Source organism: Perna viridis, chromosome 12, assembly GCF_037379345.1.
Source record: "Perna viridis isolate PV_CMFRI_1.1 ecotype Kerala chromosome 12, ASM3737934v1, whole genome shotgun sequence".
NCBI classification, from domain to species: domain Eukaryota; kingdom Metazoa; phylum Mollusca; class Bivalvia; order Mytilida; family Mytilidae; genus Perna; species Perna viridis.
The window spans coordinates 37267133-37411311 of NC_142456.1; the positions used below are offsets into that span (position 1 = coordinate 37267133).

The 144179-nt window shown below is 33.1% G+C and overlaps 1 protein-coding gene and 5 long non-coding RNA genes across 33 annotated transcripts; 2 read left to right on the top strand and 4 right to left on the bottom strand.

Annotated features, from left to right (window-relative positions):
* The first annotated feature begins 5613 nt into the window (after positions 1 to 5613).
* On the top strand, positions 5614 to 40442 carry LOC148602188 (uncharacterized). 4 transcript variants are annotated; one of them, XR_015917370.1, is made up of 11 exons: positions 5614 to 7953; positions 8673 to 8763; positions 9794 to 9879; positions 13353 to 14746; positions 15651 to 15756; positions 16165 to 17516; positions 19030 to 19116; positions 20780 to 20858; positions 32880 to 32996; positions 33653 to 33865; positions 39087 to 40442. It is a non-coding gene; the product is annotated as an uncharacterized LOC148602188 (long non-coding RNA). The 4 variants fall into 4 exon arrangements; XR_015917369.1 differs by lacking the exons at positions 15651 to 15756; positions 39087 to 40442 and having other exon boundaries at positions 16165 to 16251; positions 33653 to 34261; XR_015917371.1 differs by lacking the exons at positions 15651 to 15756; positions 39087 to 40442 and having other exon boundaries at positions 13353 to 14349; positions 16165 to 16251; positions 33653 to 34261.
* An 888-nt stretch (positions 40443 to 41330) lies between these two features.
* Positions 41331 to 73894, bottom strand: LOC148602189 (uncharacterized). The gene is made up of 4 exons (XR_015917373.1): positions 73516 to 73894; positions 42868 to 43003; positions 42345 to 42457; positions 41331 to 41460 (listed from the first exon to the last, which is right to left on the bottom strand). It is a non-coding gene; the product is annotated as an uncharacterized LOC148602189 (long non-coding RNA).
* Positions 73895 to 74466: 572 nt separating this feature from the next.
* On the bottom strand, positions 74467 to 97421 carry LOC148602190 (uncharacterized). 22 transcript variants are annotated; one of them, XR_015917301.1, is made up of 11 exons: positions 96797 to 96932; positions 92605 to 92750; positions 90742 to 90878; positions 89227 to 89341; positions 87080 to 87198; positions 86317 to 86409; positions 81882 to 81954; positions 80963 to 81072; positions 78512 to 78611; positions 77592 to 77721; positions 74467 to 76137 (listed from the first exon to the last, which is right to left on the bottom strand). It is a non-coding gene; the product is annotated as an uncharacterized LOC148602190 (long non-coding RNA). The 22 variants fall into 22 exon arrangements; XR_015917307.1 differs by lacking the exon at positions 86317 to 86409 and having other exon boundaries at positions 81764 to 81954; positions 96660 to 97067; XR_015917309.1 differs by lacking the exons at positions 86317 to 86409; positions 96797 to 96932 and adding an exon at positions 88065 to 88123 and having other exon boundaries at positions 81764 to 81954; positions 92605 to 92960.
* A 15166-nt stretch (positions 97422 to 112587) lies between these two features.
* LOC148602191 (uncharacterized) lies at positions 112588 to 115530 on the top strand. The gene is made up of 3 exons (XR_015917169.1): positions 112588 to 112778; positions 113782 to 113898; positions 114423 to 115530. It is a non-coding gene; the product is annotated as an uncharacterized LOC148602191 (long non-coding RNA).
* A 3914-nt stretch (positions 115531 to 119444) lies between these two features.
* On the bottom strand, positions 119445 to 121852 carry LOC148602192 (ceramide-1-phosphate transfer protein-like). The gene is made up of 2 exons (XM_088555909.1): positions 121636 to 121852; positions 119445 to 120072 (listed from the first exon to the last, which is right to left on the bottom strand). The coding sequence occupies exons 1-2, from the start codon at positions 121773 to 121775 to the stop codon at positions 119559 to 119561; spliced, it is 654 nt and encodes a 217-aa protein (XP_088412035.1). The 5' UTR covers positions 121776 to 121852; the 3' UTR covers positions 119445 to 119558.
* An 11384-nt stretch (positions 121853 to 133236) lies between these two features.
* LOC148602193 (uncharacterized) lies at positions 133237 to 136931 on the bottom strand. 4 transcript variants are annotated; one of them, XR_015917259.1, is made up of 4 exons: positions 136793 to 136931; positions 136290 to 136370; positions 135508 to 135811; positions 133237 to 133395 (listed from the first exon to the last, which is right to left on the bottom strand). It is a non-coding gene; the product is annotated as an uncharacterized LOC148602193 (long non-coding RNA). The 4 variants fall into 4 exon arrangements; XR_015917261.1 differs by lacking the exon at positions 133237 to 133395 and adding an exon at positions 133992 to 134009; XR_015917260.1 differs by lacking the exon at positions 133237 to 133395 and adding an exon at positions 135160 to 135177.
* Positions 136932 to 144179: the final 7248 nt, after the last annotated feature.

Genomic DNA, 144179 nt, shown 5'->3' on the forward strand with positions numbered 1-144179 from the left:
TGTTTTAAAAATCATAAAGAGATCACAGTAAACCACTTTTATATTTTAATCATTTTTCAGATTATATAGAATTTGAATGCAATGTGCATCTAAATACATGTATTGAGTTTGACTAAATGTCTTTTTCATTAAATTTTAAGCGATAAAAAAAACTGCTATGAATGTCGATAGATAATGATAATCTGGTTAGAGTTGCGTAAGTTATACACAGGTGAATTTTGTTTATGTGATAGTCATTGGAATCAATGTTTACGTAAAACTCACACAAACGTATTTTTGTCCTATGTACTGGTTCATGAATAAAGAAGTTGTCAATTTATGTAATTGAACAATTTATTTTAAAAATTCGAATGTTGAATGTTTTTATAAAAAACAATATCAATATTTCATAAGTTTTCGTAGCTTTGTTAGATAAGACATATAGGCCTGCCTAGTAATCGAAAGGAAAGGCTACTGCTCCATCCTACCAATCCTCTTTCTTTCAATGTTTTTTTTTTAAGAAAATGACAGTCCTAAGTTTTCACGTTGTGTACATAAAACGGTCAGGTATTTAGTGATGTTTATACATCAAACCTATATTAACTGAAATTGTTCGATCTTCATAAACATCCTAGTTTATCCCCTGGTATTTATTCAAACTTATAAAATGTTGTTTGTTTGTCTGTGTGTAGTGTTTTGTCCTTTTGTGTGTTATAGGTTTTTTTTTTACAGACGCTTACACAACTGGCTCAACTAGCCCATACTCCCAGGTCTTGGTAGATTTTACCTTTTGTTTCTGTTAGCATATTATTTATGTTATTAAAAGTTTTTTCTGTGTGTGTTTATCTTCCCAGACTAATCGCTCTCCCAATACCCTTTTTATTACCGTTCGAGTCCTACATCAGGTGATTACCATTCCTTCTGTGTTCCTAGTGTTATCTATATATTTCCCCTGGTTTACTCCTTTGGGATGAATAATTTTTCTTTTAGGGTTAATCATTTAATATTTCTCGTTTATAAACAATTGTTATTACGGTACTGAGAGATGATTGAATTTACAAAATGATCGAATAACACATGTAATGACGCATGCTAAAGTCATGTCTCTAGAGAAAGAAATATACTTTCAATTACAAAAATTTCAAAAAAAAATGTATATACTACATTGTATTTATTTCTACCATATATACTATACTACTATACCCGATTCCACTAAGAAGAATCCCATTCCCTATATAATCCCCACTGCATCAAATACTTCAACATTCAAAATTTTATTTTCAATTACATTTGATATACCGTATTATTTTTTTTTTGGGGGGACGGGAGGGGGTCTTTTCGCGTGTGGAAAATGTCGTGTTTTCCTTCAAAGACTAGGTGAGTTCTTTTGCGTAATGTAATTTTTTGCGGCAGACAAACAGACCAATGAATAAGACAAAGATGAATAACTCTATTATATCTTCATAAATATTTCGTGTGATTTAATTTTTGTGTTCCAAATTTGACCGTGAATATAGCAAAAAATAAATCACCGTTAAAATAACCACTTATAGTATTTGTCATATAAATTGATACTTTAAAGATTTAATTCTTCATCCTCCCTATTCAAAATCTCCGCCCACCCTATACAGTATCCCATTTTCCATTTCCAATATACCATAGAATGGGAATTTTATATATTTAAGAAATAATTCATGGAGGGGATATATTTGTACTCATTTTAATATGAATACGCATTTATATTCGATTATTTAATACCGAGGACAGCCAGGTGTTAAATGAAAATATAAATGGCAAACCCATGTTAAAATGTGTACACATCTACCCCGGAAGGAATTATTTTATTCTAATATTCCCTAGGCGCAGACAAAATGCTGCCAGTTCCGTTTAACACCCCCCCCCCGCATGGAATTTGGATTAAATTTGCATATTTATGTCATCGTATGTGTTAAATGAGTGTACTTATGTAATTTATTTCAATTAAATAAACTCTCACCCAGACAACAATGCCTCCAATGAGCCAACGTTGGCTGATGGTTGGTTCGTTGGCTTTAAGTTGGCGTCGGCAAGACGACGCTGGCCCAATGTTACATTTCTTCTTGATTTATTTTTACCAAAATGGTTTCAACTAGACAATCTAATGGTTAAACACGACGTTTTGAAACTGGAATACTTTCATATCATAGAAAGGGTCTACGTTGTCCCAATGTTGGCCCAGCGTTAATCCTACTTCATTCAGAATAACCATTGCATTTTTATGTTTCTCTTTAATAACTTGTTTTAGAAGCTATTTATACTTTAGAGTATTGTTAAATTTCAATTTGTAAATCAAAACCATGATCATATTATTTGCATAATATTCTAGATTTCTCCTACCCAGAGCCAGCAGTGAGCCAACATTGAACTAACATTGAACCAAAGTCGAAACAATTTCGGTAACAAATATATTAAAGCAGGCTTAATTTTATTCTTTGTGCGATAATATATGTAGTAAAACAAAGAAGAAAATCCGGACGTATGAAGCAAATATTGTGTTGCATCTAAACTGCGATACTAAGTTGGGCCAACGTTAATGCAGCAAAAAGTACACACACACACACACACACACGCACACACACACACACACACACACATATATATATATATATATATATATATATATATATATATATATTTGCGCCTTTGCCGTTTTGGGAGAAAAATTTTACTCAAAATATATGACTTTAGGCGAAACTTTGATTTAGGCGAAAAAAGTGGTGTCGCCCTTATTTTCAAGTGTGTAATTTAAGTTCTTTTACATGTTTTTATGCCTTTTCCTTTTGCATGTGAGTACCCAGTGTGCCAATTTATAACATATCTTAACCTGAAACTGATTTAGTCACGCGTTTCGATTTAATGCCCTTTCATCTGCATACCTGCCTATATCGTCAATACGTGAATAATCGTCGTTGAGCGAACTTTACAAATTCATTAATTTCTTTCTTATTTTATATATATATATTGTAGAGACAGTTGTTAACCGATGTAAAATACAGAATCACATTTTGGTAATGTTTTTTTCCAAATAAACACAAAAACAATAACATTTTATTAAACACATAAAGTTTCAAAATGTAACATATACTTTTTGGTGCGTATATCGGATTACAACACAATTTGATTGGTTGGAAATATCTAACAGACAAATGACGTTTAGTCCTTATTTGGACATAGAAATTAATAACAAAATTTACTATAATGTACTATGTTGACCTAGTTAAACAAAATTTATAAAATATTGACGTGTTTTGTTTACACATAATTTGCTTTTTGTCCTTGTTTTCTGACAACAAGATGTTATGTCATAGATATGTTACACCTTCTAATAGATACAGAAAGAAATGTTGAAATAATCAATAACGAAAGGAATGTCATTAAACAGTTTAATCATCAAACTGCATAGCGTTTTGATATGTGAAGAAGTAATTGAAGAGAAATGTTTGTCAAAATATTAGCTACTTCTGTCATATAAGATAAAGATATCTTAGAAAATTAATATTATTCTCTATCAAGGCTACCGGAGATGACAGGTGTATAAATAAACTGAAATATTCAACCAATTGCTACATTGCGGGCTTTGTAGGAGTCCATTGTTTAGTAGGAAAATTCTCACTTTACTCAATAACCACGGAGAAAAAAAAAACTTGAGATCGATGACGCGGTGTCGTTACAAGCAGATTTATTGAGGTATTTATGAATCACAGGGGCTTCGTTTACTGTCGCATTACCATTACTGGTAACGTATAAGAGATACAACAAACGATTCATAATACTAGGGTTGATACAACCCGGGGATGTATATGCCTCTACTTTAGATAACTACGTATCAGACAACGATCCTTCACAAGTTTGATTGAAAGAATTTCAAATCTTCTGCCGTTCCCAATATAAATGTAAATGGGCATTTGTATTTAATTAAGTTTTTTTTGTTGGAATAAAAATCTTGCACTTATTGCATTCCAAACTTCTTTAATTCTTTTTTTGATTTGATGAATAATAAAATGTGATACTGATCAGATATGTATAATCAATAAAGCATTCGCTTTCCACAAATATATCAAGTATGATATCAATTTGAACAATGGCAAACACAATTTTATAAGATCGTTTTTTCGATTTATGAATGATAAAATTCTATAACCAAGGCTAAACATACATTAGTCGTTGCAGTATATGTAATAAAACATTTCGTTAAGGGTTAAGTATTATTTTGGTTATTGCATGTCCTTCGTTGTTTGTGTCTGTTACTGATGTCTGCTTTTGTCCCTGGTATACATTCTTTTGTTTTCTGCTGGAATCTTGGTTCTCTTGATCACACTTCCTTTTGAACCAGAAAAATATCAAATTCAAGTCAACGAATTATGATGTTGATTGATAATCGTTAGGAATGTAATGGAGAAATAAGTAGGATAAATTCCCTGATCATGTTTTGTAATGCATTATTATCAATGTATCAGACTTTTCTTGTTTATTATTCGAGTTTTCTTGTAAGGCATACTTAATAAATCATTCGTCTAAGCTATTGGCTTAGTGATGACAACATTAATATGAAAGAATCATTTTTGTTTGTTCTGATTTTTTAAAATATTATTATTTACAATATTTGTATAGCGCCAATCTAAACTGCATTTATTCTAAGCGCTTTACAGCATATAAATGATACACAATACAAAGTATCTAGTAATCAACACCTAAAATTATACAAAAGAAAATGAAAGGAGAAATATTTTTCAGAACAGTAATTATGTATCTTAGATATAGAAATGTGTAAAACCACAAAAGAAAAGACGAACAAAAAAAAAAAAAAAAAAAAAAAAAAATTACAAACTATGTAATTAAAGGATAATTAAGTATTAAAACATTATTTAAATAGTATAAAAATAGAAATTTTTAGACGACATGACATACTTTATCATTGTTACGCTAATGATTCGCAGATATATTTAGTAATTGAACCAATTAACAACTGGTTCGAAATATCTACACGACTTGAAGCTTATGTTGAGGACATCAGCTCATGGATGACTAGCAATCTGTTAAAGCTCAACCAAGATAATAATGTATTACTGAATCTAAAAATTATAGCAAAAGTAAAAATATCTAGAAAATAGATATTTTGATCATTTCAATGAAATAAGAAGAATTAAAAACAATAAAAACAAATATTTCCATTTAAATGAAATAAAACTCCGAAACATAAAATTACTGTGTTAAAAATACCAATGATAAAATAGATCAATAAAATCATATTGTAACAGATACAAACCCCTGCAAAACTATGTTTTGACTAAAGCCCCGTGCAGGTCCGGGTGTTGAAAACATAGGCCTGCAGCAGCGCTAAGCTTGTCGTATAAGGCGACTAAATAGTGCTCAGAAACCTAGCCGGGGGCTAGGCGCTCTGCCCACAGAGCAACTGGGATGTGTGCCCCAGGTGGTGGAATGGGATACCCCTGGCGTGTTACATGCTGGGGTTGTCAGGCTATAATACGGAAAACCTGACCGCAAACCATAGTGGTGCACCGTGTTGGGAAAGATGCCACGTTCTTCGCACGTTAAAGAACCCTGTTGTGGTATTCGAAAGGAGTAGGAACCTTTGCGCTCCGCCACAGGAGACTAAATTGCCCGACCTTCACCATCCCCTCTTTTTCCAGTGGCAATCAACCCTATTATCCTTGTGACCCATCCTTTTTTTTTCATTTCATGTTCATTTTATCATCCATTTCATGTTCATTGTCTGAATATAGCTGAAATATTGCTGCTCGGACGTTAAACCCCAACAAACAAACAGATGTTTTGACTAAAAGAGCACAATGTGAAGATTTATTTCGCCCTAATCCTGAAAAAAAAAGCAGGATGTTTATATCATGCCGTTGTGTTCCAAAATTTACTGATATGTAAAGTATATTAATTCTGATATAAGGTTTAGCATTGCATTAGCAACATGAGTTTATGTTTAATATCTAGCTAAGAATGGCATACAGTAAAAAGGTAACAATTATTAACCCATAATTATTACATGCACAATACGACAAGCTTTAAAGAGTTCAAAATGCTACCACCAGATTGATGTCACGGCGCAGGAAATATGACCATATAGCACTTGGTTTAACTGACCTACACTGGTTATCTGTTGAATTCCAATGAAAATACGAACTTATCTTATGCTTTTATGCTTTATAGCACTGCATGGTATAGCTCCAGCATATCTCCAAAAGCTTCTGACTCTATATTGCCCATCAAGATCACTACGCTCCCAGAACTCTGTGACACGTGAAACGTCAAGAGTGAAAACGAAATCGTACGGTGATCGTAGGTTCGACAAGGCAGCTGCCACTTTATGGAATAATCTTCCCAGTAAACTGCGAGTTTAAAACCGTCAGTATTCTATTATTACACATTCGTTAAACTCAACTGCAATAAATTTAAAGACGATATCTAATGCTTGATTGCACAAAAACATTGCGTTTTCATGAAATTATAAAAAAAAATATATTGTATCATTTTCATGAGTTAGGAGAATCCTCTCCTCAAAATACGCTTTTTCGGGTGAAACATATTTTTTTACAATATATCTGAACAGCTTTTAAATGTAAGCATAAGTATCATACATATACACAATTCAGCACAGATTAACTGCAATGCACATATTATTTTAGATAACTTAATGCTTTAATGCACAGAAACATTGCGTTCTCATAAAATTTTCAGATGTTTAGAATGGCTGAAACCGTTAACGACAATATGTTTTTGATCAATAAAATGTTGGGTTTGTATCTTAATATTGATGCGTTCGAGGTCATGATTCTTGGAGATGACATACATGTAGTGATAAAAAAATATTTGTTTGATCCGAGTGACTTTCTTAAAAGATCCCATACCTGTGCATTAGATGTTGTGATTTTCATAATAAATCAATAGGCGTAAGCTTTAAAGTATATCTTGTACTAGAAGTTATGCATTGATTTGTTGACGGATGTTGAGAGATATGAGTTCGATGAATACATGATTGCCCGGGCATGTAATGGTGAATGAGAAAGAAATTAAGATCATTCTATTACTAATTTTCTATGTAGGAATAAATTATCATGAGCCGCAGCTATATTTAGTATTTCCTTTTCTTTACATTATCCGACATTTTTATGTGATGAGAAAATCAAACTTTTAAATGTAAGCATAATTATCTTACATTTACACAATTCAGCAGAAATCAACTGTAGTTATAAAAAATCTATACTACGTTTGATCTGAATGAATTCTGTGAAAAGATTTCATATCTGTGCATTAGTTTTTTTGTGGTTTTCTTCATAAAACAATTGGCGTTAACTTTGACTTATATCTTGCTCTAGAAGTAATGAATTGATATGTTGACGAATATTGACAGAAATGAGGGTAATGAATACATAATTGTCCGGACATGTAATGGTGAATGTGTTAGAAATTAAGATCATTCTATTACTAACTTTCTTTGTAGGAATGAATTATCACGAGCAATAAAGATATTTAGTATTTCCTTTTATTTACATTATCCGAAATTAATGTGTAATGAGAAAGTCAATCTTTCATCTGTTATGATAAAGTAATTATTGATTACTTGCTTCATTTTAAAATGAAAGTACCAAGAACGTAAACACTATGTATAGAAGTTCAATATTGGCGAAGAAAGTATTTTAATTTTATTGATTTACTTTAAATTTTACTTATATCTTAGGGAGAATCATTTTTCTTAACCACATGATAAAATCGAAGAAAAAGTTCATTTAACACCAGCTCTATCAGTGTATTCAATAATTTCTCTCGAAGTAAGTATCGGAAAGCGAAGGCATTATATGAATATACTGTACTTTTTAGGACTTAGGCGAAATCTGTCCTCAAAATAGACTCTTTTGGGCGAAACAAAGTTGAGGATGAAAATTTCAAAATCGCGTGTATTAAAGCGTAAGTATTCGTCTTTTACACTACAGCAGAAATCAACTGCAAAGCACTTTATTAAGGAATTCGTTATTGAACCGAACCAAACATGGTGTTTTCATGAAAGTTTGAGATGTTCTGAATCGCCAATATATATATAATAATCTTTGCAATGTATGTAAAAGCATCATTATATAATGGTAAGTTTATACGAAAACGAAAAAGCTGTTTTTTACATTGGCAAATATGAGTTTATTTGAAAGTGTTATTGCTAAGAGTTAGGGACAATCTTTGACTATTCATTTTTTTTCTACTAAAGCCCTGGATTTGTAATGAATACATTATTTCATAAAAGTTATGCGACATTCCCTATTTGTATTTCAAGATAGCATCTGACCGGTATTAAATAAATTATTATTTAGTGCTTTTGAAAACGAAAATGTTGCATTCGCACTATTCCTTTTTGCGACGAACTGATATAAAAACATGTACTTGCTCTAAATGTGCAGAATTAAGATGTCGTTTTCAAAAGAAACGTATTTTGTCACTGCATATATATCTTAACTTTCAATCATTTTAGGGTTAATCATTGTTTCTTTTTAATGTATGTAATCTTAGCTTGATATTAAACATAAACGTATGTTGTTAATGCAATGCTAAACTTTATATCAGAATTAGTATATTTTTCTTTTCAGTAAATTCTTGAATACAACGGCATTATGAAAATATCCTCTATTTTTTCTCAGGACTCGGGCGAAACAAATACTCAAACTATGCTCTTTTGGGTGAAACATAGTTACGCAATGTATTGTATCGTATCTGTTAGAATATGAAACTGTAAGTATCCTAATATTATATATTCGTTAAACCCAAAAGCAATAAATTTTAAGAAGGTATATAATGCTTAGTTGCACAAACACATTGCGTATTAATGAGATTTTAAAATTACATTGTATCTTCTTCAGGATTCAGGCGAATCCTTTCCTCACAATACGCTCGTTTGGGTGAAACATATTTTTACAATATATCTGAACAGCTTTTAAATGTAAGCATAAGTTTCATACATTTACACATTCAGGACAAATAAACTGCAATGCAATTGTTATTTTAAATGACTTTTAATACTTAAATGCAAAGAAACATGGCGATCTCATGAAATATTGTAATTTTTAGTATAGTCGATATCGTTAGCGACAATATGTTTGATCAATAAATGATCACTAAATTGTTGTTTTTTGTATTTTAATAATGTTACGTTCAAGTTAATAATTCTCAGAGGTGACATTAATAAAAATATGTTTTGTTTGATCAGAATGAATGCTCTTAAATGATCCCATATCTTTGCATCAGTTTTTGTAGTTTTCATAATAAAACAATCGGCGCTAACTTTCTTGTAAATCTTGTACTAGAAGTTATGAATTGATTTGTTGACGGATGTTGACAGATATAAGGTTGATGAATGTGTTAAAATTTAAGATAATTCTATTGCTATTTTTTTTTGTAGGAATGAATTATCACAAGCCGTAGAGATAATTAGACTTTCTATTTATTTACATTATCCCGTTATGTGTGTTAAATGAGAAATCCAAACTTTCATCTGTTATGAATAAGTAATTATTGTTTTTTGGCTTCGAAAACATTTTGTAAATTTTGAGATGAAAGTAGCAAGAATGTATACACTATGTACAGAATATCAATTTTGCCGAACGAAGTAATTTTATTAAATTGCATACATGTATTTACTTTAAATTTTAATCATAAAAAAAAACATTTTACAGAGGGCTGCTCTATCAGTGTATACAATAATTTCTCTCAAAACAAGTATCGGAAAGCGAAGGCATAATATGAATATCCTCTATTTTTTAAGGACTTGGGCGAAATCTTTTCTCAAAATAGACTCTTTAGGCGAAACAAAGATAAGCATGGAAATTTCAACAACCCTTGTATTAAAACGTAAGTATCCGTCTTTTACATTACAACAGAAAACAACTGCAAACCACTTTCTTAAGGAATTTTTATGTGTTCATGACAGTTCGAGATGTTCTGAATCGCCAACATATATGTGTAAAAATTTTTGTGATGTTATGAAATAACATCATTAAGTAATGGTAAGTTTATAAGATAACGACAAAGCTGTTTTTTGTTTTTTTTACATTGGCAAATATGAGTTTATTTGATAGAGTAATTGCTAAGAGTTAGGGACAATTCTTCGACTATTTATTCTCTTTTTTTCCCCACTAAAGCCCTAATGAAAACACTTTCTTTATAAAAATTATCTGACATTCCTACTTTTTAGTAGAAGATGGCATTTGACGGGTAGTAAATAAATCAATGCTTATTGCTTTTGAAAATAAAATTTTGTAGTCAAACTATACCTTTTTCTTAGAGAAACTGAATTAAAGAATAAAAATAATAATAATAAGTATCCGTCTTTTACACTACAGCAGAAATCAACTGCAAAGCCCTTTATTTAGGAATTCTTATGTATTCATAACAGTTTGAGATGTTTTGAATTGCCAACATATATGTATAATTTTTTTTGCACTGTATGAAATAACATCATTATATAATGGTAAGTATATAGGAAAACGAAAAAGCTGTTTTTTACATTGGCAAATATGAGTTACTTTGATAGAGTAGTTTCTGAGAGTAAGGGACAATGAGAAATAGAAATCAATAACAAAACTTTCTATAATAATGTACTATGTTGACCTAGTTAAACCAAATTTATAAAATATTGACGTGTTTTGTTTACACATAATTTGCTTTTTGTCCTTGTTTTCTGACAACAAGATGTTATGTCATAGATATGTTACACTTTCAAATAGATACAGAAAGAAATGTTGAAATAATTAATAATGAAAGGAATGTCATTAAGCAATTTAGTCGTCAAACTGCATAGCGTGTACAGTCGATATGTGAAGAAGTAATTAAAGAGAAATGTTTGTCAAAATATTAACAACTACGGTCATATAAGATAAAGATATCTTAGAAAATTAATATTATTCTCTATCAAGGCTACCGGAGATGACAGGTGTATAAATAAACTGCAATATTCAACCAATTGCTACATTGTGGGCTTTGTAGGAGTCCATTGTTTAGTAGGAAAATTCTCACTTTACTCAATAACCACGGAGAAAAAAAACTTGAGATCGTGACTCGGTGTCGTTACAAGCAGATTTACTGAGGCATTTCTGAATCATGTAGGCGTCGTTTACTGTCGCATTATCATTACTTGTAACTTATAAGAAATACAACAAACGATTTATAATACTAGGGTTGATACAACCCGGGGAAGTATATACTTCTTCTTTAGATAACTTCGTATCAGACAACGATCCTTCACAAGTTTGATTGAAAGAATGTCAAATCTTCTGCTGCTCCCTATACACATGTAAATGGGCATTTGTGTTTAATTAAGTTTTTTTTTGTTAGAATAAAAATCTGTCGCGTTATTGCATTCCAAACTTATTATTTCTTTTTAATTTGATGAATAATAAAATGCAATACTGATCAGATAGGTATAATGAATAAAGCATTCGTTTTCCACAAATATATCAAGTATAATATCAATTTGAACAATGGCAAACACAATTTTATCATATTTTTATTTTTTTCGATTTATGATTTATTAAATTCTATAACCTAGGCTACACTTGCATTAGTCGTTGCAGTATTTGTAATAAAACATTTCATTAAGGGTAAAGTATTATTTTGGTTATTGCATGTCCTTCGTTGTGTGTGTCAGTTACTGATGTCTGCTTTTGTCCCTGGTATATATTCTTTTGTTTTCTGCTAGAATCTTGATTCTCTTGATTACACTTCCTTTTGTGCCAGAAAAAATATAAAATTCAAGTCAACGAATTATGAGGTATGCAATGGAGAAATAAGTAGGATAAATAATGTTTTGTAATGCATTATTATCCACAAATTCGTACTGATATAATTATTTCTTTGTAATCAAATGTATCAGACTTTTCTTGTTTATTATCGGGTTTTCTTCTAAGGCATACTAAATAAATCATTCGTCTAAGCTATTAGCTTGGTGATGACAACACCATTTTTTTTAGTTATTATTTACAATATTTATATAGCGCCAATCTAAACTGCATTTACTCTAAGCGCTTTACGGCATACAAATGATATACAATACAAAGTATGTAGTAATCAACACCTACAATTATACAAAAGAATGTGAAAAGAGAAATATTTTTCAGAACAGTAATTATGTATCTAAGATATAGAAATTTGTAAAGTAAAAAAAGACGAACAAAAACAAAACATAATTATAAATTATGTAATTAAAGCATAATTAATTATTAAAACATTATTTAAATAGTATAAAAATATTAGATACAAATTTTCAGACAACATGACATGCTTTATCATTGTTACGCTAATGATTCGCAGATATATTTAGTAATTGAACCAATTGACAACTGGTCCGAAATATCCACACGAATTGAAGCTTATGTTGAGGACATCAGCTCATGCATGACGAGCAAGCTGTTAAAGCTCAACCAAGATAAGAATGAATTACTGAATCTAAAAATTATAGCTAAAGTAAAAATATCTAGAAAATATATATATATTTATCATTTGAATGAAATAAAAAGAATTAAAAACAATAAAAAATGTTTCCATTAAAAAATAAAAATTCAAAACATAACATTACTGTGTTAAAAATGCCAGTGATAGAATAGATCAATAAACTCATATTCTAACAGATACAAAACCCTGCGAAACTATGTTTCGACTAAAATAGCAGAATTTGAGGATTTATTTCGCCCTTATCCTGAGAAATAAATGCAGGATGTTTATATCATGCCGTTGTATTCCAGAATTTACTGATATGTAAAGTATATTAATTCTGATATAAAGTTTCGCATTGCATTAACAACATGAGTTTATGTTCAATATCTAGCTGAGGATGACGTACAGTAAAAAAGAAACAATGATTAACCCATGATTATTACGTGCACATTACGACGTTACGGCAAATTCTGCTCTTTCATGGTTTCTCTCGTATTTACAAAGAAGGACTCAACAAGTATCCGAGGAAGCCATCCAACCCAATTCGATCAAATTAAACTTTGGCGTTCTGCAGGGACCTGTTTTTGGGTCCAGAGTTCATTGTATGTTTTCTTAGCCTATCGGATACACTTGGGCAAAGATTGACCGAATTCGTTGTTACATTACGGACAGTGCTTGCAAAACTCTAACATCGAGATTGGAATACGGCAACTCCCTTATATATGGCGTGAAATCTAGTAGCTTGAACAAGCTTCAAAGAGTTCAGAATGCTACCGCCAAATTGATATTACGGCGCAGAAAATATAACCTAATAGCACTTGGTTTAATTGACCTACACTGGTTACCTGTTGAATTCCGATGTCAATACATACTGATCTTATGCTTTTTTATAGCACTGCATCATGTGCATGGTATAGCTCCAGCATATCTTCAAAAGCTTCTGAGTCTATACCGCCCATCAAGATCACTACGCTCCCAGAAATCTGTGACACTTGAAACGCCAAGAGTGAAAACGAAATCGCACGGTGATCGTAGGTTCGACAAGGCAGCTGCTACTTTATAGAACAATCTTCCCAGTGAACTGTGAGTTTTAAACTATAAGTATCCTAATATTACACATTCGTCAAACTCAACTGCAATAAATTTAAAGACGGTATCTAATGCTTGAATGCACAAAAACATTGCGTTTTCATGAAATTATAAAAAATATATTGTATCATTTTCATGAGTTAGGAGAATCCTCTCCTTAAAATACGCTCTTTCGGGCGAAACATATTTTTACAATATATCTGAACAGCTTTTAATTGTAAGCATAAATATCATACATATACACAATTCAGCACAGATCAACTGCAATGCATATATTATTTTAGATGACTTCTAATGCTTTAATGCACAAAAACATTGCGTTCTCATAAAATTTTGAGATGTTTAGAATGGCCGAACCCGTTAACAACAATATGTTTGATCAATAAAATGTTGGTTTTGTATCGATTCGTTCGAGCTCATGATTCTTGGAGATGACATACATGTAATGATAAAAAAAAATATTTATTTGATCCGAGTGACTTCTCTTAGAAGATCCCATATCTGTGCATTAGTTTTTGTAGGTTGTTTCATAACAAAACAATAGGCGTTAACTTTCAAGTATATCTTGTACTAGAAGTTATGAATTGATTTGTTGACGGATGCTGAAAGATATTAGGTTGATGAATAAATAATTGTCCGGGCATGTAATAGTGAATGTGTTAGAATTTAAGAAAATTCTATTGCTAAATTTCTTTGTTGGAATGAATTATCACTAGCCGTAGAGATAATTAGATTTTCTTGTTATTTACATTATCCCGATATGTGTGTGTAATGAGGAATTCAAACTTTCATCTGTTATGAGTAAGTAATTATTGATTATTGGCTTCGAAACAATTTGTAAATTTTGAAATGAAAGTAGCAAGAATGCATACACTATGTATAGAATTTCAATATTGCCGATGAAAGTATTTTAACTTGATTGCATACTTTAAATTTTAATTATATCTTAGGGAGAATCATCGTTCGTTACAATATGATAATTTCTACTTGTTTAAGATCAAAGAAAAAAATCAATTTACAGCGGGAAGCTCTATCAGTAAATACAATAATTTTTGTCAAAATAAGTATCGGAAATCGAAGGCATGATATAAATATCCTGTATTTTATTAAGGACTTGGGCGAAATCTTTCCTCAAAATAGACTCTTTTGGGCGAAACAAAGATGAGCATGAAACTTTCAACAACCTTTGTATTAAAACGTAAGTATCCGTCTTTTACACTACAGCAGAAATTAACTGCAAAACACTTAATTAAGGAATTCTTATGTGTTCATGACAGTTTGAGATGTTCTGAATCGCCAACATATATGTATAAAATTTTTGCACTGTATGTAATAACATCATTATATAATGGTAAGTTTATACGAAAACGAAAAAACTGTTTTTACATTGGCAAATATGAGTTACTTTGATAGAGTAGTTTCTAAGAGTTAGGGACAATTCTTGCACTATTTATTTTCTTTTTATTAAAGCCCTGGATTCGTAATGAAAACGCATTTTTATAAAAGTTATCCGACATTCCTAATTTGTAGTTCAAGATAGCATCTGACGGGTAGTAAATAAGTCATTGTTTAGTGCTTTTGAAAATAGAATATTATATTCTCACTATACCTTTTCTTTAGAGAAACTGATATAAAGAAAAAACATGGACTTACTCTATATGTGCAGAATCTCGATGTTCTTGTTCACAAAAAGTATTTTGTCAATGCATATTTATCTTACTTTTCAACCATTGAAGGGTTAATCATTGTCTCTTTCTACTAAAGGTTATTCTTAGCTAGATATTAAACGAAAACTCATGTTTTAATGCAATGCTCAGTTTTATATCATAATTAGTGTATTTTTCATTTCAAAAAATTCTACAATACAATAGCATCATGAAATTATCCTGTATTTTTTCTCAGGACTTGGGCGAAACAAATACTCAAACTGTGTTCTTTTGGGCGAAACATAGTTTCGTAAGGTTAATTGCATACATGTATTTACTTTAAATTTTAATCATATCGTAGGGAGAATCATCGTTCGTTACCATATTTTTAAGGTAAAAAAAATCATTTTACAGCGGGCAGCTCTATCAGTGTATACAAAATTTCTCTCAAAACAGGCATCGGATAGCGAAGGCATGATATGAATATCCTGTATTTTTTCTCCGGACTTGGGCGAAACAAATACTCAAACTGTGCACTTTTGGGCGAAACATAGTTTCGAAGGTAAATTGCATACATGTATTTACTTTAAATTTTAATCATATCATCTTTCGTTACCGTATTATTAAGGTAACAAAATCATTTTACAACGGGCAGCTCTATCGTTGTAAACGATAATTTCTCTCAAAACAAGTATGGCAAAGCCAAGGCATGATATGAATATCCAGCATTTTTTCCGGACTTGGGCGAAACAAATACTCAAACTGTGCACTTTTGGGCGAAACATAGTTTCGAAGGTTAATTGCATACATGTATTTACTTTGAATTTTAATCTTATCATCGTTCGTTACCGTATTATTAAGGTAACAAAATCATTTTACAACGGGCAGCTCTATCGTTGTAAACGATAATTTCTCTCAAAACAAGTATGGCAAAGCCAAGGCATGATATGAATATCCAGCATTTTTTAAGGACTTGGGCGAAATCGTTCCTCAAAATAGACTCTTTTGGGCGAAACAAAGATGAGCATGAAAACTTCAACAACCCTTGTATTAAAACGTAAGTATCCGTCTTTTACACTACAGCAGAAATTAACTGCAAAGCACTTTATTAAGGAATTCTTATGTGTTCATGACAGTTTGAGATGTTCTGAATTGCCAACATATATGCATAACAATTTTTGCACTGTATGTAATAACATCATTATATAATGGTAAATTTATACGAGAACGAAAAAACTGTTTTTACATTGGCAAATATGAGTTACTTTGATAGAGTAGTTTCTAAGAGTTAGGGACAATTCTTCCACTATTTATTTTCTTTTTGTTTTTTATTAAAGCTTTGGATTCGTAATGAAAACACTTTTTTATAAAAAAATATCCGACATTCTCAATTTGTACTTCAAGATAGCATATGACGGGTAGGAACTAAATCACTGTTTAGTGTTTTTTTGTTTTGTTTTTTTTTGTTTTTTGTTTTTTGTTTTTTGTTTTTTTTTGTTTTTCAAATAAAATGTTGTAGTCACACTATACCTTTTTCTTAGAGAAACTGAATTAAAAAAAAACATGGACTTGCTTTATATGTACAGAATCTCGATGTTGTAAACAAAAACTATTTTGTCACAGCATATTTATCTTACTTTTCAACCATTTTAGTGTTAATTATTGACTCTTTCTACTGTATTTCATTCTTAGCTAGATATTAAACACAAACTCATTTTTAATGCAATGCTCAACTTTATATCAGAATTAGTATATTTTTCATTTGAGTAAATTCTTAAATACAACGGCATTATATAAATATCCTGTATTTTTTTCAAGACTTGGACGAAACAAATACTCAAAAACTGTGCTCTTTTGTGCGAAACATAGTTTCGTAAGGTTAATTGCATACATGTATTTACTTTAAATTTAAATCATGTCATAGGGAGAATCATCTTTCGTTACCATATTATTAAGGTACAAAAAATCATTTTACAGCGGGTAGTTCTATCAGTGTATACAATAATTTCTTTCAAAACATAATCGGAAAGCGAAGGCATGATATGAATATCCAGTATCTTTTTAAGGACTTGGGCGAAATCTTTCTTCAAAATAGACTCTTTTGGGCGAAACAAAGATAAGCATTAAAATTTCAACAACCCTTGTGTTAAAACGTAAGTATCCGTCCTTTGCACTACAGCAGAAATCAACTACAAAGCCCTTTATTCTGATGTGTTATTGAACAGAAAATAGGCATATTCATGACAGTTTGAGATGTTCTGAATCGCCAACATATATGCATAAAATGTTTTGCACTGGATGTAATAATATCATTATATAATGGTAAGTTTATAAGAAAACGAAAAAGATGTTTTCTTCATGGGCAAATATGAGTTTATTTGAAAGTGTTATTACTAAGAGTTAGGGACAATTCTTTGACTTTTTATTTTCTTTGTTTTCTACTAAAGCAAACGATTCGTTATGAAAGAGTATACAAGGGAACCAAGGTAATAGCGGTAATCAAAAGAATTTAATCCAGGGACAAAGACCAGACATGGAAAACAGACATACACAACAAAGAACATAAAGAAACTAAAATCATACATACAAAGTTACAAAAGTAAATGAGGAACGCGGACTCCACTAAAAACTGGGAGCATGGACCAGGTGCACCGGTAGAGTAGCTTTTCTAGAAACACCCGCCGAGTTGCTCATAAAAAGTCAAGTCCGGGGTAGACGGACGAGGAAAAGAAGCCTATGACCCGTCAAATAAATTAGTTCTCCTGGTGCTGATGGATACACCATAACGATTCACGAGTTCATGATGACGACCATAAAACTTCTGTAGTGATAACTTCAATCTTGCAGCAACATAACCCTGTACCAGAAGCCTATTTGTTAGAGTTCTAGCGCGAAACAAAAAGTCTGCGTAGTTTCGGCAAGCTCTGGCATAACGTATGAATTGAGATTTGAACACTCCATACACAGGAGCCGAAGGGATGTTGCCACAGATGAAAGGAAAGTTGACAATTCTGAACGAAATGTCATCACGTTTGTCGTAAAGTTTGGTCAATAGGTTTCCTTTATCATCGATTTCTATGTGTAGGTCAAGATATGAGGCTGACTTCACAGTGTTTGTAGTATCCTTTATCTCAAGTACTTTTGGGTAGATGCGATGTATCAAATCCCCGAAATTAGGATTGTTTAAAGATAATACGTCATCTATATAGTGGAAACTGAGATTGAAGGATCTAGCCAAACGATATTCTTTCTTTCTGATCAGATCAGCTATACAGACAGCCTCATAAGATTGACGGAATAGGTCAGCAAGAAAAGGAGCATAATTTGTTCCCATTGGAATGCCGACTGTTTGTTGAAAAACACGTCCACCACACTGGACAAATATGTTGTCGATTAAAAATTCCAGCATTTTGTAAACATCTTCCTCTGTATACATTATTTTATAAAAGTTATCCGACATTCCTTATTTGTATTTCAAGATAGCATATGACGGGTAGTAAATAAATTATTGTTTAGTGCTTTTGAAAAAAAATGTTGCATTCACACTATACCTTTTTGGAAGAAACTGATATAAAAACATGTACTTGCTCTAAATGTGCAGAATCAAGGTGTTGTTATCAACAAAAAGTACTTTGTCACTGCATATTTATCTTACCTTTCAGTCATTTCGGGTTAATCATTGTTTCTTTTTACTCTATGTCATTCTTAGCTACATATTAAACATAAACTCATCTTGTTAACACAGTGCTAAACCTTATACCGGAATGATTATGAATTTCGCTTTCAATAAATTCTGGAATAGAATGGCATTATATAGATATCGCATTTGTTTCAGGATTTTGGCGGAAGAAATCCTCAAATTATACTTTTTTGAGTTGAATTATGGTTTCATAAGGTTGAGTAACTGCTAGTATAAAACATTGTAAGTATCAGATTAATACACATTCAGTGAGCTCTTCTGTAATCAATTGAAATACGGTTTCTACTGTTTAAATGCATAGAAAGAGTAATCAACTGAACCAGGATTCCAGCGGAAATCAAAAGAATGTTATCGATTACAATTAAAACTGTGAGCATTGACCAGGTGTACTGGTAGGGTGGGCATCCTCTGCTTTTCTAGAAACACCAACTTGGTTGCTCATAAAAAGTCAAGTCCGAGGTCGACGAAAAAAAAGAAAAAATAGACGTTCAACAAATAGGTTATTATGGTGCAGATAACACAGTAACTATCCACGAGTACCTGATGACGACCATGTACTTTGTTGTGATGACTTCAATCTGGAAGCATCAGTAACCATGTTTCCAAAAGTCTAACTGTAAGAATTATAGAGTGATACAAAAAGTGAAGGAACGGCAAGCTCTGACTTATGATTTGTGATTTGTGAACTTTATACGCAAATACTGAAGAAATGTTGCAAAGAAAGTTTGAAATTGAAAAGAAAGTTGACAATACGGAAAGAAAAGTCATCGCGTTTGTCGTATTCTTTGTCAATAGTTTCCTTTACCATCGATTTGTACGTGTAAGTCAAGATATAAGGCTGAATCAACAGTGTCGGTAGTATTCTTTATCTCAGGTTCTTATGGGAAGATGCGAGGTATAAACTAGGACTGTTTAATGACAATAAATCACCTTTTTAACGGAAACAAGAGCATCTGATAAAACTATGTTATGTTCTTCGTCGGTCAACTATTATTTTTCCTTTTTGACTAGTTTGAGAAAATCTTTTGTCGTCCCTTTTATGGTCATTGGACTGTTGGAAATATTAGATACTAATAGCACGTCACATGTGACTGTTTGATGCACAGTGTGTAAGTTTGTTTACCATGTATATTGATGATTAATTGTGTGTGGTTATAGGTGGTCTGATCCCATCAAATATTTAGAGGGAACTTCTGATAAGTTATCAACTGCTAATCTCACTGTTAATCTCGAAGTTTGAAAATCAACAGTTGACTACTTAATGCATACTATAGGTCAAGGATTAATCAAGGGAACCAAGGTTATAGCGGTAATCAAAATAATGTAATGCAGGGACAAAGACCCGACATGGAAAACAGACATACACAACAAAGAACATAAAGTAACTAAAATCATACATACAAAGTAAAGTAACAAAAGCAAATGAGCAACTCGGACTCCACTAAAAACTGGGAGCATGGACCAGGTGCACCGGTAGGGTAAGCGTCCTCTGCTTTTCTAGAAACACCTGCCTACTTGCTCATAAAAAGCCAAGTCCGGGACAGACGAGGAAAGGAAAACTATGACCCGTTGAATAAATCAGTTTTCATGGTGCAGATGTCAAGAACACGTCTAACCCTTATTGCTAAAGTTGAAGCAATTGTTCAGTTCGTTACTCCAACGCAAATAATGAGGTATATGGTCATGTTTGATTTCTATAGAAATTTGTTTTCTAATTTTGCTACTGCCGTTGAACATTTAACACAACTTCTTAGTTTTAGTGAGAATCCCATCTTTCGGTCGAATGGCAAATGCCAGATAACTGTTGAAAATATAAAATCACTGTTGACTAGTTTTCCGGTCTTAATATCTCCAGATTAAGAAAATGTTTTCATACTTTTTGTAGACGCAAGCGACGTTTATGTTGGAGCTGTCCTGTGCAAGGAGAGGCCAGATCTTCTAAACCAACCAATTCCATATTTTAGGTAGAAATTAATATTGAAAAAGAATGTTTTACAATATTATAAGCTTTATAGCATTTTGATTTGTATTTAGGGGGTGTTAGAATGCTATATATGTTTATTACATTCAAGGTGAATATGTTTTAGCTACTATTATACTTGTTTGATTATTATTGCTAAATACAAAAATAGTAATATTGTAAATATATTATTTTAATAAATGATTTTTTCTAGACTTTATAACCAAACAAGTACTGTTTTTCGCGACTCTTTAATGATGCATTACAATGATGTAAATTGGTCCAGAACTTTCGTAGTATTTTTAGAACATTTTTGACTTTGTACTTAAATGCTGGATTTCTTACACTCAAATTAATTTAATCGACTCATCAGTGTTTTTTTTTTTTTTTTTTGTTTTTTTTTTTGGGGGGAGCTATTTTATAAAAGTGCTTTAATTCTTTAAATACTAGACTTATATACATACATTTGTACCTTGAATTAAGTGTTGAATAGTACATTGGACTCGATGGATATTAACATTTTCAATGAAATTTTTAATCATGGAATTTGTAACGTTTTATTTAAATGATTGAAATCGTAATTTTTCGCTTGTTGACTGAACTTTTTGACATTTACTAAAAAACTAACTATGTGGTATTCCATTGATATAATCAGAAATCAATGGGTTAGAATTTAACATTTAACACCCTGCCTGTAAAAAACATCACATAAAAACAAACTTGCTGAAGTATTTGATGACATTTCATTTGTCATTCTAATCACAACATGTCTACACTATAATTTAAGGAATGAATAACTGGTCTCTGTAAATACAACCTTAATGTAATTACTGATGACAGATGACTGAACGCTCCCCAACAGACCATATTTTGATTAGATACTTGAAATTATTTTTTTGCACATAGCAAAGCTCATCTGCACTATAAGTGTTACAATTTTGAATGAGACCCACCTTTGAAATTTTTAAACATGCATGTGTGCCAGATTTTGTTAAGATAGCTGCTTGCCTTAATGTTGATGTTGTTTTTATAAAACAGCAACATTATACTGGCTGTTCTTTATAGCTGGAAGTCGTGAGAATAGAGATTTAATATATGCTATAAAAATATATTATTGGGCAAAGTACCAGTGAATGAAGCTCCCTAAACCTAAAAGACCGTTTGCATTTTTAGGGTGTTTTGTGAGGTTAACTTTCTTTCAAAGTTTAACTCATATCCGTTCCCTATAAAAGACGACCACACTGATAGTATTGGTATTGCACATTTTGTCAGTGCATTCGATCTGCTAAAAAGCTATGTACAAGTGCCATTGACAAAGACAGCTTGTGAGATATCAGACGGCTTGTTTTAGTATAAAATCATGCAATTTAATATAACAAAACGCACCACTAACATTAAGAGAATTATTAATGATGTTTTGAAGGATCTTAATACATGTATCTTTGTATAAGGTAGTACAAGCATACGAACTGTGCTACGATCAATCGAACCACCCGTGTTACTTTTTATTAACCCAACATCAGGGACAAAACAGAGGTGATATTAAGCTTGTTTATATTTACATTTTCAATATATCATTTCTGCCTTGATTTTGATTTTACTTTAACTATAAAAATAAATGTTTTGTTTCAATGTGAAAGTGGTTGTTAGACGAAACGGTTCAAATCATTGACATCAAACAATATTGTAAAACTTTTGAACAATATGCGATATTTCGTATACTTCTCACCAGATTACTAAATTACATTTCGCACACAGAAATTATACCATTTTTCATGAATCGTACAGTCAACCTTACATGTTAAGTTGACTCTTAAATGAATAAATTTTTAAATATAGGCAAAAATATATATTAACAATAATCAGTCCTGCCTTTCTTTATTTTATGACTGTTATGACTTTTTATTGTCTGATAATTTCAATCCTGCCTTTTATTTTAAATTTGATCGTAGCAACATCCTGCAATGAATATTAAATTGTAGTTTTCTTGAGTGTACAATACAAAGTTTTGTACAAGACCCTGCGTAACCCGCTTGTTGTTAACACACATAGTATTTGTTTTCACATTTTGAAACACCATTTGCATATACATGTCGTTATGCCTGTTTTGTTTAAATCTTCGGCCGACCAAGATTGCAAGTATACTTGCAAATTATGATGTCCTTGTTGAATTATAAAACTTACACTGCAATCGGCCCTCGTGTGCGTTTCAAGAGTCAATAACAGTTAACCTTTTTACGAAATGATTTTTTCTGTAACTTGTGTACTAGACCAAATATTGAACTGATTTTCATGTCTAAGCAATAGATAAGAAGTTTTGATTAACAGTCTCAAGTAAAGCAAGCAATTGAATGAATGACAAATTTTGAACTCAAACGTATTGGTAGTAACGAGATAGTAAAATTCTACCTACAACTATGAATTACGACACACCAGTCAACTATTATTTAGGGTTGTAGTAAATCAAACACATACGTTCATTGTTGAACTGAAATGCAAAGCTTAAATGTTGATTGACAGCCATTTCCTTCCACAAATAAAAAATAACGAGGCTTGCAATGATATGAAATCACTCATCATTCATATCAAGGTCGAATTGTAAACTAGTAAAACACCTAGTACGTTACAAAAGAGGGTATCTGGTAATAAGCACTATGGGGAGTGAAGTTTATTTTGCCTTGCACTGTGATATTAATGTTACAAGTTTCAATTCAGACCAATATTAGATTAAACTTGTTCAGAATTCAAAAGAGCGTTTCATATAACTGAATAAAATGTATGTTTTAGTCATCATTTTATTGATTTAGTTAATATTTATAATATTTTTATTGACCCCTTATGGGATAAGTAAAGAAACAAATACAATATAAATAGAAACACTATATCATATTAAGCTATTGAAACATAGAAATGAAATAAAAAATGATTAAATACGTATGCACTTAACCAATGTGGACCTCATTTTCACACTTCTAAAGACTGCTTCATTAAATCTACAACAATGGGTAATTCACCCATATCTTAATTTAGAATAAGAATAGGTTTATCAAAAGAGTCAAGTTGGCGAAAATCTGGGAATTTATCTGACGAAACTTTTTTTTTAATTTGCCCTTAACCCCTCATTTATTTTGCAATTGAAAACTCATTTAAAACTTTGCATATTTGTCAACTTCTCTTTTAACGGTGTATATTTTTATATCTACCATGTTCCAGTTCCAAGTTATGATCACTAACGCGGAACATTGTTAGCATCTTTATACTATTAAATGTTTACTTTTAAATAATCTGACATTGGAGTATTTTGTTAGCAACATACCTTTGTTCAAAAGGCATAATTGTATGAAGTCTAAAGTGGTGCCCGAATGATGGAATGGTGTACCCTAGGCATGCCACATGCTGGAGTCGTCAGGCAATAATACGGAAAACCTGGCCACAAACAATAGTGGTGCAACGTGTTTGAAAAAATGCCTTGTTCCTCGCATGTTAAAGAACCCTTCTATGGTATTCTATCGGAGTAGGAACTATTGCGCTCCGCCACAGGAGGATGAATTGCCCAACCCTACCCTCCTCTCCCTATTTCCAGAGGCTATCAAACTTTGCCGACTCTATCATCCTTGTGTCCCGTCCCATTCTTCATTTCATGTTCATCGCCTGGATATACCTAAAATGTCGCTGCTCAGTAGTTAGACTCCAACATTAAATCTATCAATCAATCAATCAATCTTAAGATAGCTATACTTCATGAAGTACCGTTTACCTATCATACATGCTCTTCACACTCGATTTGTACCGTGCTCTTACCATGAAAGTGCGCTTTTTACCCAAAACATCACAGCTGTTGTAAACCGTACAATTAACATGACCATAATAACGTGCATTCTTATGACATATGTTGAAAACCTTTTTCTTTACAATGAAATACATATACCACATGAAAAAAAAAACAACATAATACCACTGAAAACAAACATGCTTTTTTTATCAGAGGCGGTTTGTATCCGCAACATTCAATGCTACTTGAAAAAAAATTGCCTATCCAAAACATACATTTTCATCATAACTGCTACAGATAGTACTTCTGAAATGTTCATAGTACTTTCCTGCCCAAGTAATATTCGTTCATCGCATCTTATTGGAAACCTACTATAAACATGGCCATTTCACGTGAAATAGCATTTCCTACCCAAAATTATAAATGGTAATTGATAATGACGGTATATGGCAACATTATGTGCAAATACGTTTTCCTACCAAATAAATGAATGCTCATCACATCTGATTGAATGTACTCTGAATTTGGCCAATCTACTTACGAACGTCGCTTTTCTACCTAAATTATACATGCTCACCATATTTGATACTTTAAATATGACCTTCCTACATCAGATCCGATTCAAACGCTACTCTTAAAATGGTCACTCTATTTGGAAAGCAATTCCATACCCTTAATGTGCATGATTATTGCATATGGTACTGTTAACATGGCCTTACGTTTAAAATAACAGTTTCATACGCATAATTATTCCTGCTCATGAAATTTTATTCGAATATTACTTTAAACATGTTAATTTCACTTAAACAAAAACTATCCGACCCAAAACATATATGCTCATCAAGTTTGATGCAGACTATACTCTTGATGTAGCGACACTAATTGACAAAGCAACTTTCTACCCCCTAATGTACATGCTTATCACATCTGTCGCGTATTGTACTCTTTACACGTCCTTATTATATAGCATGTTTACACAAACAATCACCTGATTTTAACCGTACTTTTAGCATGATCATACTACTTGAAGCGGCACTTTCCTACACAAAGCATCCTTGCTTATTACATCTGATTCAAAACCTACTCTTAACATGGCCAAACAACTTTAAATAGCACGTTCCTTGGTGAGATAAAGTTTTTGTACACATGATAATTGCATCAGATTAAAACTTTAATCTAAATATTTCAATAGCACTTTTAAACTCAAAACATGCATAATTATTAAATCTGACGTAAAGTGAACTATATTCCTGACATGTTAACACTCTTTGAAACAGCGCTTTCTAACTCAGAATCATTCATGTTTATCAAACTGATTTGAACTCTTCTCTTATCATAGCTTTACCGTAAACTAGCACTTTTCAACCCAAAACATAAGGCTCATACCGTATTATTAACATAACAATAGCACGTTCCTACTCAAACATCCATCCTGATTTCATCTTATGTGGGCTGTACTTTAAATATGGCCATACTACTTGACAGAGCTCTTTCTTACCAAAATCATAATATCACATCACATCTGATGATGACCGATCGCTCAACACATCCATACTACTGAAAACTCATTTCTTTCCATATCATCATATTCTAATCGCATTCTTAGCATAGTCATTCTCCTTCAAATATTAATTTAATCCAATTCAACATGTTTATTATATACTCTATACATAGCTATACTACTTGTAGTAGTACTTCCCTACCCAAATTATTCATGCTCGTAAAATCTAATTCGAACATCCACTTAACACGACCTAACAATTCAAAAAAGAAAGTTATAACCCTGTTTAAAGCTGTTTATTCGATCCGATCTGATTTAACATGACCATATCACTTGAAATAAACTCTTATTGATAACATTGTCATACTATGTGAAATAGCACTTTCCCACCGAAAACATCACATCTGATGTGGACAGTACACACCATATGGCCAAATCACTTGAGATAGAACTTAACTACCAAACACATATGTGATTCTCGCATCAGTTGCCGACTTCTCTCTCAATATAGCCAAAGAACTAGGAATGGCACTTTCCTACCCCAAAATATTCATAGTCATTACATTTTCTCCGACTTCTACTGCTGACATGGACATGTAGCTAAAAATAGTACTTTCCTACTAAATTCATACATATTCATACATGTTCTTATATCTGATTTGTATCGTCCTCTTGATATAGCGAACCATACCTAATGTACTCTAAACCTTGAGTGGCAACGTAAGAACGGGTTTTCATACAAAAAGTGTACTTGTTGATTCCATCTTTTTCGTATGTGCTCAAAATATATCGGTACTATTTGAACTAGCGCTTCCCTACCCAAAACATTTACACTCACCACATCAAATTTGTACCGTATTTTTAGCATAGCCATAATACCTATCATAGCATTTTCCTACTCAAAATATACATGTTCATCTTATTTGACGCGGACTGTACTATAACTATTGCCATACTACTTCAAAGTGCAATTCCTAACCAAAATCATACATATCCATCATATGTTATTCAAACCCTACTATTAATGTAGCCATACCACTTGAAAAAGCACTTTCCTACCAAAATCAAACATGCCCATTACATCTGATTGTACTGTACACTTAACATGACCATACTACTTGAAATGGCACGTACGAAGTCATCACATGTAATACGGAGTGATGGCATAAATTGGCTTACTACTGAGACTAGTAATTTCTACTAAAAAGAAACTATCTGATGTGAATTGAACTCTTCATATGGACATACTACTTGCAGTATCACTTTCCAAATCAAACATATACCCTCTTCACATCTGAAATAGACTGTACTCTGAACATAGCCATACTACTTGAAACAGCATTTTCATCACAAAATTGTACATGCCCATCACAAAAGACGCCAGCAGCACTCCTAATATATATAGCCAAACTTCTTCAAACAGCACTTTCCAACATAAATATATATGCTCATTATATTTGATACATTTGTACCTAAATCATACATGCTCATCATATCTATTTCGAACCCTATTGATAACATTGTCATACTATGTGAAATAGCACTTTCCCACCGAAAAAATCACATCTGATGTGGACAGTACACACCATATGGCCAAATCACTTGAGATAGCACTTAACTACCAAACACATATGTGATTCTCGCATCAGTTGCCGACTTCTCTCTCAATATAGCCAAAGAACTTGAAATAGCCCTTTCCTACCCCAAAATATTCATAGTCATTACATTTTCTCTGACTTCTACTGCTGACATGGGCAGGTAGCTAAAATAGTACTTTCCTACTAAATTCATACATATTCATACATGTTCTTATATCTGATTTGTATCGTCCTCTTGATATAGCGAACCATACCTTATGTACTCTAAACCTTGAGTGGCAACGTAAGAACGGGTTTTCATACAAAAAGTGTACTTGTTGATTCCATCTTTTTCGTATGTGCTCAAAATATATCGGTACTATTTGAACTAGCGCTTTCCTACCCAAAACATTTACACTCACCACATCAAATTTGTACCGTATTTTTAGCATAGCCATAATACCTATCATAGCATTTTCCTACTCAAAATATACATGTTCATCTTATTTGACGCGGACTGTACTATAACTATTGCCATACTACTTCAAAGTGCAATTCCTAACCAAAATCATACATATCCATCATATGTTATTCAAACCTTACTATTAATATAGCCATACCACTTGAAAAAGCACTTTCCTACCAAAATCAAACATGCTCATTACATCTGATTGTACTGTACACTTAACATGACCATACTACTTGAAATGGCAAGTACGAAGTCATCACATATAATACGGAATGTTGGCATAATTTGGCTTACTACTGAGACTAGTAATTTCTTCTGAAAAGAAACCATCTGATGTGAATTGTACTCTTCATATGGCCGTACTATTTGCAGTATCACTTTCCAAATCAAACATATACCCTCTTCACATCTGAAATAGACTGTACTCTGAACATAGCGATACTACTTGAAACAGCCTTTTCATCACAAAATTGTACATGCCCATCACAAAAGACGCCAGCAGCACTCCTATTATATATATATATGCCCATTATATTTGATACATTTGTACCTAAATCATGCATGCTCATCACATCTATTTCGAACACTATTGATAACATTGTCATACTATGTGAAATAGCACTTTCCCACCGAAAACATCACATCTAATGTGTACAGTTTCCTTTACCTAGCTGGGGAGGGGACATTTTGTATACTGGTACATCCATAGATAGTATTCATGACATAATATTTTACAGTGAACAATATTTACTTCTTTTTTTTTCTCTAGGGCGTTTTGCTCTCTCTGAGGTGTGTTGACTACTCAAATATTGTGTTATTGTATTAATTTGAAATGTACATTATGCTTATGTACTTAATCTTTTTCAATGTAGAAAACTGGGATAGGGAATGGTGTGATGTGTAATAAAAATGTTGAGGTATAGAACTTTGCAAGAGATCTTAAATGGATAAAATTGTGGCCTTTCAATCTATCAATTCAAACATTAATTGATACTCATCTCACTTTGTTTTAAACTTATAAAAAGAGATTTGATATAAACATCCATATGTTACCAAAAAGATATAAATGGACCACCAGTGTTGCTTCTTATTGACTTTAAGATCACATTATGATTTACTTTAATGATAATAGCTGTAAGGCTAATCATATTTGCATAATTAAGAGCGTCCTGATTATATTGCTAGCTGCCTTGAGAACGTCGAACGATTTCTGTTAAAGCGCTTTTAAGTGGCTTTTTGACCAATTAAATTTTATTTGTTAAATCATTTTATACAGTACCTTTTGATGGACAATTAATTTTGATTCACCTTTACCTAGAATGATAGGAAAGTTTTGATATAATCATAATAAAAGCAAGGAAATATCCGATATTTACGAGTGCATTTATGCACTCTTGATTTGTTGATTGTTCACAATAATAATTCTAAATGTTGGAAATAGACTATAAATATGGGCTGGATTATTTTGGTTTTGCAACTGGCACACCTCGTGAGCTGACGAGACTTTATTGATGTTATTTTTATAAACTATAATGTAGAAAATGGATTTAGAATGTTATGAATCTGAATTAGATAACCCTGTATGCACCAACTTTAAATCCTTTGAATTTCAAACGGTTCAGTACAATGTCAACGAAATATCGCATCTGTCGGAAGAAAAGTGTTGACAACTTTGTTTGCCACAGAGGGCAGGTATCGTCCAAAAGAAAACTATTTTCAAATTATTCAAACAGACATTAAACCGTACGTACGTAATTGACAATCGAATGGATGATTGAATTATGTGAAGAAGAAGAATCAACGGATAATGTAGCACTTCTAGCAGTGAATTATATTGATAGGTACATGTCATTGATAGATATTGATCGGACACAACTGCAACTTTTGGGGGCTGTTGGATTACTTGTTGCATCAAAACTAGGGAAAACAGATCCAATAAAACCACAAAAACTTATTTCATGTGCAGGAAATTATTTCACCCTGAAAGACATGTATGCAATGGAATCATCAGTTTTGAGAACACTGAACTGGGGATTGTTATCCGTTACACCTACTGATTTTCTGATCATTTTTTGAATTTAATGACAATTGCAGTTAATTTGCGAGACAAGACATGCTCAAAAATTCATTTACGTATGCAATTGACTGAAATGGGATTTATTATGCACAAACCATCAGTGATAGCCGCAGCAAGTGTTGCAGAAGCAATTAATGGGCTTAAGAAAAAATTATATTCCGTTGACGAATTGTTGTAGACTTTACGTGACGTAGGGGGTATAGATGGTGATTGCTTGTAATTATGCCAGGAGCAAATTAAACGTATATTATCAATTAATTTACAAGAATAACATTCGACTTGCCATCAAAATTCTATGAAAAGCTCTAATTTCCTGAGCTACACTTCGAAATCGATGGTAAAGGAAAATTATTGACCAAACTTTACCACAAATGTGATTACTTTTCATTCAGAATTGTCAACTTTCCTTTCATCTGTGGCAACATCCCTTCGGCTCCTACGTATGGAGTGTTCATATCACAACTCATACGCTATGCCAGAGCTTGCCGAAACTACGCAGACTTTTTGTATCGCCCTAAAAGTCTGACAAATAGGCTTCTGGAACAGGGTTATATTGCTACAAGATTGAAGTCATCACTACAGAAGTTTTATGGTCGTCATCATGAACTCGTGGATTGTTATGATGTATCCATCAGCACCATGAAAACTGAGTTATTCAACGGGTCATGGTTTGCCTTTCCTCGTTTGTCTACCCCGGACTTGACTTTTTATGAGCAACTCGGTGGGTGTTTCTAGAAAAGCAGGGGCCGCTTACCCTATCGGTGCACCTGGTCCATGCTCCCATGTCTCCTATTCGTCGGAATATCCCAAAACTTGAGTTTTATCACATTAATTCTCTAAAATCTTCGTTTAGGAGAAAAAAATCTGCACATCCGGTCCTTAGACGTTGCCAATTTCGCGTTTACATGGTTGATTGTATGGCAAAAATAATGACCGGTAAAAATATTTAGTTTGTATTTTTTTTCTCCAAAATGCATGTCTCCCTCCTAACAAGTTGGGGAGTAATTGTAGGTATTAGGCATTTCAATAAAAAAGGAGGCGTCATTAATATATAATTAATGTACAGAAAAGAAGACATTTGAAATATTTAGTGTATCTCAATTTAACCATTTAATTGATGATACAAACTTGAATGAAAATAATGTGCGTCAGTTAAAACAAAATCTCCTATATAATTGAGTTAGTCGAAGTTTGGGTTTTCAAATACTTGATACATAAAGTAGAAAATACATAATTCTAAATATTTGCTTTCAATCGTGTGACTCGAATATCCACGTTAATTGATAAAAACAAATCTATTCATGGATAGGATACACAAAGATGTGGTTCATATTTTGTAAAATGTCCTTAGATTTTTTTGAACAAGCGTACAAACAAGACGAGGTTTAGATTGTTAAGCGCCTTTTATCTATCTGACCCATGTAAATAAATATGCCATAAAACGACTATGAAGAACAAAACTATTTCAGAGTTGTAGGCGTAACTATTTAATTCTATAATGAAGTGACATGTCACCACATGGATAAAATCTCATAGACATGAAAGATTGCGGTCTGCATTATATCACGCCTTGTGAATAGAGGTAAAATGTTTTTAAACAAATGTTTGTTCACAATTATTGAATGACGTCGTCTTGTCATTAATTGCATCGCAAATCCAATGAGATAAAATTTGTTTTTGCTGTCTTACTACATTAGTTATATCGATAAAATGCCCTCTATATCTAGCGAAAAATGCCATATTTCAAAGTGACTTTTTAAGATGAACATTTACGCATTTCAGACTGAAATATGTCATAACTGTATGGTCGTCAAAAATAGATTCATAATAGAAAGAATAAATTGTTTCGTACGAGTATGTAAAATCGAAGGATGTATGAGTTACAAATCACCTTATTTTCGATCGAAAAAAAAACTGTCAATAAGGGTTGATAATAATTGATTAAAACTTAATATATGAATAATATTTCAGTCAAATTATTATTGCCATTACATGAGTTCGGACATTTAATTAAATGAATTACATATATTTTGCAATTGTAATTAATCGAATTACAATTTAAATTTAACGTCATGAATGCCAAGTATAAGTAAAAAAAAATCTCCTGTACATTGAACCAAACATAAAGACCTTTTAACAATGTACATCGCACAAAAAAAAAAATGATTGATTACTTGTACAATTAAAGCACTATCTGTGTATTACAATTCTAACATCGTTGCTGAATTAATTAATCAATTCAATCACTATTGAATGTTATCATTTTTCGAAACGGTCACTGAGGTGCTTTATTCAGCCTAAATTTATATTTTGGTCTTATTTTGAAAATCATTTGTAAATAGAAACACTTACTCAGCACGAAAATCACTGTCTGTTTTTTTTTTTTTTTTAAATCAAATTTCATATAAGTAAATTTTTGAAAGAGAATTTAGAAAAACGAAATCAGATCAAAATTTTCAAAAAGTTCATCATGGGGGCCGATGCCTAAATGACCCATTTTAGGTTAGAATTTGATTTTGAAAAATATAAATTTTTTCAACAAAAATCCCTGTCTTGTGTTGTTGAATACAAATTATGAAATTTATATTATATATTTGTCTTCCATAAACAGAATTCTTTTTGTTTGCAGAGTCGAGGAAAATGACACTGTTTATTTGGAACATTTGTTGAAAAAAAAAGAATTGAAAATGAAGAAACTGAAGCAACTGGGATAGCTATCTACTTCATTTTATGCTAAAAAAAACAGGTAAATTGAAGTACAATGTTGAATAGATAGGACAAATGGCTAATAGAAACTTATATTTATATCCTAAAAAAAAAGAAGAATACTTATTGTTTTATATAAAGGCCTGATTTAAAATATACTGTAAAATTATGTTTCTAGCACATTTCTAGGAAAGGTTTCCCTAAAGTCCTGAGCGAAATCTAGAGAATATTTGCATAATGGCGTTGCTTTCTAATATTCACTAAAACATAAGTTCTTGTATACCCTAATAGGGCTGCTTTTTTCTATATAGCATTTCTTCTTATCAAACAATCAATAATGTACTTTAGCATCGTCAGATCATAATTCGAATTTCACATTACATACAAATGTCAGTTAATGTAAACAGGGATATTATAAATGTCTCTACGAAGCGTGATATCTTTTTCACGACACATTCTACATTACATGTCCTGACAATTATGTATTCACAAAACTCAGATTCGTCAAAATGAATATCAATCCATTCCACAATTTAAAACCATTAAAATACATACACGCAATTTTAAATATTCTGATTTTGTCCCCAATGCACAGGTTTGAGAGATATGGATTTCATATATATATATGTGTATATCGTCAAAGATCAATTGTGAATAAGTGTGACACTGTTTGTTTCATATTTTATTTTATGTTAGGATGCACGATGATCATAGGATTTGTTTGTGTGCCGTCCTCTCAATGACTGGAAAATGTCCTTCCCGATCTTTAATATAATGGATTAAACGACAAAGATAGTTGTATCGTATAGACAGATAATGATAGAAATTCTCCATTTACATTATTCCACAAGACAGCAGAAAGATGGCACACATTGCACCAGTTGTGAACAACACACGGATTTTGCCTAGGTATAAACGAAAGTTTTCTGTTCAATGATCATATTGATTATTTGAGATATACATTTGGTTTTGTTTGTTACCAATTTAATTCTGATCACAAAGAATACTTCAGTTTTGGAAAAAAACAATAATGAACTCTGCAGATTAAAATATTCAGAAGACATTTTTTCTAATCAACAAAGTAAAAAGATTTTTTTTCATAATGTTGTAAAGAAATCATTGAACATTTTGAACATAATGTAAGTTACCTCTTACCTAGATAGCTGGGAAGGGAAATGCTTCGATATGATTATAATATTGACATTGAAATGTTCAACATCCTAATCTTAATAGCGGGATGCATTTATTAATTAATACCTAATTGTGGGTTCAAAATAGTTTTTTTATAAGCCATCAAGAAGGCTTTGTTTGTTAACTTACTTCATATTGTCTTATTAGAGACATTACTGTTCAATGATATTGAAGTTTGCTTTAAATAATAAGGGTTAGTTTGTTTATTGAACAAAGGTTAAAGTGTATACCTTTTTTCACTAAACCTACATAGCCATTTTTTAATTAAGGTATGCATTGCTTTTAAGTATAACTTCTTTTCTGACGGTGGAATCATAGCTAAAATATAGTCAAGCACTGACTCTTCCGACATGAAATAGCATGAAATGCTTACTATAGCAAAAAAATCGTCTAATTTGCGACACACATTATTCTTAATACAATCGAACATATATTGGAATGAAGGAAGGCTCAAATTATTGGCATATACAATATTTTCCTCCCGTCGAAACAGCATTTTAATAAACTTAGATTTGGACCACAATTCTTCAAATATCTTGCAGGTGGATGATAATTCAATTTAACTGTCTTCAGAGAGGTGTTTTCTTGTATACTCCATTGATGAAGTGCTGTATTCTCTAGTCCAAAATCAATATATTCGTTGATGCCGAAATCCTGTACACCTTGTACATGTACAAAATGGCTGAGAGTAAGCTACATACCAGTTCTGAAATCTTGCAGCCCGAATATAAGCGTTTTCCATTTATGATAACTTTTATCAATGTTTTCAATAATTAAAAATTCTGGAATCTTACATCTAATGTTTAATCGAACTTATTGAACATTTTGGACATATTGTAATTTTATAAGTTATCTCCTACATAGAAAGCTGGGAAGAGAAATAATTCGGTAGAAGCATATTATAGACATTAATATGTCCAAAATCATCGTCATAGCTGCGAGATGCATTTATGTAATTCAACCTCGTTGTGGTATCATAAAATCTTTTTTTTTTGGTCTTAATTGTACATTCAGCCACATCGATTTGTTATTTCAAATGTTGATAGAGTACAGAAAATTCTTCCCATTTTATTGTATATGAATGAATGGAGAATATGGATGGGGAGTGGATATTGTGCATATTGAACGGAAAAGAAGGAATACTTAAAAAAAAATGTATACCTTAATTATAAATGGCTATGTAGATTTAGCGAAAAAAAGTATAAAGAATGTAGAATACCAGCGTTTTTTATTGACAAATTTGATAGAAGCTATTATAATTAGAACATTTTTTTTTAAATAATAATAATCGAGCTACAGGATTTCACAATAGGTATGTAGCTTACCGTCAGCCATTTTGTAAATGTACAAAGTGTACAGAATTTCAGTAATTGTATGCGTACATTGGAAATCTATCGATTTGTGATTTCAAATATTGAAAGAATACAGAAAATTTCCCATTTAATGGCATATGGATGAATGGAGAATGCGGATTGGGGATGGGTATTTATATAGGGGGGTGGAGAATTTGAATGGAAAGGAAGAGAAATTGAACGGGAAAGTATTCATTAATATGAAATTACAAATGATAATTTAAATGTTGAAAAATAAAATAACTGATAAGAAATATGCAATTGGGATTTCATGAGGGTGGGGGGTTTCTATGGGGGCGGGGGGTTTCTATGGGGGCGGGGTGGGTTTAAGGACAATTGGGAATGGGAAGATTGTAAATGGTGTAAATGACAAGTTTATACCATTCAAGAGCTGGATGGTCTTTGTTTGCTTAATGGCTCTTTTTTAGATTGAGTTAATATATCAATAACTACAAATATATTTCAAAGAGACGGGTAGGAGTATTTTGTTTTATTTTATTGCAAAGTTGCAATCTGTGTTTTTAATACATTAATCTCAAACTAACATCAACTTTATCAAAGGAAATAAAGAACGATAACTCTTCATGTACCTTATCTCAAAATGGAAATAAAAATCTTAGGTTGGCTGTGTAATCTGTAACTGATTCTTAATAGACCAGTTCCAATTTCAACACAAATCTAGCTAGCTTAGTGAGTGATTTATAGAGCTCTCTTGGTAGAAATCTGTTTTACATTATACCAATTTGTCCTACTTAACTAATAATTGGAGTATCATATACTTTTACTTAAAAAAAACAAAAAGACTTTTAATTTTAAACTTGTTATAAAAACAAAAGTAAAGTGATTGCACTTAAAATTGAAATTGGCTAGGCAAATAAGTCTTGCTATAATAAACTATTAATATGTCTTGCATAGTTTACCAAGGTAACAAATCGAAACAGTACTGAGTAATAACAGCTGGCCGTTGAAATGAAGCCCATCTGCACAAAACTTCTCCTGTTGTGCCTCCTTTGTCTTAAAGCTTGAAAAGTGCCAAAATGCTCCATTTACTTGATAATTTGAAAACTTTTAAAATATAAGTTTATCGCTTGTCTACAACAATTAAATTGCAGAAAGAGTATTTGTACTTCTGAAAAGCTGGATCCTGTTTAATACTTGGAATATTGCCATATGGTTAACCTAATGCGTTAATAAGAAATTACTACCAGTAATCCCTTTTACAAGGTCATGAACCTACAGCTTACATAGAACATTAGAGCTAATCTGAGAAAAAAATCTATTTGTTTTGTTTTCCTTAAGGATATTCACTGCTGTGTTTAAAGATTATAAGGATTTTAGAGGGTTGTAAAATCTGTTAAGATCTTTTTATGCTAGAATGTAGAAAAAAAATGATGGGTCAGTGTGCTTCTTTTTGAAACATAAGCCTTGGAAAATTTCACATGATTTTCCATAGGTTTTGTCTTAAAAGGCTTTATACGCAGAAGAAATAACAAGAATTTCATAAAAAAAATGTCGAAATATTATGTTAAGATGTGTTTAATCAAATTATGAAAATAAAAGTGGGGATCACTAAGTAAAAAATATCAATGCAATGAAATGGGTAGAGGAGTACAACAATCTGACATAAAAATGACTGGACATGAGCAGTGAACATCTTTATAATGCTATGTCATGTCATACGATGTGTTAATTCATAATTTATTATATTGTTTTCTTAGTATTATGATTCAATGTAGGTACTTATCTCCAAGTGCAATTGATTTTTATACACCGTATATTAATAAAAACAAATATTATTGAAGAATCCTTTATTGCTCTAACTTGCTTGTAACTTGTATTTTTTTTTACTCTTTAAGTTATACAACTTAACTTATAAAGAGTAATCAAGGGAACCAAGGTTATAGCGGTAATCAAAAGAACGTAATCCAGGGACAAAGACCAGACATGGAAAACAGACATACACAACAAAGAATATAAAGTAACTAAAATCATACATACAAAGTAACAAAAGTAAATGAGCAACTCGGAAGAAAATGATTATATTCTGTACCATAAAGACTTATAGTTCATACGTATTTTGTTATGGTCTTCTAACTTGTTATATTTAATATATTCTATTTTGTCAGGTTACTTATGTAAGAATATTTTGAGTGATTATCAACATTTGACTCTTGTAGTTCAATCCATCATATTTTTTAAGTTAGTAAGATTTATGTCATTAGATCTGGATGTTGGAAATATTGATAAATGGTATACATATTAGTTTTACTGGCTTTCATATACAACTTGGCACTCCTTACTGTGTTAAAATATCATATTATACCAAAGTGATTGAGATGAACATCATCAAAACATTAAAATCTGTTGATTGTCATAAACACTTTTGATACCTTGAGATCTGTATATTCTTGTTTTTCCTTTTGTATTTATCTGTATGTACATGTACTTAATTTACTCAAAATGAACATGCATTGAAAGCTAAATGAATCTGCTATAATACGACATAAATTTTATTGTTACATTTATTCATTAATATATATTTATATGAAATCAAAATTGTTAACAAAAATTGCTTCCTTCTGTTTATGTTGACTTGCAAACGAAAAACTTGAATATCGTTTGATTTGGATTTCAACTTTTGTAAAGACTGCTGACATAATTGAATTGTACTATGCAGGAGACTTTCAGAAATGTTATTCTATACATGCAATGTCATGTTGACGTGTGCATTGACTATAGGTGTTGTCCCACTTGATATATTCAGCGGCACTACCGCGATCTCACCCGACGATGTATTGCCTGGTCAAAGGCCATGTGAGCTATTGCCATCAATTGGCGTCCGTCGCCGTCGTCCGTCGTCGTGGTCGTTAACAATTTTTTAAAAAAATCTTCTCCTTTCTCAGAAACTACTTAGCGGAATTATATGAAACTGCACAGATGTTCCTTTGGGCATCTTTCACAAAAGTTGTGTTTAGATTGTTGATCCGTCAAACAACATGGCCGCCGGTAATGAAAATAGAACATAGGGGTTAGACTATATATTGCATATATATTTTCATTTTAATCTGTCAAGCCATTTAGGAGTTATTGCACTTTTTTCGACGTTTTTTCTTTCATTTTTTTTAATGTTATTTCTTTAAAAAAATTTCTCTCTTACCCTACTTGATCGATTGGAATCAAACTTTGTATTGATGTTCCTTGGGGTATCTTGCACAAAAGTTCTGTTTAGATTTTTGATCCGTCAAAAAACTTTGTCACCGTTACTAAAAATAGAACAGGGGTCAAGCTGTAGTTTTTCAATATATCTCAAAACCCATTAGCCAAATTATAACCGGGTAAAACTGTTCAGCATGATGAGATCTACCTGTGGTCCTTTCGTTATTTTCATCTGTTAAGCCTTGTATTGATCCTTATGATCAGTTCCATCAAAGTCATCGTAGGCCAAAATTATTAGTAAACCTCGTGATAAATGTATTGCCATTGAAAGACAAAATTTAACCAGGAGAGAGATTCAAGCTCCTGGGAGCCTCTTGTTATGTTTGTCATAGAGCTTGAGGTCGACACATTGACATAAACTTCTTTTCTAGTGTTAGAAACATCAGTAGCTGTGGAGTGAACGCCATGTTGATTAGTCTGTGACACAACATTAATGTCCATTGCCTGGTTAGCGTACGATGGCACTGTAGCACCACAATCCGAAAATCCATCTGACTGACTTAATTATAAAATACAAATAGAGGCGAACATGCTTAGGATTCTTTAAGGGGGTTTATCTTAAATCCACTATAAGTAAAACTGCTTGATAGTAAAACTTGATATTGCTTTATCAGATAATATCTCAATAATTGTAAACTACAATTTCTAATATAATTGAAGATTTATAAATGCACGAAGCCGGACTTGTCGCCAAGTTCTGAGAAAGTTTGTGTTCTGTGATTCAGAATCATCTTTTTTTTCAAACCACAAAAAAGATGAAAGGAACAGTTTTTAATTCAATGCAATTGATGTATGTTCTTTTGTGAATTTTGTATTATTTTTTGTTTCTGTTTATGAATGTGCACAAAGCCAGACTTGTCACCAGGTTCTGAGAGATTTTGCACTTGATTTAGGACCATCTTTCTTCAAACCACAAACAAGATGAAATGAACAGTTAATAATTGAATACAATTGATATATGTCCCTTTATGAAATTTATGTTTGTGAATGTGCATGAAGCCTATCTTGTCTCCAAGTTCTGAGAAAGTTTATATCCAGAATTTGTTTGCCCTGGGTTGCGATTTCTAATAAAAGTATTTAAGAGAAACCAGTGGAGTAATTTACATGTTAGTTGTTTTATATACATGTATTATATTTGATTTATAACAGAAAAAGTTTCTTTGATGGAATATTGGTTGATATGTATTTTCTTTTGAACATTTTGGATTGCTTTACAAAGAAATAAGTGTTGAAAGATGTTTTGAAATAATAAAAAAGGATATTTGGACTAAACAGAAATTTAATCGTTGTAGTCTTTGATTTACTGCTCAAAGTATATGATATTGGAAAAGTCATGAACTCCAAGAACTCTATATGTAATTATTGTAATATTGTTAATGATTGTGGATAAATGAATTTAATACGTTATTCAGTTTATGATGCAATAAATTGTATTTGATTTTATATTAGTATTGATAACATTACTAAAAGTATTTTTATATACAAAATATACATTCTGCCTACCTATTCTGATGCCATGATTATTATATGAACAGTTTTTTTTTTCTTCAGAAATTCTGAAATTAATGCATTTGTATACATTATTTCAATCACAATGTGTAAAAAAATGTAGAATTGTAATGTAAAATTAGCTGTGATGTAACTTTTTAGCCCGTGTACTACCATCACATACATTATAGTAACTGCTGTGCTTTACAAAACTTGCATTTTTCATTTATTTATTTATTTTTGTAATACATGAACTATTATGTGGTGAATATAATGTAAAGAATATTATAGTACTGTTAAAATTGGGATGTTCATTTATGATTGTTATTGTAAGCAGTACAGTTCAAGTGGAACATGTCATCTTAAGTCCATTCAAGTCTTTTGTAACTGTACATTTCTCCAATCATCTAATGAACACTGTGAAACTTGAGACCTGCTTTACCTAGACGCCATTGTTTCACCGCAATTAAGTTCTGAAACAGCAAATTTCTCTTATTGTCGAAGAAACTATTATGCAACAAGTAATTAGTCAAACGACGAGTAAATTGTCATGCTTTCAAGATGGAGTAATTCATAATTTAAACTAAAACAAGTTTTCCGTGAAAAAACTAAGTTCATTTTGGTTGTAGCGCTACTGCAACATTTTTTATGAAGTATTGTTACTGATGAAAATAAGAGTTTCATTACTTCTATCAACTTACTAGATATATGGAATTATACTGGTTTTATATTTGATTTGTTATCATAAACTCAGATGTTTTAATGATTTTGAATATTTACATTTTTTTTTCAAAAAGTTATAAAAAAAAAATCCACAAAGATCATTTAGCTAATGATCCTACTTGCCATCTCCCTTTCATATAGAGAATAATATTCTAGTCTTATTATCTTCATATGTTTTACCAACTTTCCCATTATTTGACAGTTGACTCTTACAAGAAGAATGAAAATATTCAAATTGTTTTGTCTTTAAATAAATCTGTGATCAGTTTTGTTCTTTCCAACTGATGAATCGCAGCCTCTCTTTTCTTCGTCTTCTGTTTTACAGAAGTGTACATCTGCACAATAAAAAAGACGCGATCCTAATGTATATGTACTATTTTTTTTTACAGTAAGACCAAATGACACTTTTATTTTGTGATATGTTATTTTTAGTCAAAGGGCTTTTCAGTAGCATCCAAATTACCATGTATTCTTAAATCTCATTCAGTGTCATAAAATACTGCACTTCATTTTGAAGGACTCAGTGTCAAGCTCCTGAAATTGGAAATAGGAAAATATAAATTGTTGGAAATGTTAACATCTGAAAATATCTTCCTGTATTTGCATTTATAAATAATAATCACTAGAATTATTGACACCCTGTCATTTTTAACAGATCTGTTGTACATGTACGATAACAATTGCAAATGAAGTTATAAGACTCCAGTTACTGTCACTTATACATGTGGCTCCAACCCAGTAATGTTTCATACTGATATTTGTTAAAACTCCACGTGGAACTGGGTAACTGTAGAATAATATTAACTGATAAGGGGTACCAAAGTCTTCCTTTAGTACTGGTAAAGTGTCCATAGTAATAGTTGTTAAAATAACCAAACGATCTGTATCATTCTTAGTTCAAGTATATCAGGATATCTTAAAAGCTAAATATAGACTTTTATATACAAAATAAATGAGTTACACAATTGTTCAATTTAAATTGTAGTATTATAATGATAATGTTTTATGTTTTAAACTCATATATATTTTGTTCCGTACGATTTCTGACGAAGCCTGACTTGTCTCGAAGTTCTAAGGATAGAACGACTATATTGTAAATCTTTTCTGCAGTCATGTTTAATAGCAGGTCTTATTTCCATAAGCAAATGTTAACTAGTCATGAAAGCATGTGAACATTTTCCTTATGTTGAGTTTATATGGAAATGTTATTTGAAAACCACTTCGGGAATGTAATAAGAGATTACATGTACATATATTGAAGTATATGCTACTACATGTAATATGGTTTTTGAATTTGTTAACTGTTCACAATGTACTTTCGCCTTCTTCATAATATTCGCACTTCAGTTGATATGTGTATTTTTTTCTTAGAATAAAAAAAATGATCACTCTGATTTATTTAAGCTTATCCTGCTTACGTCGCCTTTATATGAAAATCCACTTAAAGCCCATGTTGTGGTAGTTTACGTGTTATGTATCAGAGATATCAATCGATAGGGGACGAAGTCCGTGTACGGTATATACCACAAATCTAAAATATAACATAAGAAGTACTGAAAGCCTGATTTCAGTCTTACAGGGAGTAATATCCGGTGTAACTTTCCACAATTTATGGATTAAATACTGGCCAAATGACCAAATAGTTCTGAAAGAGAAAAACAAACTGAATGTAGAGTAAGGTAGTTTCATATCTTAACTTACGGAAGGACTCGTTTGTTGTCATCCATACCTTAATTAAAACTTCCTCCTTTTACATCTCGGCCAGTCTAATATATTAAGTCATATAAGTTGATATCTAGTACTCAGACGTGTTGAAATCAATACACCAAATGGCATAATATACTTAAACCATATTTAATCAAAAAAATCGAATAGGTCTGCAATAGACATGTTTTCACAAAAAATCTATACATAAAGAAAGGCAAAAGATATTTCACTTACAGTTTTGTAGCGTGGGTTTCTGTATTGTTTTCCTATAAATGACTTGCAATGGAAACAACTAGTATTTTCTGATATAAATATTGATACCAAATGTAGAAATGGTGGGAAATCCTTTTACAAGATAGCATCAGGAACACTAAAATTTAGAATACACAAACGTAAAGAAATAGAAAGTTACACACAGAAGAAATCACTTAAAAAAATAAAGATCTTTATGAAATTGAAATTGATGTGTTGTTTAATCATTCAGTATGTGTTGGTAGAAACATGTTTTCTGGACGATAAATTTGTTCTACAATGTACAAGTTTAAAACAAAAGGAAAGCTGGGATAAGTTTTGGTTTGGGTTGTTACTTAACTGTAAGGAATAAGAGACCAAAACAAGCATTTTCAAGACATCCAATCAATAATTTTATTAAAAGTGTATATATTTCTTTGACATTGTACCTCAAGGTGCCATTCAAAAACAATCTACTGGAGTTTGCAGATCGAGCGTCAAATTTACATTACCACGGATTTTACCTAATGGTACATAAATAGTAAAGCCAGGACCCACACACAATTTTCTCACAAAAAAAAACACAAAAAATCCACATAAAAGACAAAACAAAATAAAAATAAAAACAAAAAAGAAGAAACAAAAGCCCCCTAAAAATAAAATAAAACAAGTTTTAAGTTGTGCTTGAAAGCAAGTCACATACAAGTTCCCTCATGTTCCACACATGATCACAGAATCAAAAAAAAATAAATTCAATGTACAATGTCAAGCCTATATACCACGTTTTATAAAATTTAGATGAAATTTACATTATTTTCCAGTGGGGCATATTAATTTAGATGGCGGCCATTTTAAATGGCAGCCATCTACAATAATCCAAAATATGGAACTCGTTCACACTTAGATGGTTTTATATATCCTTCAAATCTGATGAATATATTACAAGTAATTTTTTCCTACATAAAGGAGAAGCATTTGAAAAATCACAAAAATCAACCAAATTGTATAATGGTTATTTAAAGGAAACAGAACGCATCAATTCTCATGAGCATTAATGATTTTGAGTAGGAAAATGATATTTCAAGTACTTAGGCCATATTAAGAAAACGGTCAGCATCTTAAGTTATGGGCGTGCATGATTTTAGCAGGAATACGTGATTTGAAACAGTTTGGCCATGTTAGGCTAACAATGCTTAGATGATATGATAAACATCCATTTTTGGGTAGATCTCCTTCATACGTGCATGTCAGAGGTACGGTTTGCGTCAGATATGATGATCATATACGTTATTGGTAGGTAAATGTTATTTCGAGTCGAAAGGTCATATCAAAACTAAAGTACGAATCATACGTGATGAGCATGTATGATTTAGGTAGGAAAGTGCTATTTCAAGTAATATTTTCATACTTACGCTTCATATCAAATCATATGTGATGTGCATATACGATTCCAGTAAGAACGTGATGTTTCAAGTACTATGATCATGTTAAGAGTTCTATTGGCATCATATATGATTGGTATGGAAAATTAAGATACGGAAAGGGTATTTCACACAGTATTATTATTTTTGGAATTGAGGGGTGAACAGTACGCATTAATTGTCATGATCATTAATGACTTTGGGTAGGAAAATGATTTTTCAAGTACTTTGGCCATGTTAAAAAACAGTTGGCATTTTAAGTTATGGGCATGTATAATTTTAGCAAGAATAAGTTATATAAAACCGCTTGGCCATGTTAGGCGTACACTTCCTATATGAGGTGATGGGCATGCATTTTTGGGTAGTTTTTCTGTCAAACGCGCATGTCAGGGGTACGCTTGCCTTCCGATGTGATGGGCATGTACGTTATTGGTAGGAAAATGTTATATCGAGTCGTAAGGTCATATTAAGAATACAGTACGAATCAGATGCAATAGGCAAGTATAATTTAGGTAGGGAAGTGCTATTTGAAGTAGTATGGTAATATTTAGGGTACATATCAAATCTGATGTGAACAGCATGTATGATTCTGTTAAGAATGAGCTATTTGAAGTAGTATGATCATGTTAAGAGTTCAGTTCGCATCATATCTGATTGGTATGGAGAATTAAGGTACGCAATTGGTATTTCCCACAGTATTGGTATCTTTGGAATTGTATAATGGCTATTTAAGTGAGAACAGTATGCATCAATTGTGATGAGCATTATTGATTCTGGGTAGGAAAATGATATTTCAAGTATTTTGGCCGTATTAAGAAAACATTTTGCATCTTAAGTTATCGGCTTATATGATTTTAGTAGGAATAAGTTATTTGAAACAGTTTGGCCATGTTAAGCAAACACTTCTTATATGTGATAAGCATGCATTTGTGGGTAGTTTTTCTGTCATACATGCATGTCAGGGGTACGGTTTGCGTCAGATGTGATGATCCTGTACGTTATTGGCAGGAAAATGTTATATCAAGTCGTAAAATCTAATTACAGATAAATTACTAATCAGATGTGATGAGTATGTGTGAGTGAAGTAGGAAAGTGCTAGTACAAGTAGTATGGTCATATTTAGGTTACATATCAAATCAGATGTGATAAGTATGTTTGATTCTGCTAAGAATGAGCTATTTCAAGTAGTATGATTATGTTAAGAGTTCAGTTCGCATCATATGTGATTTGAATGGAGAATTAAGGTACGAAAATGGTATTTCACAGAGTATTGTTATCTTTGGAATTGTATAATGGCTATTTAAGTGAGAACAGTATACATCAATTGTCATGAGCATTAATGATTTTGGGTAGGAAAATGATACTTCAAGTACTTTGGCCATATTAAGGAAACGTTCGCATGTTAAGTTATGGGCATATATGATTTTAGCAGGAATAAGTTATTTGAAACAGTCTGGAGATGTCAGGCGTACAATGCTTATATGATGTGATAAGCATGCATTCTTGGATAGTTTGTCTGTTAAACGGGCATGTTAGGGGTACGGTTTCCCTCCGAAGTGACTATCATGTACGTTATTGACAGTAAAATTTTATTTCGAGTCGTAAGGTCATATTAAGAATAGAGTACGAATTAGATATGATGAGCATGTATGATTTAGGTAGGAAAGTGCTCTTTGAAGTAGTACGGTCCAATTTAGGATACATATCAAATCAAATTTGATAAGTATGTTTGAATCTGCTAAGAATGAGCTATTTCAAGTAGAATGATTATGTTAAGAGTTAAGTTCGCATCATATGTGATTGATATGGAGAATTAAGGTACGAAAATGGTATTTCCCACGGTATTGGTATCTTTGGAATTGTATAATGGCTATTTAAGTGAGAGCAGTATGCATCAATTGTGATGAGCATTATTGATTTTGGGTAGGAAAATGATATTTCAAGCACTTTGGCCGTATTAAGAAAACGTTTGGCATCTTAAGTTATCGGCTTATATGTTTTTCGTAGGAATAAGTTATTTGAAACAGTTTGGCCATGTTAGGCATACACTTTTTATATGTGATAAGCATGCATTTGTGGGTAGTTTTTCTGTCATACGTGCATGTCAGGGATACGGTTTGCGTCAGATGTGATGATCCTGTACGTTATTGGCAGGAAAATGTTATATCAAGTCGTAAAATCTAATTACAGATAAATTACTAATCAGATGTGATGAGTATGTGTGATTGAAGTAGGAAAGTGCTAGTACAAGTAGTATGGTCATATTTAGGTTACATATCAAATCAGATGTGATAAGTATGTTTGATTCGGCTAAGAATGAGCTATTTCAAGTAGTATGATTATGTTAAGAGTTCAGTTCGCATCATATGTGATTGATATGGAGAATTAAGGTACGAAATTAGTATTTCCCACAGTATTAGTATCTTTGGAATTGTATAATAGCTATTTAAAGGAGAACTGCACGTATCAATTGTCATGAGCATTAATGATTTTAGGTAGGAAAATGATATTTCAAGTACTTTGGCTATATTAAGGAAATGTTCGCATGTTAAGTTATGGGCATATATGATTTTAGCAGGAATAAGTTTTCCGAAGCAGTTTGGAGATGTCAGGCGTACAATGCTTATATGATGTGGTAAGCATGCATTCTTGGGTAGTTTGTCTGTTAAACGGGCATGTTAGGGGTACAGTTTCCCTCCGAAGTGACTATCATGTACGTTATTGGCAGTAAAATTCTATTTCGAGTCGTAATGTCATATTAAGAATTCAGTACGAATTAGATATGATGAGCATGTATGATTTAGGTAGGAAAGTGCTATTTGAAGTAGTATGGTCCAATTTAGGATACACATCAAATCAGATTTGATCAGTATGTTTGATTTTGCTAAGAATGAGCTATTTCAAGTAGTATGATTATGTTAAGAGTTCAGTTCGCATCATATGTGATTGATATGGAGAATTAAGGTACGAAAATTGTATTTCACAGAGTATTGTAATCTTTGGAATTGTATAATAGCTATTTAAAGGAGAACTGCACGTATCAATTGTCATGAGCATTAATGATTTTGGGTAGGAAAATGATATTTCAAGTACTTTGGCTATATTAAGGAAACGTTCGCATGTTAAGTTATGGGCATGTATGATTTTAGCAGGAATAAGTTATTTGAAACAGTTTGGAGATGTCAGGCGTACAATGCTTATATGATGTGATAAGCATGCATTTTTGGATAGTTTGTCTGTTAAACGGGCATGGTAGGGGTACGGTTTCCCTCCGAAGTGACTATCATGTACGTTATTGACAGTAAAATTTTACTTCGAGTCGTAAGGTCATGTTAAGAATACAGTACGAATTAGATATTATGAGCATGTATGATTTAGGTAGGAAAGTGTTATTTGAAGTAGTATGGTCCAATATAGGATACATATCAAATCAGATTTGATAAGTATGTTTGATTCTGCTAAGAATGAGCTATTTCAAGTAGAATGATTATGTTAAGAGTTAAGTTCGCATCATATGTGATTGATATGGAGAATTAAGGTACGAAAATGGTATTTCCCACGGTATTGGTATCTTTGGAATTGTATAATGGCTATTTAAGTGAGAGCAGTATGCATCAATTGTGATGAGCATTATTGATTTTGGGTAGGAAAATGATATTTCAAGCACTTTGGCCGTATTAAGAAAACGTTTGGCATCTTAAGTTATCGGCTTATATGTTTTTCGTAGGAATAAGTTATTTGAAACAGTTTGGCCATGTTAGGCATACACTTTTTATATGTGATAAGCATGCATTTGTGGGTAGTTTTTCTGTCATACGTGCATGTCAGGGGTACGGTTTGCGTCAGATGTGATGATCCTGTACGTTATTGGCAGGAAAATGTTATATCAAGTCGTAAAATCTAATTACAGATAAATTACTAATCAGATGTGATGAGTATGTGTGAGTGAAGTAGGAAAGTGCTAGTACAAGTAGTATGGTCATATTTAGGTTACATATCAAATCAGATGTGATAAGTATGTTTGATTCGGCTAAGAATGAGCTATTTCAAGTAGTATGATTATGTTAAGAGTTCAGTTCGCATCATATGTGATTGATATGGAGAATTAAGGTACGAAAATTGTATTTCACAGAGTATTGTTATCTTTGGAATTGTATAATGGCTATTTAAAGGAGAACTGCACGTATCAATTGTCATGAGCATTAATGATTTTAGGTAGGAAAATGATATTTCAAGTACTTTGGCCATATTAAGGAAACGTTCGCATGTTAAGTTATGGGCATATATGATTTTAGCAGGAATAAGTTTTTCGAAGCAGTTTGGAGATATCAGGCGTACAATGCTTATATGATGTGGTAAGCATGCATTCTTGGGTAGTTTGTCTGTTAAACGGACATGTTAGGGGTACAGTTTCCCTCCGAAGTGACTATCATGTACGTTATTGGCAATAAAATTCTATTTCGAGTCGTAATGTCATATTAAGAATTCAGTACGAATTAGATATGATGAGCATGTATGATTTAGGTAGGAAAGTGCTATTTGAAGTAGTATGGTCCAATTTAGGATACACATCAAATCAGATTTGATCAGTATGTTTGATTTTGCTAAGAATGAGCTATTTCAAGTAGTATGATTATGTTAAGAGTTCAGTTCGCATCATATGTGATTGATATGGAGAATTAAGGTACGAAAATTGTATTTCACAGAGTATTGTAATCTTTGGAATTGTATAATAGCTATTTAAAGGAGAACTGCACGTATCAATTGTCATGAGCATTAATGATTTTAGGTAGGAAAATGATATTTCAAGTACTTTGGCTATATTAAGGAAACGTTCGCATGTTAAGTTATGGGCATGTATGATTTTAGCAGGAATAAGTTATTTGAAACAGTTTGGAGATGTCAGGCGTACAATGCTTATATGATGTGATAAGCATGCATTTTTGGATAGTTTGTCTGTTAAACGGGCATGGTAGGGGTACGGTTTCCCTCCGAAGTGACTATCATGTACGTTATTGACAGTAAAATTTTACTTCGAGTCGTAAGGTCATGTTAAGAATACAGTACGAATTAGATATTATGAGCATGTATGATTTAGGTAGGAAAGTGCTATTTGAAGTAGTATGGTCCAATATAGGATACATATCAAATCAGATTTGATAAGTATGTTTGATTCTGCTAAGAATGAGCTATTTCAAGTAGAATGATTATGTTAAGAGTTAAGTTCGCATCATATGTGATTGATATGGAGAATTAAGGTACGAAATTTGTATTTCCCACAGTATTGGTATCTTTGGAATTGTATAATGGCTATTAGTGAGAGCAGTATGCATCAATTGTGATGAGCATTATTGATTTTGGGTAGGAAAATGATATTTCAAGCACTTTGGCCGTATTAAGAAAACGTTTGGCATCTTAAGTTATCGGCTTATATGTTTTTCGTAGGAATAAGTTATTTGAAACAGTTTGGCCATGTTAGGCATACACTTTTTATATGTGATAAGCATGCATTTGTGGGTAGTTTTTCTGTCATACGTGCATGTCAGGGGTACGGTTTGCGTCAGATGTGATGAACCTGTACGTTATTGGCAGGAAAATGTTATATCAAGTCGTAAAATCTAATTACAGATAAATTACTAATCAGATGTGATGAGTATGTGTGATTGAAGTAGGAAAGTGCTAGTACAAGTAGTATGGTCATATTTAGGTTACATATCAAATCAGATTTGATAAGTATGTTTGATTCTGCTAGGAATGAGCTATTTCAAGTAGTATGATTATGTTAAGAGTTCAGTTCGCATCATATGTGATTGATATGGAGAATTAAGGTACGAAAATTGTATTTCACAGAGTATTGTTATCTTTGGAATTGTATAATGGCTATTTAAAGGAGAACTGCACGTATCAATTGTCATGAGCATTAATGATTTTAGGTAGGAAAATGATATTTCAAGTACTTTGGCCATATTAAGGAAACGTTCGCATGTTAAGTTATGGGCATATATGATTTTAGCAGGAATAAGTTTTTCGAAGCAGTTTGGAGATATCAGGCGTACAATGCTTATATGATGTGGTAAGCATGCATTCTTGGGTAGTTTGTCTGTTAAACGGACATGTTAGGGGTACAGTTTCCCTCGGAAGTGACTATCATGTACGTTATTGGCAATAAAATTCTATTTCGAGTCGTAATGTCATATTAAGAATTCAGTACGAATTAGATATGATGAGCATGTATGATTTAGGTAGGAAAGTGCTATTTGAAGTAGTATGGTCCAATTTAGGATACACATCAAATCAGATTTGATCAGTATGTTTGATTTTGCTAAGAATGAGCTATTTCAAGTAGTATGATTATGTTAAGAGTTCAGTTCGCATCATATGTGATTGATATGGAGAATTAAGGTACGAAAATTGTATTTCACAGAGTATTGTAATCTTTGGAATTGTATAATGGCTATTTAAAGGAGAACTGCACGTATCAATTGTCACGAGCATTAATGATTTTGGGTAGGAAAATGATATTTCAAGTACTTTGACTATATTAAGGAAACGTTCGCATGTTAAGTTATGGGCATGTATGATTTTAGCAGGAATAAGTTATTTGAAACAGTTTGGAGATGTCAGGCGTACAATGCTTATATGATGTGATAAGCATGCATTTTTGGATAGTTTGTCTGTTAAACGGGCATGGTAGGGGTACGGTTTCCCTCCGAAGTGACTATCATGTACGTTATTGACAGTAAAATTTTATTTCGAGTCGTAAGGTCATGTCAAGAATACAGTACGAATTAGATATTATGAGCATGTATGATTTAGGTAGGAAAGTGCTATTTGAAGTAGTATGGTCCAATATAGGATACATATCAAATCAGATTTGATCAGTATGTTTGATTCTGCTAAGAATGAGCTATTTCAAGTAGAATGATTATGTTAAGAGTTAAGTTCGCATCATATGTGATTGATATGGAGAATTAAGGTACGAAATTTGTATTTCCCACAGTATTGGTATCTTTGGAATTGTATAATGGCTATTAGTGAGAGCAGTATGCATCAATTGTGATGAGCATTATTGATTTTGGGTAGGAAAATGATATTTCAAGCACTTTGGCCGTATTAAGAAAACGTTTGGCATCTTAAGTTATCGGCTTATATGTTTTTCGTAGGAATAAGTTATTTGAAACAGTTTGGCCATGTTAGGCATACACTTTTTATATGTGATAAGCATGCATTTGTGGGTAGTTTTTCTGTCATACGTGCATGTCAGGGGTACGGTTTGCGTCAGATGTGATGATCCTGTACGTTATTGGCAGGAAAATGTTATATCAAGTCGTAAAATCTAATTACAGATAAATTACTAATCAGATGTGATGAGTATGTGTGATTGAAGTAGGAAAGTGCTAGTACAAGTAGTATGGTCATATTTAGGTTACATATCAAATCAGATTTGATAAGTATGTTTGATTCTGCTAGGAATGAGCTATTTCAAGTAGTATGATTATGTTAAGAGTTCAGTTCGCATCATATGTGATTGATATGGAGAATTAAGGTACGAAAATGGTATTTCACAGAGTATTGTTATCTTTGGAATTGTATAATGGCTATTTAAAGGAGAACTGCACGTATCAATTGTCATGAGCATTAATGATTTTAGGTAGGAAAATGATATTTCAAGTACTTTGGCTATATTAAGGAAACGTTCGCATGTTAAGTTATGGGCATATATGATTTTAGCAGGAATAAGTTTTCCGAAGCAGTTTGGAGATGTCAGGCGTACAATGCTTATATGATGTGGTAAGCATGCATTCTTGGGTAGTTTGTCTGTTAAACGGGCATGTTAGGGGTACAGTTTCCCTCCGAAGTGACTATCATGTACGTTATTGGCAGTAAAATTCTATTTCGAGTCGTAATGTCATATTAAGAATTCAGTACGAATTAGATATGATGAGCATGTATGATTTAGGTAGGAAAGTGCTATTTGAAGTAGTATGGTCCAATTTAGGATACACATCAAATCAGATTTGATCAGTATGTTTGATTTTGCTAAGAATGAGCTATTTCAAGTAGTATGATTATGTTAAGAGTTCAGTTCGCATCATATGTGATTGATATGGAGAATTAAGGTACGAAAATTGTATTTCACAGAGTATTGTAATCTTTGGAATTGTATAATGGCTATTTAAAGGAGAACTGCACGTATCAATTGTCATGAGCATTAATGATTTTAGGTAGGAAAATGATATTTCATGTACTTTGGCCATATTAAGGAAACGTTCGCATGTTAAGTTATGGGCATATATGATTTTAGCAGGAATAAGTTTTTCGAAGCAGTTTGGAGATGTCAGGCGTACAATGCTTATATGATGTGGTAAGCATGCATTCTTGGGTAGTTTGTCTGTTAAACGGGCATGTTAGGGGTACAGTTTCCCTCGGAAGTGACTATCATGTACGTTATTGGCAGTAAAATTCTATTTCGAGTCGTAATGTCATATTAAGAATTCAGTACGAATTAGATATGATGAGCATGTATGATTTAGGTAGGAAAGTGCTATTTGAAGTAGTATGGTCCAATTTAGGATACACATCAAATCAGATTTGATCAGTATGTTTGATTTTGCTAAGAATGAGCTATTTCAAGTAGTATGATTATGTTAAGAGTTCAGTTCGCATCATATGTGATTGATATGGAGAATTAAGGTACGAAAATTGTATTTCACAGAGTATTGTAATCTTTGGAATTGTATAATAGCTATTTAAGGGAGAACTGCACGTATCAATTGTCATGAGCATTAATGATTTTGGGTAGGAAAATGATATTTCAAGTACTTTGGCTATATTAAGGAAACGTTCGCATGTTAAGTTATGGGCATGTATGATTTTAGCAGGAATAAGTTATTTGAAACAGTTTGGAGATGTCAGGCGTACAATGCTTATATGATGTGATAAGCATGCATTTTTGGATAGTTTGTCTGTTAAACGGGCATGGTAGGGGTACGGTTTCCCTCCGAAGTGACTATCATGTACGTTATTGACAGTAAAATTTTACTTCGAGTCGTAAGGTCATGTTAAGAATACAGTACGAATTAGATATTATGAGCATGTATGATTTAGGTAGGAAAGTGTTATTTGAAGTAGTATGGTCCAATATAGGATACATATCAAATCAGATTTGATAAGTATGTTTGATTCTGCTAAGAATGAGCTATTTCAAGTAGAATGATTATGTTAAGAGTTAAGTTCGCATCATATGTGATTGATATGGAGAATTAAGGTACGAAATTTGTATTTCCCACAGTATTGGTATCTTTGGAATTGTATAATGGCTATTAGTGAGAGCAGTATGCATCAATTGTGATGAGCATTATTGATTTTGGGTAGGAAAATGATATTTCAAGCACTTTGGCCGTATTAAGAAAACGTTTGGCATCTTAAGTTATCGGCTTATATGTTTTTCGTAGGAATAAGTTATTTGAAACAGTTTGGCCATGTTAGGCATACACTTTTTATATGTGATAAGCATGCATTTGTGGGTAGTTTTTCTGTCATACGTGCATGTCAGGGGTACGGTTTGCGTCAGATGTGATGATCCTGTACGTTATTGGCAGGAAAATGTTATATCAAGTCGTAAAATCTAATTACAGATAAATTACTAATCAGATGTGATGAGTATGTGTGATTGAAGTAGGAAAGTGCTAGTACAAGTAGTATGGTCATATTTAGGTTACATATCAAATCAGATGTGATAAGTATGTTTGATTCGGCTAAGAATGAGCTATTTCAAGTAGTATGATTATGTTAAGAGTTCAGTTCGCATCATATGTGATTGATATGGAGAATTAAGGTACGAAATTAGTATTTCCCACAGTATTAGTATCTTTGGAATTGTATAATAGCTATTTAAAGGAGAACTGCACGTATCAATTGTCATGAGCATTAATGATTTTGGGTAGGAAAATGATATTTCAAGTACTTTGGCTATATTAAGGAAACGTTCGCATGTTAAGTTATGGGCATATATGATTTTAGCAGGAATAAGTTTTCCGAAGCAGTTTGGAGATGTCAGGCGTACAATGCTTATATGATGTGGTAAGCATGCATTCTTGGGTAGTTTGTCTGTTAAACGGGCATGTTAGGGGTACAGTTTCCCTCCGAAGTGACTATCATGTACGTTATTGGCAGTAAAATTCTACTTCGAGTCGTAATGTCATATTAAGAATTCAGTACGAATTAGATATGATGAGCATGTATGATTTAGGTAGGAAAGTGCTATTTGAAGTAGTATGGTCCAATTTAGGATACACATCAAATCAGATTTGATCAGTATGTTTGATTTTGCTAAGAATGAGCTATTTCAAGTAGTATGATTATGTTAAGAGTTCAGTTCGCATCATATGTGATTGATATGGAGAATTAAGGTACGAAAATTGTATTTCACAGAGTATTGTAATCTTTGGAATTGTATAATAGCTATTTAAAGGAGAACTGCACGTATCAATTGTCATGAGCATTAATGATTTTGGGTAGGAAAATGATATTTCAAGTACTTTGGCTATATTAAGGAAACGTTCGCATGTTAAGTTATGGGCATGTATGATTTTAGCAGGAATAAGTTATTTGAAACAGTTTGGAGATGTCAGGCGTACAATGCTTATATGATGTGATAAGCATGCATTTTTGGATAGTTTGTCTGTTAAACGGGCATGGTAGGGGTACGGTTTCCCTCCGAAGTGACTATCATGTACGTTATTGACAGTAAAATTTTACTTCGAGTCGTAAGGTCATGTTAAGAATACAGTACGAATTAGATATTATGAGCATGTATGATTTAGGTAGGAAAGTGCTATTTGAAGTAGTATGGTCCAATATAGGATACATATCGAATCAGATTTGATAAGTATGTTTGATTCTGCTAAGAATGAGCTATTTCAAGTAGAATGATTATGTTAAGAGTTAAGTTCGCATCATATGTGATTGATATGGAGAATTAAGGTACGAAATTTGTATTTCCCACAGTATTGGTATCTTTGGAATTGTATAATGGCTATTAGTGAGAGCAGTATGCATCAATTGTGATGAGCATTATTGATTTTGGGTAGGAAAATGATATTTCAAGCACTTTGGCCGTATTAAGAAAACGTTTGGCATCTTAAGTTATCGGCTTATATGTTTTTCGTAGGAATAAGTTATTTGAAACAGTTTGGCCATGTTAGGCATACACTTTTTATATGTGATAAGCATGCATTTGTGGGTAGTTTTTCTGTCATACGTGCATGTCAGGGGTACGGTTTGCGTCAGATGTGATGATCCTGTACGTTATTGGCAGGAAAATGTTATATCAAGTCGTAAAATCTAATTACAGATAAATTACTAATCAGATGTGATGAGTATGTGTGATTGAAGTAGGAAAGTGCTAGTACAAGTAGTATGGTCATATTTAGGTTACATATCAAATCAGATTTGATAAGTATGTTTGATTCTGCTAGGAATGAGCTATTTCAAGTAGTATGATTATGTTAAGAGTTCAGTTCGCATCATATGTGATTGATATGGAGAATTAAGGTACGAAAATGGTATTTCACAGAGTATTGTTATCTTTGGAATTGTATAATGGCTATTTAAAGGAGAACTGCACGTATCAATTGTCATGAGCATTAATGATTTTAGGTAGGAAAATGATATTTCAAGTACTTTGGCCATATTAAGGAAACGTTCGCATGTTAAGTTATGGGCATATATGATTTTAGCAGGAATAAGTTTTTCGAAGCAGTTTGGAGATATCAGGCGTACAATGCTTATATGATGTGGTAAGCATGCATTCTTGGGTAGTTTGTCTGTTAAACGGACATGTTAGGGGTACAGTTTCCCTCCGAAGTGTCTATCATGTACGTTATTGGCAATAAAATTCTATTTCGAGTCGTAATGTCATATTAAGAATTCAGTACGAATTAGATATTATGAGCATGTATGATTTAGGTATTAAAGTGCTATTTGAAGTAGTATGGTCCAATTTAGGATACACATCAAATCAGATTTGATCAGTATGTTTGATTTTGCTAAGAATGAGCTATTTCAAGTAGTATGATTATGTTAAGAGTTCAGTTCGCATCATATGTGATTGATATGGAGAATTAAGGTACGAAAATTGTATTTCACAGAGTATTGTAATCTTTGGAATTGTATAATGGCTATTTAAAGGATAACTGCACGTATCAATTGTCATGAGCATTAATGATTTTGGGTAGGAAAATGATATTTCAAGTACTTTGGCTATATTAAGGAAACGTTCGCACGTTAAGTTATGGGCATGTATGATTTTAGCAGGAATAAGTTATTTGAAACAGTTTGGAGATGTCAGGCGTACAATGCTTATATGATGTGATAAGCATGCATTTTTGGATAGTTTGTCTGTTAAACGGGCATGGTAGGGGGTACGGTTTCCCTCCGAAGTGACTATCATGTACGTTATTGACAGTAAAATTTTATTTCGAGTCGTAAGGTCATGTTAAGAATACAGTACGAATTAGATATTATGAGCATGTATGATTTAGGTAGGAAAGTGCTATTTGAAGTAGTATGGTCCAATATAGGATACATATCAAATCAGATTTGATAAGTATGTTTGATTCTGCTAAGAATGAGCTATTTCAAGTAGAATGATTATGTTAAGAGTTAAGTTCGCATCATATGTGATTGATATGGAGAATTAAGGTACGAAATTTGTATTTCCCACAGTATTGGTATCTTTGGAATTGTATAATGGCTATTAGTGAGAGCAGTATGCATCAATTGTGATGAGCATTATTGATTTTGGGTAGGAAAATGATATTTCAAGCACTTTGGCCGTATTAAGAAAACGTTTGGCATCTTAAGTTATCGGCTTATATGTTTTTCGTAGGAATAAGTTATTTGAAACAGTTTGGCCATGTTAGGCATACACTTTTTATATGTGATAAGCATGCATTTGTGGGTAGTTTTTCTGTCATACGTGCATGTCAGGGGTACGGTTTGCGTCAGATGTGATGATCCTGTACGTTATTGGCAGGAAAATGTTATATCAAGTCGTAAAATCTAATTACAGATAAATTACTAATCAGATGTGATGAGTATGTGTGATTGAAGTAGGAAAGTGCTAGTACAAGTAGTATGGTCATATTTAGGTTACATATCAAATCAGATTTGATAAGTATGTTTGATTCGGCTAAGAATGAGCTATTTCAAGTAGTATGATTATGTTAAGAGTTCAGTTCGCATCATATGTGATTGATATGGAGAATTAAGGTACGAAAATGGTATTTCACAGAGTATTGTTATCTTTGGAATTGTATAATGGCTATTTAAAGGAGAACTGCACGTATCAATTGTCATGAGCATTAATGATTTTAGGTAGGAAAATGATATTTCAAGTACTTTGGCCATATTAAGGAAACGTTCGCATGTTAAGTTATGGGCATATATGATTTTAGCAGGAATAAGTTTTTCGAAGCAGTTTGGAGATATCAGGCGTACAATGCTTATATGATGTGGTAAGCATGCATTCTTGGGTAGTTTGTCTGTTAAACGGACATGTTAGGGGTACAGTTTCCCTCGGAAGTGACTATCATGTACGTTATTGGCAATAAAATTCTATTTCGAGTCGTAATGTCATATTAAGAATTCAGTACGAATTAGATATGATGAGCATGTATGATTTAGGTAGGAAAGTGCTATTTGAAGTAGTATGGTCCAATTTAGGATACACATCAAATCAGATTTGATCAGTATGTTTGAGTTTGCTAAGAATGAGCTATTTCAAGTAGTATGATTATGTTAAGAGTTCAGTTCGCATCATATGTGATTGATATGGAGAATTAAGGTACGAAAATTGTATTTCACAGAGTATTGTAATCTTTGGAATTGTATAATGGCTATTTAAAGGAGAACTGCACGTATCAATTGTCACGAACATTAATGATTTTGGGTAGGAAAATGATATTTCAAGTACTTTGACTATATTAAGGAAACGTTCGCATGTTAAGTTATGGGCATGTATGATTTTAGCAGGAATAAGTTATTTGAAACAGTTTGGAGATGTCAGGCGTACAATGCTTATATGATGTGATAAGCATGCATTTTTGGATAGTTTGTCTGTTAAACGGGCATGGTAGGGGTACGGTTTCCCTCCGAAGTGACTATCATGTACGTTATTGACAGTAAAATTTTATTTCGAGTCGTAAGGTCATGTTAAGAATACAGTACGAATTAGATATTATGAGCATGTATGATTTAGGTAGGAAAGTGCTATTTGAAGTAGTATGGTCCAATATAGGATACATATCGAATCAGATTTGATAAGTATGTTTGATTCTGCTAAGAATGAGCTATTTCAAGTAGAATGATTATGTTAAGAGTTAAGTTCGCATCATATGTGATTGATATGGAGAATTAAGGTACGAAATTTGTATTTCCCACAGTATTGGTATCTTTGGAATTGTATAATGGCTATTAGTGAGAGCAGTATGCATCAATTGTGATGAGCATTATTGATTTTGGGTAGGAAAATGATATTTCAAGCACTTTGGCCGTATTAAGAAAACGTTTGGCATCTTAAGTTATCGGCTTATATGTTTTTCGTAGGAATAAGTTATTTGAAACAGTTTGGCCATGTTAGGCATACACTTTTTATATGTGATAAGCATGCATTTGTGGGTAGTTTTTCTGTCATACGTGCATGTCAGGGGTACGGTTTGCGTCAGATGTGATGATCCTGTACGTTATTGGCAGGAAAATGTTATATCAAGTCGTAAAATCTAATTACAGATAAATTACTAATCAGATGTGATGAGTATGTGTGATTGAAGTAGGAAAGTGCTAGTACAAGTAGTATGGTCATATTTAGGTTACATATCAAATCAGATTTGATAAGTATGTTTGATTCTGCTAGGAATGAGCTATTTCAAGTAGTATGATTATGTTAAGAGTTCAGTTCGCATCATATGTGATTGATATGGAGAATTAAGGTACGAAAATGGTATTTCACAGAGTATTGTAATCTTTGGAATTGTATAATGGCTATTTAAAGGAGAACTGCACGTATCAATTGTCATGAGCATTAATGATTTTAGGTAGGAAAATGGTATTTCAAGTACTTTGGCCATATTAAGGAAACGTTCGCATGTTAAGTTATGGGCATATATGATTTTCGCAGGAATAAGTTTTTCGAAGCAGTTTGGAGATATCAGGCGTACAATGCTTATATGATGTGGTAAGCATGCATTCTTGGGTAGTTTGTCTGTTAAACGGACATGTTAGGGGTACAGTTTCCCTCGGAAGTGACTATCATGTACGTTATTGGCAGTAAAATTCTATTTCGAGTCGTAATGTCATATTAAGAATTCAGTACGAATTAGATATGATGAGCATGTATGATTTAGGTAGGAAAGTGCTATTTGAAGTAGTATGGTCCAATTTAGGATACACATCAAATCAGATTTGATCAGTATGTTTGATTTTGCTAAGAATGAGCTATTTCAAGTAGTATGATTATGTTAAGAGTTCAGTTCGCATCATATGTGATTGATATGGAGAATTAAGGTACGAAAATTGTATTTCACAGAGTATTGTAATCTTTGGAATTGTATAATGGCTATTTAAAGGAGAACTGCACGTATCAATTGTCACGAGCATTAATGATTTTGGGTAGGAAAATGATATTTCAAGTACTTTGGCCATATTAAGGAAACGTTCGCATGTTAAGTTATGGGCATGTATGATTTTAGCAGGAATAAGTTATTTGAAACAGTTTGGAGATGTCAGGCGTACAATGCTTATATGATGTGATAAGCATGCATTTTTGGATAGTTTGTCTGTTAAACGGGCATGGTAGGGGTACGGTTTCCCTCCGAAGTGACTATCATGTACGTTATTGACAGTAAAATTTTATTTCGAGTCGTAAGGTCATGTTAAGAATACAGTACGAATTAGATATTATGAGCATGTATGATTTAGGTAGGAAAGTGCTCTTTGAAGTAGTATGGTCCAATATAGGATACATATCAAATCAGATTTGATAAGTATGTTTGATTCTGCTAAGAATGAGCTATTTCAAGTAGAATGATTATGTTAAGAGTTAAGTTCGCATCATATGTAATTGATATGGAGAATTAAGGTACGAAATTTGTATTTTCCACAGTATTGGTATCTTTGGAATTGTATAATGGCTATTAGTGAGAGCAGTATGCATCAATTGTGATGAGCATTATTGATTTTGGGTAGGAAAATGATATTTCAAGCACTTTGGCCGTATTAAGAAAACGTTTGGCATCTTAAGTTATCGGCTTATATGTTTTTCGTAGGAATAAGTTATTTGAAACAGTTTGGCCATGTTAGGCATACACTTTTTATATGTGATAAGCATGCATTTGTGGGTAGTTTTTCTGTCATACGTGCATGTCAGGGGTACGGTTTGCGTAAGATGTGATGAACCTGTACGTTATTGGCAGGAAAATGTTATATCAAGTCGTAAAATCTAATTACAGATAAATTACTAATCAGATGTGATGAGTATGTGTGATTGAAGTCGGAAAGTGCTAGTACAAGTAGTATGGTCATATTTAGGTTACATATCAAATCAGATTTGATAGATTTGATAAGTATGTTTGATTCTGCTAAAAATGAGCTATTTCAAGTAGTATGATTATGTTAACAGTTCAGTTCGCATCATATGTGATTGATATGGAGAATTAAGGTACGAAAATGATATTTCACAGAGTATTGTTATCTTTGGAATTGTATAATGGCTATTTAAAGGAGAACTGCACGTATCAATTGTCATGAGCATTAATGATTTTAGGTAGGAAAATGATATTTCAAGTACTTTGGCCATATTAAGGAAACGTTCGCATGTTAAGTTATGGGCATATATGATTTTAGCAGGAATAAGTTTTTCGAAGCAGTTTGGAGATATCAGGCGTACAATGCTTATATGATGTGGTAAGCATGCATTCTTGGGTAGTTTGTCTGTTAAACGGACATGTTAGGGGTACAGTTTCCCTCGGAAGTGACTATCATGTACGTTATTGGCAGTAAAATTCTATTTCGAGTCGTAATGTCATATTAAGAATTCAGTACGAATTAGATATGATGAGCATGTATGATTTAGGTAGGAAAGTGCTATTTGAAGTAGTATGGTCCAATTTAGGATACACATCAAATCAGATTTGATCAGTATGTTTGATTTTGCTAAGAATGAGCTATTTCAAGTAGTATGATTATGTTAAGAGTTCAGTTCGCATCATATGTGATTGATATGGAGAATTAAGGTACGAAAATTGTATTTCACAGAGTATTGTAATCTTTGGAATTGTATAATGGCTATTTAAAGGAGAACTGCACGTATCAATTGTCACGAGCATTAATGATTTTGGGTAGGAAAATGATATTTCAAGTACTTTGGCTATATTAAGGAAACGTTCGCATGTTAAGTTATGGGCATGTATGATTTTAGCAGGAATAAGTTATTTGAAACAGTTTGGAGATGTCAGGCGTACAATGTTTATATGATGTGATAAGCATGCATTTTTGGATAGTTTGTCTGTTAAACGGGCATGGTAGGGGTACGGTTTCCCTCCGAAGTGACTATCATGTACGTTATTGACAGTAAAATTTTATTTCGAGTCGTAAGGTCATGTTAAGAATACAGTACGAATTAGATATTATGAGCATGTATGATTTAGGTAGGAAAGTGCTATTTGAAGTAGTATGGTCCAATATAGGATACATATCAAATCAGATTTGATAAGTATGTTTGATTCTGCTAAGAATGAGCTATTTCAAGCAGAATGATTATGTTAAGAGTTAAGTTCGCATCATATGTGATTGATATGGAGAATTAAGGTACGAAATTTGTATTTCCCACAGTATTGGTATCTTTGGAATTGTATAATGGCTATTAGTGAGAGCAGTATGCATCAATTGTGATGAGCATTATTGATTTTGGGTAGGAAAATGATATTTCAAGCACTTTGGCCGTATTAAGAAAACGTTTGGCATCTTAAGTTATCGGCTTATATGTTTTTCGTAGGAATAAGTTATTTGAAACAGTTTGGCCATGTTAGGCATACACTTTTTATATGTGATAAGCATGCATTTGTGGGTAGTTTTTCTGTCATACGTGCATGTCAGGGGTACGGTTTGCGTCAGATGTGATGATCCTGTACGTTATTGGCAGGAAAATGTTATATCAAGTCGTAAAATCTAATTACAGATAAATTACTAATCAGATGTGATGAGTATGTGTGATTGAAGTAGGAAAGTGCTAGTACAAGTAGTATGGTCATATTTAGGTTACATATCAAATCAGATTTGATAAGTATGTTTGATTCTGCTAAGAATGAGCTATTTCAAGTAGTATGATTATGTTAACAGTTCAGTTCGCATCATATGTGATTGATATGGAGAATTAAGGTACGAAAATGGTATTTCACAGAGTATTGTTATCTTTGGAATTGTATAATGGCTATTTAAAGGAGAACTGCACGTATCAATTGTCATGAGCATTAATGATTTTAGGTAGGAAAATGATATTTCATGTACTTTGGCCATATTAAGGAAACGTTCGCATGTTAAGTTATGGGCATATATGATTTTCGCAGGAATAAGTTTTTCGAAGCAGTTTGGAGATATCAGGCGTACAATGCTTATATGATGTGGTAAGCATGCATTCTTGGGTAGTTTGTCTGTTAAACGGACATGTTAGGGGTACAGTTTCCCTCGGAAGTGACTATCATGTACGTTATTGGCAGTAAAATTCTATTTCGAGTCGTAATGTCATATTAAGAATTCAGTACGAATTAGATATGATGAGCATGTATGATTTAGGTAGGAAAGTGCTATTTGAAGTAGTATGGTCCAATTTAGGATACACATCAAATCAGATTTGATCAGTATGTTTGATTTTGCTAAGAATGAGCTATTTCAAGTAGTATGATTATGTTAAGAGTTCAGTTCGCATCATATGTGATTGATATGGAGAATTAAGGTACGAAAATTGTATTTCACAGAGTATTGTAATCTTTGGAATTGTATAATGGCTATTTAAAGGAGAACTGCACGTATCAATTGTCACGAGCATTAATGATTTTGGGTAGGAAAATGATATTTCAAGTACTTTGGCTATATTAAGGAAACGTTCGCATGTTAAGTTATGGGCATGTATGATTTTAGCAGGAATAAGTTATTTGAAACAGTTTGGAGATGTCAGGCGTACAATGCTTATATGATGTGATAAGCATGCATTTTTGGATAGTTTGTCTGTTAAACGGGCATGGTAGGGGTACGGTTTCCCTCCGAAGTGACTATCATGTACGTTATTGACAGTAAAATTTTATTTCGAGTCGTAAGGTCATGTTAAGAATACAGTACGAATTAGATATTATGAGCATGTATGATTTAGGTAGGAAAGTGCTATTTGAAGTAGTATGGTCCAATATAGGATACATATCAAATCAGATTTGATAAGTATGTTTGATTCTGCTAAGAATGAGCTATTTCAAGCAGAATGATTATGTTAAGAGTTAAGTTCGCATCATATGTGATTGATATGGAGAATTAAGGTACGAAATTTGTATTTCCCACAGTATTGGTATCTTTGGAATTGTATAATGGCTATTAGTGAGAGCAGTATGCATCAATTGTGATGAGCATTATTGATTTTGGGTAGGAAAATGATATTTCAAGCACTTTGGCCGTATTAAGAAAACGTTTGGCATCTTAAGTTATCGGCTTATATGTTTTTCGTAGGAATAAGTTATTTGAAACAGTTTGGCCATGTTAGGCATACACTTTTTATATGTGATAAGCATGCATTTGTGGGTAGTTTTTCTGTCATACGTGCATGTCAGGGGTACGGTTTGCGTCAGATGTGATGATCCTGTACGTTATTGGCAGGAAAATGTTATATCAAGTCGTAAAATCTAATTACAGATAAATTACTAATCAGATGTGATGAGTATGTGTGATTGAAGTAGGAAAGTGCTAGTACAAGTAGTATGGTCATATTTAGGTTACATATCAAATCAGATTTGATAAGTATGTTTGATTCTGCTAAGAATGAGCTATTTCAAGTAGTATGATTATGTTAACAGTTCAGTTCGCATCATATGTGATTGATATGGAGAATTAAGGTACGAAAATGGTATTTCACAGAGTATTGTTATCTTTGGAATTGTATAATGGCTATTTAAAGGAGAACTGCACGTATCAATTGTCATGAGCATTAATGATTTTAGGTAGGAAAATGATATTTCAAGTACTTTGGCCATATTAAGGAAACGTTCGCATGTTAAGTTATGGGCATATATGATTTTCGCAGGAATAAGTTTTTCGAAGCGGTTTGGAGATATCAGGCGTACAATGCTTATATGATGTGGTAAGCATGCATTCTTGGGTAGTTTGTCTGTTAAACGGACATGTTAGGGGTACAGTTTCCCTCGGAAGTGACTATCATGTACGTTATTGGCAGTAAAATTCTATTTCGAGTCGTAATGTCATATTAAGAATTCAGTACGAATTAGATATGATGAGCATGTATGATTTAGGTATTAAAGTGCTATTTGAAGTAGTATGGTCCAATTTAGGATACACATCAAATCAGATTTGATCAGTATGTTTGATTTTGCTAAGAATGAGCTATTTCAAGTAGTATGATTATGTTAAGAGTTCAGTTCGCATCATATGTGATTGATATGGAGAATTAAGGTACGAAAATTGTATTTCACAGAGTATTGTAATCTTTGGAATTGTATAATGGCTATTTAAAGGAGAACTGCACGTATCAATTGTCACGAGCATTAATGATTTTGGGTAGGAAAATGATATTTCAAGTACTTTGGCTATATTAAGGAAACGTTCGCATGTTAAGTTATGGGCATGTATGATTTTAGCAGGAATAAGTTATTTGAAACAGTTTGGAGATGTCAGGCGTACAATGCTTATATGATGTGATAAGCATGCATTTTTGGATAGTTTGTCTGTTAAACGGGCATGGTAGGGGTACGGTTTCCCTCCGAAGTGACTATCATGTACGTTATTGACAGTAAAATTTTATTTCGAGTCGTAAGGTCATGTTAAGAATACAGTACGAATTAGATATTATGAGCATGTATGATTTAGGTAGGAAAGTGCTATTTGAAGTAGTATGGTCCAATATAGGATACATATCAAATCAGATTTGATAAGTATGTTTGATTCTGCTAAGAATGAGCTATTTCAAGTAGAATGATTATGTTAAGAGTTAAGTTCGCATCATATGTGATTGATATGGAGAATTAAGGTACGAAATTTGTATTTCCCACAGTATTGGTATCTTTGGAATTGTATAATGGCTATTAGTGAGAGCAGTATGCATCAATTGTGATGAGCATTATTGATTTTGGGTAGGAAAATGATATTTCAAGCACTTTGGCCGTATTAAGAAAACGTTTGGCATCTTAAGTTATCGGCTTATATGTTTTTCGTAGGAATAAGTTATTTGAAACAGTTTGGCCATGTTAGGCATACACTTTTTATATGTGATAAGCATGCATTTGTGGGTAGTTTTTCTGTCATACGTGCATGTCAGGGGTACGGTTTGCGTCAGATGTGATGATCCTGTACGTTATTGGCAGGAAAATGTTATATCAAGTCGTAAAATCTAATTACAGATAAATTACTAATCAGATGTGATGAGTATGTGTGATTGAAGTAGGAAAGTGCTAGTACAAGTAGTATGGTCATATTTAGGTTACATATCAAATCAGATTTGATAAGTATGTTTGATTCTGCTAAGAATGAGCTATTTCAAGTAGTATGATTATGTTAACAGTTCAGTTCGCATCATATGTGATTGATATGGAGAATTAAGGTACGAAAATGGTATTTCACAGAGTATTGTTATCTTTGGAATTGTATAATGGCTATTTAAAGGAGAACTGCACGTATCAATTGTCATGAGCATTAATGATTTTAGGTAGGAAAATGATATTTCAAATACTTTGGCCATATTAAGGAAACGTTCGCATGTTAAGTTATGGGCATATATGATTTTCGCAGGAATAAGTTTTTCGAAGCAGTTTGGAGATATCAGGCGTACAATGCTTATATGATGTGGTAAGCATGCATTCTTGGGTAGTTTGTCTGTTAAACGGACATGTTAGGGGTACAGTTTCCCTCCGAAGTGACTATCATGTACGTTATTGGCAGTAAAATTCTATTTCGAGTCGTAATGTTATATTAAGAATACAGTACGAATTAGATATGATGAGCATGTATGATTTAGGTAGGAAAGTGCTATTTGAAGTAGTATGGTCCAATTTAGGATACACATCAAATCAGATTTGATAAGTATGTTTGATTCTGCTAAGAATGAGCTATTTCAAGTAGTATGATAATGTTAAGAGTTCAGGTCGCATCATATGTGATTGATATGGAGAATTAAGGTAGGAAAATTGTATTTCACAGAGTATTGTAATCTTTGGAATTGTATAATGGCTATTTAAAGGAGAACTGCACGTATCAATTGTCATGAGCATTAATGATTTTGGGTAGGAAAATGATATTTCAAGTATTTTGGCTATACTAAGGAAACGTTCGCATGTTAAGTTATGGGTTTATATGATTTTAGCAGGAATAAGTTATTTGAAGCAGTTTGGAGATGTCAGGCGTACAATGCTTATATGATGTGATAAGCATGTATTTTTGGATAGTTTGTCTGTTAAACGGGCATGTCAGGGGTACGGTTTCCCTCCGAAGTGACTATCATGTACGTTATTGGCAGTAAAATTTTATTTCGAGTCGTAAGGTCATATTAAGAATACAGTACGAATTAGATATGATGAGCATGTATGATTTAGGTAGGAAAGTGCTATTTGAAGTAGTATGGTCCAATATAGGATACATATCAAATCAGATTTGATAAGTATGTTTGATTCTGCTAAGAATGAGCTATTTCAAGTAGAATGATTATGTTAAGAGTTAAGTTCGCATCATATGTGATTGATATGGGGAATTAAGGTACGAAATTGGTATTTCCCACCGTATTAGTATCTTTGGAATTATATAATGGCTATTTAAGTGAGAGCAGTATGCATCAATTGTGATGAGCATTATTGATTTTGGGTGGGAAAATGATATTTCAAGCACTTTGGCCGTATTAAGAAAACGTTTGGCATCTTAATTTATCGGCTTATATGATTTTAGTAGGAATAAGTTATTTGAAACAGTTTGGCCATGTTAGGCATACACTTTTTATATGTGATAAGCATGCATTTTTGGGTAGTTTTTCTGTCATACGTGCATGTCAGGGGTACGGTTTGCGTCAGATGTGATGATCCTGTACGTTATTGGCAGGAAAATGTTATATCAAGTCGTAAAATCTAATTACAGATAAATTACTAATCAGATGTGATGAGTATGTGTGATTGAAGTAGGAAAGTGCTAGTACAAGTAGTATGGTCATATTTAGGTTACATATCAAATCAGATGTGATAAGTATATTTGATTCTGCTAAGAATGAGCTATTTCAAGTAGTATGATTATGTTAAGAGTTCACTTCGCATCATATGTGATTTGTATTGAGAATTAAGGTACGAAAATGGTATTTCACAGAGTATTGTTATCTTTGGAATTGTATAATGGCTATTTAAAGGAGAACTGCACGTATCAATTGTCATGAGCATTAATGATTTTAGGTAGGAAAATGATATTTCAAGTACTTTGGCCATATTAAGGAAACGTTCGCATGTTAAGTTATGGGCATATATGATTTTAGTAGGAATAAGTTATTCCAAACAGATTGGAGATGTCAGGCGTACAATGCTTATATGATGTGATAAGCATGCATTCTTGGGTAGTTTGTCTGTTAAACGGGCATGTTAGGGGTACGGTTTCCCTCCGAAGTGACTATCATGTACGTTATTGGCAGTAAAATTTTATTTCGAGTCGTAAGGATATATTAAGAATACAGTACGAATTATATATGATGAGCATGTATGATTTAGGTAGGAAAGTGCTATTTGAAGTAGTATGGTCCAATTTAGGATACATATCAAGTCAGATTTGATGAGCATGCATGATTCTGGTACGAATGTGCTATTTCAAGTAGTATGATCGTGTTAAGAGTACAGTTCACATCATATGTTATTGGTATGGAGAATTAAGGTACGAGAATGGTATTTCACAGAGTATTGCCATCTTTGGAATTGTATAATGACTATTTAAAGGAGAACTGTACGCATCAATTGTCATGAGCATTAATGATTTTGGGTAGAAAAATTATATTTCAGGTACTTTAGCCATATTAAGAAAACTTTGGCATCTTAAGTTATGGGCATATATGGATAAAGAAGGAATAAGTGATTTGAAACAGTTTGGCCATGTTAGGCGTACAATTCTTATATGATGTGATAAGCATGCATTTGTGGGTAGTTTTTCTGTCTTACGGACATGTCAGGGGTACGGTTTGGGTCAGATGTGATGATCATAAAGGTTGTTTGTAGGAAAATATTATTTCGAGTCGTGAGGTCATATGAACAGTACAGTAGGAATCAGATGTGATGAGCATATATGATTTAGGCAGGAAAGTGCTATTTCAAGTAGTACGGTCATATATAGGGTATTTCACACCAAAGTGTTGTTATCTTTGGAATTGTATAATGGCTATTTAAGTGAGAAGAGTATGCATCAATTGTCATGGGCATTATTGGTTTTGGGTAGGAAAATGATATTTCAAGTACTTTGGCCATATTAAGAAAACGTTTGGCATCTTACATTATCGGCTTATATGATTTTAGTGGGAATAAGTTATTTGAAACAGTTTGGCCATGTTAGGCGTAGACTTCTTATATGATGTGATAAGCATGCATTTGTGGGTAGTTTTTCTGTCATACGGGCATGTCAGGGGTACGGTTTGCGTCACATGCGGTCATCAAGTACGTTATTGGTAGGAAAATGTTATTTCGAGTCGTAAGGTCATATTAAGAATATAGTACGAATCAGATAAGATGACCCTTTATGATTTAAGTAGGAAAATGCTATTTAAAGTAGAATGGTCATATTTAGGGTACATATCAAATCTGATGTGATAAGCCTATTTTATTCTTGAAAGAATGTACTATTTGAAGCAGTATGATCATGTTAACAGTACAGATCGCATCATATGTGATTAGTATGGAGAATTAAGGTACGAGAGTGGTATTTCACACAGTATTGCTATCTTTGGAATTGTATAATGGCTATTTAAGTGAGAACAGTACGCATCAATTGTCATGAGCATTATTGATTTTGGGTAGGTAAATAATATTTAAAGTACTTTTGTCATATTAAGAAAACGGTTGGCGTCTTAAATTATGGGCATGTATGACTTCAGCAGGAATAAGTTATTTGAAACTGTTTGGCCATGTTAGGAATACAATTCTTTTGTGATATGATAAGCATACATTTTTTGTGAAGATTTCTGTTATACATACATGTCAGGGGTTCGGTTTCCGTCAGATGTCATGATCATGTACGTTATTGATAGGAAAATGTTATTTCGAGTCGTAAGGTAATATTAAGAATACAGTATAAATCAGATATGATGAGCATGTGTGTTCTAGGTAGGAAAGTGCTATTTGAAGTAGTATGGTCATATTTAGGGTACATATCAAATCTGATGTGATAAGCCTATTCTATTCTGGTTAGAATGTGCCATTTCAAGTAGTATGATCATGTTAAGGGTACAGTTCACATCATATGTGATTGGTATAGAGAATTAAGGTACGAAAATTGCATTTTACACAGTATAACTCTCTTTGGTATTGTAAAATGGCTATTTTAGTGAGATCTCTACGCATCAATTACCATGAGCATTTTTGATTTTGGTAAGGAAAATGATATTTCAACTACTTTGACCATGTTAAGAAAACGGTTGGCGTCTTAAATTATGGGCACGTATGATTTTAGCAGGAATCAAATATTTGAAACAGTTTGGCCATGATAGCCGTATAATTCTTTTATGATGTGATAAGCATGCATTTTTCGGTAGTTTTTCTGTCTTACGGGCATGTCAGGGGTACCGTTTCCGTCAGATGTGATGATCATGTATGTTATTGGCAGGAAATTGTTATTTCGAGTCGTAAGGAAATATCAAGAATACAGTACGAATTAGATATGATGAGCATGTATGATCTAGGTAGGAAAGTGCTATTTGAAGTAGCATGGTTAAATTTAGGACACATATCAAATCAGATTTGATGAGCATGTATGATTCTGGTACGAATGTGCTATTTCAAGTAGTATGATCATGTTAAGAGTACAGTTCGCATCATATGTTATTGGTATGGAGAATTAAGGTACGAAAATGGTATTTCACAGAGTATTGCTATCTTTGTCTGTTATACAGACATGTCAGGGGTACCGTTTCCGTCAGATGTAATGATCATGTAAGTTGTTTGTAGGAAAATGTTATTTCGAGTCGTGAGGTCATATGGACAGTACATTAGGAATCAGATGTGATGAGCATATTTGATTTTGGTAGGAAAGTGCTATTTAAAGTAGTACGGTCACATTTAGGGTATTTCATACCACAGTATTTTATCTTTGGAATTGTATAATCGCTATTTAAAGGAGAACAGTATGCATCAATTGTCATGAGCAATATTGATTTTGGGTAAGAAAATGATATTTCAAGTACTTTGGCCATATTAAGAAAACGTTTAGTATCTTAAGTTATCGGCATATATGATTTAAGCAGGAATAATTTTTGAAACAGTTTGGCCATGTTAGGCGTACAATTCTTATATGATGTGATAAGCATGCATTTGTGGGTAGTTTTTTCTGTCATACGGGCATGTCAGGTGTACGGTTTGCGTCACATGCGGTCATCATGTACGTTATTGGTAGGAAAATGTTATTTCGAGTCATAAGGTCATATAAAGAATACTGTATGAATCAGATGTGATGAGCATGTATGATTTAGGTAGGAAAATGCTATTTCACGTAGAATGGTCATACTTAGGGTACATTATCAAATCAGATGTGATGTGCATGTATGATTCTGCTAAGAATGAGCTATTTCAAATAGTATGATCATGTTAAAAGTTCAGTTCGCATCATATGTGATTGGTATGGAGAATTAAGGTACGAAAATGGTATTTCACAGAGTATTGCTATCTTTGGAATTGTAAAATGGCTATTTAAGTGAGGACAGTACGAATCAATTGTCATGAGCATTAATGATTTTGGGTAGGAAAATGATATTTCAAGTACTTTGGCCATATTAAGGAAATGTTGGTATCTTACGTTATGAGCATATATGATTTAAGCAGGAATAAGTTATTTGAAACAGTTTGGCGATATCAGGCGTACAATTCTTATATGATGTGATAAGCATGCATTTTTTGGTAGTTTTATCTGTCTAACGTGGATGTCAGGGGTACGGTTTGCGTCAGATGTGATGAACCTGTACGTTATTGGCAGGAAAATGTTATATCGAGTATTAAAATCATATTACAGATACATTACGAATCAGATGTGATGAACATGTATGATCAAAGTAGGAAAATGCTATTTGAAGTAGCATGGTCATACTTAGGTTACATATCAAATCAGATGTGATGAGCATGTATGATTCTAGTAAGAATGTGCTTTTTCAGATAGTATGACCATGTTAAGAGTTCAGTTCGCATCATATGTGATTAGTATGGAGAATTAAGGTACAAAAGGGATATTTCACACAGTATTGTTATCTTTGGAATTGTATAATGGCTATTTAAAGGAGAACTGTACGCATCAATTGTGATGAGCATTAATGATTTTGGGTAGGAAAATGATATTTCAAATACTTTGGCCATATTAAGAAAACGGTCGACATCTGAAGTTATGTGCATATATGATTTTAGCAGGAATAAGTTATTTGAAAGTTTGGCCATGTTAGGCGTTCAATTCTTATATGATGTGATATGCATGCATTTTTGGGTAGATTTTCTGTCATACGGGCATGTCAGGGATACGGTTTCCGTCAGATGTGATGATCGTGTACGTAATTGTTAGGAAAATTATATTTTAAGTCCTTTGGCCTTATTAAGAAAACGGTTGGCATTTTTAGTGATGAGCATGTATGATTTTAGCAAGAATAAAATTTTTGAAACAGTTGGGCCATGTAAAATTATTATATGATGTGATAAGCATGCAATTGTTTGGGTATTTCTGTCATACGGCCATGTTAAGACTACAGTCCGCATCAGATGTAATGAGCATGAATGAGTTCCGACTCGAAAGTGCTATTTCACGGACTATGGCAATGTTAAAGGTACAGTTGGGATCTGATATGATGAGCATACTTTGGTAAGGAAAGTGCAATGTTAGTAGTATTGGCTATGTGAAGAGTAGGCTTCGAATCATCTGTTTAAAAGAGTTTGGACATGTCAAGCATACAATTCGCATCAGATTACATAACCAGGCTATATTTTGGTTTTGGGTAGTTTTTCGGACAAACGGCCATTTTAAGCGCAGGGTCCGCATCAGACGTTATGAGCATGAATGGGTTTTGACCGGAAAGTGTTATTTCACGGACTATAACAAAGCAAAGAGTGCAGTTTGCATCAGATGTGATGTGCATATTTTGGTAAGGGAAGTATGATTCCAAGTAATATGACCATGTGAAGTGTAGGTTTCGAAAAAGGTGTGAGGGAAATGAATGATTTAATGGATGTATAGAAGGGTAACATTTGTATCCATTCAAGATCCTTGATATTGTTCAATTTTTCACCGCTTTAATTACATATCACAACTTTCTAGGTATATGCCTTTAAAAAAAAAAACAAACAAACAAAAAAAAAACGCTTTCTTAAGAACAGACGCATGATGTATCCTTCTGATTTAAACAATAACACAATATTTGAATGGCTAGATTAGTATACAACATTTTCCCTCCCAGGTTTTCTAGGTTAAGTGAACTATATTTGACATTACGCGTCACTTAGATTTAAACAGTGATTTGAATTTGAGGAATAGTCATAAGCTACAACCTTCAAACAAAAACAGTCTAAGTCATTAAGCAAGCCATTTTGTATCAAATATTTACTCTTCATATTACATAAAATAAGAAATTGAATATTATTTCAAGATTACCTACTGAATTATGTTACACATGCCTTATTTTTTGGTTGATAAGGAGACAAATTAAGGTTATTTTTTTACATAATTAAGTCCATTTTTCAGTTAGTGAAATACTTAGACTTACCATTTTTATACGACTGCAAAACAAATTTGGATGTATTATGTTAAAGGTGTGTAGTTGGAGTCTGTAGACAATTTGATTTCCGTAATTTAATACGAGTTTCCCTTGTATAGGTACTTCTAAGTTGGTACATGAAAGTTTAACACATATATGTCCACTGTGGTGGACGCCTTTTTCAACAAATGGTGGGCATTCCAGTGGGAACAAATTGTGCTCTTCTACTAGCTGACCTATTTCATCACTCTTATGAGGCCGACTTTATAGCTGATCTGATTCGAAAGAAAGAATATCGTTTAGCTAGAACCTTTAATTTCAGTTTCCACTATATAAGTGACGTATCATCTTTAAAATTCCTAATTTAATATTTGATACATAGCATCTATGCCCCAGCCCCCCCCCCCCCAAAAAAAAAAAAAAACAAAAAAATTTTTGAGATAAAGGATACAACAGACCTTGACCTACAGTTAGAAATCGATGTATGATCAGATTCTAAAATTAGTTATTTAAATGGTTGAAATTTTTACCATTAATTCTTTTCTCAGCTCTTCGCTTCACACAAAATTACTAGAAGATTTTTGTTGTTTATTTTCTAGTGATATTTAACTGAACTTTTTAGTGCCACCTAGGGATAGAACTACTTTGATTTGTGTATGACTACAATTAAGGCAAAGTCTTCTTTCTCCTTCTGATGTTATTTTTTAGTGTAACAGAAATGGCCAAATAATTTGGATTGACAAATTAATTCACTTTAAGACATTAGAGTTAAATAACTTTGAGGCCTATCGAAGGACTAACTGAAAACACTGCCATTGGTATTTGACCACTTATTGGTCAATTTGCTCAAATTTCTTTGTTGAAAATAGGGTAACTTTGCTAAGGGTTTAAAAAAAAACGTGGATGGATTTTGGTAAGTGTTGTTCAAAAGTAAAGGTAAAAGATAAGGGAAAGGCAACATATATTTTTTCAATTTATTTAAAATAAGTGGAATACAAATACTTTCAACAATTATCATTACACAATTATCAAGTATCATGATACTTGCGAGAAACATACTTTAAATTATATAAATAACCCCATTCCCTCAAAGTGTTGTAATACTTTAAACAAATGCTACTACCAATTAATTTAATGTTAATTCAAGTAAGTAGTTAAAACTATCACAAAAGAAACTAGAGGCTCAAGAGAGCCTGAATCGCTCACCTGGTTAACCATTTCCTTATTTGAAAAACTTGAGGAATGAGACAGGCTAAGTTAAAATCAACTAAATTGTCAAATGCAGGAAATGCTTTTCATAGCATTTTCATGGCCTGAACCAGAATTTTGCTAAAGGCAACAATTTTTTTTTTTTTTTTCAAAAACCCGTCTTAATCCGAACGGTCAATTTGTGTGGGATACCCTAAGGAACATGTATGCTAACTGTCATTGAATTCTGTAAAATGGATTTTGAGAGGAAGATTTTCAAAGTTGCATATGCGAAAATATAAAAAAAAACTGTTTCAGGGGCCGTATGACCAATCGTTTTGAAAATTTTGGTCATAGGTCTGTCTCATAATGCTAAACAATATTACCAAGACAGAAATTTGCTAAAGGCAACGATTTTTGAGTTATTTGCAAAAAATTGCCATCTGAACCTATGTTCTATTTTTAGTAACGGCGGCAATGTTTTTTCATGAATCAACAATTCCAACAACCATTTTGTGTGGAATACCCTAAGAAACATAAATGCCAAATTTCATTGAATTCTGTCCAATAGATTTTGAATAGATTTTCAAAGTTGCACATGCAAAAAATCCAAAAAAAAATCTGTTTCCGGGGCTGTAACTCCTACATCAGTTGACCAATCATTTTGAAAATTTTGGCATAGGTCCATCTCATGATGCTGAACAATTTTATTTGTGCCAGATATTTGCTAAAGGCAACGATTTTTGAGTTGTTTGCAAAAAACTGCAATCTGACCCCTATGTTCTATTTTCAGTAACAGCAGCCATGTTTTTTCAATGATCAAAAATCCCAACGATCATTTTGTGCAAAACACCCTAAGGAATAATCATGCAAAGTTTAAAACCTGTCAGTTTAGTAGTTTCAGAGGAGAAGGTATTTTAAAATTTGTCCACGACGACGACGGACCCCAAGTGAGCTAAAAAGCATCGTTATAGAAATATCCTTATTGTGACATGAATCGCCATTCATACAGAAGTTTAAAGGTACCAGAAGTTCAGCAGTTTTTTTTTCCACACTCATTTGTAATATGCAATCTATCAAAATTTCATATTCTATGTATTTTCTAAAATAAAATAAACCTATTTTTTTTAAACTTCTATCCTTAAAAATCTGAGAGAAAAATGCTCATTACAAACTGTGTCAGTATACCAATCTGTTATTCCAAAGTTCTTCTTCCTTTCATTTGAACAGGGTACGTGACTGATCAACCTAATGCCGGAAAATAAATGCTATTTTTCCTCCATTCCCCTGGGTGAACAAATAGGGAAAGTGTTTTTTTTTCCAAAAAATACATCCATTTTATGACACAAATAAATATTTACAAAGGTCTAATACTATAGTTTGACCCTTGTCTGGGAATATTACAATCACTGAACACATCAAGGAAGACAGCTTTTTTCCCTCCTGAAAAAAAGAAATAAATTCAATGCAGTTCAATCCATAAATAATGAAAACTGAACAAAATAAAACCATATTACTTATGGCTGTCATGAACTTGTAGTGAATCCATCTGCACAATGAATACTTATTTGTACAAAATGCCAATAGTTTTTCTTTCTTTTTTCTTCTTCCCTGAATTGACTTTTTATGAGCAACTGAGCGGGTGTTGCTAGAAAAACAGAGGATGCTTACCATATCAGTGCACTATGGTTATGCTTCCAGTTTTTGTGGAGTCTTAGATGCTTATTTACTTCTGTTTTACCTTGCATGTACAGTAGTCCCACTCTCGAGAGAACAACCCATTTGCAACATAAAAGAGGCTTTACAAAAGGGGTGGTCTCTATAAAGGAATTGATCTGAAAATCAAAATGGCTGAAAATATATACAAAATGTTCCTTATGTAACAGATTTGCTTTTCTTTTGTAGGACCTTTATGTATAATCCAGATAATGTCTGTTACATGTTTTATGAATATTAAAATGCCTTTTATTATCTGTTTAAAATGCAAGTATGACACATTAAAATATAACAATGTATTTAAAAATAAGATGCATTCATTAAAAGAACTTGAACGTGTACATTGTATCAGATTTACTTTGAAAAATGAACTGATGTCAGACTGTTTTCATAATCAAAATGTTCTCCTTTTTCCAAATAATATTTTGAATTTGCATTTTACACACCTTAAAATCTGCCGCCAGCTTCCTCAAACTGTGACCCTTTTCAGTTAATTTAATGACTTTAACTTTGTTTTCGAGTGTCAACACTTTCATTTTTTTTTAACAGATGTCATCTTTGTTTACCAATTGTGCAATCACAGAAGTGTAACTTTAACCTTTCAGGTCAAACTATTGAACATCCGGTCTCAAACTTCTGGTTTATCATTGTTATCAAAGTTGTCAATAAACAACAGCATGGTTGTTTTTGAGAGGACAAAGGATATTTTTGGCCGAAAAAAGGTGGCCTTCAAAAAGGGGTTAATTAGTATATAAAAGAGTTAATGCAAGAGAAATATGGCCAGGAGAAAGGAGTGGTCTTTCAAATGAGGGGCCCTAGAAAGGGGGACTGCTGTATAATATTTCAGTGATTTTTTATTCTTGGTTGTGTGTCAGTTATCCATGCCTGTCTTTGTCTCTGAATTACATTCTTTTAGTTTCCACTATAATCCTTGAACTCTCTCATCATTAGTTTGATAAAGAAGTGTATTTCTTATAAAAAACATATCCCCAATACATAAACAAAACTGTAAAATTTACTTATTTTATTCATCTCTTGCTTTCTAACCTACTAGGTAAATTAAGCAATGAAAAACACATTTTTTACTAAAATGCAGTTCTTTTTTCTGGAAAAGTAGAAAATCAACATTTTAACTACACAATTTGATTGTGCTTTATATGCTAACAAATAAAAATGCTTACAAAAATCTCTTAAGAATGTTATTTTCAAACAGTTTCCAAATACATAAACCTATGGTGCTGCTGCAGGGCACAGTTGTTCAGTTTAACCTAAACAACCTGGCAACTGACATCTATCATTGATTGCTTGATCCTATAAAAAACAGATAATTACTTTTAATACATGAAATAAAACACAATTTGCCAAAATTATACCACAATACTTGAAATTCTATGCATTATGCTATGCAAATTAGGCCTCAGACTGAATCATGAACAATTTATGGTTTACTGCAAGAAATATCACTAAAGTATGATAAAAGAAGATATTCCAGACCTGTCAACAACTACAATATTCGTCATAATAGAAATTTGCATTAAAATTGTTCTACAACATGGCAAACATGAATAAATTTGATATTAAGTGACCAAAATCCTCAAAAATATATATTATTTTTAGAAAAAATATCAATTAAGAATAGCAAAAATGCATTAGGTGAGTGATTTTTACTTTCAAATGTAAGTGTGCACACATACACAGAAAAATTCTATATCAGCCCAAACACAAAAATATGTTTGTTTGCTGTTTCTCAACCCAATGATTTAAAGCTTAGGTCAGTAGGTAGGAAAAAACAAATTCTTCTATTGAAATTATCAGAGAGGAAGAAATGCATAAGGAATGTAACATAAGTGAGGTAATTAGTTAGTCTCGTATCCATGATGATTTATTATTATTTTATCCATAATTTTATGTTGCTTATGATGTTATATAAAAAGTGTGTATCAATTATATCATTGATATGTTAATTTGTAATTATATTGTAATGATCAATATCTTGAATTATGATACATGTACAACTTTCATGCATATAGAATGTTTCAAGAAATTTGATTTTAACTTAAAAAACCTAGACCAATCCACAAAGATTGGGAAACTGTCAAACCTTAAAGTCAAAAGCACATGTTTTCTACTTTCACTTTGGTGGTGTTGTGCTGCAGTACTCCTTATCAACTGGACATACCTCCTCTTTCCTGTCTTTGAATCTGTATATAAAAATCACACATTTTATCTACTTGGATACATCTTTAAATATGGCCAAAATTCAAGTTAAAAATTACATGCAGCTGTTTAAAAAAAAAAAAACATAAAAGGAACTCTGACTATTTTATTAGCCTCCATGTTTTGACGTAGACCCACTCAAGAATATCAATACAATACTTGTACCTATTACTACAGGCAAAGTTTGCGATAAATTTTTAAAAAAAATCTTGAGTAAATGTGATATGTTTTGAAATACCTTACAAGTTTTTTTTATAACTTCCATGGGAAATAAGGTTGTAGCCGACAAAGAAGTTGGTTTGTTAAGGGCAAAATTTGGCCTCAAAAACAAAGTCTACATGAAGAAACTCTAATATTGTTTCTCAAGCTCTTTAATGTGTTCTATAGTTGATTTGATTGGTTTATGGTAATAATTTGAACATATAAGCCCTTCAAACTTGACCGAGATTGGAAAAATCTGTTAAAAAGGCTGGAAAACACCAAATTTTGTGTAGTTTATTACTCTTTGAACAATGGCCACATGCATGTTGAATCTCTTGCTTCATATATTTTGTGTATAATTGTCAGTTACAACTCGTGTAAAAATATCTTGAGTCAACAGATGTGTGGCAACTTCCGCTCCACACAAAAATCACCGTAAAAATTGCAGAAATGTTCAAGGTTTTTGTAAAAGTCTCATAAATGCACACTGTTATTTCTGGAATAAAATCATAAATCTTGTCAAAAACATCTTAAATTCAGTGTTTGCCACCATTTTACTATACTGCTATTACTTAGAAATCAGATAATCAAATTTTCAAAAAAGCCCAAATTAAGAGGCAAAAAAGGGTCCTTACCAAACATTCTCCTTTATAGGTATAAATCCTGGAAAAAAACTCCCATTACTTTCTATGCTTAGCCATCACAAAATCAACACCCATATTTTTTTACCATTCAAAACCTGGATTTTTCATATATTGTTTAGATAAAAAGATATATAGTTTCATCTTATGCCGCCGTCAAACTATATGGTCGTGCAGAACTTTTTGGCAATTCACATGGCTTGTTTGTAAACAATGTATTTCAGCACTGTGTTTCTATACAGGACATCCCTATTCTTTAGATCTTTGGTGAAAAAAAATATTTCAGTTCTTGAAAAAAAAAAAATAAAAATTACTAGAAAAATGAAAGTACTGTAAGAAAAAAATTCAAACCAAGCAGTGTTATTCAATGGTCTAAGTTCTGGCACTCATTTCCTTACCTCAAATTTTTCTCCCCAAAATGGGCAGTGCTTGTTGATCTCATGAATATTTAGTGGTTTTATACCTATAAGGGAACAAATTCCATCAAACCTAAATATTTTTCAGTAAATTACTCATTTTTATATTCAAAGACCAAATATTATGCTTTATTTAGTATCTTGCCTCCACTTGTGGCCAGAGTAAATTTTATATTATTCAGCAAAACTTTCAGGGGTTGAACATTTTTTTGGGAAGACCCGAGCCCCGGACTTTTTCATCTTTTGTACACTAAGCCCGAACAATGTTATGTCAAGTCCCGATCAATATAAATGCAATTTTGTTATCTGATATTCTTATGTATAATTCTAGGTTTGCAGGGAAGAAGACACAGTGTCAATTGATTCCATCTCCACATCTGATGCCTTGTCATCAGCTTTCCATTTCTGCATTTTTTTTAACCGTGAAATTATAATTGAGCAACGATCTTATCCTCAAAAAATTATCAACAAAATTTGATCTTTATCATTCCAGCGCTTGATTAATAAAATTTGTAGCATGTCAAAAAATGTGTCTGATCAAGCGCAGGTGTGATTCAGACTTGAGAATGACTAATCAATAGATCGATCTAGTAAATACCCATTCTAAAAATAAAGTTATTACTATTTATAGGTCAGGGAATAGATCAAGAAACATGGTCCAAATAATGACAACGAAATCTTTCAAAAATTAGTTCTATTTTTTTTAGATCTGCCATGCCCGACAGACTTATTTCATTGAAAAACGACAAGTCCCGAGGTGCATTTTTTTTAGTCCTGGGCATCGGGCTTTAGGAATTTTCAACCCCTGACTTTTCAATTTAAAAAAAATTCTGTTGATTTCTTGAAGAAAACCTCTTAACCAAAAAAAAAGGCACAAGAATATCTGGTAATGATAATCAAATATTGTTTCTAGAATTTTACAATGTAATTTCATGACAAAATTTTAAAAAAGGGACACTATGCTGTTCACTTGAAAAAATACAAGTTTAGGAATGGAAACACACCCCACAATAAAGGGCTTACACATACAAATTCTGAAGTATATGAAATACAAGTGACTAATTTTGTGAAACTAACACTGGATGAATATGATCTTGTGACTAAATCTCCAACAAGCGAACATTCAACAGAAATTCCAGTCTCCATGACATCTGTGCAGTTGCTGTGTACAAATCAGGCAGCTAAGACTGAAGTGGAAAATGTGCTGAGAATAAAATTAAGACTGCACAAGACAAATCTTTACATTAATCTAACTAAATAAGTTATTCAGAAGTACTTTGATATATGAAAGCCATATTTATACATGTAAAAAAAGAAAGTTTTTCAATACATGTAAAATAGAGAGTTTTGGAGTTTTTCAAATGTCTATGGTAGAACACATTAAAATAGCCCCCCCCCCCCCCCATTTTTTTTTGAAATCCTTAAAAACAAGAGAAACCTACATAAAACTTTTATTTTTATTCACTGTCAAGAAATACAGTTATGAAATTACTATAAAAAGTAGATATGGAAAACAGAAATATGAGCATATGATGTAAATGGTGCATGATAAAAAAAAATAATGAAAACAAGGGAGGTAATTAAATAGACCATTTTTCAACTGATTGATTATATGAAAAATAAATCCTTTCTAAAATTGAATTAGAAGGAAATTTATAGTAAAAACTTTTATTTGTGCCTACAGATCTGAAAGAAAGACAAATAGAACTGTAACAATAGGAACAAATAGTGACATGTAGAATAAAGTATTTAGGGAGCACATACAAATGTCACCGAAGTAAAAAGGTTACTTAGACAGGATTTATTGAAAGAACAGAAATGGGATTCAGCTTGAACAGAAGTGGCAAAGTGTACTAAGTGCAAATACAAATCAAAAACCTTTAACTTGTACGAAGACGTTGAAAGCAACAAGCACGGTCGTCGTGCAGCCAAAATACATGTAAATATAGGCAGGCAAGTGGGTCTTCAACACACACCAATAGGTACATCAAGTTACCATCAAGTTTGTATGGCATCAAATATCCCCCCTCCATCTGTATCAGGTATGCAGTATAGATCAAATTAAGTGGCTAAAATAACAGAAAAGAAAAATGAAGACATGAAAATGCAGAGAGAAAAGGTAAAAAGGGTGAAAAGACTACATGGCTAGGATCCTAAGACAAAAAATGTCCAGGCCGATGGAATCTATATCAGCAGAATATATTAAGGTATTGGAAAAACGCCATTCCAACTAGCAACGCAGTCTAACTTCTCTGTAACTGACAATGAAACATTCAAACATTATGTTGTAGCCACAAATCAAAAATCAAAGCTGTGCTCATAAAAAAGAAAAAGCATACAGTAAACCAGAGGCTCACGTGAGCCTGTATCGCTCATCTGGTTTAATTACTTGCTAAATATTTCATATAATTTTGCGTAAATTTACAAGGAATTTTCCTTAGATGAAGATTTTCTTGCAATTTAAAGCATTGGTAAACAGGAATTATTGCATGGGACAGGTTGGAAAGGGGACATAATGCATAGTTTGCAACCCCAACATACTAAAATCCAGAACCAGGCCTTTAAAAATGCAGAAATTGCCATTGTTTTGCGGAATCCATGAAATTTCTGCAAAACACAACGTTTCTTAGCCTCCAACATGATTACTTTGCTAAAAAACTAATCTTATTAAACTAGGCATTTCACATCCAGTTTTGTATGGAAATATAGTTTACAAGGCACATAAATGCAAACAATGTCCATCAAATCTTAAGAATTATTTAAATAGACTGATTCATAAAGGATATAAATTCGACATTGTTGTCAGATCATTAAATCTTGTCTTTGTAGGAAAAAATATTGATACTCTTATTAGATCATTACATTATAACTTAATCATTCATATTTTAGCATTTTAGTCATTGCACAACTTCTTGCTAGACCAACATAGTCTATGATGTTGCAGTTCTAAATCCTTTGGAAGTTTTGTAACTGATATTTTTTGTGTTGGGAGGCTTGAAGATTTGTCATCCTTATTTGTGTCCTGAGCTTGCTTTCAGTAACTGCGAGCATTCATTGTTTATACCTCATTTGTTTGTCTTCTATGTTATTGTTAATATTTGTTGAGGTACTTTTCTAATGAATTGGATGTATTTCAGGTTGATTTTTACTGTGTGTCTAACTTTGTATTTATTTTAGCCTTTGACCGTATAGAGGGGGAGGGTTTGGATCCAACAAAACTAGTTTAACCCCACTGCATATTGTTTGCGCCTGTCCCAAGGCAGGAAATATAGTCACTGGCATGTAGTTGTCTTTTTTTAAAACATTTTAGTTTCTTACCATAAATGATAAACTGATATAGTATTGAGGAAGGGCCGGACCTTTTTCGGGATGCTGGGATCAGAGGTTTTTAAGCTCAGGATTTCGGGATTTCTGAGAATTAAGCCCGGGATTTCGGGAAATAAATCCACTGGGAATCGGGATTTTAGCAGTTTTTAAGTTCCTTTGTTGTTCGGGATTTCGGGATTTAGTAAAAATAAAGTCGGGATTCCGGGATCAGACCCCCTCCAGCCCCCCCTCAGTATTGTGTTCACTGATTTATCCACTTTGTTTTTATTGGGGCAATTTAGAGCTTGCTACATGGAGGAAATTTCCCACTTGTTGAAGATCATGTGGCGACCTCTAGATGTATATTTTCTCGAGCGGAAACTTTGGTTAAGTTAAGATCCACAGTGGCAGCCATTTTGAATGGCAAAATAATCACAAGCTTTCATCTCCTCATGCCAACGATCATTTGTTTCCAGTTTTGTTTCATTTGGTCAAGCGATTTCCGAGAAAAAGATTTTTACATGTTTTTCTCATAGGGTCCAATGTTAAAGTAAGATCCTCAGTGGCGGCCATTTTGAATTTCCGATTGGCACCAAAATCACAAACTTACATCCCTTCATAAAAGTGAACATTTGTGTCAAGTTTTGTTTAATTTGGTCAAGCGGTTTCCGAGAAAAAGATTTTTACATGTTTTTCCCATAGGGTCCAATGTTAAACTAAGATCCTCGGTGGCGGCCATCTTGAATTTCTGATCGCCACCAAAATCACAAACTTTCATCCCCTCATATCAGTGAACATTTAATGTGTCAAGTTTTGTTTAATTTGGTCAAGTGGTTTCCGAGAAGAAGATGTTTACATGTTTTTCCCATAGGGTCCAATGTTAAACTAAGATCCTCGGTGGCGGCCATTTTGAATTTCCGATTGGCACCAAAATCACAAACTTTCATTCGCTCATATCAGTGAACATTTGTGTCAAGTTTTGTTTAATTTGGTCAAGTGGTTTCCGAGAAGAAGATTTTTACATGTTTCTCCCATAGGGTCCAATGTTAAACTAAGATCCTCGGTGGCGGCCATCTTGAATTTCCGATCGGCACCAAAATCACAAACTTTCATCCCCTCATACCAGTGAACATTTGTGTCAAGTTTGGTTTTATTTGGCCCTGTGGTTTCAGAGAAGAAGATTGAAATGTAAAAGTTTACGGACGGACGACGGGCGGACGACGGACGGACGGACGACAGACGCCAAGTGATGGCAAAAGCTCACATGGCCTTTGGCCAAGTGAGCTAAAAACTAAATTAACATGCAAGACAGTATTGGAAATGAACAAGCCTGGGCAAGAACTGCCAGATGGGTTTGAGCTTAATGAAGTAACCACAGATCCAGACAGTAGTGTATATAATGCTGCAGAAAGCATGGTCAACAAAGGTCTTACTTCAACTGAACCAGTACATTACCTCAACAAAAGACCCATGTCAGCCAACCATAGGAAGTATGTGACAAATCTGTCAAGTGTGTGTGATATAATGCCAGCTCGCTTGAAAACCCCCCAAAAAAAACACCTCCATGGGCTGTTTGCTTCTGACATAGCAGCAAGGTGACAAGCAGAATACATGACACTACAAAATTCCTGATGGGGCTCTATCAAAACTATCATATGTTACTGATGCCATAGTATCATAGTGAACTGTTCCTGTGGTAACCATTCAAAATGTTAACTTTATTTATTTGCATGTTCAAAAATTAAGAAATCTAAGACTTGGATTGAAAAAAATGCTTACTTAAAGCAGGGAAATTTTGAAATTGAATCAAATGAGAAGTCCAAACATGTTTTACAACAAATTATAAACTACCGCCTAGATAAAGTGATGCTTGCTACATATAAGTTGAGCCCCTTAATCACGCTATTAGAAGTACTGTACCAGCAAATATAAACTATGCGAGGAATTTTTCCAGTTGAATCCATACGCCAATCCATAAAGTCAACAAGGGCACTGGCAACTCTATCATCAGACTGTGTGTAGTCTGATCAAATCAGGGTCAACAGTGGCCAAGTCACTGAAAACCAGAGGCTCCTAGGAGCCTGAATCGCTCACCTGGTTGAATTTTGCCTTTCAAGGGCAATAAATTAAACAAGAAATTCCCCAACAATTTTGACTCAAGAAAACTTTGATAGGACTTATCATAAGTATCATTTCAGCAAATGAAAGTTAAAATCTATCATAGTTTTCAAGACATTGGCTGAAAACTGAAAAAATAAAAACCTGTCATTTTCCCCTGTCAAGGGCAATAACTCTTATAGGGAGGCATCTAACAACTCTTATGCCTGAAGACTTTTGTAGTCCTACAAATAAGGATCGTATCATATTTTGAAAGAATTTGGCTAAACCTAATGGTTTTGGAGATATATGTGAAAAACTACTGTCTAACCCCTTTGTTCTATTTTCATTAACGTGGACCATTTTTTTTATGGATCAAAAATCCCCACATCAGTTCTATGCAGGATACCCCAAAGAACACTCATTAGAAGTTGGGTACCAATTGGTCAAGCAGTGTCAAAGGAGAAGATTTTTTAAAGAAATAACATTAAAAATAGGAAAAAACATTGAAAAAGAGCAATAACTCCAACATGGCTTATCATATGAAAATGAAAATTTTTTAAATCAGCTAAACCTACAGTTTTGGAGATATATGCAAAAAACTACTGTCTGACCCCTATGTTCTATTTTTAGTAACGGAGGCCTTTTTTTTTGATGGATCAAAAATCCCCACTTCAGTTCTATGCAGGATACCCCAAAGAATATTCATACAAAGTTTGGTACCAATTGGTCAAGTAGTGTGAGAGGAGAAGAGTTTTGAAAAATTGTTTAACGACGACGGACAAGTACGACGGACTCCAAGTGATGGCAATAGCACATATGGCCTTTGGCCAGGCGAGCTAAAAATGGCACTTTGAAGATATGGGTTCCCAGAAAACACACCTATACTAGCTGAAACTGACACACAATACAAAAAAATTCTTGTCACCATAGAACAACACAGTTTCAGCCTTCTACCCAAGCTAGAAGCTCACTAGCAGAAATGTAACAGTAAAGAAGAAACTTATAGTTTCATGATGCAAACATACTTTGTAAGACAGCAAGCAATCTAAGATCACTTGGACGAGATCCAGAGTGCCCAGGCTATCCTGGTAACTGTTCAGCCAACATGAAATGGAGTGCTACAATAGGCAATGAAGAGAGGTATTTTGAAATACTGGGTGATATGCTAAATGACCATTTATATTTGGACAATTAACAACAGATGGTGATAGTCATACATTCAGAGGATTTAGCCGGAAACAAGAAGAAAATTTAGTTATCATACCTGAGAACCGTCGCGACACCAGATACTTAGCCAAATCACAAATGCGAGACTGTGACAATGCTAAATTTAATGAAATGATGCTACAGTTTGTAACTAAAACAGATTGCACAATGCTAAAAAAAAAAACGATTTGCTTTTGACTTAAGCAACAGCTGCACAAAGGGTTCAACTTCGCTCTTAGTCTTAGGGAGTTTGCAAGAGATATGAACAAACTTGTAAACAGATTTAGCTATGCAACAGATAGTATCATTGCGTGTTATACAAGACATTGTTTAGAAAAGTACAAATCATACTCCTATGTATGTAAAGGTACTGAGCAAGATCACTGGGGCAAAGACTTTATGCCAGATGTGGAAGCAAAATGCTTGTACATGACAGAGGATGATAAGAGACTTGGGTGTAATATAATCAACATTAGATTTGGTCGGACAAACTTCGTTAAGACTCGTTTTGGGACAGTGACACTTAAGTGTGAGGCTGTAAACCGAGGCTATGGAAAGTCAGATCCAAAAGAATCCACTCACCTGAGGATCTGTTCTGCTCCTATTAATTCAAACTACTGTCTGACTACAAGTGCAAGCAGGATTAATCATGGACCAGGGGAATCTTGCCACTTCCGACAAATTTGTATCCAGTCACCAAGCTGAAAAGACAAAATGAGAAATATGAATATGATAAACAAAAGACACAAAAAATGAAAAAGTTAAGAATTGTTTCTACAATCAGGATTTTACAACTTATGACTCAATACTGGATGAGCCTGGAACATATAAACAAGAGGCTCCCAGGAGCCAAAATCCCTCATCTGTTTAAATTTTTGCTTTCAAAGGCAATAACTGTAACAAAATGGTGTTGGACAAGTATGACTCCATGAAGACTTTGTTAGGGCATATCATGAGGATCATTTCGTCAATCAAAAGTTTCATTCTATCTATTATAGTTTTCAAGATATTATCATATTTTTTTTTAATTCAAACTCATATTAAGTATTTACATTTCATGTCATTTAAAGACATACAATTTGTGTTATTACTAAGAGCACTGAAGATGAAATGTGTAGATTTCAGATATTTAATATCACAAATCTACATGTATTTACCATATTTGACTGCACAAGGCAAACAATAAGGGCATCTTACCATATTTGACTGCACAAGGCAAACAATAAGGGCATCATGTTAATATAGTATTAATGTATGGCTTTTTCTGTATTGGCCCTGTTACATGCCCGAGGTATTAATAATGGCCATTACAGCCATCCGAGGCTATTAATAAAAAGGGCATATTACAGGGCCAATATGGAAAAAGCTTTGCATTGATACTTTTTTTAACCAACTTTATATCTATTACTGAAACATATGATTTCACCTTAATTTGAAATAAGTCTGTATCTCGATGAATCAAATATTTATGAAAATAAATCATGATGGTGTTGTTTCTAATAATCACCCCCCCCCCAAAAAAAAAAAAGAAAATAATAATTAATCTCTAGTACAAGATTAAACATACCTAATAATTCAATATACTCAGTTCCAGTACCATCTTTCAACAACTTTAAATCTCCTAATCTAATTACATGTAATTGAATTAGATCACTCTTACTTAAAGTTGTCACTTATTAAAGGTAAGAAAAACTATTAATGCCCCATACTAAAATTAGTAATGCATGGCTGTGATTTCCTAGTGATCGGCTGTAGGAATTTCCAAATCGTAACTACCAGTTGTAAATGATGGGCATTTCTATACATTTTATGTTGGATAATAAAATTCTCCAAAACTTTTAAAGTTTGGACAAACAGAGAAGACAAGCAATAGTTAGAATTGCAAACTAATTCTTGGTCTATTTATTAACAATTGACATTATTTCTATCTTACATCTACTCCACATGATTTTTCATTGATACATGTAGGAATTAATACACATTTGTACATATATGTAAATAAACTAAACTGGTCATTGTGCCCTGTACAAGTAATACAAATGTACACTCTCCCTTGCATAACTACTATTTATCCTGTCACATAATATGTGTCTGAACAAGGTTTAATTTAATATATATACATGTATCTTCATATGTAGACTGCTCTATTTAGGTTACAGACCACCAATTCAACCAATGAGCATTTGGAACGTACGCAAAAATAGTTCTACGCAGAAATTACCCCTGTTCCTCATAGTGCTGTGAAAAAAGTTCTCATCTCATTTAAAAAATTTAAACAGTTTCTGAAAGGAAAAACATTTCTGTACATTTTATAGGTGCATTTTGCTTCTTGTGATGTGAAGCCTAATCTCCATAATGATTTCTAAATATACCCCTATCTTGTGAAAACACTGGGATTTCCCATGCTATTTATAGACACTTCACTTCCGGTGACCAGTACTGCACTGCAAGTCAGCTAACCCCACATGCCATTCAGAGGATTGTGAGCTGGCATATGTAGAATCATGCTGATATATAGTCCTCTGCAGGTTAAAGTTAAGGTAAAGTCCAGAGAAGCCATTGAATATTGTGAAATTAGCATAGAAGCCTATGGGAAGTGGAATTAGTGGTTTTTAGCCTCTACTGTTATTGGATGAATATTTATATAATAAGGTTAAGATTACGTTTTGTAAAAATAAATTCATCTTTTCTGATAGTTTTCAAGCCTTTTCCTATTTTTTTTTACTTACATTTATTTCAAACAGTGAATGTGATTTTTAAAAACTTCAGGAAACACATGGATGTATGTACAGGTACGTGTATCTCCGTTGTTCCACTGTTGCTGTTGTCAAGAACCTACCTCGCCTGGGAAAAAAATATAACTCCAAATGTATTATCCACATCAAAGCATAGCTTTTCCAAGATAGGAAAGGCAATCATTGTCTTATTTGCAGCTGTCAGCTGTGTCTGAATTTTGTTTATGTTACATGATATGTGTAAAATATTCCCATCATCCATCGAGAACTGTAATAGGATACAAGAGCACAATTATTCGTAATGCATTTTCCATAGGGTACCTATGTAGTTTGAAAATTAATTTCAACAAAACCACACAAATTAGCAGAAAATGGGTTTCAGTTCCTAAAAAAAAAGTATATGGTCATGCGGCAAAAGTTGATCGAAATTTCAGTTGTTATGGACTCTTGAAAATACACTGGAAAAAAATGAAGCACCTAGATTTCATTTATGAGAAATCATTTCAACCCTATAACAAATTATTAATTATTACCAAAATAAAATCAATCATAAATGGGTAAGTTTTGAAATGAAAATAAATTTCAAGCCATATCCAACCAATCAGGTACCACCTTGTATTCAGTACTCAGTACCATGTTGGAGTAAAAAAGTTCCCGGTAGAATGTAAACAAATAATTGCGCATTTGTATCCTATCAAAACATGAAGCGGTTAAGAATCAGTACTCAAGTTCGCATTTATAAAGCACATCTTAACACAAGTACAGAAACCAAGTTAGGTGAAAATCCGTTAAAGTTTAGTCGAGATATTCCCTTTTTAGGTTGGAGTGCGAGTTTGCGGCCAGTGCTGAAAAATTTCCACAGAAAGCAAAAATCAAAAATTAAAAATGGAAAATTTCTTGTTAAAATATCTTAGAAATTATTCTCACTTATGTTTTCCAACACTTTAAGCAATACTCCTTTTATGCATGTACAAGTTGAAATCTAAATTTATTAAGGGTAGAATCTACCCTTTTAATAGTAAAAATACAAAAAAAATGGAAAAAAGGTCCAAAACTTTCTAAATTAAGTGAAATGAAGATCCACTTTCTAACTTTATCATGTAATTTTTAATCGTTGGTGATAAGAGGTACCAGAATGACAGCAACAAATTTTGCTTGTCATCATAATAACTATAGAAGAGCCATGAGATCATCAAATGGCATCTTTGAAGAATTTTATATGTTTGAAGGGGGAGCACCTGTTGTTTATCCTATAAATAGTGCAAAGACTGAACTTTTCACATCAACCTGTACTGCAAAACAAGTGTATAAAATAAACTTGCATCAGAGCACATCAACACTTATCAATGCTAAATTAACAGAGTCAACATTTCAAATTTATAAAATGTCAGGATTCAAAAAAGGAAATAAATACACATTTAAATCTGGGAATTTACCTCACAAAAAAGCAAGGACTAAACTTTCAACAGTGAAAAGTGACTTAGAAACACCTAAATACATTAGACTTACAAGGAAAACTCATGAACTGGTTGTTAATGATCCATACACTGATCCTGAGGAGAAGGCAGAGCGGTCCAGTTGTGCGGCCAAGTTACTGCGACCAAAATCTAAATCTGTTCCTGCTGCTAGGAAATGTAAGAAAGGAGCTAAAAAATAAAAGGTAGGACATGTAATAATAAATAACGTAATTAACTTACAATCAAACAGTTTATTAATGTAGATTAAAAAAAAAAAATAAACAATATATGCCATATGTGCACAATTTTCAAACTATTTAGTTTTTCCTTAAAACTTGCTAATTTATTTCCAAGAACACAAATTCATGCACTTTGTATAGTAATTAACCTTTATTTAAGTTATAAAGTAGGAAAAAATCAACTAGATATCAGCCAAATGTACATAAATGCTCCATTAAAAAAAAAATATTAAAATTAAGGGGGAGATAACTGTAAATTGCATTTGAATATAGAAATAACTTTAGTGTTAGTAGGACATAAAATATGGTTTCTTCTCTTATTTTCAGGTTGAATTCTGATTCCCACAGAGTGCTGTGCCTTTACAAGTCAGAAAACATGTGGAATTGCGCATTTAGAGAGCATATGATGAAAAGTCCAGACTGTGATGGTATTTTACTATACGATTTGGACAAAGAAGAAAAAAGAGGTTTCTCATCAAGATTTCGACTTATTTGCGCATCGTTTAAATACTTTTCGAAGATGTATACACAGTATGAGGAACTTGAAACCGGCAGACCGGGTAGAAAACCCTCAAAACTAACAACTGGTGTACTAGTTGGCCTGAGTCAGACTCCAATTTGTCCTACAAGCTTGTGCAAAATCTTTCTAAGTGGCAATATCTCAACTCCAGCAGCCTCTAGCCTGCAAAGAAGGACAAATAAAGTATATAAAAACATTGTACAAGTTGTAAAAAAAGACATGAAAAGAAGAAGGGAAGAATTAGTTGAAATAAACCGCCTCCGAGGAAAGAAAAATCCAAGATGTATTAGTGTTCAAATGGATGGCATGTACAGCAACAGACACAACCCAGGAATTGGACGCACACCGTTCCAACAAGCTAATCAGCTGAAAATGTAACAAAAAAACATAAAATTGTTAATTTGGTTGACAAAAATAAGCTCTGTTCAGAGCATTCTTCACTAGATATTGATTTTTGACTCAGGCCAACTCCAGTCTGAATGTACTGATGAATGCAGTGCTAATATTCCAATGGTGAAGAGCATTGGTGATGAATATGCATGGGCCAGGGAGTGCCTTGAAGACCTTTTAAAAGACAACATAAAAGTAGACTATTTAGTTACTGACCCAGACAGTTCAGCTTACAGAGCTGCAGTTGATTTGTATGAGGAGGGAAAATCAAAAACTGAGCCTCAGCATTTCATTGATACCAGGCATTTGTCGGAAAATATGCGGAAAAGTGTGGAAAAAGACAAAAGTCTCCTAAAAATCATGCCAGCACGGACACAAAAGCAACGCCAAAAGCTACTGAATAACTTTGCAACAGACTTAACTGAAAGGTGCAATTCTGAAGTTGCTGTATGTACTAAGCAATTCGGAGGAAATTTTAAAAGAGTTAAATCAAAGATGTCTCATACAGTTGATGCAGTTATACGGTGCTACATGGGAAAACATGACTTATGCAAGAAACATTCTTTTGTATGTGGCAAGAGTGAGTGGCTCAAGAAGAGAAGTCTACTACCAAAGACATTCAAAATCATGCATACCCATGAAAACATGGATTTTATTCGTATCGCAGTAAATAAGTGCCTCGGACCAAAAGCACTTGAGAAGACCAGGCTTAATATGAACACTAACTTTGTCGAGGGTGTGAATCGTAGCATAAGGCGTTCCTTACCTTCAAATGTAATGTACAAAAAGAACTATTCTGGAAGGGCACACTCAGCCATCCATAGTGTAAATCTTGGTCCAGGTGAATCCATCCTTGAGTTGTGAAGTGCCTTACACTGTGACATTCCAGTTGGGAGTACAGCTTACCAGGCTCTAAAAAGTGTGCAGAAATTAGACATTTTACAAAAGCAGCATAAGCAAACAATGGAATACAAGAAATATAGAGGTGAAAAACGTGAAAAACTGTACAAACTCAGGGATGTCATTAGAAGCCAGCAGCCGGCAAAAATCGCCGCCTACTCTTTCAAACGTCGCCGGCTACTTTCGTACCCCACAAAAATAAAATTCATGAAATATTCTTCAAGACTCTCTTTATATAATATACTGACAATATTCATCCACAAATATTAAAGATTGCACTTGAATGACGCATCGGTGTGACTTTAATGTATTGTTCGGTTGCTAAAATAAATAGTCCGCGTTTTTTCCCTGTTTCTAAATATAGACTTTCTTATTTTTACTGAACTAAAAATACTTCGTTTCCGGTCAGCAAAAAGCAACATGTCGGGCCGTAAAAGGTCAAAGCCTGTGACACAGGGACAATCATCTATCTGTAGTTTTTTGTCACCAGGGCCAGCTAAGGCCAAAAAGACAGACAGTGACAATGGTAGATATAAATTAACAATCATATTATTGATGATATTTAATATCTTATTTTAATTCGATAAAATACTAGCAAGGTCATTGGGTATGACAAGTGCCATTTTTGTCAAAACAAAATTTTCAACAAGATTGGATCGATTGATGGTTCAAGCGTGTAATGAGAGAAAAGATTAATATGGGAGTGGTTAATTATGCTAGTTAGCAAAACAATTTAGAAAAAAAAATAATTAAAAGCTCAAATTATTTATAATTACTTTGTTGTCACTTGTCTTAAGTGGAAAAAAGAAGGGTCTATGCAATGGGGAACTTTTCAATAATAAACAATTTGTTCAAAATTTTTAAAAAATATCACATTTTTTAGGCTTAACAAACAGAAACTTGTATAAAAATTGTAATCTTATTGTCCTGTACAATGGCCCAGGAGAGCCCTAGAATGCAGGATATTGCACCATTTACCCCAGAGCTTATGGGGGCCGCGAGCGGCCCCCGGACCCCCTGCCATAATGGGCGGGTTCGCCACCTACTTTATCTAATTAGCCAGCTACTTAAAAACTTAGTGACATCACTGAAACTGTATGAAAAATTAAGTGAAATTATTGCGTATGAGAAAAACTCGCTACTGAAAAGTGAAAAAGAACAGAAACCTTCTTCTCGAAACAAACACACAGACCATTCCTACAGTGTAAAAAAAAGAAAAGGAGAATTTCTGTTAGAAAATAGTTTTTATATTAATAAAATGAAATATTAAACAATATGGTTTGTGTGATTTTGAGCAGAGGCCTTGACTTTTGCAGTGAATTCTCTCCTGGTTAAACTCATGTTGTTATATGGCTATGTGGTCTGGCTTGACACACAGTTTCTCATGGCAGATATGGCTGCACTCTTTGTCATTAAAAGATTTTTGAAAATCATCCCTTGTGATCCTATGCCTTATCATGTAGGAAAGCCTGTGTGCAGTCTCCCTTTTGCCCTCTCGATCAGGCCATTTCACTACTAGGACCCCATAACCTGACTTGGACTTCCGTGCCCCTATCCATTCAATGCATCCCTTCTCATTGCCCATTAAAATAGCCTTTTTAAAAAACTATTTCTCAATATCAGCCCAAAAAGCATCAATTTTGAAAAAAAAAAGAATGATCAAAGTCACCACAGAGTTTGCAGGAAAGCTAAGCACCAAAAAACAGTGATGAAGAAAAAAAGTGAATGTGATAGTACACATTCTCTATAGGATACAAGAGCGCAATTATTAGTAATGCATTTTCCATAGGGTACCTATGTAGTTTGAAAATTAATTTCATGTAGTGTATGAACCACAACATATCAATGCAAGTATGATGGTATTCGATTGTTTTCTTGTAAAAAAAATGCCATCCCTTTAATACTGTCCTGTCATTCTGACATCTGGAAAATCAATGAAGCGTTCTTCTCCTTAGCAAAAAATCCCTATCACTATCAGTATCTTAACACCCTTGCGTTTTAACATTGCCTAGAGAAAAAGAGGCAATGGAAATTAAGATAACCATAATCCATATTGGAGGGCTTAGCCTCAGGTCACCAAGAGGCTTATCTCTAAATCAATCCTTTAGCTAATATGGTCCACATACAAAATTAGTCCATATTTCCTCTGACCCTGCAACTCTCCTCTTTTTCATTTGGATATTGATATGTAGGGTTGGGTCAGAACGATGTGTTATACAAAAAATTGGAGATTCAGCGGTACCACAGAGTACAGCCCTTCAACCGCTTGCAATGACTTTCAAGTTGAAATTGTGCATGTCACACCTACCTAGTTCGTGGATCGTTATGGTGTATCCATCTGCACCATGAAAACTGATTTATTCAACGGGTCATAGTTTTCCTTTCCTCTTTTGTCTACCCAGACTTGACTTTTTATGAGCAACTCCGCAGGTGTTTCTAGAAAAGCAGAGGACGCTTACCCTACCGGTGCACCTGGTCCATGCTCCCAATTTTTAGTGGAGTCCGAGTTTTTCACTTGCTTTTGTTACTTAGTATGTATGATTTTAGTTACTCTATCAGTGTGAGAAACCATTTTTCCCCAACTTGCCATTCTGGCTAGTGGAATATTGATCTTGCTAGTCAAATATAAATTCAACTACCCACATTTTTTTTTTTTTTTCTGTACTATCATCTTTCTTCTCTTGGATTTGACTATCTCCTGTCTTTCTGCAACTATCTTTTCATTTGTTTTTAAATTTATCAAAAACTTTTCCATTTTCGAATATACTCTCCCATTTAAGTTTTTCAAGTACTTTACAGTAACAAAATAAGTACTCCATTTCTTGTTCATTTTTATTTTAGCAATAAACAACTAATTTGCAAGGTAACAAATCTTAAATTACCAAGATAATTTCGTTTAAATACTAATACGAGATCAGGACCGTCGCCTAGGTTTTGGCGCATCCCATTTACCAGAAATTAAAATGGCAGATCGTAAACAATGCTTTACAAGTCAATAAAATTGTGCATATCATGCCAAAATTCACTTGAAATATTCAAGCTAAACTTCTTAAAATGAAGGGAACATATTTATAATGTATGATGTTAAGGGATGTTTTACTAAGTAACCTGTTGGCTGGTTAACTTTCCTTGGACCTTGCCAATCAATTGATGGTCGCCAAATTGACGAGTGTAAGCAAATGAGAACTCGCCAAAATACACATCTACTCGTATTTGGCGAGCGGTTGTTTTCCACACTGCTCTATGTTCTTTGTTGTGAATGTCTGTTTTCCATATCTAGTCTTTGTCCCTAGATTACATTCTTTTTATTACCAATATAACCTTGGTTCCCTTGATTACTCTTTGATTCTGGAATCATTTTCCTGTATGCTAATACCAAATTAACTACAAGAATTACATTATGGAAGGAACAGAGCAGAAACGATTTTTAAGACTGGAATCTAACAGAATATTTCAAAATTCCACAGAAAAATCACGTGTGTACTACCCTTCCGTTCCAAAAGTAACATGCTCTCTTTTACGGTTCAAAAATTTTAAAACATTTTAAATGTCAACAAAACAGGGTCTCAAATGGAAAATGATCAAAACTTCAAAAAAAAAAGGTAATTTTTGTAGCAAATTTGGTATCAGCATACAGGAAAATGATCCTGGAATCAAACTAGGTAGATATGACATGCACAATTTCAACTTGATTCTTGAAAGTTGTTACAAATACAAGCAGTTGAAGGGCGGTACTCCGCGGTACCGCTGTTTCTCCAACTTTTTGTATGGCACATCATTCTGACCCCAACCCGACATATCAATATCCAAATAAAAAGAAGAGGGTTGCAGTGTCAGAGGAAATTTGGACCAATACAAAATGACCTGAAATGTTTTTAAAATGGACGTCCTTGTTTTGAATGTAGGTTAGTGAGGTCTTACCGCTGATGAATCTGCGAGAGCAGTGTACATTTTGTAAGTCAGCAAAAATTACACTATGACGATTTCAAAAGTTGTACAGAGCTTATATTTCCTGTTTGATTTATCGACTTTAAATAAGGTTTACTTGACTTGATTACCTGCCTGTACTGCCATTACACATTCAAATCGTCTCGGGTCTTAATTATCCTCAATTATGAAAAGGTCCGATAAATTCCTTATAGCAAAAGGATGGTTACCTGTTTGGAATGACTTATGTTCGGATAACAGTCAGATAAAAAAAACGCATATGGGTGTGGCTATCGTTCGAGGTTCTGTTGTGGAACATTCAAGTCCCAAATAATCGTAGAATTTTTCATGAGAAAATTTTGCTCTTCAATCCTTTGAATAAATGTCTTTCTTTATTGAAATGGTGGTAAAATCTCAACGAAAATGCTGCTGTTGATAATGTATTACACTTGCCCTAAAAATGAACCTCTTTTCCTGGTTCCCCCAACATATCCATGTTTCAAAACAACTTTTTTCACTTGAGTATTATATAATAAGGGCGAAATTTGATCGGGAGAATTTTTTTTTCATCAAATTAAACTTAAAATACAACTGACCAATCGATTGACCAGCAAAAAATGACACTATATAACCTCCGATATTAAAAAAATGCCTCATAACTTAATCAATATTTTCGACCAAACAAATTCTACTAACGTCGGAAAATATCGTATTCGCCCAAAACGGCCAGGGCGCATATATATATATATATATATATATATAACGTCTCAGAATGTGACGACTCCACGGCTCCATTGGATCAAATTGATACAGGAAAGATAACGTAAACTTATAGGAGGGTCTGAAAAATTCTCAATGATGTTAGAACTGTCAAATTTGGAAGCAAATTTTTGGTCGTTCCTTCCGCGGGACTCGAACTCGTACCGCTGTGACATCTATGGCAACACCGCCTGCACAAAGGCCAGCGCCCTTATAATGTTCGAAAATGGTTGTTGTTTTAGGATTATAATAATAAATCTTTGAAAGATACCATTAATTGTGGAAGGAAAGCACTATTCGATCACAAGAACGTCCATTTTCATATGTGGGCGGGTAACATTAAGAAATGCTTGCTTCCCATCTCACCAATATATCTAAGTTGTTTCTTGGCGTATTTTAAAAAAACGAACTTTTTCGGAAAGAGCAGTTTGTGCTGCAGACGACACGATATTGTTCATGACGTAATGATAGGATCAAAGCGTAATACAATATCACAAATGTCTCCCCTTTGTTGTAGACATTGTCAAAATGGAAAGAAATCGATTTGAAAACAAAATGTTAGACATTTTTTTTGGAATGTATGCGAACAGCTTTTTTTTTTAATCGAGACTTTTATTGACAATTTATTACATAGCCCAATGAAAATATATATAAATTGTTTTTTTTTTTTTTTGTTAAAAGCCTTTTTGTCCGTATTACAATTATTTCACAAATCTTTTTTTTTTTTTCGATGTTGGCCATTGGCCACTTTCTTGCTTATGGTTGTAAAATATAACAACGAATAGTATTTTTACCAAAGTATATTCCCGCTTAAAGGACTGTATAATTATTCAGCATAACATGTTCATTCTCTAATAATAGATAAATACGAACGTATGTTGTCATGTCACGTTGTCTTTTTCCAGACGTTTTCTACACGTTGCGTGCTACCCGCTCTTTATCAAAAGTTTTTTCGTTGGCTTTGAGTGAACTAATAACTATGAAATTTTGAGTTTTACATGTATATGTGCTGCAGATAGTATATTCTAAAAATAATGGTACTTGGTTGAACATGTATCTTAGGGTAGATAAAAAATGAAAATAATGTTGAAAAAAACAGGAAATGAAGGCACCTCCACCCTTGGGCGCACTCCTGCCTGTTCATAAGCAATGATATCCGGTGAAATCGGGATCAGCGTGTCTGCATCAAAGTATTTTGAAATGTGTAGACACGCGCTTGAACATTCGCTAGTGAAATATTGTAAAATCAACGTATTCCATGATCGTTTTAATTACCTATTGACAATTATTTTAGCTAAAAGATATAATAAGTAGAACAAATATTGCAAAATTATTTTTAATTTTTTTTTTTAAATCGGACCAAAACAAAAAAAGATTTTTTTTTTGGCCTTTTTGACCCCTTATAACTCGAAAACCGTAAGAGATATCCGAAATCTGATTGACAAATGCAGGCAGGATTATTACTGAGAAATCCAATGAAGAATCAAATGAAATAAAAAAAATCAAAAAAAAAAGTTATGAAAATGTTTTTAGGTGTTGCCACACTTTGACCCCCTATAACCTGAAAACGGTCAAAAATAAAAATCTGCTGTACATTTGTTTACCCGACTTAAATAAAGAACACATCAAAAATAGAATGATTAAAATCGAAAAAAAAAACAAAAACAAAACAATCTACATGGGTTTAAATAAAACACGTATTTTTACCCTTTTTGGTCCCCTTTTTTAAAGCGAGAGGCCAGCAAAGTCCAAATTAAATAGGAATATTCTTAGTTGTTGGTAAAATCATATCAGAACAATTCGTCAACCACAACCTAAGTTATCGTTGTATAATAAAAACGGTAGCATTCGCTCTCAAATTTTCTCAAAGAGGGAACTTTGTCAAGGTTTTGTTTTCTCGAAATGTTTAGCAATGTTTTATGTTTAGTAACAGACCTTCCGAAACAAGTACATGTATTCGGAAATATACATACTTCTACATTAGAGATATAAAACCAAATAGGAAAGAAATAAATTCACTTTATATGTTTCCACAATTTTGATTTCCGAGTGTAGGTTTTCTGGCTTTCTGTTTTAGTGAGGATGCTTTACATTTTTTTAGCGCATCACGAAATTTGTTTTCATAATTCCTAATATTTTCTCAGAGGATAAAATTTCCTTCAAATCATATTTAAATGGTTGGTGCCAAACTATTTACCATATCAGGATGTAATCTAATCATTCCATTTGACCAAAACGTACCAGAAATTAATATCGAATCAGATAATTAAAAAATAAAACATGTCTGTGTGTTATTTTATGTAAAAAAATAAATAAGCACACTTCTTTTTACATGTAACAATTATAGAACGATGTACGTCGCAATACAAAAAAGACGTCGAAATTTTGCCGATTTCGACGTTCCCAAATATGACACCAATACCATACGCTACGTCAATAGATTTTCTTGTTTTAATCCCGTAAACTATAATCAGCTTGTCATCGATATATTCTAACTGTGAAGTATTTATTTGATACACTAAGGGGAAATTGGAGCGCCTATACTTCGAAGGAGTGCATAGAATCAGCACTCTGCGACATAACTAGATGTTTGTTTGTTGGGGTTTAACGTCCGAGCAGCAATATTTCAGCTATATTCAGACTATGAACATGAACTTGATGATAAAATGAACATGAAATCATGATGAAATGAAAAAGGGATGGGACACAAGGACCATGGGGTCGACAAATTTTGATTGCCACTGGAAATAGGAACAGGTGGGTAGGTTCGGGTAATTTAGCCTCCTGTGGCGGAGCCCTATGGTTTCTACTCCGGGAGAATACCACAGTAGGGTTCTTTAACGTGCGAGGAACATGGCATCTTTCCCAACAAGGTGCACCACTATGGTTTGCGGTCAGGTTTTCCTTATTATAGCCTGACAATCCCAGCTTGTAACACGCCAGGGGTACCCCATTCCACCACCTGGGGCACACATCCCAGTTACTCTGTGGGCAGAGGGTTCTGAGCACTAGTCGTCTTTTACGACAAGCTTAGCGCTGCTGCAGGCCTATTCTTTTAACACCCGGACCAGCACGGGGCTGCGACATAACTAGAAAACAAAACATAATATTCTATTCTTATTTCTTAAGGAATACAATCGTCGGACCACATGGTTGGGTTAACGTAGGGCTTATGTTGGGCCAACATTGGGTCAACTTTGGCCCAACTATTGTTTGCCTCCGTTGGCCCAATGTTTGCTCTCTTTGCACTCACAACGTTTAGCCAACATTTGGTACCCTACGTTGGCCAACGTAAATAACTCCGTTGAACCAACGTTGGCCCAATGTAGAAATGCTGTTTGGGCACCCATTCAATCATCGCGAAAACGTTTTTAAATGAAGTAAAGAGACAGTGCGCAGGTGCTAAAGGTGGGGTTGTATTAGAAATTTGTGTACATACATTTTGTAATATGAAAATTTCAACAAACGGAAATACATTGTCGGAGGTGTTGAGAAAAGGCTTTCCTTAAACATTCAATACTTGAAAAACTACTCTATAAAAGAAACCAGGGAAACCAAGATTCGAGCGGAAATCAAATAACAGTGACTAGACAGGAGCAACAGATACACACTGCAAGGAACAAAAAATAACAAAAGTGAATGAGCAACTCGGACTCCACTAAAACTGGAAGAATGTGTTACATGTAGGGTGAACGGCCTCTGCTTTCTAGAATCACCCGCCTTAGATATACAATGTATTCTAAATACGCGCATGGAAGTTTGCTATTAAGATCCTAAGCGTGAGTTTAGTCAGGAAAGTCTTTAAGAAGCTGTTGAATTCGTAATATCCTAGGAACAAAATGATTTAAGATATGTCACTTAATATACATGTATAATTCGCACTTTGGAAATACATTCATATTCTGAGTCCATAAAATTCTGGTAAGTTTTTTCAACTATTTTAACGTGGGATAACCACAGTTGACACACCTATTTGAAATCAATGTACATTAATGTCGGGGTAGGCAAGCTCGATATAACAGTTAACGTATGATAGTTGTAATAGGTGAATATAAAATCTCATCTAAATTAAAAAAAAAACAAACATCGGGTTTATTCTTCATTAAATTGAAACATTTTACTACTGAAAACATGACGAAAACGTGATGAAAGTATGTGCAGTGAATAGTTTTACCCTATATACAGATATATATTGCCTGTGCACAAAGGATAAGTTCCGGTCGCTTTACTGTAAATTAAGATAAGTCTTGAATTATAAGAATAGAATGTTTCGATCGACGTATAAAAACTCGCTTCATACCCAAAAATGCACGACCGCTAATGCATGTCGACGAAACGTCAAAAATGCAATATTCAATTCTAATGATTACATTACATATAAAAACGATTAGATCCCAACACGTAATCGGAGGGGAGTAGATGTGATGAAACGCAACAAATGCACCATCGTATATCCATTATACTTATAGATATCACCAAACGGTCTTCAATAATTGTAAACACACCTTTTTAGTAAACTCTAAAATGTCTAGACAACAAAAGTATTGAAATAAAACCCACGGTAACAGAACGATGACTTTCTTCAAGTCGATAATCCAATGAGACCCTTTTATTCTAAGTTGACGACAATGTTCAAATATACACTTTCGCGAGGTAGGGCTTGGGTAGAGAAAATAATTTTACAAACACTAATGGAAGTGTATTTTGAGCATGCTCTACGCATGTTCATCGAGTATCCCACCGTTAGTTCAAATAGGTATTATGAAATGACGACCATTATGTCTTGTAGTTGTAGTACAGTGGATTTTCATGTACATCTTGTATTTACTTCACATGATTATTATGTCTAATATATTATATGATACAGTATACTGATTATTTTGGTTTACTAGCTAGATGTCTATATTTTATACGGTTTGGATTATATTCACTGCGATATGGAGCGGCTTAGTCATGGAATAAGCTTCCAAATGAAGTTTGAACACAAGACACTTTAAATTTGCACAACACTAAATTGCAAATCTTGCGCCGCCATTTCTTTGGGTCTAGAAGCACTGAATCTATTATGGTTCAAATGATCATATCTAAATTGTTAATTTCAAATTTAAAGCCTCTCTGATTTTTTAATACAGAAGATTAACAACATAAACAAGTTACATTTGCACCAATCATATCTACATTTAAAAAACAGCATTTGTACTGTATTTTAGAAAGTACCCACCTCTATCTGGTTTGTCTTACTGCGTGCACAGATATTCTTGTGGAACATCAGTGTGCCATCCTAGAAAGTAAAGTTCAAGTCATAAATTCAGACTGTAAAGATATATCTAGAGACAATCACATAAAAAATGTATTTTGCAGCATTCAGAAATGATCATTGCTTATACGGTTTTATTGCTTAAAATATGCACACTATAAAGTTTGACTCTGCCACATTTGCCCAAAATATTGAAAAAAAATATTCCAACAAAAAAGCGGGGTCTAATCCTAGACCATACCGTTTGAAAAGCCATGTTTACACAGTTTTATTAGACACTATCTGGAAGTGAGACCTGCTCTTGTTGTCCAGTACATGAAACCCCACTTGTAGTAGTAAAGATCACAATGACTGAGTGATCCTTCAACTCCTTCATTTTTTTGATAAACGACAATATCGAATACACTTGAATGAATGATAATGTGTTTCTATTTTTGAAACGTTCTATAATGCACCACATTTCACACCCCTAGCATTTTAATTATAAGTAGCAGGCTTTTTAAAAATCAAACAGCACGTCAAAAAACAACCAAATTCAATTCTATTTCTTGTTAAGAAACAGTTACTGATTAAATAACCAGTCTTAGTTTGTTCGCTTTAGAGAAAAAGTATGTAGATTGTGCATGAATTTTGCATATAATCATCGTTTGTTTGGCAGGTTTTTCTTCACCATGAATTACTTTTTATCCACCATGAATTACTTCCTCATTGGCAGTGTCTGAATTTTATGTTGACTGATACTTGATATTTGATCTAAACGGAACCTTACAGGGCTCTCCTAAGTGTTATTTTCACAAATTTGTTGTTGAAAGTGTACTAAGTCTGCAAAAACATTTTACAAAACAGACTTATTACAAAAAATGTCAATCTAGATGTAAACTGAGAATATCGTCACATTCCCTGGTTGTTGAAGCCTGGGCGTAACTGTGGTATAGAGATGCCAAATGGAAAGTGCAGAGGATGAATTTCATTTTAAATTGAGTTTTGACGCAAATATGTTTAGCCTTATTATTTTAGAAACCCTCCTCTTTCGAAATATAGTACATGCAGATATTTTAAAAGCACTGGAAATTTGAAGGAGATGCATAATTTATGTAGATTCCTTTTCCTGCATTCATACTCTGAACTTAATTATTTAATTTATGATGGACTCCATTTTACTGTGTATTTGCATTTCTGACGTGTATTATCTTCTGATCTGTTGTTAGAACACTTGGATATGTACTGCTGTTTGTTGTAAGATTGTACTGGTAAGCATGATTGCCTTACTGAACTTATACAGAAATTGATTTACATTGATCTTTATAATGATTTAAAAAATCAAAATCTGCAGTTAAAATGTACACGTGAAACTCAAAGCGATCCTGTGATTTACAAACAAAGGAGCTGACATGGAGCCATGAATTTACCCAAGAAAATTATGAAAATGATACATTCTATTCACTATTGTAGAAAATATGTTACGCAACTATTTGTTTGATTATATTTTTATGCACAAATGTCACATTAAAAAATCAATTTATGAGGGGACCAAGGACAGCCGCCATAAAACCTGGTTTAATCCTCGATTTCCAATGGAAATGCCTGTACCGAGTGATGATGGCCATTGCCATGGTTGCAAACATTCCGCTTTTACTTTGATAATACCATGTAAATGTTGTGCGGACTTTCCATTTTGACACTTACATAAAGTTTATCACTTCGGTAACTTTGTAAATTACCATTCATTTGTTATGGACAAATACACATTTTTACATTTTTTTGTCTCTCACTCTTTGTTTTTTTGGTAATATTCTACACAAAGCACGGGAAACTCGATACTTACCCAATAAGTTAACTAAACCGTTGAAGGGACTTATCCGTAAGGGATATATGTTATGATATTCTTGTGAAATCTTTAAGGATGGCATTTTTTTGGGTATTGACATTGATTCGCTCATGGAGGAATTAAAGAGAAATTGGACCACTATATTTTAAAACAGTATTTTGGCATGATACGGGTTGTGCCCTTATTTTATGACTTATGATGAACCTTGGCTCTCAACCGCGCATGGGAAGAATAGGAATTGATTTTACATATTACAGGTACATAATTTTTTGTTGTATTTTAAACTTGTCTGGAGCTGTATCTATGTATAATGACTTTTGAGGCTATCTACGTGTATACGTGTCCTGTGGTATGAGGATTTCCTTGTCGTTAATTGAAGACCAATAGATGACCTTGGGCTGACATTTTCATCCCATTGGAGTTTGTGTTTCTTTGACATATACCCCATGGTTATTCTCGTTATATATTTATCTGTAATTCACAGCTGAAGCGAAATGGGAACACATGCATCTGAATGAAACCATATTGGGGTCCACAAAATACACATGGATGATTTAGGGTTCTTTTATTGATAAGGCAGATTGGAATCTGTTACAAATAAATTAATTGACCCTGTAATACAATAAAATACTTTAAGTACAGAGAAAAGAAAGATAACTCTATTTTTTAAATAAAGAACATATTCTGTCAACCTGTACAATATTGTTAGAATAAAATATAGATTATGTTTTCATGTATTTGTCTGTCTCTAAGACTCAATATATCTTGCGTCTACATGTATGAATTATAATTATTCATGATTGACATAAATTTCATACCAATATAATTTTGTAACTTCTGACATAATAGTATTCTGTACAGATCTCTTATACTCTATTAATTGTATGCAACATGTAAAATTTAAAATAACAGCAAAACATAAGTTTGCCAAACATTGCCACAAATGGTATGTTAACACAAAAAAATTATAATAAAAACACAACTTACTGCTTACCTCTCAAATAGATGAAAAGGTCAGGTTAACTGTCTGGTATAATACAGTATAACACATACAAAACCTGAAGCAAATATATGTTTCATAACTGATGTGTTCATGGAACAATAATAACATTCATTACAAACACGAAACACTTTGAGTACATCATTAAATAAAAATATTATTTAACATATTAAAATTTAACCATTTAATCAATTATTTATATCCTATTTATTTATAAGAAATCACATTCATTCAAGATTTGTCTCTTTTGAAACTTTTGGTTTAATAGCTCAATTATTAACTATTTTAAATATTTATAATCCTTTATATCATTTTGTCTCTTTAAATGGTTTAAATAGATTTTACTCATTCATTCAGTTCATTTTCATACAGCAAATTCATTCTCAAATTCAAACTAAACATTCAACCTCATACTAGCTGCTCAGTTAAGACAAAGTTATTTTAGTGGGATAAAGTGCTAGAAATATAGAAACAAACCTCAAATACAAGTTCCAGAAACTCAGCAATACAACTAAACTTCCAAAGTAGATTTATGTTGAAATACTAGTCAGAAATTATAGACTAAGTTATAAAAATCTCAAGGAAATCAATATGTCTGCCATCCAGCTCAGCAAACTCAAAGAGAATAATACTCACATTCCAAAGGAAACCCCAAAGAGAATTTTAAAGTACATGTGACCTGAATTGACCAATAAATAAAAGAGAAATAAAGAGTTCTATAAATAGCTCATCAGCTGATAGGCAAATCCATCAGTCAAAGTAAATGAGTATCAATTACACTGATACAAGTAACAATATGTATACATTTTAATATAAATGTGAGTAAGTTTTAATAAATATATAAACCATTCGTTTATTAATCTCAAATCATATATCATATAATAAATAAAATACAATACATAAATATATAGAAAGAGTACCATTAAATGAAAATTATATCCACAGTCAATTCCTGGTTAAATTCCACTCTGCCACATGAATATACACCCAATGAGTCCTGTGTAAGGCTAATTGCCTGTAATGTATGGCCTAATTAATTACCTTTCTCTCCATCTCATCTGTAAAAGCTTCTTGTATGTAACAGGAACACTTCATTCAAATCCATAGTTTACACTGTATACACACGGATGATCAAAACCGAAGGGGAACGATTCTCTTCTACTGCAATATTGGACAGGTAACTCCTGTCACCTGTTGAGTCATCTGTTCAGTGTGAGCCATAAAACAATTATAATTGTTATAATTACATCTGGGAGATTCTATTCGTCACCTGGCCTGTGTAGTATCGTATGTAAACTTAACCGAGATTTTGAAAGTGGTTTCTAAAATGGGTGGGAGTCACCAAAAGTTTGCATGAAATTATCCACGTTTATTCAATAATATCATTTTAATACCTCTTTTTTGGATACAACAAGCAAAGGATTTTGATAGGCTATTATAAAAGTCCTTGTATATAATTACATTTACTGAAAGGATCTGCTTACTATGGAATGAGTTTTTTTTTCTATTAAGGTTTTTTTTTATAATTCTAATAGAGAATTAAAACCGTACTTGTAACAGGGAGTTGTAATTAATTACAGGTCTACGAGTGTAACTGTCACCAAAGATTTTAGAGTAGACCATAAAAACCCATACTTTAATTTACATTACGAAACCGAATTACTGCAGCTCTTGATAGACGTTCGCTTGCATGGAAGTTATTTTCTGATAGGGTACCATCATATGGACGAACGGAAATGCCAGCATCTTAAGTTAGATCTGGGTATTAAAATGTACATGTACTATGCTTAATTAAGACAAAGTCCCGAGAAAGTGCAGTTTCAATCACTTGCCCAAGAATTTATAGCATTTACCTAAATTAAACTCTTTCGTTAGCCTTTGAAATGACGTTTTGTACTACTATTTACTACGTTACTGGAATGCTCATATGCGTTACAGAGAAAACCTCGGATATGTATTGTCAGTGGCGAAACGAGGTGGCGAAATCACGCACGACACAAGACGCTTTAGTATACGTTTCATTCCCCGCCAAGACTTCGTCCCACTAGCGAGATGGTACCGGTCTCAGTATCGTATTAATTTTCCCATAGACTTCTATAGTGAAGTGCATATTTTTAGAATTTTTTAAAAAATATGTAAATTGATTCAATAAAACTTTCACTTATGTAACATTTCTAAGGACATGTGAAAAAATAATTTCCCGCAAAGAAAATAGGGTGAGTCCACGAAGATCGGACAGAAAAGTAGTCTCGAACTATAAATAGCCATTTTCCCTACTTTCACTTTCGTTTTGCACTCACCAAACCAACCTTTTCAATGGAACATTTTTATGATATTATGTTAGATTTTCTTTTAAAAAAAGTTCTTCATCTTACAGTGTGATGTTTGCTCTATTTTATAAGTCATTGTTCATATCTTTTGACAAAATATTAGTTTGTAGAGAGGCAAAAAGAAAATGCACTATATTTTTATAGCATCCATGTTTTGACGTACACCCACTCAGGGATATGCAATACGATACTGGTACCTATTAGTAATAAACATTTCAATATAATCCTAAAAGTTGTTGTTTTTCTGCTAGAGCATTCATTTTCATACTGAAAATTCAGAATATCATTGCCCTGCTACAAACATGAATTTTCTATTACAATTCTTATATAGGTACCCTCTTCCAGGAATAAGACTAATATCTCAATGTTAGCCAGAAAATATTACTTTTGATAAAAAGCTGCTGCATTAATCAAACTAAGCAACTTTGTGGTTTATTCTGACATGGTAGATACATGAGCTGTACTATGAGTTCCAAATCATTATTTAATCCCCACTTGTGAGTTCCATATATGGAAATATTGATATCCGAACCTCATTTTTTGTCTTTAACTCAAGGGAGCCTCTTGTTTAAAGTAAAGTATAATGACCGGTACAACCAACTGTTTTAAACTATAGATATGGTCATTTCAATTATAATGAATCCAGAAAAAATTATACCAATATCATAGTTTGAAAAAAATATAGCTTTTCATATGCAGAAAATACAGATTTTAAGCCATTTTGGTACCCCAGGCAGATACAAATGGACCTCAATATGACAGGAAAAGGACATTTTCTTTAAAACAGATAGCTATGATGCAAGAAATATAGTTTACTGGTATGAATATTATAATAACAATTGTCTGCTTTAGATACTTTTTGAAAAAAAATCAGTTTTTATATGAAAAAATACCATTATTTTTCTTGCCGCATTAGAATCTGTCCATTTGAACCACTAAAAAAAGTCCACTAAAAAATTGGCTGATGACTTTTGTGACATTTCTGTGTTTAAATCAACCACACAGTTATATGGCAACTCATTTTAGCTATTTATTTGAAAGAAAAACAAAAAATAAAAAAAATATTCATTTTTTCATATATAAGAGGCAATGTATGGAAAATGACTATTTTCAAGTCCTAACCACATACTTAAAATGTGTTGTAACTTGAAAACTATCCTTTATGCAGGAGTATTACTTGCTTTAGGTTACCTGAATATAGATATGCTCATCATAAATAGTCAAGATAATAATTTTATTGCACTGATATCCTACAAATTCATGAAAACAAAATGCATTTCCAAATTTGGTAAAGATTAACCATAAATGCAAAAAACCAGAGCTACCATAAAAAATCAGGTTCAAATGTTGGCTAATTCACCTTAAAAGTGTTATCTGCATTGGGGTACTACTTTTTCAGCTGGTAAAGACCACTTGCTGAATATCCAACTTTACTTGAAAAACTGGCTTACTAGGTCTCAGTATCGTATTAATTTTCCCATAGACTTCTATAGTGAAGTGCATATTTTTAGAATTTTTAAAAAAATATGTAAATTGATTCAATAAAACTTTCACTTATGTAGCATTTCTAAGGACATGTGAAAAAATAATTTCCCGCAAAGAAAATAGGGTGAGTCCACGAAGATCGGACAGAAAAGTAGTCTCGAACTATAAATAGCCATTTTCCCTACTTTCACTTTCGTTTTGCACTCACCAAACCAACCTTTTCAGTGGAACATTTTTATGATATTATGTTAGATTTTCTTTGAAAAAAGTTCTTCATCTTACAGTGTGATGTTTGCTCTATTTTATAAGTCATTGTTCATATCTTTTGACAAAATATTAGTTTGTAGAGAGGCAAAAAGAAAATGCACTATATTTTTATAGCATCCATGTTTTGACGTACACCTGCTCAGGGATATGCAATACTATCCTGTAAGATGAGGAACTTTTTTCAAAGAAAATCTAACATAATATCATAAAAATGTTCCACTGAAAAGGTTGGTTTGGTGAGTGCAAAACGAAAGTGAAAGTAGGGAAAATGGCTATTTATAGTTTGAGACTACTTTTCTGTCCGATCTTCGTGGACTCACCCTATTTTCTTTGCGGGAAATTATTTTTTCACATGTCCTTAGAAATGTTACATAAGTGAAAGTTTTATTGAATCAATTTACATATTTTTTTAAAAATCCTAAAAATATGCACTTCACTATAGAAGTCTATGGGAAAATTAATACGATACTGAGACCTAGTAAGCCAGTTTTTCAAGTAAAGTTGGATATTCAGCAAGTGGTCTTTACCAGCTGAAAAAGTAGTACCCCAATGCAGGTAACACTTTTAAGATGAATTAGCCAACTTTTGAACCTGATTTTTTATGGTAGCTCTGGTTTTTTGCATTTATGGTTAATCTTTACCAAATTTGGAAATGCACTTTGTTTTCATGAATTTGTATAATATCAGTTAATAAAATTATTCTCTTGACTGTTTATGATGAGTATATCTATATTCATGTAACCTAAAGCAAGTAATACTCCTGCATAAAGGATAGTTTTCAAGTTACAACACATTTTAAGTATGTGGTTAGGACTTGAAAATAGTCATTTTCCATACATTGCCTCTTATATATGAAAAAATGAATATTTTTTTTATTTTTTGTTTTTCTTTCAAATAAATAGCTAAAATGAGTTGCCATAGAACTGTGTGGTTGATTTAAACACAGAAATGTCACAAAAGTCAACAGCCAATTTTTTAGTGGACTTTTTTTAGTGGTTCAAATGGACAGATTCTAATGCGGCAAGAAAAATAAAGGTGTTTTTTTATATAAAAACTGATTTTTTTCAAAAAGTATCTGAAGCAGACAGTTGTTATTATAATATTTATACCAATAAACTATTTTTCTTGCATCATAGCTATCTGTTTTAAAGAAAAAGTCCTTTTCCTGTCATATTGAGGTCCATTTGTATCTGCCTGGGGTACAAAAATGGCTGAAAATCTGTATTTTCTGCATATGAAAAGCTATATTTTTTTAAAACTATGATATTGGTATAATTTTTTTTGGGTTTATTATAATTGAAATGACCATATCTATAGTTTAAAACAGTTGGTTGTACTGGTCATTATACTTTACTTTAAACAAGAGGCTCCCTTGAGTTAAAGACAAAAAAGGAGGTTCGGATATTAATATTTCCATATATGGAACTCACAAGTGGGGATTAAATAATGATTTGGAACTCATAGTACAGCTCATGTATCTACCATGTCAGAATAAACCACAAATTTGCTTAGTTTGACTAATGCAGCAGCTTTTTATCAAAAGTAATATTTTCTGGCTAACATTGAGATATTAGTCTCATGCATGGAATAGGGTATCTATATAAAAAAATTAATAGAAAACTCATGTTAATAGCAGGGCAATGATATTCTGAATTTTCAGTATGAAAATGAATACTCTAGCAGAAAAACAACAACTTTTATGATTATATTGAAATGATTATTACTAATAGGTACCAGTATCGTATTGCATATCCCTGAGCAGGTGTACGTCAAAACATGGATGCTATAAAAATATAGTGCATTTTCTTTTTGCCTCTCTACAAACTAATATTTTGTCAAAAGATATGAACAATGACTTATAAAATAGAGCAAACATCACACTGTAAGATGAGGAACTTTTTTCAAAGAAAATCTAACATAATATCATAAAAATGTTCCACTGAAAAGGTTGGTTTGGTGAGTGCAAAACGAAAGTGAAAGTAGGGAAAATGGCTATTTATAGTTTGAGACTACTTTTCTGTCCGATCTTCGTGGACTCACCCTATTTTCTTTGCGGGAAATTATTTTTTCACATGTCCTTAGAAATGTTACATAAGTGAAAGTTTTATTGAATCAATTTACATATTTTTTTAAAAATTCTAAAAATATGCACTTCACTATAGAAGTCTATGGGAAAATTAATACGATACTGAGACCAGATAAATGTCGATGCTGCAGTCGTTCAGAAGCAAACGATTTCAACACAGCAATGAATGCATACGTCAGGTTCCGAATACTGTAAGTTAGGAGATGTACTGCTCCAAAAAATCTAATTTGTTCTGACTACTCTGATCCTGAAACACTCTCCTCCTTTCCACAGGTTGAGAACTACAGCTGAACTTTTCGTGCGGTGTTTACCCATTATAAAATTAGAAACTTTGACAATATAGTGTTTTATTTGAAGAGGGAATATTTATTGTATCCGAAGATTTTTTTTTTCGAATTAGGTTCACTTTAATTGTAATATCCAATGAGTAAAGTTGCACTTACCGTTGTCAGGAAATTTAAATTACAGGGACTGGTCACTCATTACAAAATCTATATAATGTACAAAAATGACTGGTTTTCATTCAAGCCAATTAGGTTTACATTTGACTTATTCATACTGGGGTAAGAAAAATTATTCAGGGTTATTTTTATTGAAATCATGAAATTAAAAAAATGATGATGAATGTTATGATGAACATACTGAAGAAGAGTGTGTTGTCTTGGAATACTATTAAATTATAATGGAAAGATTTGTTTAGCGAGAAAAAAGCTGATAAAACAAGTACAGAAAGGTTTAATTGCTTCTTACAGAAAAATCAGGAATATATCTATACCTATCAATTAACAATTTAAATTGTTTGATCTATTGGTCAGTCCTATTTTGAAAAAGAATGATATTCCTATGGTAGAAAAAAAAAAAACAAAAAAAACAATCCACCAAAAATTTTGTAAGAATTATTTTTCATTTCTATATACTCTCTTTATATTAATCTTTCTGTCTTCATTCAGTCTTTCTTTCTTTTTTATGCTGAATAATAATTTGAAGTGTATATACAAACTAATAAATGTCAACAGGATGTTAATTGTCAATTTACTATCAATTGCTAATTCACAGGCATGTTGTGTAAGCTGTATCAGGATTTACAAATAAATTATACAGGTAATATTAATAACCTGTATACATTAAGTAGGCAAAATTCATTGTACATTACAAATACACCTTCTATTTTAACCTCAATCACTGCATTTCATCCAGAAATGAAATATAAACAAACAAATGGTAAAAATGATAATCCATCTTGTCCTCCTGTTATTAATTTGTGATTGTAAAGCCCTATGTACATGTAAAGGAGTGTATTGTACTGTAGAGTTAGCCTTGTCTCTTCAACACAGAGATTACATATTTGGGTGTTTCTTTTTATAAATCTTGATTTTTCACAAATTCTACCTCCAAATTATTTTTGCTTGCTCTGCATTGTATTCTATTAACTCCTCCCTAACCTGATATTCTAGATCCGCCCCTGATATACAGTAGGAAGGATACTGTACCCTACAATCTAATCTTATTGCTGCAGTTTTGACATTGATTTATTCTGTACATTGTGCATGTTAGAATAATTTAATACAAAATATGTTATAAAACACTGCTTATTATCATACTGTATACATAGTAAGAATACAAGTAAAATTTTACTTTTGAACTCTGACATGAAGTAGGGAATACATGAACCTGGGGTACATGTATTAGGAGCACATACTAAGCAACAAATCCGGTGGGAGGATTCTGGGTATTGGACTCCGATTGCTGGAACTTTTTTTTTTAAATGTATGCTTATTTAGAGAAAAAATGAACACCCAACCCTTTTTACAAATTTCTGGATCTGCCAAGCATGTAGCTACTTATCTGTCAAAGAAGAATTATAGTATTTGTAATCAATTAAACCTCATTTGAACATTAATTTACAATCTGTTTACTTGTAGTACAAAATAGGCACTACCTGACAGTGCTGCAAAAAGTTAAATTCTTAAATAGATTTTAAAATAAAATATGCTGTGTGCAAATACTGAAATATATTGTTAGTAAATTGAAAAACATAATAATTCAATGAATACAGTGTACAAAATAAATTTGTCTAGATGTATTTTTATTATTTTTTTTTCAGACCTTTAAATGAGGACTTGTATTTAAAAGAGAAACACTTACACATTTTTAGAGATGTTTAGAGAAAATATTGACCAATTAAAATGGGCAATTATCGTTTGACACATTTACTGTAACAGTAAGTACTTATACATTCAATACTCATTGATTTTAAATAATTGAACAATTTTTCTTCATCCACATGTATGCATTTTTAACATAATCTTGATGACATTGTAAATAGGCTGAAACAGTTTTGCTTTGAACTATTACACAGGAAGCTTTCATAACGAGCATTCTAACAGAAAGCACACTTAAACTTGTAAAATATTAGTTGGTTGGTTTTTCAACTTAGCACATTAAGTTCTGTCTTTATACATGAATAAGTTTTATTGGAGGCGATAACTGACCAATCACTCTCATAGTAACTAGTTAGCCAGATACAAAAATCATGTCTACACTAGGTTGTTACGTGTTTATCTTTCAAGGTAGGTTTTTGATAATTGGAATGTTGTTAAGCATTTTCAAGATGCATAGCTTTCTACATGCTCCAGGGTTATATTACCACTGACCTTGACATCACATTTTTGTGGTTTGTTTGCATTTGTTTTATTAAAAATCATGCCCAGTCTTGTCACATTTTTACTTCTTAACTATTTTTAGGTATCACTATTGGCTGGGATTCTATGGTCAGAATACCTACTGGTACTACTGGTATACAGCAAGAAATTCCTGCAACATTTTTGGAGGATTTTTACATATTTAAGAGCAACACTATCATCATCAGATCATCACTACAAAGTGTGCAGTACATAACATGTGCTTTTACTATTATTACCATCCAATGAGAAATTGAGAATCTTCTTTTGGTGATACTGTAGTGCAGTTGTAAAGAAATCATCATTGCTACCTAAATATGATGTATGTATCAGCCTCATTCACAAAAGGGTAAAATTGGAGGACACTATAGAGGTTTAGACATAAGCAACAAACATGTAAATTTTGAAATGGGAATGTAGTTACTCGTTTATTCATCAGAAGAAATCAGTTCATTTTATTCAGAACCCCACCATTTCAAAAAAGGTTTCAATTTTCTTACAAAATAATTGATAAATGTCTGCTGATTCAGGAAAAACTTTGAACATACATTATTGTACCTTACTATGGTTTGATATGCTGTAATGTGTATCAATCATTCAGTTTCCGTTAAAGTATTTTTTTTATATATGTTTACATTCATGACAGTGTTAAGTGTTTTATTATATCAATGATAACCGGGAAGCCTATTTGATTTTAATCCTCTATCCTACATGATAACATCTAAATGAACTGCCTCGTACTACCATACATCGTGTACTAACTTACAGCCCTAGATTGATCCTACGAGGAGGAATGACCCGGCCAGCGAAAGCTATATTTTAATAGCCTAGCTGGTCGAGTGGTCTAGGGCGCTGGACTTTGTGCAGGTGGTGTTGCCATAGATGTCACAGCGGTACTAGTTCGAGTCCCGCGGAGGGAAAGACCAAAAATTTGCATCGCAAATTTGACAGTTTTAACATCGTTGGGAATTTTTCCGACCTCTCTGTACATTTACAAATCTTCCCTGTATCAATTTGATCCGACGGAGCAGTGTAGCGAATAGTGTCGTCACATTCTGAGACGTGTATATATATATATATATATATTATTTTTTATATAGTTTGTGCGATGAATTGTCAATCACACCCGGAAATTTCACCTTTACATCTTCAAATGAATTGAGAACCACCTAGTATAGTGTAATATTTATAACGCCCGGGAGTGTTCCATAGTGATAGCAACAATACATGCTCAGCGCACCACTGTAATGCTTATTTGAGAGTATCCTCGTCCTTTTGAGAACGTCCATGCACAAATCACAAACGACAATAACAGATCAGCTGTGAAATGTATACTTAAGTAGCAGTCATTGTAAGAATCATGCAAATTCTGTAAAATGTGATAGCCCCAAAAAGGCCATACATTTTTATTTTTGATATTCAGTTGCTCTATAAGTCTATATGATGAAATGTATAATAATTTATTCCAATCTGTCTGGTCTTAGGAGACAATCCACATTGAAAATCTAATATTTTTAACAGACTTATCTCCCTTAATTTTGAATTCAGTACATTCTACATAATTCTTATTTCCTAAGAACAAGAGTTATATAAAAACTACATGCTAATTTCTGTTTACTATTACGTTTCCGTAATCGAACACACTTTAAAACTTAATTACGTATAAAGCGGCTTAGTTACACATATAGTATTAAATCGCCAATACATCTGGGTGTACTTCTATAAACAACACAGTGAATGTATTTCAGTCATTTTACAAAAAGAGGAACAATGAATAGATCCAATCACTCTCATATGTACAATAAGTACAAAACATGCATGTATGAGTATATATGTACGAGTGGGCTTGGTACAAGCAACCAAATTTTATATGTTGTGTAATGTCGGGCGCAGATAGAATTATGCTTGTAATTCAATAAAACAGTCCATGGACCACAATGGTCAACCATGCATGCATCCCTTCCATTCATCGACTTCATGATAAATTTCAAGACAGTCCGTTTTACCGCCTATCAACGAATCTATAATTTGTATCCTACACGAGTACCTTTCTGGGTCAAAAAGCTTAGGTTTTTGTCACTCATTTGTTTGGATGTCTGAATCGTCCTAAGATATCACAAATAAATTAAATAAACGGCTGTCATCACATAGCACATTGCATGTAACTGATACCATTGCCATGACAACTTGTGCAGCTGTTATGGTTCCGACCTTACCATGTAACACTTTAAGAGTAATCAAGGAAACCAAGAAAAGACCAGACATGGAAAACAGACATACACAACAAAGAACATAAAGTAACTAAAATCATACAAACAAAGTAACAAAAGCAAATGAGCATCTCGGACTCCACTAAAAACTGGGAGCATGGACAGGTGCACCAGTAGGGTAAGCGTACTCTGCTTTTCTAGAAACACCCGCCGAGCTGCTCCAAAAAAGTCAAGTCCAGGGTAGACAAACAGGAAAGGAAAAATATGAATAAATCAGTTTTCACGGCGCAGATGGATATACCATAACAATCCATGAGTTTACGGTGACGATCATAAAACTTCTGTCGTCTTCTATTAAGGGATATAATATGAATTATGTGCATGAATCATGCCTTTCTTGTATTACACCCTTTCCATTTCATAAAACTGAACTAAGTTATAAAATGGTGGCACTACTTTCTTCAAAAGTGTTGTGACGTAAAAATGTAAATGAGTCAGCTTAAGGAGTAGACATAGCACCTACCCCCAAAAGAACTTGAGATAAGGATACTACAGGAACCGTAAAGTCAGTCTCATATTTTGACCTCTACTTAGATATCGATGGTTAAGGAAAACTATTGACCAAACTATACGATAAACGCGATGACATTTCATTCCGCATTGTCAACTTTCCTTTCATCTGTGACAACATTCCCTAAGCACCTGCGTATGGAGTTTTCATATCATATCATATGGACTTTTGTAACACGCTAGACTTCTTGCAAGCATAGGCTATTGGAACAGGAGTAATGCAAGAGAAGTGGCGGCGTTAGAAGACCGCAATATTCACCGCAGACCTATAACCGCTTTCTGATTTTTTACGGAATACTCCACTACAATATACGCTACGCAGATTGTGTCACAATCATAAGGTATGAACACCACTCGTTACAAACAGCGATGCAGTTATATTGTTCTGTACATACAGTTAAGTACTCTGTGTAGTGGGGAGGGGGATATTTGAATAGCGAGTAAACTTAATTAAGTTCCATGGAATCAAGAAAATGATGTTATAAGGTCAGTAGCCTAGTGTTTAAGAGTGCTGATTCATCAGAGAGAACCCTCAACAATCATGCCTCTCTTTTCTTCCATCTATGGAAACATTCCCTCAGCACCTGCGTATGGAATTTTCATATCACACTTCATACGTTATGCCAGAGCTTACCGTAACTACGCATACTTTTTGTAACGCGCTATACTTCTTATAAGTATAGGCTTCTGGAACAGGTAATGTTGCTACAATATTAAAGTCATCACTATAGATCTAGAAGTTTTATGGCCGTCATCATGCATTTATAAATCGTTATGGTGTATCCAGTTTTTGTCCACGGATTACATTCTTTTGATTTCCGCTGGAATCTTGGTTCCATCTTTAAGATATTTATGTTCATACAACTGTTAGACATTAATGTTCTTCTGTGAACTGGGTGTGGGGCTATGTTATCCAGTCTAAATAAAGGCTATTATTATTATTATTATTATTATTATTATTAGATTTTACTTTGTTTTACATAACAAAGTAATTGAGGCTTCTTTGTTGTTGTTGCTTTATAACATGGTATGTCGACTGTAATACAACAAGAATGGGTATGTGGTGAATATGTCAGAGAGACAACAACAAAACCGAGATATCAGCTTAAGGCCATCAATGGGTCTTCAAATGAATGACAAAAAATATTACACACAGGACAGGTTAACAGAAGTATATTTTTTTATTAAAAAAAAAACACGTTATTATTTTGTTATACTAGTATTTTGACAGGCTAGTGTTTTGATCATAAAGTACAATTTATAGATACGAAGTGAATCTTTTGGCTCAGGTTTATTTATCATCCTACATAATGACATCAATTAAAAAAGATTATGTCACAGTCACCGTTGACAATACATTATTACACAGTGTGCTATATCAGCTTCGAACCTGACGGCAAATATCATGACCTCCAGCAAATAAAACATATCATATGAAAAATGCTACTTAACAAGTAACGTGTGGGGGTTCATTGACATCCGGTTTTCCTTACAAAACATATTGCAATTGGTACATCCTCGGTCATCCTCGGTCAATCCCGGCAATGCTGGAGGTTGTCAAGTGTCTCACAGCTACTACATATGAATAACATAAATATACAAAGTACTCGGTAGCCACATTTAAGTAACGTTCCAGGTCAGAATCATGCAAAATGTGATTCATGGTTGGAAAGCCTACATATATTTATTGATTTTTTTTTATATTTTGTTTAAAACATTATAGTAAACAGAAATTAACAAGTGGTTTTTCATATGACCCAAGTTCATAAGAGGTACAAATTATATAGAATGTACTGTAGAATTCAAAATTAAGGGAGATAACTCTGTAAATTACACTAAAATACAATAGAAACCATTGGATTTTCAATGTCATTTATCTCCTAAAGCAGATCGATTGGAATGAATGTGTAGCCTTTTTTGGGGTGTATCACATACAACGGATTTTGCATGATTCTTATTTGGAGTATTAATTAAAAGGTAAAAAATCAAATACAAGCATAATACAAATAAAACGTGTTGCAAACAATCGGTAAGTTCCGTAAACAAGATGGAATTGGTTCAGACAAATGTAAATACAGTCATCACAATACAAATCGGTATCAAATTACAGACCCAAGATTTGTTAATTTTTCTATTCATTTCAGATTAATTTACCAACCATGCTAACATCAACGCTTCCCGCGTCAGAAAAATATAGAATGCGGCGTTAAATTGTAAAACCTGTATTAAAGGTTAGACGTACATGCAGGTTCTTAATCATTCCATGGTATGTTAACGTTCAAATACTTTAGAATAAGACTACACGGTTGATGAACCGATTTTAATAAATAATAATAAAAAACAAAGGTAAAATGTTGGTTTTGACAAATGTTTAAACTAAAATGTTAGATTAAAAAAAAATGTTCACTTTGGTTGGTTGGTTATTTTAAGTTTAAAAGACTATACTTTTTATACAGTCTCTGTGTAATGTCATAAATAGGGTTACCAGTTTGTGTAACTTCATGCATGAGTATCAAAACATCATTATAGTCCTGTTTACACATAGTTTCTATAAGGTCCTTTCTGCTAGGGAGCATAAGTGTCACAAGACGCGCCATTTTTTGTACTAACCATGGATGGTGGTTAGCCAAAGTTTTTTGATACACATTATTTGCTATTTCGGAGCTACTCGCACCATCATCGCACGAACTCATTTCGTCTATGAATCGCAAAATAAATTCTAAAGCTCTTTGAAGTCTCAGTAATGTCCTAGAACCTGACGGTACACGTCCCCGGAAAGTAGTAAGTCCATATTCGACTTCGTATTTTAGCATAGACTGTACTGATTTGTAATTGTCACATGTATCACAGCGCCGCCATGTTTCTAGAATTCCTATTTTCTCTTCCAAGTCTCTGGCAACAAAGCCGAACAGTCTACCTTGTAAGCGGAAGAACCTAAAACAGATTATTTATATAATGACAAGATGAAATTGTATTTACATATCACTTATCACATGTTTGTTTGGGAGATAGACACACAGTAGTATCCTCAATAACTAAAAAAATCTAACTTTAAAATGAAGAGTAATAACCAAATTACTAATAACTGATGAATTTCATTCAATAGTCAGACGGACAAGTAAGTCACGTACTGTCTTGAAATAAAAGATGGCCGACACAGAATATTTTTTGGCTTTTAAGTGTAAGTGTTTGTAAGAACCAAGCAAAATAGGAAAAAGGAGAAGCATGTATGTTAAAACCCCACCGATCTGATACTCCTGACCACACAATGATACTTTCTCTATTTGAAAAGACCATTTTTTTTATCTCTGCATCACTGGCTTTGCTCAGAATTTTTTCAATAGAATGTCAGAAAAATGAAGCCGGATCGGGCCTGCATGTACAACCGCTGCATTGGTAATGCATTATCTATAGTGTAATCACATGTACATGCAACCTCCTGTTCTTTGGGAGTCAAACATGAATATGTACGAAAGCGAAGTAAGATATTTGATAGTTATTATAATTCTTATGTAGGGAATGCAACAATCATGTGTTCCTAAAGTTTACATGTATTACTCGTGTACTCTGTCCTGATACTCGCAAGCATTCGATTACTCGGATAAAATTTAAACGTTTGATGAAGAATACTGAATTTTGTTGGGATTTTTGTTATTGCTTTAGGTATACAAATTAAACTATGGTAACATATTCCTACATGTTAATGGACGTCAAACAAATCACTACAACATTGGAGCAATAAACATTAGAACATAAACATTAAATGTTTGTCTTCATAGAAACTATTTGTGTGTTAATTGACAAAATGAGAGACATGCCAAACAAAATCATCGTTAGTCCAACTGAAACAATCTGTATCATATATTCCAGGGGAGATAAATAATTTAGGTGTTGCTTTTACGACTCGTGTTGTTATCGCCTTCTTATAATTATCATCAAAAATAGGACATCAAATTAAATGTGTACATGTGTACTAAAGAATTTTATTTAATCACAAACTTTACGGTTGCCGTGTAGGTGTTAATCAGTGTTTAAACACCTTTACAAAAAGTACATGTACACTTAAATTGTACTCGAGGTTGAGTACTCGAGTATCTGTTAACATGCACTCCTACAAATACGTGTTAATAAACTTTTCTCAATTAAACCTAATTTTACCAACTTAAAAAAATATGCTTAAATATCAATATATTGATTTGTTTATATTTTCAATTTTTAAACACGTTTTTATTCTTGTATGGTACCTAATTGTGTGGCAAATAGAAATTAAGGAGACTCTTAAGAATACCTTCAAAATCCATCCGATTAGGAGTCGGTTCCTAGTGTTAAAGAACTGTTTGGGAAACAATAATGTATTAGAACCAAACAGAGACCCGACAAGGAGTCAGTGATTTCGGACAGAGAGTTGATGGTAACATTTGAAATACGGTGTTCACTTGTATAGAAAAAAACAAACATTTTCTTTTATAGAACGGACTCTTTAATTATAGTACCTACCTGCATAATTCCTTATACGCTTTTATGTAATACTCCAGTAGAACTGTATCGTCTTCCTCTTTACATTTCCGTAAAAGATCTAACACCTTTTCTAAATCGAAATCCTTTTTTTCCGTGTCAAATGCTAGATCGCCCATCATTCATTACTACACGGACCCGTTATTGTTTATATTGTATAAAATAATTTTAGTCCTTGGTCTAAAAATAACGTGTTCGCCACGTGATCGTCAAGGGTCAATGAAATCACGTTTATCATTACATATATAAATCACCGGCTGTTCAAAGCTAATCGATAACTTCTTTTGTATTTAACAATTTTAAAGTAGTTGATTTTAAAATAATTCTACATCATACAATAATCTACTTAAATGAATTTACTAAATTTAAATGACATAATGAATAAATCAAAAGTTAAACTGCTTCTGTATAATATAAAAAAATAAGGTGCAATTGGCAAACTAAAGTCAGTGTAATTGATTAATTATTGATCAACAGGAACAAAGGAGGCAGAGATAATTGTGATATCCGTGTTTATTTGTAAAACTTTTGGTGACACATACATAATATACGTAACAATTGATAAAGTGTAACGTATATATACGTACATCCGTAAAACGGTCACATACGTGCATTGGTTGTTTTTAAACGAAGATAAATACATGTTACAAATGTAATTAATAATCCGCGTAAACCATTTTTGTATTGGTTTTTAATATTAAAAGATCAACTTGGTAAATGCTATTCAGGAAAGTGTTTGCTAAATCATGCATAAAGTGTAAGTCAAGGAACAAACGCATGAATGAGACAACACATTCAAGATGTTTCTATTTTTTCTTACAGAAACTTCGATGAAAAAAATCGTCGGGAACATAAAATTATGTTTGTGTCATCATTTGTCATTTATTAACAATTAAATCGTTTGCAAAACGTCTTGTCAATTTTCAGATAAACGCAAATTAAGATATAAATGACGGAAACCCCATTTTATCATTGTTTTACTACGGGCTGACCATTTATGCCGATATTTTATCCCTCCGTGATTTATTTTTCTAACGGGACAATTATGGTACTTTTCGTGACTTATTACGGGAACCTTAAATTCAACGTGTCATAGTTTTCCTTTCCTCTTTCGTCTCTCCTGGACTTGACTTTTTCTGAACAACAGGGTTATGTTGCTACAAGATTGAAATCATCAGAACAGAAGTTTTATGGTCATCATGAACTCGTGGATCGTTATGGTGTATCCATCTGCACCATGAAAACTGATTTATTCAACGGGTTTTAGTTTTCCTTTCCTCGTTTGTCTACCCCGGACTTGACTTTTTTGATGAGCAACTCGGTGGGTGTTTCTAGAAAAGCAGAGAAGCTTACCCTACCGGTGCACCTGGTCCATGCTCCCAGTTTTTAGTGGAGTCCGAGATGCTCATTTGCTTTTGTTACTTTTTATGTATGATTTTAGTTACTTTATGTTCTTTGTTGTGTATGTTTGTTTTCCATGTCTGGTCTTTGTCCCTGGATAGCATTCTTTTGATTACCGCTATAACCTTGGTTCCCTTGATTACTCTTAGACCCGCCATATTTGGCAGTACACTTTACGCTAAATATGTCAGTTGAAATGGTCGGTAGTGGAACTTTGTGCTTTGTATTATTATTTATAATGAAAGAAAGGGCGAATTAAGTAGAATGATGTTAGATATTGCATTTGTTTGCATTATAACATGGAAACATGGACAGGTACAATGCCTAGACTGAAATGTTTCCCTACATGATGGCGCACGTGGCGGGTTATACCATGTGCGTATGCAAGTGATTTTTACGGAATATGATATAACTTTTCTAAAATATAACGTCTATTTTTTTCATTAAATTAATATTAATTTGATGTTCATTTACGCTAATTAAATGAACGAAAACAGTTGATATAAACAGCGGAATGTTATGTGTTTCTTTACATAATTTAAGTAATTAACACACACAAAAGCCACACCCAATAAGTGGCTTACTGTTCATATAGCAATCCAACAATCAACCAAAATTATGGTCTCAAAGCCTTTTAAAGGACGTCAAATTATAATTTTAGATAATCATATGACCTTACTTGTTGAACTCGATGGTCCAGCAACACGTTGGTCAGACAGTTTAATCGGCCGACTGTTCTCTGGACCGACAAGTCGATAGTCCGACATAAGGTAATCCAGCTTGTACATGTACCCTGGACCTGATATCGTAATTTGGATATTTCAAATACTTTGTTTATTGACTCAGGTTTCCAGATTAGACATAAGGCATATGTCAATGTTTCTGTCAGTACCACATGAAACAAGTTATTTCTTTTAAAGGGTTGCCGACGAATGTTCTCGCCTTGTCAGTCTATTATTAAAATACCAAATCCGATTTAGATTTTAGTTTGGTGAACTCTGTGAGATTATTATGCTACATGTTTCGTATTTTAATGAATTATTTGATTGATTCAACAAGTAAACTAATGTATGAAAGTAAAAAAAATGCTGTTGATTGAAAATATTCCGGACACAAATGCCTGCACTGAAACCTTGTATTTCACAGTTGTCATTACTTTTGTCCAATGGGATGCAAGGTTGTAAGCTCTATCGGTTACGTTGCCATAGTTAAGAATCAAGGGTGCCACGTGATGTCACAGCGAACCCAATACTGACTGCGTCGTCCGTCCGTCCCAAAACTTTTTTTCTAAAACAATGACTGTTGAAGTATTGCTCTCAGACTTGGTAAACAGTCATGCAACATTTATAAGACACACGTGTATTCTTTACTAAGTTTGTGGGAATTACATGTATCATTGATTATGGTAGCCCTATAAAAATACAAGACAGCTACATGTATTTAAGGAATGTATCTAATATCTGAATATATCATCTTGTATACTGAACTTTGGTCCGATTTATGCAGAATAAACAGCGAAGTCTCTTAAAGTGATACTTCGCTGGATAAGCTAGTTAAAGCAAGTTAGAACTAAAAACCATTCGTGAAATAATGGCGCAAAGTAAACAAAGGATAAGGGCCATTTTCCCCGGTATTTTGTTCATTGAAAATTATTCATGAGTTAACGAATCAAAAAATATACTTGGCTGATCGGGAACACCGTTTAAGTTATATTTATTGCACGATCTTACGAGTTATTCAAATAGACTTTGAGATTGCAGGGCGAGAAGTCTATTTGGTTAACGAGGAAGGCGGTGTTATAAATGATTTGTGACATGAATTGACCACATCCATTAATCGGTAATTGACCAATAAGAAATATACAGACACGGGTAGCTTGTTATCTCGTTTGGCGGCAAACATCTATCTGCTGCAGCCCAGTCGGAATCATTTCAATATGTCAGAAGCAAAGCGTCAATTTCATGGAATGAAAAAGTTTATGGACCGACACAAAACTTTAAGCAACCGATCAAATATGAAGGTTACTAGAACATTATCAAGTGAGCCCATACAAAAACTAGGCAGTGGGTGGCACATGACAAATTTTGTTTTCAAAATTTGTTCATCTCGTTCATACCGCAAATGTATCCTTTATCAAAGCCGAATGTTGGTTTTGATATGATAAACTACAACGGTGTAAGAGAAATACATTACATAGAATTTATTGGAAAAGGGATATATCTCTTTTATTCTGTACAAATTTGTTGCAAATTATGTAACAGAATTTTTCATGATATAATGATTCATGCATGCATAGATTGTACTGTTACATTTCCTTTACTTGGTATTTGGTGGGACTTACTTATCGAGAATCTTCCGCTTGAACTCTATGTCGAATTGAGTGAGTGCGATGACGAGTCACTGTACGGCATTATGCTCGGAAAACAGCCAGCCAAAGTACTCAGAAAAAAGTGGATTAAATTCCTTCCAACGATTGTGTTATACCCACGTTGTAAGGGCTACTGCAGCCTACGATAAAGAACTGCGTTTTTTTGTAGGGTCACTGTGTGCCATTGTCAGCATTTCTTGGGGCTTTGTGGTTTTTTTTTGTGCGTTTTTTTTTTAACCCTGTCAGTGTGCTCTCTATATATTCTTACTTCACTCAACCTCACCATACATATATGTGATATATGTATGTAGTATAAATTTCGTTTATTTTTGCATTTATAATATTACATACATACATGTAAATATTTTCTATATTTGTAGTTAAATACGTACACAAAGCATGATCTGTAGGTCTTCAACTCTTAAAGGTTTCTTACAAGTATTTATAATTTATTGATGTATTCTGATTTATACGGAACTCATTCATGTATAAAGACAAAACCTAACGTGCTAAGTTGAAAGACTAATTACATGTAAGTTGAAAGACTAATTACATATAATATGCTTCTTGTGCTCCAACAGAGTGCACAACATTAATAACAATTTTAAGTAAACTGATTACATAAAAAACTTTTCAAAATCATGCGCAAGTAATGTTTTACCATGCATATATTGGAATACTTGTAATTACTAGTTACCACATGTTGCTCTCATTACAGGATACAAAACCGAATCCATCATCAGGTTGGTCAATGTCTTCATAGTCATCTGGTAATATCAGGTGTTCCCTACATTATACAAAGCTAAAAGTACTGCATTAAATCTCTATTGGTGCATTTTTTCACATAAAAGTTTATCAAAATAACTTGAGTAGTTTTGGAGGAGCTGTGCTAACAATGTTTTCACATTAAAAACCAATCAGTTTAATTATCTCCCTTTTTGGGTCTAGCGCATATATTATATCTTTACATAAAGCATAACTTTCCAATTTTATAAAAAATGGGTTTTGCTAATTAGATGACTTTTTATTATTCAAACAGCCTGCGTGACGTTTTGTGATAGTCCGTGAAACGAAAAAACAAAATCAAACCTTTCAACTACTATTTTGGAAGTTTAAGTGTGCTTCTTGTTAGAATGATCATCATTAGACGAATTTAGTTTGTACACTGCATTCATTGAATTACAAAGTTTTTCAATTTACTAACAATATATTTTTTTAATATTGAAATGCCAGCCATATGTGTAAAGACTGAGTTAAATATGGTTCTGTTGAAAAATTTCTATTGGTATTGAACCATCCCCCCCAAGAAAAAACAAAACAAAACAAAACAAAACAAATGTCACTCAACACATTTCATTTTTTGCACACAGCATTTTATTTTATGTTCTATTTAAAAAAATAACTTTTTGCAGGATTGTCAGGTAGTGCGTTTTGTACTACAAGTAAACAAATTGTAAGTCCATTCCACTGCCTGAAAACTTGTGACAAATTCTTTTAATTAGTGTTCAAATGAGGTTTAATTGATTACAAATACTATAATTCTTCTTTTACAGATAAGCAGCTACATGCTTGGCAGATCCAGAAATTTGTAAAAAGGGTTGGGTGTTCATTTTTTTCCTAAATAAGCATACATTAAAAAAAACATACCATCAGTGGGGTCCAATACCCAGAATCCTCCCACTGGATTTATTGCTTAGTATGTGTTCCTAATACATGTAACACAGGTTCATGTATTCCCTACTTCATGTCAGAATTCAATGGTAAAATTTTACTTGTATTCTTACTATATATTATCAAGTTTGATAATAAGCAGTTTTTTTATAATATTTTTGTATCAAATTATTCTAACTAGCACAATGTACAGAATAAATCAATATCAAAACTGCAGCAATGAAACAATCAGATTGTGTGGTATAGTGTACTTTCTTATTATACATATTGTATATCAGGGGCGGATCTAGAATTTCAGGCTAGGGAGACGTTAATAGAATAAAATGCAGAGCATGCAAAAACATTTTGGAGGTAGAATTTGTGAAAATCAAGATTTCATTAAAAAATCACCCCAATTTTAAATCTATGTTCTGCAGTAAAATACACTCCTGTACATGTACATAGGGCCTTATAATCACAAATTAATAACAGGAAGACAGGATGGGTTGTCATTTTTACCATTTGTATTTTTGGTTCATATTCATTTTTGGATAAAATCCAGTGACTGGGGTTAAAAGAGAAGGTGTACTTGTAATGCCCAGACAATGTATTTTGCCTACCTAATGTAAACAGGTTACTAATATTACCTGTATAATTCATTTTTAAATCCTGATACAGCATACACAACCTGCCTGTGAATTAGCAATTGATAGTAAATTGACAATTAACATCCTGGTGTCATTTATTAGTATTCAACCCAAAAAGGAAAGAAAGACAGAGTGAAGAGAGAAAGATTAATACACAGGGAGTAGACAGAAATGAAAAATAATTCTTACAAAATTTTTGGTGGATTTTTTTTTTTTTTTTCCATAGGAATATCATTCTTTTTCAAAATAGGACTGACCAATAGATCAAACAATTTAAACTGTTAATTGATAGGTATAGATATATTCCTGATTTTTCTGTAAGGAGCAATTAAACCTTTCTGTACTTGTTTTGTCAGCTTTTTTCTCGCTAAACAAAACTTTCCATTATAATTTAATAGTATTCCAAGATAACACACTCTTCTTCAGTATGTTCATCATAACTTTCATCATCAATTTGTTAATATCATAATTCATATACAAATAACCCTGAATAATTTCTCTTACCCCAGTATGAATAAGTCAAATGTAAACCTAACTGGCTTTAAGTTTACCTTGAGAAAAAAAAACAGCCATTTTTGTACATTATATAGACTTTGTAAGGAGTTACAAGTCCCTGTAATATAAATTCCTTAACCACGGTAAGTGCAATTTTAATCATTGGATATTACAATTAAAGTGAACCTAATTCAAAAAAGATTCGTCGGATACAATAAATATTACAATGGGTAAACACCACAGCTGTAGTTCCCAACCTGTGGAAAGGAGGAGAGTGTTTCAGGAATAGTCAGTGCAAATTGGATTTTCTGGAGTTTTATATAGTTCGAGACTACTTTTCTGTCCGATCTTCGTGGACTCCAGGCGCGTAGCTGAGTCCAAATTGAAGTGTAGGCAAAATTACGGCAGGGGGTCTGGGCGGGAAATTATTTTTTTTACATTTCCTTAGAAATGCCACATAAGTGAAAGTTTCATTGAATCAATTTACATATTTTTTTTTAAAATCCTAAAAATATGCACTTCACTACAGAAGTCTATGGGAAAATTAATACGAAACGGGGATCATCTCGCTACTGGGACAAGGTCATAGCGGGGAGTGAAACGTATACTAAAGCGTCTTATGTCATGCGTGATTTCGCGACCTCGTTTCGCCACTGACAATACATACCCGAGGTGTTCTCTGTAATTATCCTTTCGTATAATTCTGTGCAGAAACGCATAAGATGCATTCCAGTAACGTAGTATATAGTTGTACAAAAAGTTATTTCATAGGCTAATGGAAGAGTTAAATTTAGGTAAATGCTACATATAAATCCTTGGGCTAGCGAATGAGACTGCACTTTCTCGGGACTTTGTCTTAATTAGACATAACACGTGTTCATTTTAATACCCCGATCTAACGTAAGATGCTGGCATTTCCGTTCGTCCATAGGATGGTACCATATCAGAAAATAACTTCCATGCAAGCGAACGTCTATCAAGGGCTGCAGTAATTCGGTTTTGTAATGTAAATTAAAGCATGGACTCTAAAATCATTGGTGACAGTTACACGCATAGATCTGTAAATAATTATAACTCCCTGTTACATGTACGGTTTTAATGCACTTGTAATATTATATAAAAAAAAAACTAAATAGAAAAAAAACCCATTCACTGGTAAGCAGATCCTTTCAGTAAATATAATTATATACAATGACTTATATAAAAATCAAAATCCTTTGGTTTTTGTATCCAAAAAAGAAGTATTGCAAATGATATAATTGGATAAATGTGGATAATTCCATGCAAACTTTTGGTGAAAATGAGGAAATATTAGACTATGACACACCCCTTTCTTCCAGACCCCTCCTTTTAGAACCCACTTTCAAAATCCCGGTTAAGTTTACATACGACACTACACAGGTCAGGTGACGAATAGAATCGCCCTGAGGTAATTGTTTTATGGCTCACACAGAACAGGTGACTCAACAGGTCACAGGAGTTATCTGTTCAATATTGCAGTAGAAGAGGTTCGTTTCCTTACGGTTTTGATCATCCGTGTGTATATAGTATAAAAAAAGTGCGTTCCTGTTAAGTACAAGAAGCTTTTACAGATGAGATGATGACAAAGGTATACTACTATATTCCAACATTACAACAAAAATCCTTAATTGTATATAGTTATTAGCAATATTTCAAAATCGCCTACATACATGTAGGGAAACTAAAGCTCCAAAGTTCGTCATACCTCTGATTATAGCTACAATTTATATGATATGCATTAAACTGTATTGTACATATGTGTAATAAGATTCACCCGTTCCACTTTTCGAAACACTACGGTGGAATTTATATGTACAATCTATATATGGCGTACACTGAACATACTATTTTGTACAGTACATATTGGTTACCAAGTGTCTACACATTGAAGTTCAATGAAAGTGTACATTGCGTTCATTTACGATTCAACCTTTGCGCCAATTGGATAAAAACTAGTTTAATTGTCCCAACATATTTCCCCCGTAGTTGAATTGCGCTTAAAAGACTGGCACTAATTGTGCCAGTTTACCTGTAAAAGATAGTGATATAAAATATTTCATAAAAATATGAAAATAAAATAGAAGTTGAGAATATATCCAAAAATGCCTAAAAGATGTAATCTACACTTAGATAGGTTTACCTTGTATTGGATTTAGTATTGACATATCTTTCAAATGAACATGGATTCCGCTAGGATAACTCGTCGGTCTCAAGTCTGCATAAAAGGAGGAGGAGGATCCATGTTCGCCATGTTCATATGTTTAAATATTTTCATATTTCGTGATATATTGAATTAAATATTTCGATACTGATTATTATAATGATATCGAATGAATTGCAAATTTACATTTATTTTTTGGCAATTCAACTACGAAATTTGAAAAAATAAACTGGCACTATAGAGTTCCTGTTAGGAGCAAAGAAAGATTGTCCGATTTATTGTGGCAAAATCTGTACCCTAGTTCACAATTATTTTAATCATTGGTCTCCTGCAATATTTATTGACATATATAAATACATGTACTTTCTTCTAAAGTTACAGTGTGTATTGTTGACAACCGTAAAACGTTGAATGTAAGTCCACAGATAGTTTGTTGTCTAGTACATTTACCATGTCAAAGTACCACCGTACTGACTATTTATTACCCTACTGTATATCATGTACTGCATGTATTTAAATTTACCCGTACCATAGACTTGTAATTAATTATGCCATAAATTACAGCTCAGGAATTAGCATTACACAGGACTTATTCGGTGTATATTCAGGTGCATGTGTTGTCATTTCGCCTCAGCTGTGAACACAGATAAAAGTATAACGAAAATAGGAATGGGTATATGTCAAAGAGACAACAACCCCATTGGGATGAAAATATCAGCCCAAGACCTCCTTTTGGTCTTCAATTAACGACAAGGAAATCCTCATACCACAAGTTTAAACCTACAAAAAGTTATATCCCTATCATATGTAAAATCAATTCCAATTCTTCCCATGTGCGGTTGAGAGCCACGATGCATCATATGTCATACAATTAGGACACAACCCATGCCAAAAACTGTTTTAAAATATAGTGGTCCAATTTTTATTTTAAAAACTCTAGGAGCGAATGAATGTTAATATAAAAAAATGTCGTCCTTAAAGATTTGACAAGAATATCATAACATATATCCCATTCAAAGGTTTAGTTAATTTATTGGGCGAATATCGAGCTTTCCGTGCTTTGTGTAGAATTTTACCGTAAAACAAAGGGTGAGAGACAAAAATGAATATTTGTCCATAACAAATGAATGGTAATTTACTAAGTTATCGAAGTGATAAACTCTATATAAGAGTCAAAATGGAAAGTCCGCATAACATTTAAATGGTATTATCAAAGTAAAACCGGAAAGTGTGCAACCATAGCAATGGTCATTGCCACTCGGTACAAGCATTGCCATTGGAAATCGAGGATTAAACCAGGTTTTATGGCGGCTGTCCTTGTTCCCCTTATAAATAATTTTTTAATGTGACATTTGTGCATAAGAAAATATAATCAAACAAATAGTTGCTTAACATATTTTCAACAATAGTGAATAGAATGTATCATTTTCATAAATTTCTTGGGTAAATTTAGGGCCCCATGTCAGCTCCTTTTTTGTAAATCTCTGAATCTGTCAGACGAAACGCGTATGAAGCCATGTTACGGGATGTATTTATTACCTATATTAGAAGTGCCTCCAGTTAAACGGACCACTTCCTTATATATTGTACTTAATTAACAGTAATAGGTACGAGGTCACAATTAATTCCCCTTGACTTTTCGTTGTATATATAGTTCCTTTTTTTTAGTGTGTTTCTTCCTGATTTTTTTCTTTGCGGCCATAAACTTTATTGCTTAGTATTAACTGCAGAAATGTAGGGCAAGGATCAAATTTACAAGGAATTTTTTTTCATTCCGTAATTTTATGTAGAAGTTTTGATTTTGCCCTATGAAAGAAGGTAAAAATTTAGGACATTTGGCAGTGGTCACTTTTCATGTCTACGGGGTGTCCGAAGCAAAGTTGCTAAAAATAAAAAATGATGGTGAATTTTTCTGGCACTCTTACAGAAATCTGCTATTATACATGTTTCCATATTCGTGAAGTTTGAATTAGTTTGAAGGGGAGGAATTTTTTTTATATGTCAAGATGGGTCTGTTGAAATGCACTACGAAATTAATTGTGTCCTCGTACCTAAAACGGAATATCGAGCTGTTAAAACCTGTAGTCATCTTCTCGTAGTAAAGAAAAAATTGAGTATTACGTATACATTTTAACTGCAGATTTTGATTTTTTTTTTAAATCATTATAAAGATCAATTCAAATCAATTTCTGTATAAGTTAAGTAAGGCAATCATGCTCACCAGTACAAAAAGCAACAGTACACATCCCAGTATTCTAACAACGTACAGAACAGAAGATGATATACGTCAGAAATGAAGATACACAATCATAAATTAAGTAATTAAGTTCAGACTATAAACGCATGCATGGAAAAGGAACCTACATAAATTACGCATCTCTTTGACTTTTCCAGTGATTTTGAAATATCTGCATTTACTATATTTTTAAAAAGGAGGGGCTTCTACAATGATAAGGCTAAACATACTGGCGTAACAACTCAATACAAAATGAAATACATCCTCTACACTTTTCATTATGCACAAAGCATACTATCTATTTGACATCTCTATACCATAGTAACGCGCAGTTTCAACAAACAAGAAATGTGATGAATTTCTTAAATTACACCTAGTAAGACATTTTTGTAATCAGTTTTGTTAAATATTTTTGTAGACTTGGTGGAGAAGTGATTCATGGACATTACAAAGGGGGGGGGCGACCCGGATGAAAATGTTTGCTTCGCAAGTGCAATATGTTTATTTATATATTTAACCAGCAAGCAAAATCAATACTTCTATTTGAAAATATGTCTTGTTGACGGGGGAGTTTTTTTCTACAAGAACTTGGACAGTAAAACCACGTTTTCGTCCGAATTGTGTCTTTAAACAATTCTTTGGAATTTTTGGGAGTTAAACCATCGCATTTTCATAAAAGTTAGGCAAATTGAACTGCTTTTCTCTGTCAGACTGTCTTGCTATTTCTCCGATTTAGCCATCGAGTATATGGAATCCAAAAGTACTGAAAGATAGAAATTGTTTGAATACCCTATTGGGTCTCTCTGGACTGTTCCTTATTGCGATTCTGTTATTAATTGTATTAAGTATTGTAGAGGTGGCAGAATCCAGCCTTTGGGTACTCGGATATAACTCAGAATATATCTATACTACTGGTTAGGCTGCTGCGTTGATGCTCTTGCCTGATTGTATTGTCATTTCATTCATATTGATGGTAATTTGACAGCAAAAATGGAAATTAACATGCTTTGACTGGATTCAACAGTTGTTTAGCCACAAAAGCCTAGAATGCACTTATATGACTTTTGGAGAACCCTTATTTTAAAGCCCTATAGACATGCATGTAAAAATATTCGGTTCAATCCTATGATAATTTTAAAAAGTTGTGGGCAAATTTTCTTCCATTTGTTTTTTTCTAGATGTCATGATTACTCGGTTTATAGCCCATCTTTTGTCAAAAGCTTTGTCTAACAGAGTAAAAAATTCTTACAAGAAATATGTGATCGATGGCTCACTGGTGATACCTCCGCTTGCAACCACGGTATAAGGAAAATAAAATCTTCGGTAGACAGGAAGTTGTTGCCGAATTTTCCCAAAATATCCCAGTATAAAGCTTAACTACGAGAAAAATGTGTTACAATTTCAAGCCACCATGATGAGCAGTTGCAGAAAAAGCGCGACAAAAATGTCAAATTTCAAAACATGAAGTAAAAAAATGAAGTGCTTGATTAACAGGAAGTTGTTGTCGATTTTTCCGATTTATGACATATATATGACAATATATCCTACCATGTGATACACGTAAGGACAAAAATATTATTCTAAAACCTCAAGCCACTGTGATGAGTAGTTGCCGAAACATTGCGACGAAAATTTCAACTTGCAAAAAATAATGTTAAAATAAGCAAAGTCCTCGGTAAACAGGAATTTCCGAAAAGAGAGCCCACTAAATGGCATAACTACAGGAAGAATATATTAACATTTCAAACCGCTGTGATGAGTATATGCTCAGAAAAGTGAGACAAAAAATTCAACATTCAAAATATAAAGTAAACAAAAAAAAGTCCACGGTAAACAGGAAGTTGTTGTCGATTTATTTGAAAATGGATACCATCAAATGGCATACCTACGGGAAGAATTTTTTTTTAAATTTCAAGCCGCTCTGATAAATAGTTGCTTAGAAAACTGTGACATAAAAAGCGGTACAAGTAAACGGAAACACGGACAAGGGTAAAACTGTGAACCCCCTCTCCTTCGAGACAGAGGTTTAAAAATTACTTTCCCTATTTTAATATTATGCAATCCATTTTTAAGATTTGAAATGTAAACAGCAAACTATGAAGGCTGACTCAGTACTTCAGTACTTTGATTTTTGTTTGAATTTTTATCTTCAATGTTTTGGGCAAATGTGGCAGAGTCAAACTTTATAGTTTGCATATTTATAGAAATGATTTTTATTTATGTACTGGTATAGCTATGGTAATTCTTCTACAAGTGATGGAAAACATATCGAGTAAAAAATGTGACTAAAACAGTATGAGCAATGGCCATTTTTGAATGCTGGAATAATACATTTTGTATGTGATTGTCTCTAGATGATATTTCTTTACGGTCTGAATTCATGGCTTTTCTTTCTAGGATAGCACACTGATGTTCCATAAGTTTATCTTTGCACGCAGTATGATAAACGAGATAGAGGTAGGTACTTTCTCACATAAAATACAGTCCAAATGTAAAATGTAGATATGGATAGTTAATGGTACAAATGTAACTTGTTCATGTACACCTGAAATTATGTAAGTAGACTATAATGAAAATGAACCGCCGCTGACTTAAAATAACGAAGTAACAGGAACGGACAAAACACATTTTCACTTATTCAGCTCATTACATTCATTCTCTATAGCATTTCCCAGGGACGTCATGAAAAGGAACAAACGACCAGGAGAAGGAAAGCGTTATAATTAATACTCCTTCTTTGTTGAGGATTGTGTACATTTTAAAAAAAAAATCGTATGGAAAATAATATATAAAAAAAAAACTTAACTGCTTTAGCATAAAAAAATACTGAATAAAACAATTGTACACTTTTTTTTATTTTCTATTAATTACATACATTCTCTACAGCACTTCCCAGGAACGTCATGAAATGATTGACCGTACGGACAGGTATGTCCAAACCATTCAGGACAATCAATGCTGTTGCACATAGCTGTATCACTTTCTTTATTACACCAACAAAATGTGCAAACTGTTATGAAAGTAGGTTCAGTAGTTTCTCGTGGTACTTCGAGGGTCGTTCCAGTGATGTCAGTTGTGCATGTGTTTTTAGTCGCTGTTACAACAGTCAAACATATTGCAATACCTGTGATTGTTATGATTATATTCATCCTCTGGAATCAAACATGTGACAGAATACACTAAAATTGAAACAAATGGTTTTGTTCTTTTATAATGAACAGAGTTTTGAATTACTTTAAACGTATTAATTTTCTCGGTTACTATTTTCTGCGGTTTGTGTCAAATGAACATATTCATTTTGAATATATTTAATGGAACTAATTTTCTCGATTGTGCGAAAACAAATTGCAAAAATTAGTACTTAATCAGTTTCATTAAATATTGGACCGTGGTTCCCTCTAATTGTATGTATTTATTTTTTTTTTGCAATAATTCTCCAATGATAAACACTAAGCGCTATCATGACATCTTGATTTAGTCATAATCAAACAACATTTTCCGATTTGTTTATGTTCTGGTACTTCTTTTGTCTAGAAAACAAAAGACCAAAGAGTTAGTTCTTTGTAAAATTGTAATTTCGGAAATCAAAATATTGCACATGACATAAATAAAGCATTGTTCCTAAAAAAAGTTTAAGTGTAATTTAATTAGGCTTACCTTTACGGTATATATTAACAATTAAAACTGGAAAGTTTTTAAAGTCTGGAACTTTGATTATGCAGCAGATTTTTGTAATTTCTATTAAAAAAAAGCAAATAAATATATCATTTTGAACATAGTAACAGATAGTTGATAATGTTCAAAGAATCGAGATTTTGTATTGATGAAGTCTTACTGCATAGAAGTCGCAGTTAAAATATTCATGTAAAAGGAAGTAGTGTCTGGAAAGTTTATGCGCTGAATAACTCATTACTGATGTTTTTATAACATGGACTAGAAAACCAATAATCCGAATATAGTTTTAAACTGTAATTTTTGTTAAATGGTCAGGCAGTGTTATATAATATCTAAGAACGAAAGTAAGTCATCGTGATTTTTCGAATGGTACATTTTTATTTTGGCTGCTTCTGTAATTAGTTTAAACTGTATTTAATGTATGAAATAGTCACTCAATTGGTACAAATCAATGGAGTAAAAAATAATCTAATATGTTGCCTTACCTTATCTTAACTAAATTGCCATATGAATATGATACACTATTTGTCTACTTTTTACTTTTTATAGTCAGCGCAACACTTATGCATCTGGATAATGATATACATTTAATCATATTAAATAGAACATAACAATAGTGATTATTTTATTTTACGTAAGGGAGAATGTTGATTGAGACAGATGCTTGGCAACTGAAATTAGGAATGATGGCTTAAACTATGTGCAACCACTGTTTTGTTCTGGATATAAGATAGTAAGTTTCAACAGATTTCTAATAAACCAAAATTGAATGTCCAAAATTAACCTTGAATTGATTTAAAAACCAACAATATCAACCCCATATAAATGTTCCAGCTTTTGATTTGCCGTTTCAGGTATCAGAAAGAAAACAATTCTGATTAGTAGCATTGGAGCCAAATGCGTGGTAATATCTAGATTCGGAAATAAATTGTTTTCAAGAATTTCTCATGACAAAAGAATAGGGTAAATGTCAAACTTTAACGGGATATTGAGCAGTAAAAAATGAGATTTGGGGCAATGGGGAATGTACTGAATCATAACCCAATGCCTAGAGTAAGACCAAGTGGGTGAATCACCTGGCCACCGAAAGGTATCATGTATATAACAATTTTTCAGGAGAATATTTTATGTCAAAATATCTTACTAATAATAGGTACATTGCTGCGATTGTGAGGTGTCCTATAATCTAACACATCTATCACACCACAGACTTTACTTTAATTGTTTTGAATTATATATGATACAAATATTTGTTTAGTATGGGAACTGTTTTTTTTAATTACATAAATCATAAATTAGGTAAACATGTAGGGTGGTATTATTTGTAGTTATCTTGTATCTTTACCGTTCAAATGTAAAAGAAATTACGTATTATGTAGAATATATATTCCTGTTACACAACATTTAATGTCCAAAACCAATCTTAAAAATATGTATTCACTTTTCCTTCACTCTTTCGACTACCCCGGACTTGACTTTTTATGAGCAACTCGGCGGGTGTTTCTAGAAAAGCAGAGGACGCTTACCCTACCGATGCACCTGGTCCATGCTTTCAGTTTCCTTTTGTTGTTTTGTATGTATTTTTTTTGTTACTTTATGTCTGTTTTCCATGTCTGGTCCTTCTCCCTGGGTTGCATTCTTTTGATTACAGTAGAATCTTGGTTCCCTTGATTCACTTAGGATCTAAAGCATATTAACAACCCGGACGGTGCTTATGGGGCGTATTCATAGTGTATGAATTGGTTTCCAAGACATTTGTTTCTTTGTGTCTTCTTTTAGTAACAATATTGGTTTTGATGCCTTGTATTTTAAATACACAATATATATAGTATAATTCATATTGAAACCTTTTTTTTTTTCATCAAAATTTTAAATTTCGATGCTGTGGGCCATGTAAAGAATGTAACACATCACGCCCTTAACTGTACTCTTTCTATGTTTTAATATATTTTAAGTGTATGTTTCTGTAAGTAACAGGATAAATAGGAACAACCAGAAACATGCACCTGACAATATGATTTCACCCTCAGATGCAACTAGTCAACTAAAACTTCCAATAATGTGGTTTTGTTTTTAAACCATGCTCCAGTTTTTAGTGGGGTCCGAGTTGCTCATTTGCTTTTGTTACTTGGTATATATGATTTTAGTTTATGTTCTTTGTTGGGTATGTCTGTTTTCCATGTCTGGTCTTTGTTCCTGGATTGCGTTCTTCTGATTACCGCTATATTCTTGGTTCCCATGATTACTCTTTCACACACTGCCTGATTCATACAGAGATTGACTCCAAAGTATAAAAGTTTTGCAATTACATGAATCATTAACTACGTTATCATTTATGTAAGTATTTACATGAAACAATCTAACATCTGTACCGTTTGAGATATGTCAGTCTAAAGGTCATGTTGTTTTTCATCTATTGGCAAGTCGCTTTAATGTCACCTACTTCTACGACCATCATTTTTTCATTGAACAATAACCCTTTAAAAGGTACTTGTTATATACAGATCCGTTTTCTGGAAAAAACTGAACATTCAACTTCTACATTTATCATACAATTCAAGAATGAAAACTCTTGCAAAGAGCCAAAATTATGTAAAAATCCATACACTTTTTATCTCAAATGTGCAACGACTGAATGAAAAACAAAGATTTTATCTGGGGTGTCTGTCTTTTTCTGAATAAGAAGTAATTAAAATATTTTATAATTATAAAATATATTTTAGACCGCTACTTAATGTTTCGGAAAAAAACAGATCACCACTTATCATAGAAGATAAAAAACGATCTGTTCAATTTGTATATGTGTCTTGTGTTCTTATCGAGTGATTGTTTTGCACTTATAGAACAGTTCAGGCTTGAATATATAAAGTGTTATAACGAAACTTCTGAACTGATAAACTCCAAAAGGAGTCGTCAAAAGGAAATTCCATATAGAGAAAACACCGAAAAGTCTCAGACCATCGAATTGGTCCTGACGTGGTTTAGGCATCACTGATATAAATGGTGGGTCAAACCATGGGTGGGGTTCTCGAAGCTATCGTAAGATATGCCCGAAGTCACTTCCTAAGACCAACTTTAGGTTGGAGTTAGGATCATCGTATGGCAATGTTAGGTTGTGTCTCAAAGCTATCTCAGACATGCCTAAAGTTAAGACGTCATAAAGACATCCTAAATAGTTGATATTGTTATATCAATAAACAAAATTGCATATACGATAAGGTACAAACCATTTGATTATCTGGGGTGGGGGCGGGCTATGGATTTTTTTCCCAAAAAATATTTGTTTCAAATTTTTGGAGAACAACAAAAATTATAATAATTATATGCACGTGAATGACTAATGACTTTAAAAACCGAATTAAGTTACTGATTTTCGATTGTTACATGTATGTATTAGAAATAGAAACAGTAGCAATTTATTTTTAATAAAGTGTCACTGAATCGTGAAACATTCAGGTCAAAGTTTAAAATCATGCACATTCCTAAAACAAATGCTTGAACTGACGCGTGCCGGTCATTCTGTGGTAATTTTTTTGATAAGATGATCCTAAGACACCTTTTTAGTTGTCCTAAAGTTAAGATATAAATTGCGACTCGTCTTAAATTATGATGGCTTCGAGAACACGATATAGTATAGAGACGAATCCTAAAATAGTCTTAGGACACGTCTTATCCCTAAGATAGCTTCGAGAAACCACCCCAGGTTTTCATAGCGTACTAAACTTCCCGTTTCTTTATTGTTTGTTGGGGTTTAACGTCCGAGCAGCAATATGTCAGCTATATTCAGACGATGAACATGAAAAGGATGATAAAATGTACATGAAATGAAAAAGAAAGGATGGGACACAAGGATAATAGGGTCGATAAGTTTTGATTGCCACTGGAAAAAGGGGGGATGGGTAAGGTCGGGCAATTTATCCTCCTGTGGCGGAGCGTAAAGATTCCTACTCCTATCGAATACCACAGCAGGGTTCTTGAACGTGCAAAGAACGTGGCATCTTTCCCAACACGGTGCACCACTATGATTTGCGGTTAGGTTTTCCGTATTATAGCCTGACAACCCCAGCATGTAACACGCCAGGGGTACCCCATTCCACCACCTGGGGCATACATCCCAGTTGCTCTGCGGGCAGAGCGCCCTAGCCGCGGCTAGGTTTCTGAGCACTATTTAGTCGCCTTATACGACAAGCTTAGCGCTGCTGCAGGCCTATTCTTTTAACACCCGGACCTGCACGGGGCTCCCGTTTCCATTACGTTGATTGAATGAAGTATATTTGAACACAAAAACAGCATAAAATTGCCACTGGTTATAATGTGAGATTGGGATTTACATGACCTTTATTTGAAATAAATTCATCATAAATGCTAAATGAATTAAAAAAATAGCCCGATGATATAATGTCAAATTAGTTTAAACATATTCATTCAGTCAAATACATTTCTGTTTGAATTTTACACAGTACAATAATACACACTGGATATGGAAACAAGCAAGGCTTATATTAATCCATCTCCATATAAAGTATTACAAATATAATATTTTTGATACTTTTAATAGTTTGATGCTCTGTGTAGGAATTTAATAAAACGATGAATTGCTAGAAGTTAATGGATAGTGTTGAAGTAGTATGGAATACAGAGGATACCTAATTTAACAATATAAAATAAACAAAAATTGTAGAAAGAAAAAAAAAACAATAAAGTTAATAATAACAAAATTGCATAATTTAATTATTCAGTATTAAATATATAGATAATATTTTTTTTTAAAACAATGTGTGAAGTTGAAGTGCATATCAAGTGAAATGGTCGTTGTAAATGATATACTTGTGGAATTTTAAAAATAATATTTTGTTTTGATCATCTGAAAGATCACCAGAGCAGAAAAGTAGAGTGTATTCGTCGAAAGTAATCTGGAAGGGAAAAAACGAAAACCTGTCGAATCTAAGCTGAGTATAACGGTTGTATTTGAGTAAGCGTGTAGAACCTGTCCTTTGCGGTTTAATTGTTTGTTTGTTGGGTTTAACGTCCGAGCGGCAATATTGCAGCTATATTCAGGCGATGAACATGAAATTGATGATGAAATGAACATGAAATAATGATGAAATGAAAAAGGGATGGGACACAAGGACAATGGGGTCCACAAATTTTCATTGCCACCGGAAATAGGGAGAGGTGGTTAGGGTCGGGCAATTTAGCCTCCTGTGGCGGAGCCCTATGGTTCCTACTCCGGGAGAATACCACAGTATGGTTCTTTAACGTGCGAGGAACGTGGCATCTTTCCCAACACGGTGCACCACTATGGTTTGCGGTCAGGTTTTCCGTATTATAGCCTGACAACCCCAGCATGTAACACGCCAGTAGTACCCCATTCAACCACCTAGGGCACACATCCCAGTTACTCTTTGGGCAGAGCGCCCTAGCCCCCGGCTAGGGTTCTGAGCACTATTTAGTCGCCTTTTACGACAAGCTTAGCGCTGCCGCAGGCCTATTCTTTCAACACCCGGACCAGCACGGGTAGTTCTTTGCGGTCATCGGCGTAAACTATTTCAGACGTTTCTTCGTGTTCTTAATTACATGGTTTGTTTAAAAAAAAGTAAGGAGACTCGCTGTTACGGATATCAAAAGGAAGATTATTCCACGATTTCGTAGTGAAAGGAAAAAAATAATCGGCAAAGAACTGAATTCGGATATGAGATGAGCCTGACGAGTATTTAGATTGCAACGGTCGCCGACAAGACTAGGAACCATATTTTGTAAATATAATGGTGCGATACCATGAATCATTTTATGGAATAGAACTAATTTATGCCCTTCACATCTAGTGGCTAAGCATTCCCAACCAGTCTCTTTGTAGAGCTTCTGCAGAGACGTTAGTTTTGTGCCACCTGATTCTAGCTGTCTCCAGTTGAACCGATTCGATTTTATTTTTATGTCCCATATTGCTATTATCCCACACAACATCTCCGTATTCGACCATCGGTCGTATGTAGGACATATAGATGGTTTTTAGTGAGAACCTGTCAAGCAAAAATGTATGTGATCATGCCATGACCCGTTATTTGATATGGTGAAGCCTAGATGTTTATGATTGACAACTTCTTGTATAGCCACAGTGGTCATCTGGAGTGCTTGAGAGGACGCTTACCCTACCGGTACACCTGGTCCATGCTCCCAGTTTTTAGTGGAGTCCGAGTTGCTCATTTACTTTTGTTACTTTGTATGTATGATTTTGGTTGCTTTGTGTTCTTTGTTGTGTGTGTCTGTTTTCCATGTCTGGTCTTTGTCCCTGGATTGCGTTCTTTTGGTTGCCGCTGTGGCCTTGGTTCCCTTGATTACTCTTTGATTACTTTACGCGAAATCGTCATAGCCTCGGCTTTTTGGGAATTGAACGTAACTAACCAGTTTTGGGCCAATTGTGGACAGCATCTAGATCAGAGTTTAGCAATTCGGTCGACAATACTGGATTATCAACAATAAGAAAAATACTAGTGTCATCCGCGAAAAGCCTCAGTTCGGCTTTAATTTCCTCGACGATGTCATTTATAAATAAAATGAAGAGCAAGGGTCCTAAAATAGAACTTTGCGGTACACCCGCATTCATATCCACTCAGTCTGAATTATACCCGTTTAATACGACACATTGGCATTTGCCAGACAAGTAATTCTCTGTCCCCCGAGAAGCCATATTTTTGAATTTTGAAAATATGTCATTTGTGCCAAACATGATAAAAAGATTTACTGATATCACAGAAAATAACCCTGAACTCCTTCCCGCAGTCAAGTGCCCTCCCGAATTCACTTGACATATTTACCAATTGGTGAACCGCCGAGTCGCCATGAGTGAAACCAGACTGGTACGGTGTAATGATAGCATCGTCTAACAAAAAAGTTGTGCATATATTTATAAACACAACGTTCCATGCATTTTGACATGACACATAATAAAGAAATAGGTCTATAGTTCATTACATCACTTGGTGCTCCCTTTTAATAGACCGGAGTCACGTCTGCTCTTTCTTTAGAAGAGGCGGATTTATCAAGTCTGGTCCGGAAGCTTTCGGTGCGTTTAATATAGATTGTACATCATTAACGTCGCGCACGGTTATTTTGATGTTGTCAAGTTTTTGTGGTCCGTTAAAATGTAAGCTGGTAAAGTTGCATTAGTATCGTCTAATGCAGACTGTGAAGCAAAATATTCGTTGAACATGTTTGGTTTTTCGAGTTCGTCGAAAATAAGGTTATCATCTCTCACTAAAGGTGGAATACCCGAGTGGGAAGATTTCGTGCCCGTTATGATTGCATGTCTTCTACCAAGAACGAGACGAAGATTTGACCTCAGATAAGTTAGTAATCAATTTATTTTGATAATCACTTCGAGATTTACGAATAAGATCTGTTACAAATTGTACGAAGCTTTTCCCAATCGCCAGGATTGTTTGTACGTCTCGGTTTTTGATGGATCCTATTTTTCTGTGGCATGCGTCGGAAAATATTACTAGTAAGCCATCGCAATTCATCCTTACGAACAGTTACGACTCGGCTAGGTAGTGTTGCCTGAACCGCTTCTAGAATACAATCAGTTATATCAATCGTTGTCTTGTCTTGTCTTGTCGATGTCATTATTGCGAACAAATACATTCCAGTCAACGAGAGATTATATAACCAAAATTTTTGCTGAGATGTTTTATGGATACCCTTCTCACAATTCAGAAATCCAACAACAGGACAATGATATCTGACTTGGTCCAATAGAGGTGGGCCTACAGCTGTGTAAGGAACAAAATTTACGTTGTTAGTCAAAATAATATCGATAGTCGAAGAAGAATATTCAGAAAAGTTAGTTGGCGTGATAAAATATCATTGAGCTTC

Coding starts and splice junctions, on each gene's coding strand:
- LOC148602192 (XM_088555909.1), bottom strand. CDS start 121,775: ATGATGGGCGATCTAGCATTTGACACGGAAAAAAAGGATTTCGATTTA. Junction 120,073..121,635: donor GCGTATAAGGAATTATGCAG/GTAGGTACTATA, acceptor AATCTGTTTTAG/GTTCTTCCGCTTACAAGGTA.